Here is a 144,179-nt window from a genome sequence, read left to right as displayed (position 1 = left end):
TTTATTGTCCTAGCACTACTGGCAACCACTTTGTGTCACAACTGTGATAGATTTTCTTCATTAACTATTTAGCATTATAACATTTTAATAACCTCATGACAATAAATTATGACATTGCCTTGTTCTAGCATTGCATAATCAAAATGCAATGTACCACACTGTTTACTAAATGGACCTTTCCCCCTACGACAGTAGAAATTTAAAATGAGCAATTCTGGAATTAAAGCACATTCGAAATGCATATGTTTGTTAGTTTTACCTAACCTCTACAGGGGCTTGGAACATGAGACAGGAGGAGAGTGTCTTTTCTGCCTGTAAGTAACACAGAATTAGCAGGAGAAGAAAACTTCCACCTCTAACAACATAACAGAGTACTGATGGCTCATGTCTTTTGTCAGTCAGTCAGTCAAAGAATTGGCAATTGTACAATGAATGGCTTCATCTTCTCCCACACCAAGCTGAAGTTACACTCATAGAGGCAGAGTTGGGGTCAGAAGGTAACAGGACAAATGAAAGGGTCTTGCTCCTGGACTTAGCACAAGCCTGTGTTTCAGTTACCTGTAGTATAAATTCTAAGTAAAAATCACCTGTAGCAAAAGTTCTACAGTAAAAATCCCCAACATGCAGGTTCTGTGCATAGCTTTCTGCAAGCAATCTAATGGTGGTGTTGGACGCACATAGGTCAATATGGGGTTTTTTCACATTTGCAATATGCTTGGATTTAAATGGCTTTACTTGGACTAAAATGTTTCCAAAAGCAGAAGCCACTATTTATTCTTTTCAGCTCTTTTAATACATCTGCTTCAGATTACAGTGCAAAATAAAAATATCTCTCTCTTAGCCACTGTACTTGATACAGACTAGGAAGATAAATAACTGCTTCAAAACATTTGTGGTTTTTCCCAACTAAATAAAGCATTGGTATTTTCTCCCAAGGCATATCTGATAGAGAAATTTCTGTATTGTGGTAACAGAAAAGAAAAAACTTACGTATATGTTTATATATATTTATTGTACATGCAAGTGAGTATGTGTCAGACTGTTCAAACTTTTATCATTTAATATTTACAAGACTATTTTCTGTATCACCTTTTGGAAGGTTGGAATTCATCCAATAATTTCTGAGCCTAACCACAGTGACACTCAGAAGAGTTGTTCATGATCATTTTTCTCTCCTCACCTTGTGCCAATCATTTTTCAGAAATATTTGTTTTTGAGGACAGCTTTGTACTTTGACAGATAACCTGTCCTTACTTCTAATTCAGAGCAATAAATACGGGCCATTCTTTAAAGCAGTCTATAAATCATCAACTTTTCCACCCTGAATTTCTTACCATCTCTAGGCTGTTCCACTGAGGTCAGTAAAGGTTGGCATTTCCACCACTGTTTGTCTTCCAAATTTTTTCTCATCTCTGCCTTTTCCTTCATTTCATTTCCCAGGCAAACACACTTCCACTTATGCCAGCAGGCATCACATCCATCAGCTTCTCTCAGACAGGAGGGACACTCCACAGGCTCTGCACTGTGAGCAGTCACACTCAGCCCTTCATGTCAGCTGCACTCACAACCCCAGGGAAACACCCAGGGATGGATGAGTTGGGTCAGCAAAGAAAATCCTGGAAGATCAGCAATAAAATCATGGAGTCATGGTCTAGCTTGTGGTTATGGATTAGGCAGCCCTGATGCCCAGAGCCCATCAGCCTAGAAATAAGTGTTTTTAAGTAATCCAGCATTTTTTCTCTGAAGGAAGCACAAATACCTTAAAAGATATCTCAAGTCAGCATGAAATGAAGCTGCTGCAGTGGAAGCACAGCACACAGGAGGAGGTGAAACATCCTACAGGTGGAATGGTAGACTAAATATGCCTCATTTAAATACTAAACTGAACAGTGCTGTGAAGCTTCAATCTTCAGAAGCAAAATAAATGCCCCATGAACAGTAATGAATTACAATTTCGCAATTTCCAAAGCCCCACTGAGCACAGAATGGTCAGAGGCACAGTCTCTACCTTAGGGCAGAGAAGATTCAGCAACCTATGAACAAAAATCTCTTGAATCTGTGGCTGCATTCTTCCCATCACGTTCATGATGCTTAAGTCATTTTCCCTTCCATTTACCTTCCACAAAGCTCAGAGGCAGCAGAAATTGCTTCATTCTGTGATTTTTAGCTGTCTTTCATTCATCAGTAGTCTTATCAGCAGTATGTTTCCCCCAGGTGAGATATAATCTATTAACATTTTTGGCAGCTTCTTTTGTGCTGCTTTTTCACTGTCTCTTACCCAAGTGGCCTCTAATGGAATGCTTTTTAGCTAAAAATGTGTTTGTTTGGACAATACAAAACAGTTTTCTCCACTTTCTTCTGTAATCAGCTTTATCAGTACCAGAGGAAAAAAAATTCCAAGCACTGTACATATTTGGTCTCTATCTTATATTCTTTGGACTTAGTTACAAAACAATTCTTATTCTGTGCATCTTTTGGAAATATCTACATGTATCTTTTCTTTCTATTTTGACATCAACTTTAACAATTAAATAATACTGACGTCCCTGATGAAAATTGTCTTTAGCAACTCATTTAACTCTCATCTAAGAATCTCAAAGTGTTATTCCCTTTATCTTCTAAGCTGCCTCCCAGTTGCATTCTGAATGACACACTGCTTTGAAGTCTAAATGATACAAGAAAGTCTTGGCTTAGAAATGTTTTTGACAACTAATTGTAGTTTCTGATAAAACCCTTCCAACTCTGTGAGAACATACATCTCAGTGTTTTCATTATTCTTGTTTCATATTTTATTTAGAGCGATATTATCTCATCACTCACTCATCTCCAAGCTCTGACTCCCCAGTAATGTCCTTCAGAGTAAGCACAGAAACTTCACATGCAGCATTATTTACTTCTGCTTCAATTACATACTAATCTTTGAAATATCCAGCTCATTCCACCAAGTACTTGTACAGATCCTTCAGGTGGTTTGAAGTCAGATTTCCTTTCAGCTGTGGAAGGCAATTCAGGTATGACACAGCTGCTGTCAGGACACAGCTCTAAGTCCTGTCCTTTCCCCCATGGCCATTTTTAACCTCAGCAGAAGGACACTGACTGGCAAGGAATCGCAATACTTGGAATACAATTCCTTGTAGAACAGCACAGGTAATTTTAAAACAGGTTAAGCTTACGTAGGACACCTCTGTACAGGTTCTAGTAATTCATATGTCCTGTAGATTCATCACAGATTTGCACCAACACATTTGATTGGTGATTGACCTGAATTTTAATTTTTTTAAACTCCCAAAGAAGAGAACATTACAAGTAATTGAAAGAAATCTTAAAGACATATCTTAGAAGCAGACTATACCTTCTGGCAGCACAGTACTTAACACCAGCCTCTTTTTGCAGCTTGTAAATTGTAAATGAATGACTCTTCCCTCACAGAGGAGAATAAGTGGGTGGGAAGATGCTGGGGAAGCATTTTAAAGCTCTATAACTGCACAGGAACCTAACACTGCTCAAAGCACTGATCTTTCAAAGACATTTAAGGGAGCAGAGAAGAATGTTCTTGGTATCAAGATGAACTACATTCAGGTAGCAACTCAGCTACCCTAAGTCTCCCTAATGCATCATTTAGATCTTCTACCAAATTAACAACAAATAAAAGGACAAAGGATAAAAACATGCAGAAAAACCACCAAATTACAAAAGCAAAGCAAAAGAAAGGAAATGTGGATTCCACATGCTGTCATTGCTTCAGAATGTGGGGAAGGCATAAAAATACAAGTGCAACAGAAGTTTTGTGGAGGAAAGGTCCATCTGTGGATTTTCAACTCAAAGCTTCTGCTCAATCTCTTGTTCAAGAGAAGCCCAGAGCAGAAAAGTGCTGGAAATTGGCACTGGAAATTCAGATGAAAGACAACTCTAGTCTTGCATAGTTTCTTTTTCTCTTTCCAACAGTATTTGCTACTGGTTGATACTGTAGGTAGGGTGGGCTAGTCATGACCCCACAGAGCTCTCACAAGGAGCTCAGTGGCACTGGAAATTGTCTTTCTCAGCGCCAATAACCTGTCTTTCATTTTACATGAAATGTAAAATGGTTAAGCATCAGGTTGCTGCAGATTTATTTAGGACTCTTTGGGTAAAGTACCCTTTATACAGTGGGTGGCAGTTACCTGTAATGTTGTTATTATTTTTACTGTAGAAAAGCTTTCGGTGTGAAAATGTTTATGGAGCCAAGGTTTATGCAGACTGATTTCACAGTCCTCCTACACTAAAGATACCCCACTGAAGCCACAATAATTCCATGAAATTCTGCATCCTGAGGTTTGAATAGCCACTGTAATGTCTCGCTTAGAGCCAAGCCAGTTCCAGAGCAAACAGACATTTCATCTTCCAAATGAGACAAGAGAAGGCCAGGAGGAACATCCTTCACAAGCAAAACCGTTTAAAACTTACATATAGACTTTTAAAACCAATATATATTTTAGGTTATTTGTACTTGAATGTTCTGTAATGAATGCTGTGGTCAATAAATATCTTTGGGCAAGGTAAGGATGATCTTGGATATACTCAACAGCTAAGGAGGAACAGCAGCAGAGGATCCTGTTTGTGTTTGCATCAATTCATTTCTACTTTTCTTTGGAAAGAAAATAATGCTTTCATTTACTTAAAAACATTTGTTGCTAATGTTACACACAGATGCACCATTTCATTACAGAATTTAGTAAGTCGGGTCAAAGTTTTATAGATGTTGCTTATAGAAATAATTAAATAAACTTTGGGCCAATCCTGCAGTGCAGCACCAACCTCCAAATCAAAAATTACTTCATCAAGTAATACAGATTTGTTGGAACAGATCCATTGTTTTGAATGAAAAAAAGGGGCTTTTTAAAACTATTCATTGTTTAATCAAGCCTATTTACCTTAGAATGATTATCTAGTTATTTAGATTTGTTAATGCAGTTGTAATTCTTCAAACATTTACAAAAACGAATTTTAAAAAGAGTAAGCTGTATTTTGTAAATAATATAATAAATTTTCTTCAAACAAAATAATTAATTCTGAACAGTAACACTGTGTAATGAAACAATTCCCAATAAAGCATTCTCTAATTATAATTCCAAAGCTCATACTATTTTTGAAACTCGTGTTGGCTATTTGATAGATAACTGAAGCAAATAAATTTATGTTTTAATAACAGTTGTCAAAGAACACCATAATGCCCAGCTGATGACTAATCACAGTGTATAATTCCCCATAAAAGCTAATTGACAATTGATTTTCTTAAATACTGAAAGAATTCATCATGATGAACAGAGCTACAATAAAATCCTAAGGAATTAGAAAAGATTTATCTCTATTTGAGCATTTCTGCAAGTATCAGACCTACTGAAGAGAATAAATAACAGGTAGGTTGGAAACACAACATCCTCCTCTTTCTCAGACAGAATATGAATGATGAGGATGTAGCTAAGGGGATCAGTAATTTTTTGTAGGTTCTTTGTGGTTTATATGCGTGGTTGGTACATTTGCTCTCGAGCCCTGCCAGCACACTCAGCTCTGGGATAAATACCAACTCATTGCTTGCAAATATGTGACAGAAACTGGGAAAAAATTATAAAAATATAAAAAAGAGGGTAGTAATAACATGGAACACAAGAAAGTGAACCCAACAGTGGCTCTGCAGGTGATTTTTGGAGGTGCTTGATGTGAGGATGAACAGGTGGATTTCAGGATGGAGGGGATCCACCAAGGCAGGCCACAGTTCTGGCTAAGACCCTCCTACCCTGAAAACTGGGTACTTAGAACAATAATTTTTTCCATACCATATTAAATACAAAACAGGAAAGCCATTGAATATGATTATTATCTATCAGCTTGTCTAAGGATCTTCAGGCAGTAGTTAAAATAAAAAGACATTTCCCTGCAGTTCTGCAGTGTCGTGGGGACAGGCAATTTGGCAATTTGTGTCCTTCACTAAACTTTGGTGGGGTTTTAATGGGAAACTTTAGGTTGTCACTGTAGGATCAGTCAGAAGGAACAAGTGGCACAGAGTGGAACAAAGTAAAAGGTGAAAGGCTATTGCTGTATGAGCATGTGACTATTTAAATTGGTTCTGCACTCTCAGATGCCCAGAGGAACTGCCCCCGAGGGCAGGAGCACACCAGGCTGGCTTTTCAGCTGCTTAAGCTTCTTTCCTATGCTTTAGCACCAGAGTTGTCAGGGTCATTTGGACAGTCTCTCTTCTATCCAAAATATTCAGATTTTCCCTAGTGTTTAAGTAAAAACCTTTCGCTTTACACTTTTTTCAGCATGCATTGCATTGCCAGCTACTGCAGCAACAACTTTTCTACAGTATAAGATTTTTGCATTTATTTGATAAAAAGTTAAACTAAATGAGAAAGGATTTTTTTGTATAACTGATTAAAAAAAAAAAAAAAAAAAAAAAAAAAAAAAGGCAAGCAGTACAGAAATTCTTCGCTGTGAGGGCAGTAGAACAGTTTGCCCAGAGAAGCTGTGGCTGCTCCAGCCCTGGCAGTGCCCAAGGCCAGGTTGGATGGGGTGTGGAGCACACTGGGATAGTGGAAGGTGTCCCTGCCCATGGAAGAGGTGGAACAGAACAATCCTTAAGGTCCCCTCCAACCCAAACCATTCTATCCCTGTGTGATTCTAGAATGGAAAAGATCAGCTGAGCCATATATACTGGAGCAGTTCTGAGATGCGTCTCAGTTCAGTAAAACTATGTAACATTAAAGAGGAAACTCAGGTAACAATCTCTACCTAATTAATCCATTTGCTTTTCTCATGGTTTTACCACCCTCAAACAACTTAAACTACAGTTTAAAAATGTCATTTATTTTCCTTACACACAGAAAGAATGATATCAGTTTAAATAGAGCACAGAACTGACCAAGCTGCTCAGGGCCTAGAGGCACATTCTACATTGTGATGCCCAAACACATCAGTCAATAAATTATGCACATGAAGCAAAACAAAGAAAGCCTTAGCCAAAACAACAGCAACAAAAACAACCCCCACCAAACATAAACCATACTGGTAAAATGAAATAAAGTATCCAATTATTGAATGAAACAATTTGCAGTGGGCAATTTTGAGATAATAGGCTGAAATGTAACAGAAAGCACACCCTTGCCTGCTCAAAAGCTCTTCTGAAAGGAATGCTAAACTGTCAATAACACAAACAAATAGTAATCCACTTATTGTCCAACATTCCATAACAAACAGTTAGAATGGTCAGATCCTCTGGGAAAAATACAGAGCTTTGTATAACACACTAACTATAAACCCATAATCCTGTTTATTGTTTTCCATAAAACAAGAGTATGAAAGCATTTGCTGAAATGGAAAGCCACACATCTCTGAGCTTTGTGTAAGTGGATAACGACAGCCAAACTCCTGATTTCCTCTCCCTGATCAGGAACTGCCTTTAGTATGACAGAACTAAATAATCCATTCTAGTTAGCTCTTCTTTGCATGGTCTTCTGCATCTGCCACCTCAGCTGAGGCAAATGAACCCTGGTTTAAGTCTCTTTTATGGCAAATACTGGGAAAAGCTTAAAAAAAATAACACAAAACCAAGGCCCAGCACGATATAGGATTTGCATATGGATGTCACTGTCAGAAAACAGGAGTGAGAGGAGCAATTCATTACATTCAGCTAAAAGGAAACCAAACTCTAAAAACTATTTCCAGCCATGTAGAAAAATATTACCTATCTAGTACCACTAGTCCTCATGTTTCAAATCAATTATCAAACTAAATTGGGAGAAAAGTCTTCTCCATTAATTGGGAATAAAAAAGTCAGTAAACAGCTTGCTGGGTTGCCTTCCTGCAATCCCTGTATTGGAATCAATGTACTGATCCTGCTATGTGTTCAGTGTGATTATTCATGGACAAAACAGCTCCTGGATTTACATAAAGGGATGTGCCAGCTGTAGTTTGTGTGCCTGTGTCCACACAGGTAGTGAGGTCAGTTCTTTAATGTAAACACTGCCCGTGTTACTCTCGTGCTGAGGGGTGAATGTGTGTACAAATAGGAATTTCTAGTAGAGGAAATGGTTGCCTATTTTCACAGGACACTTTGTTCCCTCTTGAAAAGAATCTGACCTGCTCGGTCACATGAACCCCACACGTGAGGTCACACTGCTGCTCCTACACTGCTTTGTGTTTTCAGTGCTCCCTGTAGGGTTTTTCTGGCTATAATTAGAGTTAATCACATTTCAAAGTACCAAGATAATTATCTCCATGTCAAATTAGCTCTTTTCAAATTAAAGACTGTCTCTGCTTAATTTTTCCCATTTTGAAAGAAAAGCAGTGATCCCCAGATCTTTTATGTCATTTCTTTATGAACATGAGGTTACGATAAGCTACTTTCTGAACCACTGCTTGAATGCAATTTATTTTACATAGCTTTGCATAATAAAATAGCATTTTAGATAACTTATTCAAAGGGCAGATAGTAATTCTCTGAGGATTTCATTAAATCATTCTTTTCATGTTAAATTAATGTGCCAAGTTAATTTCGGAATAAACAAACCAAGATATTTAATTGCTTTGTGATAAATAGGTACTTCTTGCCTAGAATTTTATCATGTAATTTTACATTTTAAAATTCCATATATTTGTGTGCATCTCAAAGGCCTTAAATTTATGTATTTACTGGTACGCACAATAAGATATATTTAATAAGCTGGTAACTCCATCTTCATATCAGACCTAAATTTATCTTTCATGATTATTTTGTATCCTGTGTTTTCTTACATCATGAATGACAGGGGATTTTTTTGGGAAGAAGGCAGATCGAAACAAATTGATACTGAAAATCTGAAGGATAATGATAAGTGCTGACAAATGAGAAAAAAACCAAAAAATGCAGCTACACAAGAGCGAGACAGAAACACTCAGGACTGAAGCCAGATTTGCTTTACATCAGATTTCACAAGCCCACTCCCCTCTTTTTTCCCCTTCAATAAATGTACAGGTGTGCTCCAAAACAGCACCATGCAAACACAGCTACACTGGGAAACGAGCCTCCCTCCTGGTTTGAGTTTCAGCAAACAGTGCTCTGGAATGGTCCCCTTGCAGCGTGCCCAGCCCCAGGGAAGCTGAGACTGATGCTTTAAATTTTAGCTTTCATGTTTTTCTGATTCTGTGCTGCCCAGGGGTGCAGCTCTGAGCCTCATATTAAGTGCTGGTAACCTCTCTTCACAGAGTAGGGAGACAAAATAAATCCTTCTCCTGCTCAAGACCAAGGACAACTTTCAGGCCAAAAGTACAAACAAGGGTGGACTGAAGGGAGAAACAAGAAGGATGGGACCTCACAACCTGAAGCTGCAATTGGACAATTAAACCCCAATATGCAAATGAACCAAAACTTATAAAAATGTAAGACCTTGTGACCAGTCAGCCATTTTGTGACCCTTTTGGGTCCACCTTGGGTGTAGTCCTGGTCAGACCCTGTCCTGCCCAAGGTGGATCCTGGAGGCCATTCAATAAATCCCTGCTTTATTCTCCAGCTCTGTCCAGTCTCTGTTTCAGGTCAGCCTTCCCAAGGCATCAAGACACTCTGAGGTGTGAGGGAGGGTCCAAAGTGACACAGAGCCCCCAGGCAGTGCAAAGGAGAGCTGTTTATTGCAAAACTCAGGCCTTTCTGAGCAGTTAGCCCATTACCAGCTACATAGTTTGAAATCATAACAAACATAATGTAACCAACCACCCTACACCAGGACAGGAACACCTGATGGTTTTATAACTTGTTTTCCTGCCCCTAATTCAGCTGAGTCTCTTTTCTGCAGTCCTTTTCTGCTCAGCCAAAGCAGCAGGCATGAGCCATGGTCTTACATTCCTTTTGTAAGGTTTTACCTAAATGCAACACTCAGACACTCCAAGCACCTCTGATCCTGCAAGTGCTCCTTTCATCCTTTAGCACTGGGGAAACAACACCACCAACCCCCAAAATCTGGGCTTAGAAAGATAAGTATGCACTGCCAAGCAGCAATTAATGCAGCATCTTTAATAAGAGAGTGATTTTGATGAGCTTGGTTGGTACAAAATAAGCTGGTAGTCCAGCAACAACTATTTACTAATGCTCCTAACAGGGAGAAAGATTTGAGATTTTAGAGCCAAAAGGGACCTTTGACAGCCATCAGCAATTATTACTATTGCTGTAACAATACAGTTGGACGCATATTTTTCTTTATTTCTTGGCAACATTTCATGCTACTTTTAAAGGATACAAAATCCATAGCAATTCTAACATTTCACACTCATTTATGAAAGCATAATTTTGGAATTAGCGCTCTTAATGTTTTCTTTTGATAAGGTTGTAAAATATTCTTGGGAGTTATTTCATATTTTTTTAAATTCTATTCAAGAAAATCATACTCAGCTGGAATAAATCATTGCAGTTCTTCTGCTACCAGTGAAGTACAATCTTATTTAGTTTTTCAGCATGTACTGGAGAAGGAATACCCAAGCTGAACTGTCATACAGACACCAATAGCATATTTTTAACTAGAAAAATTAGTTACTTCACAGTTTTGTAGCTGAAAAGTTTCTAGTGAAACCTCTATAGAAAAATACTGATACTTGACTATATTTCTGAAATTATTTTCATGTGGGAAAAAATGGCTGCTGGATTTATTCTTAGTAGTTATAAGGCTTAAGAGAGTTTTTCCCTTCCTTGTGCATCCATAATTCTCCAGCTGATCTCACTGCAGGCTCTTGTGCCAGGTGGGGACACGAGGGTCCAACACCCCCAGCCAGGAGCACGTGGAGGAAGGGAGCCAGACTCTCATCATCCTTTCAAGATTTGTCACCTTTTTTCTCCTACACCAGCCTTTTAGCAGCAAAACTATCCATTTCATGTCACTTTTCTGTGTGACAGTATTATGACATATAATAATTCCTCTCAGGAAAAAATTAAAAACACATTTAATTTTAAGCAAAGGCTTAAGACTCTCTAAATTCAAGAGCAGTAGAGCTCCCCAAATCCAAACACTCAGTAAACTGACAACTCTACATAACCCAAACTTTATTGACAATGAAGCAGCTGCCCAAGTGTTTCATTGACTCAGGCTGAAGAAATGTGTACAGGGAGCTCATAAATTATATTACCTTGGGTTTTGGCACATATATTTGTACTTTTACAATAATAAACAAGTATTTCATAAAACTATAGAATGATTTGGGCTGGAAGGGACCTTAAAGTTCTTCTAATTCCCACCCCTCTGATGTGGGGAGTGACACTTTCCACCAGATTAGATTGTTCAAAGCCATAGCTAAATTTCATTTGCCAAAATATTTCTTCTTTCCAGTGCTAGCAAAATGTGCAAACACATTCAGATTTTGAGGACTGTGTAAAAATGCAAACCAAATTTCTTCTGCATCCTCCATGCACATTTGTGGGAGTAGAGCTGATTCAGGTAACTGCTCAAAGAGTTAAGCCCTTGGTCCATTTTCAGTGGTTTAAAATTATCATCTCACTTCTAAAAAGCCATTATTTATCTGAATGAATAGGAAGAAGGAAAAGTAGATGGCCCAAGCAAGAGCAGAAAGTATATAAATGTTCATGTGTGACTGGGTCCTGACCAGCACCCATTGTGACCACCAGAGCTCCTCAGCAGGGTGAAAATTTGATGATAGGCTGCATGTGCAATTGAGCAACACAAATATCTTCTTCTCAGCTGCACTGCAGGCCTAGGCTGCACTTCTGAAAATAATTATTTTTTTGGAATACATAATTTTGAGGGTCATTGCCCATGGATTGCTGAAAATGCTCTCTCTGGGAATACAGACTTGTTTGGCCATGAGTTTTTATTTCACAGTGCAAGATAAGGCCTATTTGCTGCTATTGCCCATCACTGTGTAATCAGGTTCTGTTATTATCATTGGTTTATTCATTTTTCTGTAGCACACTGTGCTGTGCTCAGGTTCAGTCAGAAGAGATTTATGGCAGGAATGACTTGTTTGTTGATTTGCTTGCTTCCTCTCCTCCCAGATGGATGCACATGGAGCCACATAGGTAAAAGCTACAACACTTAAAGGCTTCCTAACCCTAAATTGATGTAGCCTCTGGAAATGTCTTTAAACTGAGTGTCCAATTCTCAGTTTGCAGGGGAGCATTAGTACCCAGAAGCTCCCACCTCTTCACATTACCACAAATTGTTTCAGTGCAGGGTAAACAAAGTGAGAAAATGAGGGCACTGCTGCCTACATTTGGGAAACACTGCCAAGGGCAGCAGGCCAGGGCCAGAGAGAAACTCAATTCTCCTGCAAGCAGCCGCCCTGTGGAGAAGGCTGGCAGTGGGACAGCCTGGCTGAGCTCACTGTGATCTTAGCCTAAGTGGCATTTCCTGCTATAAGTTTAAACAAATGGCAAACCTTCTTTCCTATATTTACAGCTACCCAGGTGCTTTTTCCTATTACCAGAAGCACTTCAGGGGTTTGCTAATGCACTGGAAGCACCTTTCTGATAAGCCAACATAAATGGGTACAGCAATAAATCAAGAAGCATTATGCTGCTCCAGGATGTGGAGGTGGATCATTTCATTATGCTTATAAAAATAAAATCAAAAAACAATACACATTATACTACCATATGAAGGTGCATTTCTGTGTACAGAGAATGTGAAGCTTAATAGGAGAGGAAAATAATTACAGGATATTCTACTCACCAAAAGCAATCAGGATCACATGACAACTGCCAGGACAGGGTTATTGGAGAGGGTTGCATTAGAAGACAATATGCTTTATGAGGAAGATGGAGGCATTATTAAAACATAATGCACATGCAGAGTGGTGGTGCATGCATTACACACTGACAAGCTAATGCTTCCCAGGAATATAGATTGCAGTAAGCAGAGCTTTAATTATTTAATTTCTTTGTTCAAAAGTGCAAAGCTCTAGCCAAGAAAGCATCTCCTTCCATATCAATTCAAATAGCACTTTTCTCCTATCTATTTGGTAGTGCCCATTTAATAAGCTATTGCCACCAGAAAAATAAAGATTAATTAATTTTTTAAAATAACATTAACAGATGTTTAATTTTTAGATTTCTATACTAAATTGAAAATTGTGCTTGAAAAGTTAGACCAACATTTTAATTCTCCTATTTTGGTTTGTATTTGGCATATTTGTTCAATAAAATGAGTCTCTTTTTAATTAAACAGGCTTTATCCTTTTATTGACATTGCATAAAGTCCAAAAGTCACAACAAGGAATACATTATTGAGCCATTCCACATTCCCTAAATAGCTGAAAGCACTTAGTTTCACCTCAAACACCACAATGCTCTAGAGAAGGAGAACACAATGGTGATTATTAATAATAATAATCAGCCAGTATTTGCTTTTTCATTGACAGTGAATCCCACAGCCCTGGATCCAGCCTCCACCTCACCCCTCTGGAGAGCTCCTCTGCAGGGACAGAAGTGTTTTGTCCCCTGCCCAAGCAGCTGCTCCCCAGCCATTGGGACAAACAGACAAATTTTGGCAAGCCCCACCTGCAAAGTCAGGTCTCAACTCAGCTTCAGAGAGTCCTTAACCTTGAACAAATAAAATATTAGGGGAAGAGAACTCTCTAAGTTTGAATTAGGCTTTGACTGGAACCAATGGCACCCCAAAATGCAGAAACAAACCCAGTCCAAGCAGTGCTTGGCAGCCCCACAGAGAACACGGGGCCAGAAAGGGTTTCCTGAACTCTGGAAGGCTGTTCCTGACTAACAGGTTGGTGTGAAAGGAAGCAGGAAAAGGAAGTATGGGGAACATTATCCAGATTCTATTTAAGATACCTGAATTCTCCCTAAGTCCAAAGGGTACAAAGAAATCACAGTCTTCCTAAGTCACAGGGATGCTCCAAGACTTTGGTGTGAGTTTGTACACAAGTTTTACAGGGCACTGCCCCAGGCTTGTGGCAGCCTCTCCTCTCAGCACCATAACACCTTGATTTTCATTATCTGAAACACAGGACTTCCAAGGCCTTTCCTCTTCTATGGCTCCTTTCTACCCCGAAGTGTGGTTACTATCAGCTCTTCTCTCTGTAACAGTGTATACACTTGGGTGATTAAGCAAAAGGTTCTCACAGAATCTTGGAGGTCATTCCATCCCACCTCCCCTCCCTCCCACCACCCCAGCACTGTATTTCCTTTGCGTGTGAGTTCTCCTCTGTTCCTCTTCTAGCTGTCCTTTACCACTACTCATTTTAGAGCCTCCCAAATGCAGGGCCTGCTTCCCATCACATCTTCCTCTTCCTCTCACCTCCCCACAACCAGTGCAGATGTTTGGACAAGCACAGGAAAGCTGCATCAGTCACACCATGTGAGAATGGGCTGAGACAGCCAGAAGTAAAAGGAAGGGAAATGGTTTCAATCAAATTGTTAAAGGTTGGTTTTGGTTCAAAAGAAAACCTCTGAAAATAACTACATCAATTATGACTTAATCTTCTTTGTGATCATTTAAGATTTCATCCAGCTAAGGCAGTCTTTGCAATATACCTCAAAAAACTTCCTATGTGCAAAATTTCCCTCTATTTATGTACCCTGGTTCTAAACGCTGCTGCTCTATTGATTACGGTAATTCAGCTCTAATTGCACTTTTACAAAGCAGGATGAATAGATTACAGTTGAGCTAGGAGGAAGCCAAACATCAATTATTAATATAACAGAGCTGGCCTTTACCATGCCTGTATTATTTACCTTGGGGAGTTTAGGAACCTGCTGAATAATATTTATCCTTGTGAATTAACCACTTTAAAATATTTGTTTTCATTAAGAAAAGCAACCAGAGTAAGGAAATATTCTTTCAGCAAATGCAAACAAGCCCTCAGTGTCTGTAATAATACATGAAAACCCAATGCCCTTTCTGAGAATGAGGCAGCCCTGGTGTTTCAGAAAGCAGGTTTATATTGTTCACCAGAACACACAGGGCTGAAGATCTGCAGATTGGCTTGGATGCAGCACAGGGTCTTTGGTAACTGTTTGAGTCATTGTGGTTATTTGTACAGCTGTCTTAGTCTCAACAGGGATCCAAAACCAGACAGCTTCAGCAATGAGAAAAAGCTAATGGCAAAGTTGGTCATTCCTCAGTGCAAATTTCTAAAAAAAAAGTCAATATATCCAAATCCTATTTCCCAGGCCTATTTTGGCCAGCACTGTCACCCTACACCAACCCCTGCTTTGCTTTGCTGTCACTCCCTTTGGTTCCATGTCTTGCCCATGCATTTTCTGCTTCACTGCTCCAGCAATCTGCATTTCCATTAGCAGCAGTTAATATTGACAGTTTATACTCTAACCTTGTGGCCTCTGGCTCTGGCTGATGATTTGGATATATGGATTTTTTTTTTTCCAAATATATATATTGCTAAGCAAGGAAATTTTTAAATCTGACCTTTGCCTCTTCTCTTTGGATTCTTCACCTGCTTCAAGAACAGTCATCCCTCTTTTACCACAAGTTTGATCACCTGCAGAATAATCTGGTTTAGTGCAGAGTCTCCCTGGCCAAAGCACAAGGGCTGCCAGTTTGCAACCACGTGCACAGAGCCACCAAGATTTTCACCTTCAGAGTGAATTTCCAGATTTTCCACAGGCAGATGGTATCACACACAATTCCTCTTCAGTATTTAACTGCTGTTATTAAGGCAGCTCATGTGCTGCACAGATTCTCTAGTTGTTCTGTAGGTAGAGGCAATTTTCCCCTGATGAATAAATATTATGCTTAAAAGCTATTGTTTCTTGGATAAAAATATTCTCCGAAGCTAATTCTGTAAATTTCCACTGTATCACAATCAAAAACTCACTGTACAATATTTAATTAGCTAGCCATTTGTAGCTAGGGCTGGAGGCATTCATCATCTTTCCAAAAACATGCACATCACCATCTGTAACATCCAGTCAGTATTTTGGCTCTGAACGAGATAAAACATTTAACACATTGGCAGCTAAAAGTTAGGTTTGCTACAGAAGCATCAAATGTGAATTCTGTTGTGCTGCTCCTTTGAGAGTACCCCAGCATTTGCCACTGTGGTATAGTCTCTAATCAAAAAGCCTGGAGGGAATCCAATGAAATCTGTGCCCAACATTCAACTGCGAGAGTATTAATCCAGCTTTATTCTATATCTGATTAGATGAAATCAGCCCTTTCTACCCATTAGGCATCTTTCATCTACTCCTGCTATATATGTTTTTATTTCTTTTCAATCCTTTGGAAATAATATCAGTGCAGTAGTAGTCTAGCAACTGCTAATCTCTGATAAAAACTTAGGGCTAGATTGTTCCTGAAGAAAAACAAGATATTTCTTGGATTTGCTCAGGAACTGATTAGGAAGCCCCAGAGCAACACAACCCTTGGATGTGAGGATCTTGAGGAGGAGCAAGGAGGACTGGTAGCTCTGGTTTGATCAGATCCCTGTCCCCCTGTGGGGCTCCTGGCACCTCTGAGCCTTCCGACTCCCCCATCCTGGGTTTTGGTTGTCAGGGGCCCACACAGCCCCACACTCCACAATTCTAAACACATTACAGGCAGATTCCTAGAGCTGAAGGTTCCCCTTAGCTCATTAGAGTTTCCCAGAATATAATCCCTATTGTACTCCCAACACTCTGCTTCTTCCTGGGTGTGTGATGTTGAATTTGGCTGTGCTAAAGCCCAAGGGAGCTGGCCTAACCAGCCAGCAGCATCCCCTGTCCTCAGTATGTACCTTCCCTCTTGGGTAAACTGCAAATTTAATTATTAGCAATCTTTCGTTTACTTCATTATTACCTGCAAAAATGCTGAAGAAAATTATTTTTGATGCTGATTCATGAGAACAATCACTCATTGATTCCTTGTTGACAAGTATCTGTCATGAGCTAAGGGTCTGGCAGTTCTAACAGCACTTTCCTCTGTTTTAACAATGTTGCAGAGTGCTAGTTTTCCATAAGATCCCAAAATTTAAACCCATCACTCTCTCTAGATCAATCAATGCCTCCAAAAGTTCTGGAGTTTATTTAGCAACTTCACCGATTTTTCTTTTATAGTCCCAGAGACCTGAAACCTCCTACAATCTCACAGATTCTTGCAAAACAGTAATTAAAATGAGCAAGCTCTTCCAAAAAACTTCTCAGAAAACCTCCCATGGGTCAACGACGAACTTTGTTCCTTAGACACCACAGAAATCACCCAAGGGATCAAAATCAGGATAAAACATTCCTAGGAAAGAAGGCTGCACTGGCTTAATGTCCATCAAAGCACTTGATCCACAGCAATATTGAGCAGTGCTACCAAATTTAAACAGCTGTACAGGTACTTTGGACATAAAGAATGAAAGCAGATTTATCTGAGATGTTAATTTTAAAAACAGAGTAAAAACCATACATGGAATAAACACCAACAATTAGGACGAGTTAAAATAGAATTACTCCCTACCGGATTCACACATTCACGTGTTCCCTTTTTCTTGCTACTCTCCTCACACAAGATATCACTGGCATGATCCAGGTAAAACTTTCACTGCAGTTTTCTCTCTTTTCTCCTATAAGCCTTGACGTGTTAGACAAATGCATCTGTTCAGTGAAAGTTTTGTTTTCCTTCAAGAAACTGAGATGAAATGCACTTTAGTCTTAAACTCAAAAAAGGCAAAACACCCAGTAGAATGCCCAGGATCCTATTTTTTAAAAAAGGAACAAACAAACAAAAGCACTACCAGAAAATCCCAAGAGACAGCTTTTTTTTTTTTTTTTTTTTTTTTTTTTTTTTTTTTTTTGTGATGCTCTACAGAGAAACTTTAAAGACATCTATGAATATTCACTTTTTCATACAGCACAAACCACCTTTATTGCAACACACAAGTAGCAGCCTGTTAAATCTAGACTAGATATAATTTTATTAATAGAAAATTTCTTTCTCCAAATGAAAGCTTCCCATGAATATTTATCCACTTTCAAATAGGAGTGCCTCTCATCTCAGTAAAGGATTCATGAACTTTAATGGCAACTTCAGACAATTTGATAGGTTTCTATTTCCCTCATGTAAACAGCTTTGCATTAGCATATGAATGTTATTATCCATGCTTTAACTTTGCCAGACACTGACCACTTTGTTGCATTTTTAATGGCGTACCTATGAGTTTTTTCATTAAACATTTTTGATCTACTGTTAGCTTTGATGTCAGCTTGAGAAAGAATTTTGCCCGTTTGCATATCAGTGAGCTAAAAGTTACCTAGAAACACTTCACACCAGCCTAAATTCCAAAAAAAGTCCTTACACAGCTAGACTTGCTTCTCTGTTATAACACAGGTATCTGAGGAAAACACATTAAGCACCACAAAGGGTGCAAAGATATTTGAATCTGAACTGCATGTAACATCATTCTCATTCTCACTGCAGTAGAGATTTGGGGAAAATTTGAATTCTTATTTCACAGAAAAAAAAATGTACTTGAACATGTTACTTCTAAATCTTAAGTAAATTCAAATTACATTTATAAATGTGGACTCACATAGAGAGGGGAGAGAGAGAGAGATCCTCCTGATACCTTTAAAGAACAAGGAACTTGATTTACGTCTTCCTGTTATCTTTTCTATAATAATGACCAACATGTGTCTGATACCAGTGATGAAAAGGATTTGTCCTGTATGGAGGAAACCTCAAATATGGTAATTATTAGATTCCTGATGGATCTCTAGCACCAGAAGAAATTCTGCTCTTCAAGTTTTAAAGTGTCTATTGAAACTTTTCCTACAAAGGGAAAAAAGGAAAATAGAGGAATAAAAGGATTCTTCCTTTCCAACTTGTTTAACTTTTATTTTTGCCTTGGCTAACTCATCTAGGAAAGAGTAAATAAAATTTATATATAAGAATATCATTATAATGAATTGAAAAAAAGGCCACAGTGGTCATCTTTTATCTAAACTGATGTGCACACTTGGATTACAACAAAGTCTATATTTTCACATGCTTGATAAAACATCTCTTTTATTCAGTATTTCCATCAGTTGAAACTTATTCTTATCTACTACTAATGGTGTCTGTTCTCATATAACACTTTGTGCTACATTTCTTCAAGTCTCAGTTTAAGAAGTTAATGAAAGTGACTCTGTCCTACAACAAGAAATCCCACCTAGGAGATATAAGCAAATGGATGCCTCAGAAGGCTGAAATAATTAGATAATCCACCCTGATACAGGCAGGAAATTGCATGCATTGTTTTTATACCTACTGCAATAGATGTAGCCCTGCAGCTTTCATGGATTAACTTAATTATTTGTCATCATCTGCTTAACAGTCTAGTTGTGCCTGAAAGGAATTCCAGAGTAAAATGAAACACAAGGAACTCGCTATGTCAGTGGACTGAATTTGCTCATATGACTGCTCCAATCCCTGATTTACACAGGGCCAATGGGAATTGTCATGGGAGTCAGGCTGATCACCAATTCTATCCTATCACTGTGCCCTAGAAAGGATCAAAATGCTCTGCAAATAGGAAGAGGTGGGTAAACATTTAGAGTCCTGTTCCACCCAGCCTCCCAGTGAAGGACTGCTTCCAATTAAATGTGGGAGTTTACTCCCCTTCCAGAAGCAAGCCCAGAGCTGAGTTGTGCTGGTCACTATTGTGGTTACTACTATTGTCTAAGAGCCAACAGAAGTTTTTCACATTTGCCAGTTTTCCCTTCTGCTCAATATTCCTCAATTATTTTCACTGGTCCAAAGTCAATCTTCCAGGATGTATATCACACATTTCCTCACTACGATTTTTGCTTTGGTTATCTACCCATTCCCATACTTTGCAAAAGTCTGTAAATCGTTAACATCGAGGTAAAACCTTGATGGAAATGCTGTTTCCCCAGTTAGCTCTGTGCACATACCTGCAGAGATGCAGGATGTGCTCATCTCTTGGAGCTGCCACCAGGCTGTTTTAACTCCATCTCACCAAACTGTTGCACTCAATATGTATTGACAACGGGAAGAGTGAAGCAGGTAAAAGCTGAAGTCTTCTACAGTGATTTTAATTAAGAGTCTGTCACCATCTGAATTATTATTGCTACTTTAGGAATTACATTGCAGCATAAATTATTATAATAAAGAAGCCTGGCAATTGTCTTCTTAGCCAAAGTGTCTGAAAGAGGTTTCATTTGCATTGTGCCTTTTGGCCCACTGGGGGAGAAAGAAATTCAGGGATTGCTTCCACTTGGAAAAGGAGCTGCCATGTTGCCAAAATTTCCATAATTAACAGTTGTTTAGCTATGGAGGCATAGCTCTGAAGCCTCCATCCTTCCCCAGGGCCCTCCTACAGTTTCCCACCCAAGTATTTATTCTCCTCCTGGGGCTCGGGTCTCCACATTTGCTCTGTCACTGTGTCTCAGCTCACCAAAGTCCCCTCAGTCTCTGCTGTTCTCTTGTACAAACACACATCAGCAGAATGAAACCCAGACAAATCCTCTCACTCCACATGTGCATCCCAACTACAATTGGTTTGAAACATGACGGTCCTGTCTGGGGGCTGACTGTGGCAAACGTGTAGCCAGGTGATGTTATAAAACAGCACAATTATCGGCCGTTCTGAGGGGGAAAGCAGCTGTTCTGAATGCACAAGTGTACTTTATCAGACCACGAGGAAAATCAGACAGAAGCCAATATAAGAGTCTCGGCCAAAGGCTTTAACACACGAGTGACCCCTGTGTGGTGGGATCCCTCCTGCTGTGGCCCTGCCATGGAGAGAGGAGCAGGGGGGAGCCACATTCTCACCAAGAGCAGGGGATGCAGCTCCGGCATCCGCAGGAACGCTCTGGATTCTCACCACGGGACAGCCGCGACAGCCACCCCAGCGCCACATCCCGGCCACCTCCAGCGCGCTCCGGGGACCCGCTTTTGCACCCTCTGACCCTTCTCCTTTTCGGGAAATACAAGCAATAAAGGCGGGAGGAGCAGAGTTTAGGGAAATAGAAGCAATAAAGACAGTGGGAGCAGGGTGTAGGGAGACAGAAGCAATAAAGGCAAGGGGAGCAGGGTTTAGGGAAATAGAAGCAATAAAGGCGGGAGGAGCAGAGTTTAGGGAGACAGAAGCAATAAAGGCAGGGGGAGCAGGGTTTAGGGAAATAGAAGCGATAAAGGCAGGGGGAGCAGGGTTTAGGGAAACAGAAGCGATAAAGGCAGGGGGAGCAGGGTTTAGGGAAATAGAAGCGATAAAGGCAGGGGGAGCAGGGTCAGGCTGTCCGTGTAAGGGCTGCGCTCCGCCCAGCGCAGCGCTCGGGGAAGCGAAGCGATGCCCGGAGCGGGTCTGTGGTCCTCAGGCTCCCCCTGCCTGCATCCACGGGCCTGCGGCAGCACCAAAACAGCCAGTGGGTTATTTCCTGCTGGATTCAGAACCTTCCCGGACCTCTGGGTTGAGATTCCTTTCCCTTCGCATCAAGCACCGCATTTGTTGAATCTACAGAAGTGTGTCTCTTGGCTAATGTGATGCAGATGTAGCTCGTTTCTCAGCAGACAGATGCAATGTTTTCACTGTGTCCCCAATGCCAACCAAAACTACAACAGCACATAGCTGAGCATAATATAAAATTCACACCCTAAATGAGAGAGAAACAATCTTGGTGCTGGGTTAAGCAGAGCTGAGTGACTAACAAAAATGTGGGAGATTAAATACATTTTCAAGAGAATTGAAGACTTCTTTATTTTGTTATTTAGAGCTTCATTATCTTTTTTGCTAAGCTGCACTTAATTATATAACTTTTCTAATTTTGAGTATGATTTTAAAGCCCATTTCGGGATAACTCCCTAAAAACTGCACTTCAAGTTGCAGCATTTAATTCTAAATAGTCAGCAATGCAGCCTTCCGAAATACAAAGCTCTTGGGTGAAAAAATATTGCTGCCTTAGGCTATGGCCAGAGTTTCACTTCTGCTTGCAAAAGTAAAATGATTTGCATCATTTCTTTCAGACTGTTGTAGCATGTCAGGATGTGGAGAGCATTAGGGTGGACTAATTTCATTATTAAGTTTTATATATATACACACACATATATATATTTAAAAAGCTGGAATCTTACTGTATATTTTTGCCAAGAAATAATAGCTTAAACAATTTGTTATTTTTATATGTTTATGCAGGCTTCACCTTCAGATCATTTATTGTCTGAAAAACTATCTGTTAACACTTAAGACACCCAGGGTCTGCCCTGCATTACTTGGGTTTCGTTCCAAAAGCAGCATTATGTGTTGGTTGAAAAGCAAATAAAACATGTTTTCACAGCTGATGTCATCTTTCTCCGGTGTGGGTCTGCACAGTTCACACACACCACCACCATCATTCACTGCTCTCGCCACAAAATAGATCTGGCAAGAAAAGCCGAAAGCTCATTTAGGAAAAATTGGGCAAATCTTCACCTTTCACAGCTGGGTCTCATCCAGCAGATCTGATTAACTGGTTTGGCAGCCACTCTCCCAGAAAGCCACAGCACAGTGTAACACAGCGCTACTCTGCATCTTTTTCTTAATTGCAAATCATGAGGTTATTTACAGGTACTCAGAGAGTGATAGATACTCCTAGTCCTCAGTTCTGAATCTCTTTAAAGGAGCATTAAAATAATGGGCATTCTCTTCCCCACAAGCAGATCCAGGCTCTGCTGCGCCCCCAAGGGTGGAATTCACCCAATGTCAAGGACCTTCACTGAAACTCTCAGGCACATGAGGGTGCCAAGCCTTGTACTTCCATCAAGCAATATTTCCAAGGCAGTAACTTAGTTTGCAGTTTCAGAGGTATTAGCCCTGCTCAATGCTATTCTTTCAAATTTTTTCTCAAACCACATTATTTGTGTGGACAAATTTTCTGGTTTGCTTCTGTTATTCACACAAGGAATAGCTCTATTTGAACAGCAGTTGAAATTACTCCATGTGTGCTTTGTACAGAACAATATGGCATCTTGAGTAATTTTTTTTTCATAGTCTCATATTTAAAATATAATAAAAAATAAACCCAAGGTATAAGACTTGCACTCCAGTTTGTGAGGCCTGGTTTACTCTTTTTATAGATTTTTTTTTTTTTTAAATAAAACCTCAAACTAGAAATTTGTTCTCTATGCAGTCTTGTTCCTTGTTTTCTATCCAACTCCAAGACCTTGAAATATAAATAACACCAGAGTAAACCAGGCATTAAAACATGCAGTAACTCTTTCTGCAGGCATAAAGAAAAGTGACTCACTTGTGACAGGTATATCCATTTGATCATTACCTGAAAGTATTCAGAACATTCATCCCTGGGAGACAAAGCATCCTGCTAGGGCTGAGGGCTGTCATATTTTATGCAACTCATGCCTTTAGTGAATCAAGATTATTACATCCACCAATATAAGCCTAAAGGGGAATCATAGTAGAGAATTAGGCTACAAATTTTCTCATTATAAGGAAGTCGAGAATTTCGGTCTGGACCCAGAATTTTCCTCTAAGCTATGAAGCATTCACACAAAGTTCCCTTGAACAGCATTCTCTGCTACACATCTGTTATATACTTCATTGCAGAGTTTTTGAAACTCATGTTCCATGAGACTTCCTCAGAAATGCTCATTTTCACATCCCTCATGCCACAGCACATAAGAGCAGCATCACAAGTTAACACATCCAATAAATACCAGAATCCTTTGTACAGGGAAAGACAGACCAACAGGACAGAACAAAATAAAGAGCAGCAGCAATATGTTACCCAGTCCTGGTTGCCAAAACACAAACTAGGAATTCCCAGTTCTCAAAACATCAGAGCTATTTGATCTCTATGGAAGGAAAGAAAGGATTCTGACTCAGCCTTGTGTTTAGCAGCATTTCTGTCACAGGCTCAGCAGGCATTCCTGCAAGACTCAGCTGCACTCATGCTGAGCAGATGGAGGGGAATGCATGGAAGGAATGTTACTGCTGTGCTACACTTCTAATCTAATCAGATTCTTTTCTCAGGATCAAGTCATATATAAAAAACTTAGCCTGGGTTTACCAATCTACTAATCCAAATTTGCATCTCCTGTGAAATCTCAGTGTTACAGTGACTGCAGCACCCGTGAACTGCTGTCAGACCAGTGAACAGCACTGCACCACGGGCCTCTCTTCTTCCGCTGGGATAGGAGGGAGCTGAGCCTTGGAGGGGCTCACACAGCCCTTCCTTCAGCCTCAGCACACACAGCCTTTCCTTCAGACTCAGCACACACAGCCCTTCCTTCAGCCTCAGCACAGCCCTTCAGCCTCAGCTCAGCCCTTCCTTCAGCCTCAGCTCAGCCCTTCAGCCTCAGCACAGCCCTTCCTTCAGCCCCAGCACAGCCCTTCCTTCAGCCTCAGCACACACAGCCCTTCCTTCAGCCTCAGCACACACAGCCTTTCCTTCAGCCTCAGCACACACAGCCCTTCAGCCTCAGCTCAGCCCTTCAGCCTCAGCTCAGCCCTTCAGCCTCAGCACAGCCCTTCAGCCCCAGCACAGCCCTTCCTTCAGCCTCAGCACACACAGCCCTTCCTTCAGCCTCAGCACACACAGCCCTTCCTTCAGCCTCAGCACACACAGCCCTTCCTTCAGCCTCAGCACACACAGCCCTTCAGCCTCAGCTCAGCCCTTCAGCCTCAGCTCAGCCCTTCAGCCTCAGCACAGCCCTTCCTTCAGCCCCAGCACAGCCCTTCAGCCTCAGCACAGCCCTTCAGCCCCAGCACAGCCCTTCAGCCTCAGCACAGCTCCTCAGCCTCAGCACAGCCCTTCAGCCCCAGCACAGCCCTTCAGCCCCAGCACAGCCCTTCAGCCCCAGCACAGCCCTTCAGCCCCAGCACAGCCCCTCAGCCTCAGCACAGCCCCTCAGCCCCAGCACAGCCCTTCAGCCCCAGCACAGCCCTTCCTTCAGCCCCAGCACAGCCCTTCCTTCAGCCTCAGCACAGCCCTTCAGCCCCAGCACAGCCCTTCCTTCAGCCTCAGCACAGCCCTTCAGCCCCAGCACAGCCCTTCAGCCTCAGCACAGCCCTTCAGCCTCAGCACAGCCCTTCAGCCTCAGCACAGCTCCTCAGCCTCAGCACAGCCCTTCAGCCCCAGCACAGCCCTTCCTTCAGCCCCAGCACAGCCCTTCCTTCAGCCTCAGCACAGCCCTTCAGCCCCAGCACAGCCCTTCCTTCAGCCTTAGCACACACAGCCGTTCAGCCCCGGCACAGCTCCTCAGCCTCAGCACAGCCTTTCCTGCACCTTGCTCTCCCAGCAACAGCCGCCTTCTACTTGAGGGTACAGCTGAGGAATCAGAACGGGCTTTTCCATGTGCCTGCCCCTTGTTTATTACTTGGGCTCATTAAACGTTTCAGGAGGTAGGGGCTGGGTCTGCTCACAGAAACACTGGTTTCTGAATCCCTCAAGAAAGCAGCAGAGATTTCTGCCCTCAGCTCTCCCAATTCTTCAAGCGGAGTCCCAAACTAGCCCACCTAACTGCATGACTCCCTATAGTTTTCATTAAAATATCCATTTTCTAGCTCCATTTGGGAGTATACTGTTCTTCCCCTGCCCTGCCCAGTGCTCTCCACTCTCTCCTGCCACCCTCCTTCAGAGGACAAGGGTCAGATGTGGCAATGGTGTCTCTTTACCAACACTTAACAACACTGCAGAAACACTTGGGAAAATATGGAAGAGGTGTTTACAGTAGCTGCATTTCATAAGAGAGATTTATAGGCCTATTAAAAATTATTAGGCTTTACTTCTTCAGTGCCAAAGCTGCTTTCATAAACTGCTCTCGACAATTTCATATCCAGACTCTGCAGGATGCTTATTTTCACATTTCTAAAGTGCCGTATTTCCTTCATCATTAGGGGTTTTTTTTGTTTTGTTGTTTAAAACAGCAATTCCCTGATTCTTCTGACCTAGCAATTCAGTTTAAAAATATACATTACACTTATGGCATGGATGGACAGCATGACTGCAGGCACTGCTGTGAGTAAGGCTGAGAAGTGCTCCCAAGTGTCCAAATAACTAAAATGTGCACGTTTCAATTGCTGATATGCTTTGATTGGATTCAGAGACCTGGGAAAAGACTGGGGAAGTCTTTATACCTTAGCATGGCAAGCATGGAGGCAGGACAATGAAAATGTCCTTTTCATATTGGATAGAGTGCCAGATCTCATCTTTCCATCCTCTAATTCACAAAGAAACAGAAGGATCAGTCCCATCCTTTCTTACTCATGAAGGCAACGATTCCTTCCTTTAGCACCCACTTATCATATACGGCACCCATAGCATCCATATTCTCAATGGCTACAAGAAGAAAACAGGACTATAATCCTAGATTTTGCTGCAGTTTATTAAACTTATAAAACCATTTGCCTACATACTTTTCTTGGAATTCAAATTAGGAAATTATTCCTGCTCTAATACATGAGCTGTAGATGATTTATCTCGAAAAAGGGTTAAATTCAGGAGGAGTTTCATTTTAATCTATACAATAACGAATTTAAAAAATCAGTATTTTCAGAATTTTGAGCTGAAGCAATAGATGGAAAATGCCCTGCCTCCCAAGTTTCATTTGGGTTTTCTTGGGAGAAAATTCATATCAGAACTCTCTCAGCATACAAAGACCTTTGAAATGGGCTTTTTCTCTGTTTACAAATGCAATCCTTTGTGTGATACAGACATTTTGAACAACAACAAAAAATGACAATAAAAATGTATCTGGCTGGAATCTATTACCTGCTTCCATAAATAATAACAAATCACAGTACTATGACTCTGTGCTACAATTGCCAAAAAAAGGATTATTCCTATTTCTCAGGAGGATACCAAAGCTCTGTGTTTGCAGTCAAGGCATTTTCAAAGATTCCTGTCCTTCACATCCCTGGAGCCTGCAGCTCTGGTCAGGTACTCCAGGTTATAGACAGCAGTTACTGTCAAATTGTGTTAATAATTAAACAAGGCTGTACAGAAGCAGCCATCATAATTTACATGCTGAAACAGGTAAAATCTCAGTGGTAAATCACAATAACAAAAAATGGTTTATGCAGGTTAATCCTAGTTAAATCATATAAATGTTTCAATATATGGCAGATGTCTTTTTTACAGAAAAGATGAACGTGACCTGAATAGGAGAAGGCTGATTTCACATCTAGCTGAAGCCATTCACAAGAAGAGGAGACAAAATTCCAAGCTGGAAGGTAAGAGACAAAACAACTCAAAGTTTTCCTTCAGAATTTGGTGGCCCCCACTGTGCCATATGACCCAATAACACCAGCTGGCAACACCAGTAAGTCATCACTGACCAGAAACAAAATCAAAATTCAGCATTAGCCCAAATTATCTGCTGTTTGCTGAAACAGGAGAGATGCTGCAAAACAAGATGTTGCAATACTCCAGAGCAGTGGAGTTAGTAAGCTGAATGACAATGACTTTCAAGATCTCTTGCTAAAAAACAATTGGGTAGGACCAATTCCTTAATTTTTATGGAGCTGAATACAGCTCAAAACTGCATGAAGGGGGGCATCCTTCTTTACTGCAATATCTATTATTTCTAGAGCTAATCTGCTGGAAGGAAACTATCAGCCTGAGATTATCTAATGTGTACCCAGCTTCCTGAGCAATTCTGGTTTTCCTCTAAATACAAAGGAAAATAAATATGTCTGGAAAAGTACTCCTGTGTGTAGAGAATACAAGAACAAACTCCTTTTTCCCTAATTAGCTACCTTGGAATGGTTTAGCATCAATGATGAAAGTGGCATTACTCATAGGAATAATTATTTTTATGGGTACAAACACTCTGCAATCAGGACTGGAGCCCACATAATTATTCCCAGGAAGTTCATTGAGCAGATATGGAGTTTCTCACATGTGTGATTGCAATATATAAAGCCACACTTGTATTTCTTTTTTTTTTAATTATTATTATTATTATTGTTGTTGTTGTTACTTTAAGCACTGCAGACATAAAAACTTGGGAACTGTTCTGTGCTGTATAAAGCAGACTGCAAACTCTGAGATCACAGCTGGGAAACAGAGAGAGCTGTGCTCACTGAGGGCTGTTATAAAATTCAAATACAAAGTCAAGTGAACAAAAGAAAGCAATACTCAAATCAGACACATGCACAGGATTTGGATACTTTCAACGAAATTCCTAAAATATTATCTGGAATTTTAGAGAATGTGGGAAATCATGCAGAGAGAAGAAATTGCCTTAACGTCAAGGATCCATCACTAAATTCTAAAAACTTTTGATGAGATAAATACAAGGCAAAGTGACACCCTATGCCAATACTGTCCATATGCATGGACATTATGAATGCATGTGTCAAACATCAGCAACTAATGCTTCAGAGCAGCTCCAGAAATGTGCAGTTATATCCACTTCTCTGCAAAAGTGCAGCAGGTGCTTTTATTTCACATGTTGAGCCTTTTGATACAAACTTTAATTTACAGCTAGTGGTGCAACTGCTGTTTTCCTCAGCCAACTAATAGTAAAACAGAGAGAGGCATCAACTTTTGAGATGCCAGTGTTTTCACAAGCACAGGCAGTGTCCTCACAGCATCAGATACCAGCAATATCAACCAAACCATCTTGAGCAATAATTATCTGCAGTCAAAACTGAAGCACATCACAGAATCAAAGTTTTCCTTTCACTGGAAAAGGAAGGGTGGCTAAGAAAATTCCCCTGTGAGTGTAAATGATGAACTGTCCAGAAACACAAAACCCACAACAGCCATATCTGCAGTAACACTCTCTGCAGACTAACATAGCATGAAAGCACAGAACAGTAGCGAAGTTTTTATTGTTTTCCCTACATGTCATGGTCAAGAGTCAGCACACCAGGTATGTATTTCTAATGGTTTCACAAAAAGTTCATGCTTACAGGGCTTTGGACTACAATTTAAATAAGTCAAGCAACAATAGTTAATCAAAAAATCCAACCATCTAAGCTCAGGCCAAACGTGGTGGGACCTTGAGGATGTCACACAACATCCCTGATGCCCCAGGACCAGGATAATATGACTACAAATGTGTAAGGCTTGAGCAGAATCCCTGCAGGTCTTAGGAAGAATCTGTGCAACCCCACAAGGAGGGACAGGAGCACAATGAGAAGATGCAGCCTTGTGTGTCTTTAAGCACTGTGTGATTTTGTTTCACCTCACTTTTATGCTAAACAATCTTTTTTGTTATCTATTTTGTAGTATTGGTTTTCTAATACCTTCTGAGGTGAGTGATCAAAATCTTTGTACAGCACTTTGTGGGTAGCTTTCCCCTCTCTGTTTGCAATGATTTTTCCCACACAAATTACAACAGCAACTAAAGACAGGAGAAATTTGTCAAACATATTATGGATCTTCCTTTTTCTTTCTGAAAAAGTAGCCTTTATAGAATATAATCTCATTTAATACACATATAGCATCCCTAAAAATTACAACAGATAATTAGATCATGGACACCTTCAACAGCAGGACAATTATTTTTACATTGTCTGCAGCTAGTAGCTAAGAATAGCAGATAAGCTATTTCTAGACAACTCTAATAAGATTGTGGCTTTATCTGAGCCCAGAGATATCCTCTTTCCCTGCAAGTTGCTTGGAACTCAAGACCTGATAGATGCACATGTTAGAACCTTTTCATAAATCCAGTAATGAAAAGTAAAGTCATTTTAAAGGCAGCCAAGTGAGACTGCCAGCATTTCAAAGTAATGTCTGAATACACTGAAAGCTTTGTCACTTGAGTCTCTGAAAAACTAGCAAATAGATAGATTTTCTTAATTACTCCATCTTCCAATCAAATTTCATCAGTGCACAATAGGTTTTCATAAGCAAAACTTTTGCAATCTAAAATGACTTCTTAATTCCACACTTCACGAGCTGGGCATGGTGCTGAGCCATAGGGGATGTCCATGGCTGTGTCAAAAGCTCTGCCCAAACTCACAGGTTGTATCCCATGAGATTCTTCCAAGAAAATCCCAATAGGCCAAGAAAATCTGAATAGGCCAGAATCCTGCTGTTTGTCTAAATCCTGAATGGTCAATTCAGAATCACCACAGCCAAAATTGTCCCCCAAAACTCATTCCTTTCTTCATAAAATTAAAAAAAAAAAAAAAAAACAAACCAAACCTCTTCAAATACTTCATTCTGATGTTGTTTTCCTCCACCTTTACATTGTAAATTATGCCACAGCATATTTAGTAAGATTTTAAAATTGCATATCATGCATAGAGCCTGTCAAAGTCCCTTGAAGTCATTAAAAAAAAATAATTCCAAGTCACCTCTTTTTTCAGACCATTTTGATATCAGAGAACTAGGATTTTCTAAAGAAAAAGCCAAACAAAACACTTTATCAGGCTTTATCTTAACAAGTTCTTTCTTTGGCCTTGAAAAATAGAACAGTGCCAGGCTATAAGAGCAGGCCCAGAGAAAAACTCATCTCCCAGTGCAGGTTCTTATGCACAAACCAGACCTAGCTCACAAACAGCTGCATTGCCTACTGGTATTTCTTTCAGAAAACTTAATTATTCATGCTCTAATTAGACCAAGAAGCACCCCTCTGAAAATGCAAAATTATTTTTCGTCAAGTTTTGTTTCATGTTATGGACAGAGCCTAGCAGCAAATAACTCACCCAGGGACCAAACATGGAACAGTGACACTGGGTTTTGTTTGCACGGAGCTCATCAGCTTCACCCTGCTGTGCAGGAGCTTCAAACAATTATTTTACAATTTAATTTGAAATTATCAAGTTGCCATCAAGGCAGTTTTCATGGGTGCACACAGATACACTCCAGGCTAGTGTCAAATCCTGGGGAGAGCCCAGATTGGGCACCGCCAGTTTCCTCTCCTGAGCCCACCAGGCCAGGTCACTGCAGCTCTCAGAGCCCTCTGCTGCCTCTGGGGCACCCAGGGCACTGAAAGCCTTCATCAGACTATGGCTGTAAATCAGAGAGAGAGAGGATGGTGCTGAGGAGAGGAAAATGGGGAAGTGACAGAGCCACAGGCTGCAGGGGCTGCTCCGTGCACAGGGCAGGACGAGGCACTGCTGGAAGTGCCAGCTGTGCCCACTGTGCCACTGCCCCTCTTCTCCCCATCAGGCTTGGGCCGGACATCCTTCACACACTATCATTCACAGGGAAAAAAAAAATCACACTCCTGCTGAACTGAAACTCCGAGTACTGTAACATTGGTCTTATTGATTTATCTATTTAAAGCAATGTTACAATTTTGTCATTAATATTTGATTGGTGTTTTTAGACCCTTACAAGAATTGCACAGACCATAAAAAGGTGTTACAGTAAAGCACCACAGGCAGAAGGTGGTTCTCTGAAGCCTGGGGGAGGTTGGTTGGCACTATGTTCTACATCTTACAGCTCTCACAAGGGGTCCTTACCACATTGCCAGGACCTGGCTTCTCAGCACACATGGATTTAAAAATAAAATTAAATAAGAACTACTGAAAGTGGCAAAACAAAACTCAAATTGTGGACAGTCATAGAACAAAAAGCAGCATGGTGTGTATCGAATAATCAACGTAAGTTCAACATAAGTGTGCATTGAGGATTTACACATTTTAGCAGGTCTTGTTACAGTGAAAGCTTTCCACCTAAGAATGCACTGTTATAAATTAAAAGTTCTGCCTTGTTACTTCAAATTCAAAGAAAAATAGATCCTGGGATACTTTAAAAAGTGTGTGTTACCCCAAATATACTTAGTATTCTGAGAATATAACTCACAACAGGAGCAATCATGCTTTGAGAGGGAAGGAGAAGAGCTGCAAAGAAATCTTGTCAATGAATTTATGCAAAGGCTTATACACTAAAATACATTTGTTCTGCAGAGTACAAACTGAGTTAAAAATGGTGTCAGGAGAATAAAGCAGCCCAGAAAGCTGATAGCAATCTATCCACACTAATGACCTAGAGGAAGATTCAAGCTGCCAGTGGAGCTGCCCAGCTTATTATCAATGAGCCCACATGCCTTTGATAGGAAAGCATCTCCCAGAGTTTGCCATCTGACATCTCAGACCATCATCCCACAAAGATATGCTTGATAGGGTAGAAGGCATTCAAACTCTTAGCTGTGTTAGCAGAAGCATGCCAGTTCCCATTTCTAGAAGAGGAATACTGTTTGTATTATGTTCAGATAGAGCTAGCAGTGGTACTTAGCCTTTCAGAAGCCTGAGCCATCCCAGGGTCACCCAGCATTATGCAGTTTGTAACTTCAGTGGGCTGAAGTTTTCCATCCTGGGTATCCACAGCAGTCCCTGCTTCCTAAAAATTTCAGAAGTTCTGGAAAACTTCTGAAGTGAATTTGAGGAAGAAATACATGGTAAAATACTCACAAGCCTTTCTGTTGAGGTGATCTAGCCCAGTATACCTGTGACCTTTAGCAAGTACTTCAATTTTGACTGCTTTTAATATTCCAGATTTCGCTGCAATTGCATTGTTGCTCAGAAATTGTCCCAAATGTGACAAAATTATGAGCCTCTATGATTCCTCAGCTTTTACTTTCAAAGCATTCAAAATACATGAGAATCAGAAAGATTCACACTTAAAGCATTTTCAAAATCAATACTACATCTTGAACACTAATTTATTAAAATTTAATATAGAAAGAAAACACTATATTAAAAATTGAGTTATCACCAGGGAGTAGAGCAGAACTGCAGGAATTTAAGACCAACTAATTGAACCCCAAGTAGATCACTTGGCTGGTACTCCTGAAATATGCAACAGATCCTGCCCCTTGAATAATAAAACACTGGAAATGCCTGCCAAGTTAATAAATTCTTGTGTCTCACTGAGGTTACAAAGCACATAGCTCCCAAGTGACAACCTCCATACCCTTGGGTGTGATAAAATTTCCCATAAAGTAGCTGTGGTAGTTTGAATCTTCTCTCCTGTTCACGGTCAAACTCTCTCTCCCCAAGATGTTCATGGTGTGTGCAATGTCAGTGGGAACTTACACACTCATCCTACAGTGGAACTAAATTTTAAGTTATGTAAAAACACCACATTACTGTCTATTATAAAGCCTGAGTCTGCTATTATATCCACAGGATAAATCAGAATAAACTCCTTTGAAGTCAGTAGAATCAAAACACTAAATGCCAAGAACAGAATTAGATCTTCCAGTCTGGGCTCTCTACCCCACAGGCAAAAGTGAAGGACTGATAGAATTGTATGTATTTAAAAAAAATGCGGGCAGTTTAAAGAATTATCCTGCCAAGAAAAGCATGTTAACAAAGTTCATGAAAGGCTTTTCTATAAAAATAAATTCAACAGAGAATGGAAGGAAGAAAAGGCAGACACATTTATGCTGCTATGATTTTTTCATGGCCAGAGAAATGCAAACTGAAGCAGGAGAGATTTGTAGTTCATATGAAAGACAGTATCTGCCAGCAAAGATGTACCCTGGCAGGAGCACAGTGCAAGTGTCTTTTGACAATTCTGATCAAGAAATGCCCTAGTTAGTATTCAAGATGGTCATCATGACAGATTAGATGAAAAATTTTGCTTCTTTGTCAGGATTTGGATAATATCTGCCTACAATACATCTGTATCAGTGCACTCTTAATTACCAAGTAAAGGACAGATAGAACAGCACAAAACTTTTCTACACATCCTTTATGCTCAGATAATGACAAGCTCATGTAAATTATGGCATATATTACAAAAGCAAACACAAAAGCTCTTTTTCATTATCACTCACTACACACATGTAGCATTCTGAAGAGCTGAAGGGAGAGGGTTGTTAAACAAGATTCATCAAGTTAAAGAGTAAGCTGCAGGACCTGAGACAAGAAAAGTTCAGTCCCCAGGCCTCTCTTTATCATCTTACAGTAGTTATGCAGAACAAGCAGCAAGATTTAGATTCAATCTACTTGTAGATAATTGATGGAGAAAGAACTTGAGGGTGACACAAAGACATCAATGTGTTCTGCAAGTTCTTTCCGTGTTTTCTTTAGAATTAGGGCTTCCTGTCTCCAGATTGATGAATAACAGGGTACAGAATGTCCTCTGTAAAGAAAAAAAAATCTCCTTGATGATTTCACATCTACACTTTACTTATGTATCCATTTAGTCACTTGGGGCTCCAGAAAAGGGGCTTTTGTTTTGGTGGCCAGTCATGACCTTAGAATCATCTGTGGGGTTTTTTAGCATTTCCCCCAACCAACTAAAGAGCAGAACACAAGCTTTTAGGCTGTTCTTGTCCTATAACACATGGTTTGGCTTTTATTCTTGGGAGATTTCTTTTAGTCTTCAGAGATTTCTTTGTGGGCTGCAGTGGATGGCAAGAGCTGGAGTAGGTATTATGTTCTCTTTAGAGCTAAGGCCCTTTTGCACTGATTTAGATCAGAGGGTTTAAATCCTATGCTCCTATATTCTGCATTTCTTCCATTCTAGATAGCAGCATCTTGATTTCTTCCTTTCCCTACAGCCTGATAGATTTGCCTCAGAGAAAACTTATTTCCAAAGAATTCTAGATTATCTTCTCTGTTTTAAATAATTTAGCATTTGCTGCCACTGAATACCATATCATTTTAACAGGCACTCTTAAGTACCTTAACACTGTCTTTTCTCATTGCTTTGTTTTTATGGGAAAAACCAAATTAATGATCAGCAGATCTGATGCAACAGGCCAGATGCTTAGTACAGAAACCTGAAAAACAGGAACAGAATGAAGAAAAAAACCAAGGTAGTTCTGAAACTGCCATCCTATGATATCATATCTGCTGTGCATTTGTGCAATAGGAACTGTTACACATCTGCCAGCACACAGTAATTGATACAGTAAACTACTGGCCTGGAAAATTGCTATTGAAAACACATAATCAACCTTTCGAACGCTATAAACCCAGGGAGATGCAATTCTGCTTCCTCAGGACATGTATGCCCAGTCAGTTTAGGCTTCAGCTTCAGAATAATGGAGGTGAACAAATTGCAGAAAACTGCTCTTAGAGATAAGTTTGTTCAGAATCTTGTCATCATGTGGCATGAACTTTCTGGACTCTAAGCCTTCTGAAAGTTTATAGGCCAAGGCAATAACATGGGAACTACATATTCTGAAAAATTCTCCATCAGACCAGAAGTATTAAATATATATTAGCATGTATTTATACATTAAAAAAAATTTAAAAAAAGAGGTTTGCCTTTTGGTTTACCTGACTTGATACAATTCTAGCTGTACTATTTCTGTGTACTGCTAGGCTTTGGTAGTGTATTGCATAAGAATTACCAAAGCACCCACCAGGCTGAGGGATTGCTGGGTTTTCTCCTTTGCACACACACTCTACCAGGGGATTCCTATACATCCAAGGTTAAATCATAAAAGGCAATTCATTATTTGGCACAGATGGGGAAAAATAATAAAATATATAATTTACTGGTCTGAAAGATATTTTCCTATAGTAATGGATCTAAGCACTTCCCATTAAAGGGCACTCATCTTCAGTGTACTTCCAAGTATCCATGGAATATTCCAAGTACTGAACTACAAAAATCCACAAACAAATGACTGACTGTAATTTGATGCTTGAATACATTTAGTGCAATGATTAAATCTACCTTTATCATTTTAGAAGGCCAGATTAAAATTCCTCTTTTCTTGCCAAAGTTCTAAAATTTACTCAAGATATGGTTCCTAGCTGGGCTCACAAACTACCTTCTTCAGCAATTAAAATTGATTCAAAATATTGATCAAAAGGCATAGCACTTTTATTGGCGTCTCAGAATGTCATCAGTAGATACTGAACGTGACCCTGGCAGAGGAACTGGCTCCCCCAGGTGAGGACGCTTACCCCCCTGTCACACCTTTGCCCTTTTCAAGCACTAAATACTTCAGAGAGCAACGACTGAGCCAGCATTTTCCAAATCTTGGGTTAGCATCTGGAGATGTCAACGTTTTTGAGAAACTGTCATGGACCCACAAGCAAACAAAGAGAAAAAGAACAGCCACACTTAATCACAGGAGTTTCATCTGACCCTCAAACCTGTAACAACCCATCCTGTGTTGCAGCTCCTTACAGCTTTTGATATTAATTTAAGGACACTCAGGCCACCAGGATTAACAGCTCTTGGCAGGATTTCACCACCATCTCAAAGACAAGCTGCTTTAAGACAGCTTTTCATAGGGTATGGATTTCTGGTTCCAAGCTTTATCTCCAGGAAGACCCCCACTGAGAACTGATAATTCTGTTTTAACCTACATCCAACTCCCCTTAATCCTAAAGTGGTCTTCTTGAAAGTAGTGAACTTGGTGAAAAACCTGTGACAGGTACTAACTTTGACAAAAATTCTTGGCTCAAGTCTCTTTCATTTCTGTTAAGGCTATTTTATGGCTATCAAAACTTTGCATTATCTCAACCAACCACAACTTGCTGAGTTGAAAAAGCCTTTTTATCTAAAGATAGAGGTGTGCTCAGTGTGACAGGTTTCTGGGGCAGTAGAGGTAGAATGAAAAGATCCTGTAAAGATAAGTAATTTGAGATAGAGTTCATTCAGTAGCTCAGCATTGAAGGCTGTTCCTAATTTAGTGCATGGGCTAAAAACTTGTTCACTGCCTTCTGACCCAAACTCACCACCAAGGATTAACCTCTGGATTTTTATTTTTTAACAGCATAACTTTCTGGCCAGATGTCTGCTGCTCTTCCTCATCTCTGCCGAACAGTTTGGACATTTTTGCCTAGTCCCCACACTGGATAACTGTGAGGCTCAGAGGTGTGAATTTGCAAATCACAGCCTTCCTTTTGCACGCATTTTGTAACATCTCTCCATGTTTGCTTAATCTATGGGAAAAGTGACCCTTCACACCAAGCCACATACTGATGGGACTGGACCAGGCAGGTTGTTTGGGTTCTGTTCATATTTTCTTCCAAACTCTACAGATCAAAATTTTAAAACACATCATGCATATAAAAAAAATTATTCCCACTACCAATTTTTCAGAATTTATGTATTAATAGTTGTATGTTAAAATGAAAATATTCTAGGACTTTTGTTAATTTACTTAAGGGAAAACCATGAATTTAAACTATCAATTTTAATTGTTTGCAAGAAAGAGAGAATTCCACCAACTCTATACTTTGGATTAGGAAATCAGGACTTGAAAAATTACCAAAAGTAATTTTACCACTCTAATAGGATTTTTACAACTTTGTTATTACATTAATTCTATCTCTTAATAGGCAAAACAAAATTCAGTCCTTCTGCTCTACCAGGTTGATTGAAGGAACCAATATAGTGCCCATCTCTCAGATGCTCCACAGGCAGGGTGAAAATGTAAAGACATTGCTGCCTCACCCCGTGGCCCTCAGAGGGGCACCCTAAAAGAGAGACCATCAGCTCCCACCCATTCAGAAGGGCTGTAATCCTGAGAGTCCAGGCACATTTACTGCTCCTCTGACACAAGGCAAGCCCAGGCTCTCAGGCAGGCTGCTCAAAGTTGCTCCCAAACTGCAAACAAATATCCCTGAGACAGTTTAGAGCTTTAGAATAAAACTAGATCATGTTATCTGTTAAAAAAAAAAAAAATAGAAATACAGTGTTTGACTGATATTGTCAGGCTTAAGTATAAAGGATGGTACCCCAGAGAACCCTACATAAAAAACCAACCAACCAAACAAATATCCAATGAAAACCAACCAACCAAACAAACAAACAAAAAACTCACCAACAAATAAACAAAAAAAACCCTTAAACTGAACCAACAAAACTACAAAATAACCCACCAAACGATTTGCTGGTCATTTCCTCAGAACATTAAATCCCACAAATTAGCAGGTGATGAAGCCATTACGATTCCTAAAATCTGAGGGATGTTGGCAAAGAATATTTGAGGTAATGTAAAATTGCACTTACTAAAGCAGCAAGAAAAAGAAAGAAAAAAGGAAAAACAGTGTTAAACCCCAATCCTGTACATACAGCTAAGTGTGCCACAAGTTGATAAGAGAGACTAATATTCGATGCCAAGTTCTCCATAAAAAACTAGCACGTGCTGAGGACTGCTTCCCCTCTAGAAGACAAATTACCTTTGCTTAAAAGATATCCATTTCTTATCCTGAGATTTAGCTACATTTCAGCTTCTCGATAGTTAAAATGAATTTTTACAAAACACCAACATTAAAGTGGTGTAGCAGGAAACTGCTGACTGGGAATGCTGCAGTTCAGCCCATCCCGTTGGACACAATGCTATGGAGGAAGTGCATGGTGAAAATTCATCATCATTTGGACACCAGCAACCATCAAGTTTTGTAATTTGCAGTTTATTAAAACCATGCCACAAATCCACTGCATGAGGAAACAAAAAAACATTACTTTTTTTTTTTTTTTTCAGTGTCCTCTTTTCTAAACCATGTAGCTCAGACAGTCAAATATCCAGGTACACAAACTCACTGTGGATCTGCACAGGTAAAAGTAATTTTAATATTGCAGAGGTTGTCTTAATACACAATTGAATTGATGCAATGTGTGGTTTAGAAGGAAATTATTCTAAATTCAGAGCAAGAAGCCAATGATAATCATAGCTACACTTACTGCAATGCTGTAGACTGCAAACATGTTTGTTCCCATAAACATGTAGCAATTTAGTTTAAAACAAACTTCTTGGGTAGTGAGATCTTAATCGTGTCCTCCTGCAGCATAAAGATCAGCTTTTCTGAGTAACTCCTGGAAAGCAGTATGTAAAATGGCCCAATGTGGATTTAAATTAACCAGAGCTCAATTCCATTGATGATATCTGTGGGTATAATTATTCTTGTCTCTTCTCAAGTGAACGTTGTAAGGGTTTTTGCCCTATTCTATTTTTTTTTCAAATGATAATTATAATTTCACAAGCCTAGTGTTATAACAGCAATGCATAAAGCTGCCATGTAGTTCCAAATACACCTTTGTATTTTCATTAATGGCATTTACAATTTGAGATTTTACATTTTGATGGAAGATAAGAAGGTAAGATAAGAAACTATAAGAAGATAAGAAACTATTCTCTGGCTTTTTTTTTTTTTTTTTTTTTTAAATCTTGAAGAGACCCCTTTCAGAGCTCTGACTTTACCACATAAGTAGCAGTAACCACTCCTGCGCCTCAGCATTCTGGACTGCTGCCAGGCGAATGCAGCTATTTCCCCAAACAGAGGGTCAGGCAACAAGCAGCTTGGCAGGACTTTTGTTAGAGTACACCATTGACAGAGGTGGACTCTGCCTCTCAGCAGGGCACTCATGCACACCAAAGCATGCCCAGGAAGCAGCCTGGCAGCTGGAGCTCTGCCCACCCCAGGGCAGGAGTTTGCAGGACAGGCAGGGAGGAGGAGGCTGTGCTGGGCTCTGCTCCAGGCACAGCTCCTGCCCCAGGCACAGCCAGTCTCAGCTCACAATAAATGGAACTGGAGTCCGCAGGAGGTGTTAAGTGCTTTGGTCATTCCGGATTTGCCCACCTGGGCTGTTTGCTCCTGACTGAAACAATAAAATTGCCTCCCCAGAGCAAAGCTGGGAAGGTCAGAGGGACACACGGACAGCCAGGGGACACAGGAGGGACACCCACTGCCCAAACCTGTCTCTGGGATCCTTCCATTGAGCAAAAAATCCGTAAACCCAGCTTCACCCACATTTTTTGCTCAAGTACCTTGCTAAGGAGCTTTGTTACATATCTTGTACATATTCCTGAAACTCCAAGAGCAGGTTTTAATCTCATTTACCCTGACTTGAACTCAGTTTCAATTCACTGTGGCAATTCACAAGGACCAAAATTAGACTGCTGTTTTTATTCTCAAGTTTTCTGAAGAAAATGAATGCTACTTGGGTTTCTGGGAGAGTTCCCAAACTTACATTTTCTTTGGAAGTAAAAATGTAGCTATAGTCTAGATATTTTGCAGAAAAAACTGAGGATTAATGATGAAAAAATTTACTATCTATAGAGATTTTTTAAAGAACTGTGAGTTCTTTCAGATATTGCACATGTTTATATATATGCATATTATCTTTAGATTTTAAGCCTCATTTGCATTTTAAAAATGACACTGTAATTTGCTTTTCCCAGATGTATCACTCTTAATCCTAACAGCTTCCCAGTCTTTTTTACATTTCTATTATCACTAAAGTTCAGAAGAGACTTCTAATTGATCCAAATTACATATTCAAATTAGACTTTCATGAGCTCAAATTAACATACCATAGACATTTTATTTAATTTGGTCCCAAAAATGTCACTGAAGTAATTTGGTTGTAATATACTAATTAGTAAAAATTCAGAAATTATTGAATTATAATAAATTCCTCTATCTGAATATTCCTCTTGAAATAGCACCCCAAATTCATTTATAGCCCAATACGGTGTTATGCATTCACAAGTCTTCCTGCCTCAGATTCTTTAACATTTATATATGCTGATGCACTTTTGTTCACTATCTCACAAGAACTAAGAAATTAAAAAAAGCCATTGCCAGTCTCTGCCTGGGGGAGAAAATGGCTCTGATCCAGGTGTTTGAGGCTTTTTGTTGGCTTTTTAAAAACATTTTATTCACATACAGAAGCCTAAAATGATCAGAGAGATTGCTAAATTCTTTGCGAAACTGTGTTATTTTAATTAAAACACTTAATTTGGGAATTCTGTTTTCTTACTTGATGAGTCCTCCTGCAGTAGGGAGAACCACACATTGTCCCCTGCCATCTCAGAGCTCCTCTTCTGCCCTAACAGAACAGCTGAGAGATTTCCAGGGCAGGAGGAGAACCCAAGTGGCTCTCCTACCTCCCCAACAGGGCAACACGGAAAGTTTCAAAATGTCACTTCCAAGACTAGAAATATATGCCTGTCCATTTTTAAAAGTAATTTCCTCTCCCCCATTTCTTATTACTGAAAATTTAAAGTGTTTCAGAGCCTGTCCATATCATTATTGGTAACACAAACATCTTTGCATTTCCTTGGGACTATCAAACACAATTTCACCAGTTCACTGACTCTTGGATCCAACTGGAATTGCCTGACTGGAAACAGTGCCCTGGGTAGCTGCTGCCCACACCTGCAGTGGGATTCTCTGCAGAACAGCAGTTACTGTTTGATACACCTTTCCAGGCACCTGTGTCTTTGTTCCAATGACCAACATCTAAATCTAGTCCTAGAAAACCAAGAATCTTAAAAAGAAAAAAAAAAAAACCATATACAAACACTGCATCTGTTGATGAAATGTTACAAGGAACGTTTGCCATTAAAGTGTATGGCTGTAACTGTTGGCATCTAGCTTCTATCCGTTCTCAATTTCAGTATTTGGGACTAAGGTCAGTGTTCAGACAGTTATCATTTTATCCCTAGAAACTGACAGTTTCCCAAAGATTTGAATGATGTATTTTGTTTAGCAGTTGGCTGAGCTGAGCGATGGCCTCATCTGCGTGAGTTATCTGCTCCCAGAGATCAATCAACTGTGCTTTCCTCATTAAGTCAGTCATCTGCAGAGTTTTAGTCTTGTCTCTTCACTAGAAGTTTAACTGTTCATGAAAGAAGACTCAGAGTTTTGCACACTGCTCACAAGGGCTGCACACCTCTGCTGTGGTGTTACCCCAGCTGGTGACGTGGCACCAGGGCAGCAGCTCACTGCCTTTGGGATGTGAGAGGATCAGGAGACTGAAGTGAGGAAACTCATGGACTGAGATGAAGTTTAATAGAGAAAGCAAAAGCAAAGCAAGCCAAGGAATTCTCTCACCACATCCCATGAGCAAGGCAGGTGTCCAGCCATGCCCAGCTGGGGAGACAAAAGCCATCACTCCAAACATCCCCCTGCCTCTTCTTCCTCACAGCTTTCCATGCTGAGCATGATGCCAGATGGTCTGGGCTGTCCCTGGGGTCACCTGTCCTGCCTGTGTCCCCTCCCAAGGTGTTCCCCCCCAGCCTGAATTATCAACACACTTCAGCACAAAGCCAAAGCACAGCCCCATATCAGCCCCAACAAAGAAAATTGCCTTTATCCCAGACAAAAGCAGAACATCACACAATACTGATGAATGTTTTTCTACTGAATGCAATCTTGTTCTTACAAAATTGAAAGGTCTGGGCTTTTTATTCTTTAGCTGAAGCATCTATGCATGTTAATCACTCCAGACAGTAATGGAAAGATGGCAGAGGAGCACAGTCTTCTCTGAAGGAGTTTTTCTGGAGATGAAACTGGCCAGAATTCTTCATTCATAGCAAAACTCTGCCTGAAATTTGAATTTAGTCCAACTTAAACTTTTTTGAACCTTATTTCTTAAAGGAAATTCTATATGCTGTATGTTATAAGGTTGAAATTTTCAAAGCAGTTTATCAACAGAGCATAAGTTCTTTGGCCAAGGAGTGTGTCCAGTTCAGACCTTTGCAGCACCAAATCCCCATGACCCTCTCTCAGTTTCTCAGTAGATAAGTGTCTGGGAAAAGGGAAGATTTTCTGCATTTATCCAGGACTTCTGGAACTGCAGCTCCACAAGCCTCAGGTGAAGTGTGACACAAAGTTTACTATGAAATATTTCCTAGTTTCTAAAGTTACTAAAGAAACAACTGTTGGTCCCAAATTCCCTCAAAATACTGTCCAGATATGGACTGATCATCACACTGAGTTTACTATCCTGTGTTGTGCATGCACATATCAGTGTGGGAAATGCTGGACAAATATTCAGGTAGGGTCATTCTGCATCATTTTTTATGCTGTTGGCTGTGCCTGGGCTTGCAGAATTTTTGATGCATTTTGTTTGGAACAAATGTGACCCAGATGTACGAAGTTCACAAAAAAAGTAAAAAAGTCTCTTCCTTTTAGTATTTCCTAGGCTACTCCTCTTTTTCCTTACAGTATTTCGGACCTACAAAGTGAGCAAACATGCTCTTAGTGAACATAATTCTGGAAAAAACATTTTTCTTCAGTTAAAAAAATAAGTAGCAATTAACCTTGAAGACGATTTTCAATGACAAACAAAACCAACCAAACATAAAAACCACACTAACACTGTATTGCCATCAATTCCACTATTCTTTAAGAGCCCTTTGCAGAGTTCTGATCACAGCATGAAATCTCCTCAACAGCCACATTACCTTCCATGCAATACACTGCCAAACAACCTTGCAAACAGTTAAAATATGTCGTAGTTTAAAGCTGAAAAGTTTTGCAAGTTCTCAAATGTATTGGATTTTGGAGCAGAATAAGAAATACAGGCAAACTGTAGAAAATTTTCACATTTTTGCTGCCACTGGATCCTAACAAAGAAAACCACAGTTCTGCTGAAGCAAAGAACATATGATCAGTAACTGAGGTGAGAGAAATTGTGGAATATAAATGCCACAAGTCCATAAAAATCAATAAAACCCCCTTCAACATAGACTGAAACACACATCAGCTAATGCTTTTGAAGTACAAAGGTAGAAAGTTATTTTTTATAAAAATAGCTCAAGTGAAAAAATATACTTCTTTGCCCACTTCAGGATTATATTCAAGGTTTCTTGAGTCATTGCCTTTGTGTGTTGTTTTCTGAAAAAAAACTCTCTTGGGACCAAATCTCAGTCCCAAAATAACTCACCTTGATTTTAACAAAACTTCTCCTTTGTAAACAGTGTTGGAGAAAAATTTTACAAGACACAATCATTCAAAAGTTTTAAGAAGGAGGGGGAGGGAATCCCTCAGGTGTAGATATTGCCACAGGGGAAGCAGAATGTAGTGTGTGAATTTATCTTGTCCACAGTTTAAAATAACATTTTTGTGTGTCTTTCATTATTTATACAGCCTGTGTTACAAGTAGATGAAACACAATAAATCCATCAGAAAACTTTTCAAAAGAAATACTAACAAATATAAAGCCACTGGGTTCAAACCTGTCTTTCGTTAGTGCTTGGCTGTGGTTCAACAGTTCCACAGTGGAATGATTTGAAGAGAAACAAAATTCTCTTAGGCTCCTTTCTACACTCCTAACTCTGTTCACCAGTGAGGAGAGTCACTAAAATAGTCCAGAAGGTGGAAAGTACATGACCCTAAAAAGTAAATCATCTTCTTGCCATTGCAAAATAAACCCTTTGCAGGAGAGTCCCACCCACATGGCACTACACCATCCAGCTCCAGAGGGGAAATGCAGCAGCGTAATATCAAATTTCTCCAATACCTCAAGTGACTTATAGAGGACAAACCCCAAATTAGTCTACCTTAAACTTCTGCTAGCAAGCTCATATTACACATTTCTATCAGCTCACTATTCCCAAACTAAGAAGCAGTTCAGAGATGGAAGGACTGACAGGCATTTAGAGTGGAGGAGACTGAACTGTTCAGTTGAGAGGGACCTACAGAGATCATCATGTCCAACCACCCGACCAGGTCAGGGCTGACCAAGTTAAAATGTCTTATTAAGGACACTGTGCCTTCAGACACTAACACAGACACAGATACCCAGCAGCACTGAGAACAGAGCATGTACAGTACAAATACACTGTTGATTCCTACTAGAACATTGCTTTCTGGAAGTCAGCTGAGAAAGAATAAGCCTTTTCAACCTTGAATTTCAGCAGTTAGGTAATAGCACTTAATCTGCAGTAGCAAAGCTGACACTGATTACAAAATGATACATATCTAATGGTCATTTTATTTCTTATTACAGTCTGTTTAAAATTAAATTTTCTCCTAGAAACTAAATTACTCTAACAACTTTCTCCTTGGACTACTTTTGGATCTTGAATTGCCATGAAATATTATGTAATTCATATTTAAACTCATTTGTCAGAAGCCACTCTTGCCTCCCTAGGACTGGGAGAGGCTGGGGGCAAGGAGTCTGTTTGTTCCTTATTCCTGATGCTGAGCCAAGCCCTGCTCTGTTAATGCTTCCTGGGCTGGGAAATGAGAATCCCTGCTTTATTCAAAAAGACATACTCGCAGGCAATGCCTGACTTTGAACCCAGATAAACAAAAATTCAGAGATCTCAGGCAGTGACTTTGTGGCATTCGTATCTTCACATATTTACTAAAAGTTTGATGTTCTGCACCAAAATAGTGCAAGGACAAAATGCTCAAGCCATGAATTCCTTTCATTTGTAAAATATTTGCTGAGTGACAGAGATTGCAGCTGCTGCTTCTGTATCTTATAGGGCTGCACAGAGGGGATTGCAAGGAGGGAAAGTGAACATAGCCACGGCAGATAAAATAAAAAAAAGATTAGTCTTCCCCTAGATGCATGAAAGCTGCACCTGAATTTTTAATATTGACCAAAACATTTGCCAAGTGCCATACAGCCCTTCTGAAGCTCTCCAAGGGAATATTTACCATCAGTCAAGCTCCTAAGGAAAACAGTATTTTCCATCACCGGATGTTACTGGAAGGCATGTTTTGGTTTTCTAATTTCATAGAGCAATCCAGTTTGTATTATCAATTCAATTATGCTAAAAGCTGCCCACAGTAAATCTGCTAAAAAAGCTTTGAACAAAGAATAAACAAAAAAATCAGCAGACCTGAACATGTTTTTTTAAGCCAAGGCTTCAACAGATGAAACTAAATCAACTTCTTATCACTCAAATTGCCCCAAGGTCTTAATACCTTTCTATTTTAAAGGGTCTGGACAGAAAAATAGTTTAATTCAATATTTTCACTGAATATGAGGGTTTATATATAGATATATGCAAAATACTAAACTATCCTATCCCCTTCTATTAGTCTGCTGTTCCAATGCTTAGATGTGAATCAAGTAAACTTTGCTTGTTACTTACTGTAACAGCATATGGCCAAATTGATTTACAATAAACCACTTCCTATCCTACTTCCCAAAAACTTGGCAAAATCTCAGAACTGCATAAAATTCTCCTTCATGCATTGGTTTCAAGCTAGACTAATGAAGTAGTGCCTGATTTATACCACCAGACAGCTCTGAGCATGCACCACAGATGCATCAGTTTATCAAAAGACATTGTCAAATTAAGAAAAACAGTTTCTGCAAACTCTTACACATCCCCTTACTCAAGCCAGGCTTACAGAGCCTAATCCACTGGAATCAGCAATTTGTGTGATTTCCTACAAACGCCACGGCACTCCAACAAATTCACAGCTACTGCCATAAATAAACATAACTCTGTCAGTTGGACAGGGCACTGGAGCCAGCAAGGAGAGCTTTGCTTTGCTGTGCCAAGGCTGGATTTCCACTCCAGGAATTTCACTGACCCTGCCTATCCCCCAACCTCTACTCTGGCAGCTTTGCCTCCTCGCTTGGGCTGACCATCCCTGGGGGAGGCTGTAACCCAGACCAAGCCGTGGATGGTGGCTAAAATAACCTCAGGGGATTTTGGAGGGGCAGAGGCCGAGGGAGGAGGAGTGGTTCAGCTGGGGGGACGGAAGGACAAACGCCAGAGCTCTTTGGAAGCACAGCACATTTCTCAGCACTCAGATGCACTGCAGCTCCTGCTGCACAAGGGGCCTCTGTACCAGCTGGAGAATCCCCCCCTCTGTTTGCCTCAGGAGCTGAACAGCAATTCTGTCCCTTCCAATCTAACAAACAAAAAGGCAAGGGGGTAAAGGATAAGTGCTTAATAGCCTCTATACAAAAGACACTTTTATCCTGATGGGTTTGATTTCATATCACTGCTTTTGATTTATACAAGCTGATTCTTTTCATTCTCATCATGCATCCTCTTGAGTCACAGATTTAATTAAGATTAGGAAAATGAAAAGGTACTGAGAATAAGTCAGATCTTTGAGACAATATCTGTAACAGTTATTCATTCAGAACTAGCCAGAAAAGATCATGCATATAACACATAATGAGGGGAGAGAGTATGTACCATACCATCATTTCTAATGTATGGAACAGAGTGTAATTTTCTGCTAGGAAAATGTCAAACATGACTAAAAATTCATTTTTGTGGAATCTTGTGCATCTCATTCCTGAGAATGATTTGTTCAAGATAGAGATCTACAGAACTCTTTGGATCATCTGGCTAAGACATACTAACATTCCAAATACGTTTCACATTCTTAATGGTGACTCCTCACCACAGGTTAAGCTCTCCTTTTCCTTACACAGTTTTTTTAACTAAAACATAAGACTGACAATGAAAATAAAGCAACTAAATAAAACTGATCAAAGTTTTTGCAACAACAATTGACACTGCAGCTCCTGCACTGACTGAGGATACAGCTGGGCACAGCCTTGGTCAGAGCAAGCTGCTGGTAATTTTGGAGTCCCTGTGACAGACTCAGAGTGAACAGCCTCAGGAACAAGGAGCATTGCTAAAGTATTATACTGTGATATTTACTGACACTTACAGACAGCATTTAGCTCACTTAAGTATTGCTCTGATCACTAAGACTTCACATGCTGACACTTTGCTCAGAAGGGTTAATTTTGTCGTTGTCTCCCCTCCCCAATATCATGAGACCATTACTATTCACAGATCCAATTTTGATTAGAAAGAAGAAAAGACAGCAAATGTTTGCAAGTGTGTTCAATTAGGGATGCAATAATTCCACATCATTATTCATTTTCATGAATTTTTTGGTAAAGGGGGGAAGACTATGAAAGAATAAGCATTCATTAAAATTACCCTTTTCAAATTTTTCCTTTGGTTTGTGGCACAAGCTTTTCCTCCCTGGCAGAGGCTGAGAGCACTGGTGGCTGCCTGAACTGGTGCTCAGAACAAGAGGGAATGGGCAGAGGCTGTCCCAGCACCAATGGGAATGGGAAGGGAGGTTCGAGGCACCTGCAAACTCTCCCAGGAGTACATTCACAGCACGGGGTAGGATAGAAAAGCACAGTAAAACACCTGAAAATTGCTCGATCACTTATAGTCCTCATTGCCTATTTTCCTGCCCCATGCATGCCCAGCAGTGGTAGGCACAGGCTGCTGCTACAGATCCTTCACCTCCTGCCATTTCCTAAATTCTTCTGTGCTGTAGAGACAGAAGTGTTGCAACACAGGGAAATGAAAGTTACTTCACACAAGATCAAGCACAGCCAAAGAGAGGAACAGGAAAAGGACCATAAAATGCTGTTGAAAGAGGAAATTGTAGAAAAACTCAGCAAAGAAACCTAGAGCACTGAAGAAAGCATAATGTATTATGAAGGCTCTGAGGAGACCTTATGGCAATCTTTCAATTTCACTGGAAACAAGTTGTGCAGAGAGGTGGGAGATGCTCCATCCCATCCCCAGGATGGGGTTGGATAGGGCTCTGAGCAACCCCATTTTGTTAAAATCCAAGGAGGTAAATTAACTTTACCTCAAACACTATAATTGAATGACCATGAATTTTAACAAGAGTACTAAATATAATTGTAGCGCACATCCTGTTGAAGGCTTAGGATAATGACAACTGATCAGTAGGCATGAATGGGCACAGATCTGTACAACACAACAAATTAGTGCAATACAAACACAAAAATAAAAATACAAATCTCTACAGTTTTTAAAAATACACTCACAAATATTTATTTTGCACTATCTGTAGCAATTTTACATCAAATTACTCATAAGCATGTTTTCATACTACAGTGCCTCTTGGTGCTATTTCCTCGCTCTGCTCCTCATTCCACACCCATAACGGAAAGAGCGTAAAAAGGAATTAAAATTCACAGCACACATTTGAGATACTGCATAATCTGAGTTGTAAACCCACAAGTGAGTCACGAAAGACATCCCAAAACACTTGGCAGCAAACTGCAAAAGCCTAACCTCCAGCCAACACAGATTTGTTAACATGGGTTTTTAAGCATGATGATACCACATGTGCATTACTAGCAGGTTAGAGACATTTAAATCCTTCTTGAAGTACCAAAGAGAAACACCCTCAGGAAAAATAATTATTTAATCAGAGCAGGCTGCTTAGCTGTACATTTAAATCTGAAAAATCAGTGTCTTGCAGCAGATTTTTATAAACAAAGGGGAAGAGCACTCAGCAAACTGCCATGGAGAGAAATGCTCATGTTGAGCAGGAACTGAACAGAACAGGCCCTTTGCACTGTGCAGCACTGTTGTGTTCTCCTGGGAAGGAGCTGCTCTCACAAGTAATTTAAGGTCTAACACTTTCTTCCTAATCTAGAATGTTCTGTAATAACTTTCTGAACATGAATTACAATGAGGCTTTGTAATCTACCTACTCACACAAAAAGAAATCTTCTTCTAACCTTGCATATCACAAATATTCCTCACCGTGACAGTAAAATCAACAATAGTTTCCCAGGAATACATTTCAAATTGAAAAACTGTAAATTCTCTGTGGAGGAATAATCAAAGTATCAAACCCAAATCTAACTTTAAGGATTGTAGCAAACCCATGTGCTCTGTGGCTACAGCAAAGACTTTAATTCATAGCAAATGTTGAAAAGCAGATAATTTTGTATTGTCATGTTTAAAAGATGCCTCCAAAGAAATATGGTGAATAAATATGAACTGTATAAATTAAGAGTAGATTTCCTTCAATTGAATCTCAAATTCTCTGAAGTTGTACATTAGCAGGTAAAAGCTGCTTATTCTGGGGTTCAGCAGTAACAGTTCAATATGAATGACAGCACCCTATACAAAATGAGCCTCTGTGTCTTGGGGAAGATTATTTCTCTGTATTGTAGGGCTACATAGTGCTAAATCCCCCTCACTGCTGCTAATACTGCAGAAAAACGTTCCACCTTCCCACATCAAAGTGTGCCAGTTTAAGATATCAGGGGCTCTGTACTCTCCAGAGGAGAAAGCAAATAAATATTAAAAATTAGAAATTAAATGGAAACATCTGAAAAAAAATTGACAAAGAGCAATTTTTATGAGCAGACAGATGAACAAAAGAAAAGGATGAGCAGAGTCTGCGGACATCTAAAACTATCTGCTAAGTATCTTCAGGAGCCTTTTATATTTTTACTAGCACTGGGAACATAATTAGAAAAAGTGTTTCACAAATATTTAGGCAAGTTAAGACGCAAGACTGATGTCCACAAGCTCCAGTATTTGCTCTTGCTCCCCATTTGCCTGAGGATTTGTTTGCGGCACCGTTCGATCAGCACAGAGCTCCTCACGCGGGGTGACAGAGCACAGCAGTGACAGGACAGCTCAACACAGGCACCAGTCAAGGGAAGACGAGCTCAGCAGTGGGCAGATTAATTTTGGAACATCTCTGAGGATGTAATTCACACCTACTCTTGAGGGAGGAGTTCCTGAGCTTGGTAAAACTCCAATTACACAGGCAGGGCGCATCAGTGGGATTTGTCTCTTGCTCAGCATTGAGACACACATTTTTTTTCCAGGCTTCTGTGCTGCTCAGTAACCCCTCAGAGCTAAGAAGTCTGACAGATCCCAGTTTTCTGCCTGACACCAACTTAGCAACACTCAACAAAACCAGCCAGTCCATAGCTCAAATGTTGGCTTACACCAGAGCCCTCCTTTGTCTGCCCAGGGTAATATCACCTGTAGCCAGCCCAGCTTCTTCAGCAGGGTCCTGGAAATTTATTTGGTAATGACAAAGACAATTAATTGCAGGTATTTTATATTACATAAATATGTTTATATTTCCCTTTAATTTCTGTGACATGAATTCTTTGAGGAACTCACTGCTCCCAGTTCAAATTGGTTCTCAGTCAGGCTCTACAAAATAATCTGTTGCTTGCACTTCACTAGCTCTATTGTCAATGCCACGGGTTTTGGATTATTCACAAAACCCTTTTGCAGTTATCATTTCTATTAATCTAGTTGTAGTGGCTGAAGGCCTTTCTGAAGCATACTGCTCCAAAAACATCCTTTTTTAAGCTTGGCAAACACATGTATTTGTCCAACACAATTACTTTTCCACAGGATTTCCAAATTTCTCCTTTACAAAATATTTTCCATGCCCAGCCTAGGGTTTCAGAAGGAATACTTCTTTCTGTTCTATTTAAAAGTAATATTTGGTGATCCTCTAAGCAAGTGCTTTGATGTGTCTCTGGGTTTTGTTTTGGCTGTAGGCCCAGACTCAGAATGAAGCCTTGCAGGCAATCTACCATAGCAAATACCCCAGGAAAAGAGGAGAAGTGTTTAGTGGAAGTGGCAGCCCGAGCAGCTGCACGCACAGGCCATTTCATGCTCCTGCAGACGGTTCTGATGCTGCTCTCCCAGGGCAGAGCAGGAACAGGAGGCTGCTATCACACCTCAGGGAGGGACACAGCCAAGGTTACCCACTGTAGGTGAGGTTGGCCTGAAAAACCTTCTGCTCTGGGATTGTGTTTAAGTTAATATTGAATTTAAACAGCAAAACCAACAAATTTATCATATTTGCAGCATTTTAAACAAATTTATAAAAGAGAAGAATGCAGTATCAACAGGGGAACAGGGGAACTACTTGAATACATCCAGGGAAATGGGCATATGGCTTTTCAAACAATGCAGCACTCAAAGGCTCAAGGCGTCAGGAAATGAAGACTCCAGCCACCAGCCAGCCACAGAACCATGAGTGTGCATAACCATGCAGAAATCTCTTAATTCTGAATGACACTTCTATCACAAAAACCCCCGTGTGTTTTTATAGCATTGTGTACACTAGACAGCAGGGGGAAAATGGAACAGACAGCTATTAAAAGCGTCCTTGGAACCATCATAAATACCCATTTTCATTTTTGGCTTAAAATTTTTCTAGCTCGACTATCAAGAGGTGATTTATCATCTTTCATTTTTCACATTATCTGTAAATAGGTTATTCCCACTAGCGTTGCTGTAAGAAACATTTGTCACAGCTGTAAGAGAAGGGAGCCTGGCTAATTTCTGGATCCAGAAACCAAGATGAATAGCCTTTCTTTCCCTGCAAACAGCACTGAACATCAGTCAAACCCTTTCTTCTGAAGTTAAATAGTATTTTCAGATCTTACAAGTACCTTCAACCTCATTTTTCTCGTCATATTCTGATACTTAGAATGATCTGTGACACTACATTTGTTACTAATTACGATGTAAGCTTGTAGAAAAGCGGCTTTTTTAAACAAGGAAGGTAAAATATGGAAGCGTGAGAAAAAATACTAGAAGAGAGAAGCCCATTGTTAGAATTACCATTTCCTAATAATAATTACCGAATAATTACGATTTCCTAATAATAAATGTTTGTCAACTACCAGTTTAATTCATTACGTCCCTCTTCTCCTTTCTACCTGATTAACCTTCCAGTGTGCAGAGATGTATTCTGGCCTACCTATACTGCAAACTTGTTCTAAATGAGTCTCTTCCCCAAATGTCACTGGGTCCCTGCTCAGCTGAAGCCACCTATTTGTATCACTCTCCATCACACAGTGAAGGAAAAGCACATGTAAGGAATGGACATCAGGACAAGACCTTACTACTGATAAGAACCCTGCTTAGCAGGGTTTAAAAAAAAAAAAAAAAAAAAAGCTGAGAAATACTCAGTGATTTGATAATCTACTGAGTGTCAAACTTTCATTCAACACTGAAAAGCTCAACACTGGATACAACGAAGTGATTAAAATGATCCTTTTCAAGGCTCAACCTACTGCTAATTGGTCACGACCATCCTGCAGAATTTCATCTGTGACACCAGTAGAACAGAAATTATAATGCTACTTTAATAACCTGAAAGAACTTTACCACTGAAAGACTGACTCATTTCTTTAATATTAAACAGTACATTTACTCTGCAAATGATGGACCAGTATTTCATTGGAATGCACAATTTTTATCCAGCCAAGACTTTTCCTTATTAAAAAAGAACAGAAATCTCTGTGAGCTGAATCCCACAGTCCTTTGCCCTACAAAGCTCTCTTTGAGGTCAATAGAAAATTTGGCTATTAAAGAATGTTGAACTCTGACCCCTGGAATAACACAGCACAAATCATATTCAGTCTTGAAAATAAGCCCCCATCCTAGATCTGGAAAGATTTCTAAACAGGAGATACAGGACATCCTTTTTCTAACACTCTTTACTAAAATTCTCAATACCAGGAAGGTTAAAACCTAGTCTGGCAAACCATTTGAGCCTCCTCATTCACTGGCCTTTATTGTACTGCACACTTATTTCTTCTTTTAGGATATATAAGATATATATATATAGGATGTAACAACAACCATGAATTGAATCACTCGAGACTGAAGCAGCATTTTTCATTAAAGACATCAAGCACAATAAGAAGGAATATTTTCAATAAGCTTACTGTGCTTTGCCAAACTGCAGCAGCTGTGGGTGAGGATGGACAAGGAGAGGAGGTAAACCAAATGCCTTCCTGTTATTATGTGGAATATTTTAGGTGAGCAATGCCTAAAACCAGAGCAACAAAAGCTCAAAAGAAAAAAAAAATATAGCTGTAATATACTGACAAAGATCTAGTGGTCACTATCCTGAAAAACATTTCATTCTACCAATATCATGTTCAAAAATATTACTTTTAAAAGTCCTGTCATGCTTTCCAACTATTTTTGCCAACCAATTTTCTACATCTATTAAAATAGAAGACTCAAAGTCTTGCATAGCTACAACTCTACTTGACCACAACCAGCATTGTGTGTAGATCACTGTTTGGAAATATTAAACTTCAGATCAAACACCTACTCTATTTCACATTCAACTTACCCTTGGTCTTTTTTTTCTTTTCCCAAATAGATTTTCATTTTAAGTCTGTCCTTCACTTTGATGGCTTTGAAAAACTTTCCCATGGTCTCAGACTACTTTCATTTTGCTCAAAATAATAACTTTTACTTAACATGATATGATAGAGCAATTTAACGACTCACTCTCTTCTAACAGCTAGTTACAAGTGATTAATCTTAGTCCTATTAGGTCAGAAGAGTCCCTGAGCTCATCAGTCGATCCTTTCTAGACATCTAACCAGGGGAATACATGAAATAAATGCCTGAAACAAGATAAAATTGACCAGAATATTTTATGCTTCAGTCAGATCTGAGTAGTTCACTTTCAATTTAGATGAAGTACAGAAAATATCAGAGCAGTCTCCTGTCCTGGCTGGAGATTTGTTGTAAACCAGGAGACTGGCATTTCCAGGAGGGAAATGCCACCCATGTTACAGCAAAATAACTGTAAGATAGCAAAATAACTGTAAGAAAGCAAAATAACCCAGCTTGTGCCCATGTGCTTTGTTCCATCAGTCCCCACCCCTGGAGCTGGGGTTTCATTGCCTCCCCAGAGGGAGAGGGGTTTAATTATCCTTCCACACCTCAGCATGAAGGTGTGATTATACATCACAGATGTAAAAAACCACTTCCATAGTCATTCAGATAGGATGGTTCATCACGGATGAAATAGGTCTTTGCCTCCTCCTTTCTTTCTTAAATGCATTCTTCCCAAAAATCACAGCCCTCACGTGAGAGTTTTCCCTTGGACAATTCAAGAGACTCAACCTTGGTGCTGCTCCCCTGATGCCTTAACTTTCAGCTTTCATGTTTTCCAGATTCTGTGCTGCCCAGGGGTGCAGCTCTGAGCTCATACTCAGTGTCACTCAGCTCTGCACACAGCAGGGACACAAAACAAATCCTTCTCCTGCTCAAGACTAAGGACAACTTTCAGGCCCAAAAGTACAAACAAGGGTGGACTGAAGGGAGAAACAAGAAGGATGAGACCTCACAACCTGTAGCTGTAATTGGGTAATTAAACCTCAATATGCAAATAGACCAAAACTTATAAAAATGTGAGACCTTGTGACCAGTCAGCCCTTTTGTGACCATTTTGGGTCCACCTTGGGTGTAGTCCTGGTCAGGCCCTGTCCTGCTCAAGGTGGATCCTGGAGGCCATTCAATAAATAAATCCCTGCTTTAGTTTCCAGCTCTGTCCAGTCTCTGTTTCAGGTCAGCCTTCCCAGGCATCACTCCCAGCAGGTGAACGTACCCTGGCAGCCTTTCTTCAAACCCCTTCTTGTGCCCTGGCAGAGTCAGATCCAGCCCATTCAGGGCCCTCCAGGGGCTCCCAGCTCCGCCTGGAAGGGACAGCCAGGGACAGCTCCTGCTGATGTCCCCCAGGCAGGACATCACAAACAGAGGGAATGCTTCACCACAAGCACTGACAAGTATTCAAGAGCAATTTGGGGATTTTTCAGGTGTATGACTTTTACTTCTTCCTAACCCTGTGGCCATTTGAGACCCTGAGAAAAATACTCTGAAAAAACTAAACTTTAAACTGGTTGGGGGTTAGGTTTGTCCTTTTTTCACTCTAAAGAATTTTTTTCCCCATAAGTTACCAAGGAGACTAAGTGTTGGATACTTAAAGAGATGGCTGAAACTGCTTTCTCTGATAAGAAGCCATCTGTTAAAAACCAGGTGGAGCAGTGTTGCTTATCAGATAATGGAATGTTGCTTATCTCTGTTCATTCTTCCACTACCCCCATGGGGATATCTCCTGTTAATGGGCCATTAAAGGTCACCAATCACATGACACATTACATCATCCCATTGTAAGATGCTCTACCCAGGGAGGAGGAGCCCAACCATCTTCACCTAGATAAAAAGGAGCCACAAGTGTCACCAGACCTCCAGTGCTCCCATGGGACTCCCAAAGGAAGACTGGACCCATCTCTGCACCCTTGGCTCCACAGGATCATCCCTGCTTCCAACAGGACCACATCTGCCACTCCAGGAGGGCTGACCTTGGACTGTTTCCAACACCCTGATCAAGAGGGAGTCAGGTTGTATTTCTGACTCTGTCAGGGTTTTCTAGGATTTCTTATTAGTTTGTTTGCTTGCTTGTTCTTCTGTACTACAACATTTGTATTTTTAATATCCCTACTAAAGAACTGCTATACCTATTCCCAAAATCTTTGCCTGACAGCCTTTTAATTGCAAATTTATAATAATTTGGAAAAGGGGAGGAGGGGGGCTTACATTACAAGGGAAATTCCAATCTTCCCTGGCAGATACCTGTCTACCTAACCTAGACAAAACTATACACTTAAATGTCAACTTTACCACTTGCATTGATTGCAATTCATTAGGGTAAATTAGGAGTAACTCAAGGGGTAAATTACTGCATGAAAAATACAAGGAAGACGCTACTTGGTGTTGACTAAGCAATAAGTTATGATGCTTTGAAGAATGACAATTAAATGAGAACAGTGAGAATAATAGTGTTTCTGGAACAAAACAATATGTAAATTTAGATACATTCTACTTTCTCCTGCCTCTGTCAGCATTTTGATCTGATATTTGCACTGAAGACACTGAAGATGAAAAGTGATTTTTCTGGGGGGAAAATCCAAAAAATGTAAACTTGTATTTTAAATTGAATGACCTGTGATAACATGGGCATATGTATATGAAATTAAGTTACCTCGAGACCCCAATTCCTTCCCAAGAGAGCACGAAAACCCTCAGAAAGTGTAGTGTGCACATTTTTCAATTAGTTGTAAAGCAGGATAGAATGTAAAAAATGCCCAGGTTATTTCGTTAAACAAGGCCACCCTTCATTCAAAATGTAGGGCCTGCTCTGGCAGTTTGTGAGCTGTGTGGCTCTGTCCTGAATGCAGCCCTGAACTCCTACCTCCTACTCCTAAAGGTGTGTCCCTTTACACTGACAGTGAAATGCTTGTTTTAGCAATCCTTGATTGGACCAGGCTGCAGAATGCAAAGACTCCCAATTTCATCCTCACTAGGGAAGAGACTAGTTTTTTCTTGGAAAAATTGTTTGATTATGTAGAACCATCCTGAGGTCTGACATCAGCTGAAAGGTTTAAAGGCAAGACTGAAGTTCAGCAGGAGACGTGTGTTGACTAGTTTCACCCTTCCGGCAATAAAATTTTAATTAGTGTGTGACACAATCATCAAACTGGTTTCTTTATTGCCACCCAGTATGGGCAGAGAGAGAGCAAGACATTCAACATGAATTTACACCCATAAGAGAATAACCAAATGGACTCTGCCTTTCTCTCTCTGCCTCTTTCCTCTCCCAGGCTGCACTCCAAGCTTCACTCTTCCGTGAGGACACTGTCCAGGCAGAGCTCTGGGGATGACAGTGGCACTCACAGGGTTCCACATGCACTTGTGGGGTCAGGTGGAGCTGGAGGATGGGCTGATGGCCCGTGGGTGCCAAGCCCTCCAATCCTGCCCCAGGAATCCAGCAGGATTCCTGTCCTGGCAGAACAGAGCTGCCTTCACATCCTTCAGGCACCCCTGGGATACCAGAACCAACAGTGGAGAGCACCAAGGGCTTCAAATACCTTCAGCAGCCAGTGCCCAGTCACACCAGGAATAAGCCTATTCAGTTCTTTATGGTTTTCAAGGTAAATGCAACTCTTTCTGTAAAATACTGAATACAAACAGTTGAAAACTCATGGTACTCATATTAGGCAAAAACATTAGCTCAGTCAACCTGAGTACAAATAAGTCTTTCAAATATTTTTATGGTGCAGAATGCACTGCACTGCCATGGTAATTTATGCGTTTGTTGACTCTTATTTTAAATGTTGAGCCATAATACTGCAGCTCTGTGCTTGCCATAATTTCCTACTCCTCCATCAGCCACTTCTATAAAGAATTTTATTGACTATATCAGCAAGACATAATCTCCATTCTAGTACCCTCTTCTGCATTTAAGAGTAGTTATCTTATATCTCAGCTCCTACTAATTCTACTAAAGCCCCTCCTGTACTCCACCAGGCAAGGAAGGGTGTAGGACAGCCACCCAAGGGACTCTGTACACAGCTGCCACAGAACCAACACAGTCACGGCTGTCTGCAGAGCAAAAGGAGCTGCGGGATTCTCTGGGCTGTTCTAAGGGTGACACTCATGTTTGTTACTGTACCAGGTGCAATCAGCTCCTGAGAGCCTGAGGAGGGTGTCTGTGCTATGGGTGACCTGCAACTCACAGATACTCTGAGGCCATTGAGCACCACACCAAACTATGGTCATCCTTCTGCCCCTAAAAAGGAGAGATTTTGAACCTTCCTGCTCAGCAAACAGGGTGTGCTTCAGACATTGCTATCTTTATATTAACTGGAATTAGATGGTACATTTGTGAAAACTCATGAGGTAACCTCACAGGCAAAGAAACCATTTTTGCGCTGCACATGGCCTTTTAGACTTTGGGCTTCATAATATTTGCTTGCACATCTAATTAAATGAAAAAATAAATTCTATTGAAGTCAAAGATTTGATAGGGAGTAGTTCAAAGAACTAAACTTACTCCAAATTCAAGAAGGGGGGAACTCAAACAAGAGCATTCAACATGCAGAAGTTTTAAATGCTGTCAAGAATGATTTAGGTGCTCAGGAACCTGATTTCAGAAACCTATTTGTCTCCTGACACCTAAGCAAGCTAAGCTGCTTTTGGAAATAGAACTGTGTCAGCCTGACAGTTTTGACAACGCTACTCTCTGACTTCCTCCAGCATCTCATTCTTCCTTGTCCTTTCAGAAACTTCACAACATTAAAATCCAAAGAGAACAGAGACTTCAGCAACTGATAATATATTCACAAAATGGTTCAACAGTGTATGAGACCAACTAACTACACCAGAATTGTCAGGCAAGTAGCCCATAAATCATGCAGACAACTGGCTGCAGCTGTTCAACAGACATGAAAAGGAATTCATTGCTTAAAGAATAGTTAGCAGAGTCTTACAGGACTGTTAAGAGTAAAGGCATTACTTTTCCTGCCAGGTTCTGCTTCATGATTATTTTAGAATAAAAGTTAAATTATTTTAGACTGAAATAATTAATCTCAGTTCTTATCAAAATATTCAGAGGATGAAAAGGCTTGTTGGCAGGATCATAGACCCCTCTCCTGAATATTCCTGCCACCTTCAGCAACCAAACACCCTCAGAACACGGAGAGTTGCTCAAAAGGAATCTCCTCATTCTATTCACTCCTGAATATCATTAGTAAGTCACTTCTGAAGTAGCCTCCTCTTGTAAATTTACACCACACAAAGCTCCTACATATGGAATGCTATTTGCTTCCTCAAGACAACAGCTCAAACTTTAAAATTCCACTTTTTCTGGGTAGTTCCTGGAAACTTTTTCGGCCAAAAGCATCCAGGAATTCCAAATAATATGAGCTGAAATGAGATTCATGGGCAAGAGAAGGGTGCACAGGAAAGCCTGGTGGTCCCTGCCATTGCACATTATTCTTCTGAGGACAGAGAAAGAAGGCAGGGAACAACTGAAATCCAAACAAGTTTCAGGAAACATTCCTTTGGTGGCGACCCAATAAACAAGCTTTCACTTCTCACACTTCATTGAAATATTAAGATCTAATCAAGTTTACTCCCCAAAAACTTAAGGAAAGAAACATTTTTGTTGTTGTCAGTTAGAAGACTTGGGTTTCTTTCCCCCCTCAAAAGATTCCTGCATTATCATCTACCACACAAAAACATTCAGTGATAAAAATATAATAAATTATCTGCTGTCAGAATCTAGTTTTAGTGGAGAAAGTGAGGCCGGATAGGTATAATTAAACAAAAAAAACCACATTCTAGTAGAATGGACTCCATTTGGTGACCTCTAGCTTCTCTATAACAAAACCCAATAAGGTACTACATGAGTTAATTAAAAGTACACTGTCCAGAGTGAACAAAACCCAAGAACATTGCTACAGGCTATTAAATGAAATGATGATTCTGAATTGTAATTGCTTTATAGACCACTGAATTTCTTCAGTGGAGAAGAAAAGATTTACTAATGATATCAAACATCTCCTGTGATAAAAGTTTAATTATTTAAAGGTTTTATCTCTGAAGGCAGTCTGTTTCTGTGTTTATGTTGCTTCTATTTTTTCCCTAAATTATTAAAAACAGCCATCATCAACCCTACCCTCACTTTAACCCCCTTGAAATATTTTATGCACTCTTAACCACCTTAATGTGATGTAGTTCTCTGTGGTCTCAATTCAGGAAAGCAGGTAACTATATCTTAAGTGCCTCAGGGACAAATCCTCACCTGATGTATATCACATTTATGGAGCTTCAGCATCCACCTCAGTGGGACTTAAATGCTTTTTCAGTACATTGCTGAACCAGGTTATTAAAAAGAAATTACAAAAAAAAAAAAAAAAAAAAAAAATGCACCGTTCCTGAAACTCTCATGGAATATCGACAACACAGAAATGAATACTTGTATGTGGAATTTCATTATTAAGACTCTTATGCAATATAAATGTTCTGTAGTCTATGTAAGTGTTTCTGTGCACAAACAAAATTTTTCAGTCCAAGGTAATGCAGAGCTTCCTAAAAGATCATTAAAGGTCCTTGTGGTTAGGCAGTCATTTAGTTGGTGATCTCATTTTGTAGCCAAAGCCATTAGGACAATATAAAACTGGTTTCAGGAAAGCACATTAGTTAATTATAAAGCAATCTAAAGCAGACCAAAAGGAGAATATTTGATTTATTCTAAATGTTTATAGATGCTATAATACTGTGGTTCTGTAACTTGGTATCTTGTCTGGGGGAAATGACAATATTTTATAGGAACAGTAATATGGGGCTTAGACTCTTGCTTTCCTTTTAAGCAATTTTCTAATCATTCACTTCCAGCTTCTCCTGACAAGAACTGGCCCAAGTTTTATGCCTGATTTTGCACATGTCAATACCAACAACCTTCATTAGGTGCAATGTGAAGGTCACAACCATTTGTGAACAAGAAATTATAGTTTTACAGCAGCTTTCCCCAGCTGGTCTGTACAAGCCTCTCCCATGAGCTCAGGGTGCAAAGCCCAGTTCAAACCTTTCCAAAAAGCACACCAGCATGACAACCTCCCCAGCTGCCTGCACTGTTTCATTCTGCTGTTTGTCCATCTTGTTTGCTTTTCTTGTGTTCTCACACCTTTCAGACAGCATTAGCCCCCATTCTGTGTTTTTCAGCTGCAGGTAAAAGTGGGGCTCAACCTGTTTGCAATCAGTGTAAATGTAAAATAAATCATAAATGTGTTCAGAATGCAGCACAAACTGGCTCTGTCTCATTCACAACGTGAACATAATGATCTTTTTAGAAGAAAATCTCTTTAGGTTTTGCATTTAAATAGAACCAACCACAATGGGGTCCTGGGATAAAATTGGGGCTCCTACGCTCAGACTTAAAAAAAGGGGATAATCAATTCCATTGGCTTCTGTCAACGTTCTGGGACTGCTCCTGGGATCCTGCTTTAATGTGCACAGACACCAGCTCCAGTGACACACAATTGCTGATTGCATCTTAAGCTGCTAAATCTCACCAGGCTGCAATAGCTATTTATTTCTTGTCGCTGCATTTCCTGTGCAACTTGAGGCCTTCCCTTATTCACAGGCATTCATTATACTCATCAGAAAGTTTATTCCTATCTCAGACAAGACCAAGCATATCTAAAGAGATATCATAGGCTCCACAGTAGATTCATTACAAGTCAGGTTTGACATATTCATTCCTAGTGCTCCATATATTGCTAGTGGATTGCTTATAGCTTCTTTCTCTAATGTTCAGCTCTGCAGGCAAACAAATTTCAGCCTGAGGCACTTAAGTAAACTAGAAGGAGCTCCAGCATGCCCCCACTCTGCAACTGTCATTAAATGTTTCATAACATCTTTCTCAAAGTTTTTTTTGTAGCAAGGATTATCAATTCTTCCTTGGCTTTATCCACTGCTTCCCAAAAATAAGTGCCCCAAATCCAGGATATATCATGCAGATTCTGTCAAAGACATCCAAGGTCAACAGGGATTTTGGTTGGTTGATTTGGGCTTTTTTGGTTTTAGGTTTTTGGGGGGCTTTGTTTATTTTTGTTGTTGTTATTTTGGGGAGGGTTGGGGTCATTGGGGTTTTTTTTTGTTTCAGGGGGTTTTTTGTGGTTAGTGATGTTTCGCTAGTTTTTTGGGTTTTTAAAAATTATTTAGACTTTATTAAAAAATGGGGAATATGGGAAACTTGAGGCTCTGAATTAAACCAAATGATTGTGACTGTAGCTGCTCCTATTGCTTGAGGCTCCCACTAACACAACTCTACACTCACTGTTGTCTACTGCAGCAATCCCAGTGGTTTTAGTGTAAGGAAAACACTCCTAATCTAGTTAGGTGTGTGCTTGGTGCTCCTGCTTTTATCACAGGGAGATAATTTTCCCAAATTAATTATAGCAGAGAAGATTCCTGCAGCTTGTTACTATAGCAATGGCTGCAGAAGAGCTGATATTCTTCCCAGGAGCAGGTCTGACCCTCCCATGGCAGGGCCTGGCTCCCAGTTCAGGCTCTTCTTGTGGAGGTCTCTGCTCCAAGCAGCCCAATATTCCTGAGCAGTGACATCCCTCTCTGCACTCCCCACAGGGCTGGAAACAGTCCTTTGGCACAGAGGTCTCAGGGAAGGGGAACTTGCTTTACCCTGCTCCATCCCACAGAGCAATTCTTGGGAAACTTGCAATTAGCAGCTACCTTAGGAAATGAAGTTTGGGTTGGCTTTTTTTCCCTTTTTGTCCTCCACAGATGGGCACACTTGGCTTTTATTTAGACAGAAACCAAAGCAACATCACAGGGAAGGTGGGCAACAGCAAAAATATGCTGCATGAGAGGTAGTGTGCGCTACAGCTGTAAGGAAAAAAGAGGCAGGTAGGAAGGGAAACTGAGGGCAAAGCTCTCTCCTTATCAGACCAGAATATATATATCCAAATGAAGTCTTTTCCTGCACACTACTTATAAATACATTTTGGACCCCTGTAAGCCAGTATTGTCATATTTTGCCTCAATATTTTTTATGCTGTGGATGAATACATGTACTTAATGTCACTAGATCTGTAAAGAGGAAATGCACTCCTTGATCTGAGCAGAAAAGGTGTAAAATGTGAGGCCAGTTCTGTACAGCCCTGGAATAGCTTGGAATAGACACTGGGCACTATCTTTTCAAACCCATCTACCACTGCATAATGAAGATTCTGACTTCTTCCAAGGCTTTCCACAGCCTTTAAAGGTTTTTCAGTTTAGTCTTTTCAGTCAAGTTTCAGAAAACGGGGGCAAAAAAATTAAGTTCTACATGTTCCCCACTCCTCTTTGCTCAGGAAGAGCTCCTGATTTTGTGCTGTAACCACTTTGGGCTCAGAATCAGCTTTTTTGACCACTCTGTATTTGCATGAGCCACATGTACCAGCACTTACCTACTTTTGCAGTGACTTTCCATGGCAGAGAAGGTTCACATTCCTCTCCACATCCTCAAAGCATGTTTGAACTGGATTTCCTTCCTCCAGAGTTTCTAGGAGGTGCAAATACATTATTATGTCCAGCCATTGCCTGTCATTGATCAGCCCTGATTCAGCAGGTGTGAAGCAAACTTGGCACAATTTAGTAACTCTGCAAGGGGCAAAAGGTCAGAATTTCAATTATAATCCTCATTATTTACTACGATTAAGTGAATCTGTTAACACCAAAGCTCAAGTTGTTTAACATAACTAATTAAGCAAGTAACAGACTGTTCCATCCATTTAGCATTGCACTGCTTCTGGAGGCTTCTGGAGTTTTAAATTGTTGTTAACTGTTTCTGTAGGGGACTGTTAGCAATTAAAAGCAAAGCAGGGGAACTAAAGTCTGGCACCATCTGAAACATCTGTCATAGGTGAAGACTCAGTACAGGATGTGAACATCTAGCCCAAGCCAAGGCAGTATTTTTCTCTTCCACAAACAACAAAACAAATTAATCATGATGTGATGACAAAACATAAATAGTTTCTTTGACATGGTCATTATGTTCTTCTGAAAGACAGAACAGAGAGCAAAACCTTTTGTACAGAGGAGGTAAAATGCAATCCCTGCTGTCCTTTCCTGTTCTTGTGGCACGTGAATACCTTGGTTCACAGCCCCAAAAGATGTCTAATTCCCTACGACTTCAAGTAGACATATAGTAATGCATAAAGGAGAAGAGACCCTTTGTGTTTTGATTTTATGGATTAGTTAGAATAGGAGAGCTCAAATGACTGTAAGGTCCAGAGAAACAGATTCCTGCTGAAACCAGGCATTGAGGCCAACCCCTGCCCTCCTCCCCAGAGTGGCCTGAGGGACAGCAAGGGCCAGGAGCCATCCCCAGGTGCTCAGGGTGCTGCTGCTGAGGGAGGCACAGCTGAGAGCAGGAGCTGGGGCAGCTGCTCCCGTGGCACAGCTCCAGCCAGGGAGGGCAGCTGAGCCAGCCCACAGCTGCCTGCCCCCTGGCCAGGAGCATAGAGCTGCTGGCAGGACACCCTGCTGCCCCACAGTGGGACCAAGGCTTCCTCTGAGGTGTTCTGGGATCCTGGTGCAGGCTCAGGAGCAGGCTGTAAGCCCTGCAGGGCGGGCACCATCTGTCTCTCCCACTTTTTCACTGCATTGTTGAGGCCCTGCTGCAGTAAAGCAGGGTAAGTACACAAACATCATCCTTCCAGGACTGGAAAACTGCAGAATAAAACAGATGACTCAACTGCAGAGTGACAGGCAGGCAAAGACTAGTTCCCAGCAAAGCAGGGCATTGCCCTACACAGCACATTATGTTCCCCAAATACAGCAGACACTGACAAGCATCCTTCAGGACTGCACCTCACTGTCAGCTTTAGCACAATTTTTGGTTTATGTATAGAAAAGGAAAAACAAACAAAACTAGTAAGATCCCTTCCCCCCAAGTAGAAAAAAGGCACTAAAAAATCCCATAAACTCCTAGGCAAGAAGTGACTCCTGTTCAGAATATCCTCTTGCAGCTGTTTGTTTCCCAGGCAGTTTAGCTCATTTTATACAGCCACACTAAGTATTCAAACTCTACAAAAGCTATTACAGTTTATCAAGACAGTGCTGCAGAAGAAAATTTTAAACCTAAATGCCACAAAATGCAATCACAAGAATGAGAAATTTGGTAGTTCTTGAATCTACCTGCCCCTTCTTATGTCTTTTACTCTTTGGCTCAGAATTTCCTTTGAGTTTCTGTAGTCTCTAGCTGGCAAGTGATCTGGTGATAAAACTGCTGACATACAAAGGCAACTAACTGCATTCACAACATATTCATCTCCGGGTACATTGGCAGATACACATTTATGCAGCAAACCCACCACCTCGGTTCTGCCTTAGACCTTGCCTACAATAAATGGTTGGACTAAATAAGGAGATCAAGAAAGTTAGAAACAAATAATTCAATGAGAAAAATCATTAAGTCCTAATTACAGCAGGGTTTTGTAGAGTACATGTTGGAGTTGGTAGTTTGTCACTAATATGGCAATGAATGGTCCACACACCCCAGCTATATCTTTCCCACTAATTAATTGTAATTCTAGAAACTACCTACAAAATATGTTTCCCCTAAGTACTATTTGGTTCTCCAAATGGAGCCATAGCTCTCTTGTCCTAAAGTTGGGAATCCTGTGTTCTAAGCACTCAAAGTGCTGAGGGGTAAGTACCCAACACATTACATCTGTGAAGAGTACTCTTATTCCTACCTTCCCCTGACATACAAATACATATTCTGACACTCTTGTCTTTCCCAGACTTTTTAAAGGCTCCTCCTTCCTTGAAAGTCACTACCTTAATCTCTCCCGGGAATCTCTTCATTTCTACCAGCTCATGGCTGAAACTTTTGGACAGACATTTGCTCTGCTCCTGGCAGAGGAGAAGGGCACAGACCCAAAAATAGCTGAAAGAACACCAAAGCCTGCAGGAGTGATTGCATGGCCCATTTTCTCCTTCTAAATATATATAGAGAACAACAATCACAATTGATTTTCCTGGCAGAAAGCAGCAATAAGAGGTGCTGTACCTGGCATCCTCTGGTGCTCACCAAGACATCCACAAGCAGAGAATTGTGACAGAACAGCACCAAGCCAAGGGGCTGCAAAGCCTGCAGTGCCCCCTCAGTGCTCCATAGGGGACAGGAGCTGGATACCCCACAGTGAAAATTGATGTCCAGATATGCTGTGCAGTGCCATAAACCACTCAGAGGGACAACAGAACCTTGGAAAAGCACTGGCAAACATTTTGGAGACATTTCAGCATAAAAAACAAGGTTACCAACACACAGCTTTTATCACCTGTTTGTGTTTAGTTTCACAAGCCCTTTTAGACTTACTCAAAGTCACAAATACTTTGTGTTTACTCTCAAAGAATATGAGATATTGCTAAACAAATTAACAAAAAAAGATTAATTTTAAAAATATGTTTCAATACAATGAAGTTTCTTAACTATGGAGAGTGCTGCCATACAATATGTATGTAACAAGATTTAATAAATGAAAGAAATGAAATATCTATTTTCTATAGCAAAGCTGCAAAACTTAATCAAATTTTAGCTTCATGGAAACCAATTATAAAAGTACCCTTGAGCTACTATGAACTTCTTTGACATACAAAGAGAACTAAAGAAACCATCAGAAGTATTTCATTGCTGTAATTTACCTAGCTATTGCATAAAATCATATCATTAGGTCACTTTCTATGATATCTTTATCCTACTTGGAGGAACACAGGGGAGATGGGACTTTATTCAGTAACTTGGCATTGTCCATCAGTCAAGAAAGACAGTGTGGGCTGACCAGACTGCCCCAAATGGATTATCTCATTTAGACAGTGCAGAAATCTGAATCTATTTTGTACATATTTCCCAAGTATTTTAGAAAATATTTCAAGACTCTAGCAGCTACTTATTTCTAATTGCTATTACCCAAACTAGTCCCTGAGTTCAGGCATATCCTTCAGCACTTTGGCTTGTTTCTGCCTCATTCAATAATCTCAGGAGTATAATGTGATTAGAAAACACCAAACCAACTGCAACTGAAGTTTAACTTCAGTTTAACTGTGAATGTTGAGCAAAACCACAGATGAGAGATACTGCAGAAACACCTTTTTATTAATAAAGAGGGAGAGCCCACTTCTCTGAAGTTAGAGAAGAGCTAAATACTTTAGCTTATAGTTCTCATAGGCACAAAATGCAATTTAAATCCTGATATTTTCATAACCTCTGAACTTCTCTTCCCTTCCTTGTACCAGGCACAGTGCTTTGGACATATTCCTTCCCAACAATCTAATGAGAAAGTTTTTCACTAAAGCTGAGCTGATTTCTAGCAATTGCTATGATGACTCCCACCCTATAAATCACTCACAAATATGACCCATTGTATAATCCTAGAAAAATTCAGCTGCACAAAGTTTCAACCAAAAGCTGCTTAACTCACTTGCATTATCTTTTGACTTGATGCACAATCCTATACAAAGATATTTGCATTTGCTCCTTAAATTCTGTGCCAGAATCAAAGCACCTTGACTCAGTGTTTATGCTTATTACAGTACATTAATGGCCATGTTCATACACTGCTTTTCCCTAGTGGGCAAACTGAAGCTTACAAACAACCTGGTTTGGGGTTTCCTCTGAGAGTTCAGCTTAGTGTGTGACAAGGTGTTCAAAAGCCAGGCAACACTGACCAATTAGAAATGGCCTTTCAGTGGAAGAATAGTGAAATATTAAAAATCAGGCTCATATTTTCTCAAAACATGTAGAACAGAATCATCACCTAGTTTAATGCTCAATCCTCTGATATTCAGTCATATGTTAACAAATAAAGCAATTTGGGCTCTTACAATAAACACTAGTAGGGGTTTAAAACCATAGCAGAGCTGATAAGGCAGGAATGAGATGTGCTGCATGAGAGATGAGATGGAAGGCTGCAGCCAGGTCAGCTCTGTGCAGCCAGGTCAGTTCTGTACAGGTCAGCTCTGTGCAGGTCAGCTCTGTGCAGCCAGACCAGCTCTGTGCAGCCAGACCAGCCCTGTGCAGCCAGACCAGCTCTGTGCAGCCAGACCAGCTCTGTGCAGCCAGACCAGCCCTGTACAGCCAGGTCAGCTCTGTGCAGCCAGGTCAGCTCTGTGCAGCCAGGACAGCTCTGTGCAGCCAGGTCAGCTCTGTGCAGCCAGACCAGCTCTGTGCAGCCAGGCCAGCTCTGTGCAGCCAGGCCAGCTCTGTGCAGCCAGGCCAGCTCTGTGCAGCCCAGCTCTGTGCAGCCAGGACAGCTCTGTGCAGCCAGACCAGCTCTGTGCAGCCAAGGAGAGCCAGAGGAGGCCGTGGTGGGTGAGGCACCAGCTCAGCTCCCCAGGGTGAGCTCAGGCCAGCCGTGCCTGTCTGCCTGCCAGCTCCAACACTGACTCACTTCCTCACATTCCAAGCAATTCTGCCCACTAATGAGAACATTTTGCTAAGGTAGGAGGGACTCACAGTCACATCCTAAGGCTTCTCCATCCATGCACACTTCCATTCTTCAGTACTGAGCAGGAAAATAAAGAACTGCTCATTCTGTGTGGGCTTTACTGCATGGAAGCCTCCTCTGCTGCTGAAAGGGAACATCACCTTCCTTCCTTCAGCTTCCACTGCCCAGCCCCATCACCCTCCAGGAGTTCTTTCCCACCCTCTCCTTTATTTTTAAATAGAAAGCACCGCCGCTTTCTCCCAGCTGATTCAGTTACTGAATAGGGCCAATTGAAGCCGGTAGTGTCTCTGCTGTGTTGTATTAGTGATTTACAAACCACAAGGAGACAACAATTCGTGCTGTTATTATGGAGAACAGCAGTGGAACACCCTCCTCCTTTGAAAAGCGAAGTGAAATGTTCAGCTGGAAGCTCTGATGGTTTCAATGTTCCTTATCTGCCTCTATCCACAGCTGCTGATGACAGCTAAACTCCTGCATCCATCCCAGCAAATTACATGAGTTTAATCAAGTGGCTGTGTGATAGATTTGGTGACAGCAGATTTAGTTACCCTGCTGTGATAAAGGGTTGATCAATGTACTATTTTTCTTTCCTTTATTGGCCTTTCTTTCTTCCCAGCAAGTATAATACTACAGTATCACAGACCAAATTTTCTGCACTTGAGAGCATACCACCAGCTTCTAAATCCAAAGACAATGCTTCCTGCTTCAGCAACAAAGGCATTTGCTGCATCTCAGAATTCATGGGTTTCTAGCAGCCCTTTTCACTTCACAGAACTGAATTGTTACTGCACTGAATTTTGCATGTCTGACACAATTATCTGAAGATTTCTTTTCTAACTAGCTCTAAGCAACAGTCCTTTTTCAGCAATAGTCAAAGGCTTCCTGCTTTATGGTCTTCAAATAAAAAAAGATGACAACAAAACAGTAATTTAGTCTTTTGTCACGTTTGCTTTCCAGCCCTGTCCAACAGTTCTCAGCCCAAGACCAAGGGAACAACGTGAGCTCCAGAGATGCAGCCAGTGTGCCATCCTCCCCAGCACATCTGGGGTCACATAACACAGCCCAGATCCTCCTCAATAACCAGATGATTCAAACTTTTTTGGCTGCCTTCTGTGTGAAAAAATTCTTCCTGGAGGTTGAAGATTTTGCTCTCAAAATGCCTCCTTCAAGGTTTGGTTGGTGACACTGTTGGTAAATCACTTTGTTCTATGGCTCACCTAGAAAACGTCCCCTGTGGCTGTAAAAAACCATCTGACACCTAACAGGACACCAGGGCATGACAGCATTGCCTCATTGCCTGGGTTCTTCCACTTTTGTGTTTTTGGGGTGGTGTGGGGTTTTCGTTTTTGTTGGGTTTTTTCAGTTGGTTGGTTTTCTTGTGTGTGTGTGTTTGGTTTTTGTGGTTTTTTTGTTGTTTGTTTTTTTTTTTAAGTCTTGTATCCCAATTCGTTTTGGGATATTAGAAGAATACAACTCTTTGGAGTAAAAGGGCAAATTTTAAATGAAAGAGAATCTCTGCTGCTGTGAAGTTTGCCCTGCCATTCAGTGTGCTGTTATATATTAAAATGTGTATTAAATTTTACATTATGCTTAGAAAGTAATTGAAGGATCAAAAAGAGCAAAACTCCCCTTCAAGCTTTTTGCTTTTACTGCCATTTTCTGTCTTACTAAGCAATGTCTTTATCATGATGTCATTTCTTCTAGGGCAGTAATTGCGAAAAAATGCAGAGATCATTCATCTACAGTAGAAGTTTGGAACAGGCACTTAACATTGGAACTTACCTTTACATTTTGATTATAAAAGAAAATGGCCCATATGGCATAAATATCTTAAAGTGAAATGGGAGTTCATGAATTTATAGCAAATGTGATAAGGGTAAAAAGACCTCAAGAGGAAATGCTGCAATAATGGTCTTTTAATAGACCTAAGAGGAAAACTGGCTAACTCTTACCAGAGCTGGAGAAATAAAGGCACAAATCAATGAGAAAAGTTGTCAGTTAAACAGAAAAGGATCCGCAGCAAAGTTCTTATGATAAAGTGATCTGCCTTCAAATGAAAGTTACAATATAAAATTCCTAGTGAGACAAACCCAAGGGCAATAAATTAGAGTAAAAATGAAAATATCTGCATTGGTGAATGTTAAAATCTTTTGTGTTTAGGCTTAGCAACTGAAAGGGCACAAAACTATTTGCATAAAGGACTTGGAGGTTTGGTTTGGTTGAGTATTTTTTGTTTTGTCTTAAAATCAATGAAATTACTTCAACGTATGCAAAATTTAAATCTCTCATGGCATCATACACCAAAATCCCCAAAAAAATGCCCGAACATTTAAATATAAGCAATTCAAAAAGTGTACTTCTTCTCAGTTCAGTGTATATATATTATTGAGATTTTTTCTTTTTTGTAAAAAATTAATCTAGAAGACAACACTTGCAGTGATACCTGCATAGACCTACAGCAGATACCTCCTACAAAATCCTCCACACTGCACACACTGACCATTTTCATGTCTATGAAACACTCTGCTTTGAAAGCCACCATGGTCACAAATCAAATCCTCATTTTCTAGTAAAGTGAGGCAGAAATGGTCACTTTTTGTTGTGGAATTTAGATCCATTTTGCTCCATAATAAAATAATGTCTCCTTTTTTTATCATTCTCTTTTTTATATTACCTACACAATACCTTTGGAAGACAGGAAAAAGTGTGGGCAAGAAGTCAGGAAATTCAACAACTTTATGTGCTGGTCAGTCATAACAAGACAGGTAAAAATCCTAGGCAGGTTAGTCACTTAAATCCCTCTTGCATGCAGCAGAATGTAGGTGGCAGAGCAGATGAGATGCTGGCCAGGACTATACAAAGCCAGAAATATTGCAGAAAAGAAATTCTCCATGCTCAAATTCTGTTTTGTTCTAGGCAGAATTACATTCAACAAATCACTTGCTTAGAGAAAATGCAAGAATCATCCATGTTTTCAACTGATTCTGCTATGGTCAGGTTTATAACACTGTTTACTCTATCAAAAATATCTTATGAAATGAGGTCCTTCTGATGAAAATTGAATAAATACAACTCCCACACTTCTACATACCAAAAAGGTAGCTGGCTTTGTTGACTAGGTGATCAATTTTAAATTATTCTCTCACATCTAACTGTTAAAGGGCATAGCAATGCTCATAGTTTTGTCTTGACATGTGCTGGAAAGCTCTTGTTTCCAGTTTTCTACTCCTTTTCTCCCCTATTTCTTCCAACAGCCACTCAAACTCCAAGGCAGATTTGCAAACTCCTAGGTTTGCAAAGGAGAGGAAAACAAAAGGAGAGGAAAAGGGAAGTTTTCTGTTATGTGTTCAGCAGAGGTCCTGAAACAATAAAGCCCAATGAGAGAATGTCTGCAAAATTAAATGCAACTGCAATATAGTGACCAGGGAAAAGATCCAGGAGTTATTGCAGAAAAATCCCTAAAAGTTCTCATCATAATGAGCCACAGCACCAGTAAAGAAGATATTAAAGCCTTTGGATTACAGTGACAGCTGCAGCTGAAACAAGTAAAAGCAGAAATTCTACTTTTTTAAAAAACAAACTAGACTTTGGCCAAAGTATTGCACTGTAGACAATTAGAAGATCACAACCCTTTCTCAGTTACCTATGAAGTAAAAACATATGGCTCAAATTCCCAGCCAGGCTTGCAGGGAACCCCCCTGGCCAGCAGCCTGCAGTGACCGTGGGCAGCAGCTCCCCTGCCCTGGCAATGGGTGATGCCTTCAGTTTGAGATTTCATGTTTTCCAGGTTCTGTGTTGCCCAGGGGCAGTTCTGAGCTCATACTCAGTGTCACTCAGCTCTGCACACAGCAGGGACACAAAACAAATCCTTTTCCTGCTCAAGACCAAGGACAACTTTCAGGCCAAAAGCACAAACAAGGGTGGACTGAAGGGAGAAACAAGAAGGATGAGACCTCACAACCTGGAGCTGTAATTGGGTAATTAAACCCCAATATGCAAATAGACCAAAACTTATAAAAATGTAAGACCTTGTGACCAGTCAGCCTTTTTGTGACCATTTTGGGTCCACCTTGGGTGTAGTCCTGGTCAGACCCTGTCCTGCTCAAGGTGGATCCTGGAGGCCATTCAATAAATAAATACCTACTTTATTCTCTAGTCTCTGTTTCAGGTCAGCCTTCCCAAGGCATCGTGGGCACTGCCTTTTCCTGGCCCAGGAGGGTGCAGAAAGGGGCAGAGCCCTCCTGGCAGGGCTGGGAAAACACCTGAACCTGCAGGAAAATTCCCCATCCATGTCCATATGTCACCACCTTGTATGATGTGACCCCAACCTACATCAAGCTGCTGCTGCTGCACGTGTGCTGAAAACGAAAATGAACTGAGCGGTGTAAAAGACCCTTCTGAAGGGCCATCTGAGAGCCGCTTTAGCTCAAGGAAGTTCACTCCGTGTTGCTCTGACTTCTCCCCAGCCCTCCTGCCCTTGGACAGTCGTGGTGTTCCCGATTCTGCAGTACCACCTAGTGACAGTGACCAGGGCAGCGTCACCTCCTGCTGTGCAACCCATGCACAGAGTCCTGCAACTCCCACTGGAACACTCCTCTCCTGCCCCTTGTAACAGAACTGACATGACAGAGGACACAGCCTAGAAAAAACAAAATCACCCATGAGCCCAGACAGGGCATATCCTGCCTGCCCGAAGGACAGCAGGCTCCAGTGAATCTTCAGGTGTGAAACATATCCTTTGTGAAACCTGCTCTAAAAAAATAAAAAAGTGGCACTTAGTAAGGCACTGGTGTTAATCTACCTCCACTATCAGATTACTCTGCCACAGTGTCTTAGTCGTAAGATGAAAACTGTTATTAAGGGGGAGTGAATCTAATACACTGGATCATTAATGAAAGAAGCTGGTTCCCAGATCTTCTCTAAACCTGCTCTCAGAGGCATTCCTGGGAGACCTCAGCAGGGAATTATTACTTCTAAGAGCATCCCAGTATTCTCTTGTATACTGAATATAAAATACTCTCATCAGAGTGTAAAAATAATGACTATTACTGAGAGTTAAAGGGCCATATTTGTTAAAAATACTTTAGATATTACAAAGCAAAATAAATACTTCATTTGAAGGTTGCCTCAAGTTTGCCTGCTTTTCACTGTTTGCGTTTTGCTCTCAGGCAGCTTCGAGTAAACTGTGTATGTTTTTAGAAACTATATCTTAGTTTACATTCTTCTCCTCTGGGAGGAGAAAGATGTTTGATGGTGATGTTCACCAACGAGGTCGAAGAGGTGGCTATTTGTGTAGCCAATCTTGGCCTGCTTGTAAAATTGTATATACATAAAGTCAGAAAAATAAAGTAGAGCTTTCCTGCTTAACCTCCTGCTGCCTGCTTCATCCTTTCGTGCTCCTGACAGCAGCCACAGTTGCCTCATCTAGTTTTGCTGAGGAGATTGAGTGGGACAAAGATAATGAGTCTTCACAATGTCAAAAAAAGGTAAACAAAACCTAAAACTATAAAATCAAATCCAATACAACAAAAAGCTTAAATATCATTTTACATAGAAAAAGAACTCCACATCAATATGTATTTAATAACTCCTTTTCTTGTTCTCCAAAGTCATTGTTCTGAGCACAGCGTACAGAACAAAAGCTCAAATTCTCAACCAGAACTTTGAACACCTATCTCTAATTACAACCCCAAATGCTACAGCTTAGATAAAAACACACAAAACTTTTGAATGGGTTTTGGATCTGCTATATTTGTCCAGGATATAGACTGTAGACCTTAAAGACTTGTCTTACACTCTTAGAAGTTGTCATTTATGCCTAACACAGAGAAAAAAATTATGTGCAATATGTAGCTTAAAGATGTATAAAATTACCTGGAAAGACTAATTGAAAGATAGCTGAAGGCACTGGGACAGAATTACCAGTAGTTGAACTTCTTTAATTTTATTTGTTTAATAAATATTCAAACCATCTGGGCAGATAAAAGGTTTTTGAAATGAACTCTGATCAGAGCGAATGCTGGACAATGACCCATGAGGATTTTTTTCACGAGACAGGTAAAGCCATTATCAGTGTCAGTGCAGCCTCTGACTTCACCTGTTTGGGGAGTTTTGGGGCATCTGCTGTCAGTGGGACTGGAGGGAGGTGATATCAGGGCACTGTGGACAGCACCTGATGCCTCAGCTCTTGTCATAAAACAATGACATGTAAGTGTTTTAGACTTTCAGTTCTATGCTTTTGAAAAACTCACCACTTTCTAAAACAATATGGTACAAAACTTCTGTCAAGTGTATATAATAAAGGCTTGGCCCTGAATAAAAAGTTTCAGTACATGCTTGTCCATAATTCTGGTGTTAAATCACATTGAGAACTACACTACTGTCAAAAATTCTTGGCAAACAGTTTAATTGGGTGGTCACTGCATTCAGTGGAAGGCCTGCTATTGTCTTCAGGAGATGAAAAGAGATGAAAAGAAATGAAAAGAGATGAAAGTCAAATTAAGAGCTTTTAAAAACCCTACAAGCACAGGCACTAAGGTGCAATTGAGGTCCCTGGTTTTAAACACCTGACTGGGCTCCATGAATTTAAATGTCAAAGCCCCAACCAAACTCTGCAGCACCATCTAGTGAGGCTCCTGGGCTCCACGATAAAACAGCGCTGCAAAGCTAATTGTATCGTTAATGACACAATCTGTGTCTATTAACCCATTGCAGGCAGCTCACACCAATCCCTTGAGAAGCAATTTAACCCCAACGTTTAGCTATACATAAAAATCCCTAGAAACCAAATACCTAGCGGGGAGGATACCTTCACTCACCTGAGCTTTCAGTGGGACCTGGTAAGCTCATCCTGCCCATCTAGGAACCATGGACACCCCGAGCCCTCAGTGTCTATCAGTGGAATCAATGACATTCACCTCCACGAGCTTCAAAACAAGCCTGACAGCCCATTCTGTTCAAATCTCAGCTGTAAGGAATATCAGCATCTTGAGGGACACAAGGAATGTGAACACAAAACTATAGTGGTCTAAAACCCCAAAAGTATAGATCATTGACTCTAGATCATAGTCTCCTGAATTCTTAGAAATCTGGACTGGTTTAGAACACAGGCTGTAAAAAGTGACTGAAAAGGGGGAGTTTCACTTACTTTTATGAATGTTGTTTTATAATGCATAGATTTTGTCTTTGGACACAAAACAAATGTACCTGAGTATATTTTTTTCTATTTCTAATAGCATTTATTTAGTGGTGGTTTTATTCTCCCAATAAAGCATCCGTTCACTCTTCCCCAGCAGCTGTCATCCAATTTATTCATCAGAAGAACAGACCTGCATTTCAACACTCATTTGTAGACAAGTTCCAGCACCAAGTTAAAATAATAACTTAGTAAAACCAAACTGCAGAACAACCTGGAGATAATAGAAAGGGACAAAAATCACTCCCAGGAGAAGAAAAAAAATAATAATTCCAGTTTCTTGCTGGCTCAAAGCCAAATTTCCAACTCCTACAGAGCTTCTCAGCAAACCAAGCACCCAGATGAACATTCTCTGGGTCTGCTAGAAGCTAAAAAGTGGACTGAGAGCAGATGCTTTGTAGCATATTTCATAGGACAGATTTTCCCTGATAACAGTACTTGCCACATGGGACAACTTGAGATTTTCTGGCCCCTTTCCCCACCACGCTTCCAGGGCATTCCAGCCCCAGCTGCTGCTCCAGGTTGGCAGACAGACCTGAGCCAAGGCACGGCACAGAGGAGCTCAAACCCCTGTGCCACTGCCAGCCACAAGGACAGGGACACTCCAGAGCTCAGCCACAGGCAGGGAGGGGTTCAAAACAGACAGATAACATCTCATTTCAGTCATTTTTCTTCATCAGGCTCCCTGGAGGTACTGGTGTAGAGGACACTTTAAGCCTGCAGAGCATTGAAAAGGGTGAAAAGATTGAAGAAAAGCCACAAAAGTTTGTTTTCTCTGGGGAAAAATTTGTTGAATAATGAATTTAATGGGGAGATGACAACACCCAACTGTTCAGTTGAGGTCTGAACAGCATCTTTAATGAATAAAATATTAGCACTAGAAAGCACGTTTATAGTCTCCTATAAGAGGGCTTATAAGCAAACCATAAACAAACTATGGCAACAAAAAGGCAACGTACTTGTAAATATTCATGACATTTTCCATTCCACTTATTTCCCTACTAAGATTACTCAAGGCCCAAATCTCTTTTTGAAGACAGTTGCATTAAAATAAAAAGGAGTAAAGGTACAAAGGTCATTCTCACCACGCACAATCCTCCTTAATTATGAATTTATTATGTGATGGTTCTTTTTATGAAAAAGGTAATGCCAGAATTAATTAGAATCCATGCACTTTAATCCACTACAAAAAAATAATTCATTGTACAAGTTCCTTTGGGATTGCCACCGTCTCTAGATTTTTTTTTTTTTTTTTAATAATGAGGCAGATATTTCCATCTCATTGCAAATGATTACAGGAAATGCAAGCCACCATAATGAATCAGTTTATCAGGGAACAGCAGATAGCCTATGGATCACTGTAGGTGCAAGCTTCTGGTGTAACTTGGTACAAGAACTGGGTAAAAAATTTCTACCTGCTTCAGAACAAATGGTCAGAACCAGCTTATGGCCATGGCTGGTTCAGTGTAACCCTGAAGAGGACAGAATAACAACTGCAGCAGCTACCAACACCTTATACACTCCCTAGATAATATTATACCCTCAGTAAATTTAACAGATTTACATGAATGGCTACTTTGTCTTGTGTAATTTGCATATCAAGTGTTTTTTCTCGATAGTGCTTTTACATTTCATTGTATTAAGCATACTGATGACCTCATGCTATAAATGACTCGATTTATCTTGTCTTGCCATCAGCTATTTGTGAGAATGCTAGTGATAGTAAAGCCACTGCTGCTCTTGCATCCCATATTTAGGGTTTCATTTCAAGCTGGGGAATACAACATTGTCCTAGATCAGCCAACCACCTGGGAGGATGAGGGGTGTTTATAGAAAAATAGCATTCCACAGATCTGAACCAATGCTGCTACAAAAATCCTTGTTTTAGGAGAATTACATGTCAGAATTTTAGGCCCTTGTGCATTCTCTGAGAGATGGCAAAGTTCATTACTTTGACCTTTCTGCTGTGCTGCAGTTTGAGTCACTGGAAAGTTTTTACAGTCCTAACACACTGAGCAGAGCTCCAGTGAGCAGAGCTGACACGCAAAACACCTCCAAAGGGGCCAGGGGATAAAGGGCATTGATAGGAATTCCCTGGCAGTCAGAAACTTCCTCTTGGACACTAAGCAAGAGAGGAGGATGAACAGCTCTAAGCACAGAAAACCAAATAATCTGCAGATAAGCATCAAAGAATTTTATCCACACTGAAGTCATACTTCAGGGGAGCTCCACAGATTACAGCAAAGCCCACAGTTCTGAACAATTTTCAGATGCTAGGAGCTGCAGTTAAAAGAGCTTTGTCCTAACAACACAACAACCACCATAGCCCCAGTCATTTTCCATTCTTCAGACAGCAGCTGCAGGGTGCTTTAGCTCAGGTGGAGGCACAAGGAATTCACAGAGAATTGCTTGAGGGTTTTTTAGTGGGTGTGGTTCTCAGTTTTTGACTGTTCAGGGTTTTTAATTATTTTATTGTTGGCCTTGAAAGCTATTTTTAAAAAGCACAAGCCACTCTGGCACCTGGTGATTAGCAAGAAATGATTTCCCATCCCGGTGGTGTCAGCTGAGCTATTTCTGGGTCACAGCTGATGTCTCAAAAACTGACAGTGAGGAAACAGTAAGAGAGACATCATAGAATGGATTGGGGTCATGCCAACAATTTGGGGGAGCAAACATAATTTAGAATAGTTTGTTCTTAGAAAGCAAACTGTCACAATACCACAAGAATTAATTTAACTTTTTTAAAATTGACCAGGACTGAAAGCAGAATATTTTTGTCCATGTTTGCATGCTGGACTCCCACATCACCTTAGTTGTGTTGGCACCTCAGAAGTGCATACTACTGCAGCATATTTCATCCATGCATTCTCTGTTATAAACAGAAAAATAATCTGACTTTCTGGGCTACATATTCCAAATCTCCCACATTTTCAGTAATGCAAAAGGAAAAAAGGAGAGGAGGGAAAGCAGGATAAAAGGTTAAACACAACTACTTGCTGAAGGGAGGAAAAAAACAGCATTTTCATTAAACATTTAATTTTTGTATACTGAGCCTTGGAGACAATTATGTTGAAGGATCATGCCCTTCCCACATGTTATACACCCAAGCAAGGCTTTCCCTTACACAAGAAAACTATTTTCCAAGAAAACTGCTTAGCAGGCAGCTCAGCTGCTCCCTTCAGCACAGACAATCCCCACGGCCATTAAAGGCAGGGAAATATCAGATACTGAAATCCTATCAAAACAATGCAGCTTGGGAGAACTAAATTGCTTGGTGTATTTCAAGCCTGCAGTATGGAAAACAGCAGCATATAGGGCACATCAGGGACTGCTTTTTAGGTGTTAATATGCTGCTTGATAATGCATGTTTCTGAATTATTCCATTAGAAGCACACAGAGATGAGAAGTCCTGACAGTCACCAAGACATTTCAAAGCCATGTTTTCTTCTTAAATAAAATAAACAAGCAAAGCCAAAGCTCTAATAAAGTCAAGATAATAATGCAGATTAAGTGACAATATATCATTAAAACCAACACATTTCTAACACAACCTTGGCATTTTTTGAAGATGCAGTTGGTGAGTTGTTTCTTTTTGTTTAAAAGTACCTTGCTCTTTTCCTAGTGCTTGTCCCTGCTTTACCCTCTCAGGTCTGTACATGGGTGAATGTTATTCCAGATCCAACAATGGCAGCTCCAGTTTCACTTGTTCCTAAATAAACTCCTCTCCAAACCAAAAATGGGCCAGTGTTCACTCCTTCCCACAAACAAAGACTAAGAATGTCTTTACATGAGAAAATATGTGAGTTCAATCCTCTTTAATATTCCTCATAAGCCACTAAGCCCAGGTTTATTCAGTTGCCTCTAGAGATTACTCAGTCCACAAAAGTGAAGCCCAAAGACTGCTCAATCTTACACTATTTTATTTGTGATACTGTTGTTCCTTTGTGCTGGAAAAGAAGTGCAATCCAAGAGTTTCAATGTGCACAAAGCTTTAAATAATGACAGTGAAGACTTTTCTTTCCTGTCAGGCTTGTGAGTGTGTAGATCTCCAACTCCCAGCCACGTCAGCAGCACTAATGCAATTCACACAACAGTTTCTGTAAGAGAATCAAGCTCCTACATCTCACTGCTGCAGTGACATGGTGTGAACACCATTCCAGGACTTTCTCCATCCAAGTCAGTGAACTGAACTCACACTTTTATATACATATATTTCACCACCAGCTGGTGTCACCATGCACCTTAAATTTATGCCAGGTTATTTCACACTTATCTTGATCTCCAGCAAGACGTAGGTGAAAAAAATTTAATGTTTAGAAAGAAGCACTGACCCAGCATTATAACATACAATCACCTGACTGGGCTTATCTTCATGTTTTTAAGGCTCTGAACAGAGAAACTTCCCAAAAGAAAAGAATTAAGACTTTTCTTCTGCCTTTGTACATTATTCTTTTCTCCTCATTTTGTTCACTGTTTGCACAAACAGCAACTTCCAATAAATTTAGTCTTGCATGAAGAAAAATTCACTTTACCTATAGTTTCACCTATTGCTTATACCTGGAATCATAATTTTCTACTTCTGTGTGCACTGATTACTAACTTGGTTTTTGTGCAAGAGAGGTAAATGAAACCACTAGGAAGGAAGATAGGTTGGTTTGTTTTCTTAAACACTCAAATCCCCTTGGTGAGATAAATTTTCTCCTAGGATATTTAAAGAACTAGCTGGTGAAATCCTTAAAGCCCTCAACAGTTTATTTTTGAGAACCCAGAAGAAATGGCTGCAGTGCAAAAGGTTAAACTTAAAGAATGAACAGTGCAGCATGCCCATGGAAGAGGAAGAATTGGACAGTCAGAAACAGCACAGCAAATAATGACTGGGTTTCACTGCATTAAAGACAACAAAGAGGGCCAAGAACAGCAGGCAGGATTTATCACAGACACATCAAGTTAATCTAATCTTTTCCTGCAGACAGGTAACACACTATATAAAAAAAAAATAGCGATAATTCTTTATCTACATCTCACAAATAAAAGCACAAAAATATTGGAATTGTGGCATCAGAACAGCTATGCAGTGCACAACAGTCTGTACATGACTAGTCTGCTGTGAAGATACTGCAATTTCCTGCCAAAGAGAAAGGCTGCACTGAAAGGGATTCAGCAGCAATGAATCCTTTGTGTCAGTCCTACCAAGTCCCAGAATGGCCTGGCTGATGAACTAAGGATTTTGATTATTCAGTTTTCAAACTACCAGTGTTGGAAGGGTCAGGACATACAGTGGGAGCCTGGAGAGAATTCACAGTAATTTTTAACTGAAGATGTGCTTTAGAAAACAACCTATGACCAAAAGGCCCAAGACTTCAGCACAAACAATCTGCTACTGCAATAAAATGGACAATTTAGCATAAAGAAGTGAAAACTGAGGCAATAAAAATCTGCTGCAGAGAAGAGTTTGTCTTTGTGTCCATGTGGAATGAGGACAATAGCAGCATTCCTAAAGTGTGGCAAAAATCCTCAGAATAAGTAATGAAGAGAGTAAAAAGACAACATCGAAGGTGTACAGAGAGTACAGGAATAGCACATTTGCCATTTGATCCTGCTTCAGTAACAAGAGTGCTGTGTCAGAGGGGCCTAAAGGTCCTTTTCCAGCCCTGCAAATACTTGGGCCCCATATTTCTTTCCCTGCCATCCATCCAACATCCTTTTCCATCTCCTTACATCTTCCCCCTCCAACAGCCATATTTCATCTTCATTACAAGTTTCACCACATTTGTGAATTAGCATCTTTTTCATATTAGCATATAATTTTCTAGAAGATCACCAGTACTTTTCAAGTTAACCTACTCACTTCATTTATCTCTCATTATAGGACCCTTAAGCATAACACCCACTGAGTTTCCAGTCTTTTGAAGACTCAAGCACAGCAGGGCTACAACGTCCAGCCTGCTGTGATCAGTGATATGATTCACCGATATGAAGGGTTTGGTAGCAGAAACCCAGACTTACCCTGTTGGAGTTTTGTTTGGGTTTTTATTTGGCTTTGTCCCCCTGCCCTCACTACTGACAGTAGCAGCCCCAGGTAGGAGGAAGTTGCTCTAAGTGTCTGGAGGCTGAGTGCTGCCCTGGCTTCTCAGCATCCCACCCCAAGTCCTCATTTGTGAAATCCTTCACAAGAAGAGACTAAAACTGCACCTGGTGATGTGAGGAAGCTTAGCAGGGCATTAGCAGTAAAGAATATGGATATATCCCAAAGAGTAACAGGTAGAAAAATGTACCTTTCAATTGCAGCTTACTGGAAAATCTGCAAGTGCCAATTTCATGTTTTCCAAGTATTTTACTCCATTTCTTGTGCTCTGCTGGTTTCTATTTAGAGCCACACAGTCATTTCTATGTAAAACCACTTACATAATTGTAGTAAAAACCTGCTCATCACCAATAAAGTTGGTTGCAGAAAAAACATACAACAGCCATAAGCACAGACACAGTGTTATTAACCTTTTTTCATGTAAAGAGGTCATTAGCATCCTCACTTTATAATCAAGAAGTAAAAAGTATCATAAAAATTAGAAGGCAAATAAAATGAAAGCTTTTGGCCTTGGATATAAGAACTCCCATCAACTGTGAGTGGACTTGTAATTGCATCTCACTATTCACTAAGTCCTTGAGAACATTTACTAATTAAACTGACACAATGCAAAATTGCTGAAGCAGTTCAGCAATTACAAAGTATTTTTCTTTGTTTTAAGAAAAGTCTTCAGCATTTCTAGCATCTCAGGAAGCTGAGATCTGTTGCATAGAAAATCAGCCACCTAAAATACCAAGATGCTTCAAGAGAGTTTTCCTGAAGCCAGCAGAGCAGAGGAAATATTACAGCAGATGAGTAACACAGAGACAATAGTTTAATGCTAATAAAACCACCTGAGTAGACAAAGTGAAGAACAGGGAAAACAAAGACGTCCTCAAAAGGCATTTCTGACTGCTTAGCAAGGCAAAGTTCTGCCCCAATTGGGCATTCCCAGCATGGTCTGTGAGTTCCTAAGGCTTGAACAGCACGGGTTTGCTGTTTTCACTGACACTAGCAATAGTGGAATTCATGGCATTACCATTTTAGGGGAGCTTAATGCCCATAATCTCATGAGAGCACAAAAGGCTAACCAGATTCTCCAATGCCTTGTGTTCAGCTGGTTATTTATTACCAATTCAAACACTCCCATGTTCAGTTCCCCGGGTTTAAACAGCTATGCAAAGACTGCAACAAGGGAATAAAGAGCATGGCATGTATTTCAGCAATCCCTATTACTGCCCCCACAGCTATCTGCTGTTAAGATCAAATCAATTCACCACTTTTTAGAAGCCAAGGCTGGGGAAGTATTGATCACTGGCAGTGCCTACTGTACATTTAAATAATGTATCCTGTGCTCAGGCCTCAGTAGAGGGCAGATCCCTTTGATACTTTATCATCTCTACAGCTATAGATTTTGCCATTATTGTATTTGCCTTGCGTTGTGCTGGACTAAGATTGTATTTTTGATTTATAGAACCAGACAGGCAATTTATTCAACTGTTTGCCTCTTATAGTTGTTTGGGTGGGAGTAATATATAGAAGAAGATACTTGCCTAAGTCACTAATATCTTCTCTTCAGTAGTATATATATTTCTTCAGAGAACAAAGACATTTGGCAATTTGTACAAAAAGGAAACAGTGCCCACTGCAGAAACCAGCAGCATCACCATGCTCTGCTAAGGGTGAGTAGTTATAGTTTTATACACCCACAGAAGTCTCGACTGAAATTCAGAAATACTGACTTTCCTTAGGGCAACTGCCCTGCCTCTCAGAGTTTTATTCATTTATTTACCTGTTAAAGTAGGGAGTGAGACAAAGCCAGGCTGAAAGACATTCTGCTAAGTTTAAAATCAGGGCTGGTGTTTTGTTTGAGGCTGTCATCGTGTGACACATTTTCCCATTTTCCTGCTTCCCATCTCATGAAGATTGATTTTGTTTCTGCCTCCATATGAGCAGAACAAGAGCCCAGGCAGGTATGAAATCCAACTGGAAAAACAATAACAGATAAACTGGCCCTGCAGTAATAGCAAGATCACTCAAAATGCCCAGAAGTTGCATAGTCTGCTCAGACTATGGCAGAGAAGTGCCATGTGCTTGTAAATGAAGTCCATGAAAATGCCTGTTTCAGCTCTTCTCTAATCATGGAGATTATCTTCAGGTGCCAGAGAACAGAGCAAGATGTTTGTGATTCCCCTCACATAACTGCCTGAGCAGCTCCAAAGTGCCACAGAGATCACAGCCCAGAACAAACTCCTGGATTCGTTGCAGGAAAACCTTGTCAGGATTTCATCTGCAGAAAACAGATACTTTTGATATTCTACAAACATTTTTATCCTATCCAGGACAGTGGTGTTGTCAGACAGTTTTCAGTTCTCCTCCTCTTAAAGAGCTCCCACAAAGCACCCCATTCCCAGCTGCATCCTACACACAATCCTCTGCATCCTTCCCACTGGACAATCTGAGTTACCATAGCTGTCAGCTGCAATCTTAGAGTCCCTGTCAAATGGAGCACACACCTAGGAGTCCCTAAAGATAGTCCATTAAACAAAATCCATGCTTCAATTTTTTAATAAATATTTTTTAAAAAAAGAACAAAATCACAGAAGCATTAAGTGACTGGAGTTTAAAAAAAAAGGCAATGAAATAACTAAAACAATTAGAGCACCACTGAGTTTAGTATTCCTAATAAAGTCAGTTAGTTTCTCTGTTCCGTAGATAGTTATCCTCACACTCACTGATGCAAACAAAACAAACGTGTTTGAAAGATGTCAAACAAAAACCAGTGCAGCTGAAAAGGGAGTATATCATTGTACAGGCAACAAAACAAACCCATGCTGAGAAATTCTTCTGCAGAACTCCAAACACCTATACAAACAACAATTTTCTTCATATACTTGCAATTGATTCCTTCAAGTCACACAGAATAAACTTTTGAAGGAGAAAAATAAGACCTGAATAAGCTCTTAAAAACAACCAAACAAGCCCACACCACAGAAAAGAAGCCTCTTAAAAATCCATGCATTCATTTCCAAATGATGGATAGCAAGTGTCCCATAGCAAAAATCCATATGCAGTGCTCACAGATTCACATGTTCTCAGCATATGGCTCATTTTCAAAGAATCACAAGTGCACATCTTAAAGGCCTGAGGCTTCACAACTGTGTACCTTTTGTTGTTAACATTTCCTTCAGTAAAAGTAATTCCTCTGGACACTTGCTCAAATGAGAAAAGCACACTTGGGAAAAAGCCTCTGCAGAGCTCTCATGTTCACAGTTGAAAAGCTCTGTTAACTCCTGCTTTAGTCAGCAAAGAAGTAAAAATGTCACTATTAAAGGAAAAATCTCTACAGAGTTAAGAGCCAGGCTAGGGAAAGCATTCCAGTCAACTCTGCAGTGAGGACACGCTTGTTTGTTCACCTATTCTAAAACCAAACACACTCTTTTCTGCCATGTGAAGCTCAGGGTTACTGCTTCAAAATAATCCCTCCAAGAGATGTTAGCAGACAAATCTCCAGGCTGCAGCCCCTTGAGGATAAACATTTTCCACTGGTGCAGCTGTTTTTGTTGGCACAGGAAGGAACACATTTTACACCACTGAACTGCTCTGGAAGAATCAATCACTACAACATTCCTTTCTGTGTAGTTAAGGGAATAGCCATGGAAGATCAGCATCTAATAGATTTTGGTTTTTTTAATTCATGAAGTATCTTTTAGAATCAGAATGTAAAATACTTGCAGGATATTACCACAGTAACACAGAATTGAAGGACAAGTCTCATCTTCCATCATTCATCTCTATTCATATTACCCAGATTTCCCCTTTCCCCACACCAGCAGCACTCACTCAGCATCCTCAGAAGGGCCAGAAAGAAAAAGAAACGAAAAGTACTTAACCACACACATCTGCTAAGATCTTGCTGCTAATTGGTGACTGGGGAATTGAGTCCAGCTGCTCCTCCAGCCAGGAGGGAAAATTTAGCCCCAAATTATATTAGAAGGAGAGAGGAACAGTCAGTTACACCTGAAACCCGAGGCAGCAAAGCCAAAGATACACAATTAGCAGATGCATTCAACACAACCCTAAACTTACAAGCAGAGACAGGAATTTGTTAGCAGGGCCAAGAGCACTATTATTCAACTTACAGAAAAGGTATCTATTGAATTTGGCATTTAGAGATGCAAATCCAATCTAAGCATGGTCATAAGGAACCCCACTGCTCACTTGCACTAACATTTACTAATGAACATCACCACCAGACCCTACCTTCATTCAGCAGAAGCCTCCATCACTGTTACCATGACACGAGGCACCAGTGCCACCGTGCAGGGTTGGTACATGACACACCTCACCCTCCACAGCCCAGTTCTCTGTTGCCATCCCCAGGCAGCCATCCACATTGCTCAGCAGCCAGATTTCACTCTGGCCACACTCCTGTTACTGCCTAAGGCAACTCCAAGGGAACAGGGGCAGGTGAAGTTTGGAAGTGGCAAAGAGGAGGCTGCATCTCTCCTCAGACAGCCATGGCCTGCCCCCTGACAAATGCCTCTCTCTCCACACTTCTTTCAGCAAAAAGGAAACTGGGAACACTTTCTGCCTGTCTCTGCCTGTGCTGCTCTCCCACAGCACTGCTCACCTTGTGGCTCACCAGCGCACAAGACATAAAAACATCTTTTACAACAGAAATATTTCTGCCTATATGAAATTGACCTTTCAGTTGGTGTCTCAAGGCGACAGCAGAGGTTTTAGAACAGAAATCACCACTTACCTTCTCACATAGGTACCCAGCACCAGACCAACAGCAAAAGCTCCACTCTGATGGTTCACACCCCATCTGGGGAGAGTCAGGAGGTGTGTGGCAGAAAGTGAGACCAGAAGGAACCCACTTAGTGCCCTGCCAGGAGCAGGAAAAATCAATGGCCTCAGCTCCTCTTTTTGACAGTGGAGCACCACCCCAAACACATCACTCCTCTTAGAACAGTGCTCTACTTCAGCAAGACATCAAAAAACAACTCCAAAATTACTTGCAGTTCCTCCTGACCTTCTCTCAGCTCAGCCTCTTCTCTTTAAACCCTCTGGTCCCCCAGGTGCTGCCAATCCCAGTTTGGAGACTGGGGAATTGCTGGAGCCCTTCCCTGGCTGGGGACACAGCAGGGAGTGGCAGCATCCTCACAGCTTCACAACCTTCAAAGGCTGTGGCCACGGCCAAGCAGCTCCTGCACAATATATTTAGGCACAGACACAGCACAAACTTGGTCTCACATCATTTGTCACTCCTCAGTTCCCACCTATGGTCTGGATGTTTCCTCCTGTGGCAGGTGCCATGAGCCTCCAAGTCATATTTAAATACTGCATTTAATATATATTAATAAGATGCTTTTCCTTAAGAAGATTAAACAACTCTGCCTATAATATGGAAACGTATCTCTCAATGCCTTGTATATATTTATTACTATTGCCTTCATCCCCAAGCCTCATCTCTCAGGTCCTGATCTGCTAAAACCCACACACAGAAAATGAACTAAACCCAGGACTGAAGTCCAGATCTACATCTCCTTCCATTCACTGCTTCAGGAATGCTCAAGAGGAACTGCTCTGGATTTGGGGACCAACTTCGCCTAGTTTCCTCTGAGAAGCTCTGTTTACAGCATTCAAATTCTCAGAATTTACTAGAAAAAATTAATTTTTTTACTAAGAAACAACATTTTTAATCTTTTTAGTGGAAAGCTTTTGTTAGTTTGTCTAATTTAGTAAACTCTAAATAAGTATTCACAATAATTCAGTGCCTATGTTGATGTCAATGCTAATTATTGCTGTGTTAAAAATATGGCCTTGATGTAATGTTGTTGAGACCTTTAATTCAAATCTAAGAATAATATTTTAATGTCAAGTAGAATAATGGTCTAAAATGTGTTCTGTATCAAATGATAAATACCACAGAAAAACTAGAACAGAGACCATAGGGCCACAACTAATAAAATTAAACTCACAGTCGTTTTTGAGCTACATTGACACAATCTCTGGTTCATCTGATATGGAATCAAGCTATCACAGAATTACTCACAAAGCAGCTCTAGTTCATGGTGAGGCTTTTATATTTGAATTTCTTTTCAAAACTCACTCAGCTGTGCTATATTGGATGTCAGAAACAAAGTATTTTTCATAAGAAAAAACTTTGCCTCCTGCCGCATGATTTTGATTTTATTTATGATCTAAGAGACTCCCAACAAAACATTCACACATAGAAATTAAATAACACAAGAGTTTACCAGCCTCAGGAGTGCAAGCTTAAAATATCTAACTCTGATTTCAAGAATCAATTCTTCCCATAAAATACAAGGGATCTTTGTTACATTAACAAATCTGAAAAATTGATTTTTTTCACTCCTAGCCATAATTTATTATCTTCAAAAACACAAAGCCACACATCACAGTAAAAAAAAAAAAAAAAAAAGCCCTTTTAAAAAATTATATTTCAAAACAGTATTTTAAAACATATCTTCTTCCTATTGTAGCCAAGCACAGGATGGGAGAACCATCCTACAAAATCAATTGCAAAAGCAATTAAATTATGCTGTGGATGTAAGGCTCAAATTGCAGACAAAGCCCAGCATATGAGAGTCACACAGACAGCAAAGTGAGGCCAGGTGAGAACATTTACTGTCCTCTTTCTGTGACCCAGGAACAGCTTGGCTGTCCCTGGACTCAAGGCAGGGCCCTTGGGGGTTTTGGCACTCTGCAGCACGATTCTGCCACCCCAGAACAGGAGAGGCACAGGCCAAGGCTTTCCCTCCAGACTGTCCCCAAGGTGTCACCGAGCCTGAGTGCATTCCACCAGCAGCTCCATCCAAGAGCAGTCTGGAGACCTCAGTTAACCTTTCCAGGCACTGTTGTGCAGTGAAGCCCTGGAGTTTCCAAATGTCCTCTACTGAGGGAGGAGAACTGACCACAGGGAATGCAGAAACTGCTCCTGAACCTTCCACTGCCCCCTGGAGGGTCTCAGATGGTCTTCCCTCCACAAGCTGGTTTGACCACACAGCAACTATATTTGCTTAGACAATCAGCAGGATAATGACCTCTCTGCTCTTAGCCCTGTAACACACCTCACCTGGATTCCCAGCATTTTCCAGATAAAAGGAATGAAGGTTGGCTAAAAGCCTACAAGTGCAGCAATATTATATCGGGTTCACAATCTCACCTAGAGTTAGGAGGTAGTGCCAAGGCATGTCATCCCAAATACCACTCCTCCATCCAGACAGATTTGCTTCTGACCCTACAGACAAACCAGTGAGAGAAGGGGGATAAGCAACCACAAAAACTGACATGTCATTTTGCCTACTCAAAGTATTTTCAGCATGTTTCCCCTTAGCTGTCACTGGCAGAGAAGCTGTACAAAAATACAACTGTGACATTGGTGTATTCAGCAGTACCCATACAGCCGCCAGAAGAAGTCACCCTTTTTCTCCCCCATGTGTTTTGATATTACTCAGTATAGTACAGTATTAATTAGGACAATGCACAATGGTATTAGTAGCTGATTTATCAGTTGCAGTATTTAACTTGAATATAGTTTCCATTTCTAGTTGTGAATAGAAATGAAATTTCCAACTCAATGTTTGGCCACTTTTCCTTTGGAAAAGGAAAGCCAAAAAAGTCTCCTGAGCTTTTCTGAGTATTTTGCTGAGTAGAAATACAATGGTTGCTGCTCAAACCATTCATACATACCTGATGTATATAATGAAGAAATGCAGGAACATATTAAAGGTTATACATACATTTTGATAATCCCCACTTTGACAAAAATGCAATCAATACAGCTGATGCATTAAGAATCACAGCAGCTAAAAATATCTTTCTCTCATGATGTGTTGGTTTTGACATTAGGAAACCATAACTATAAAATTTGTATTTATGTGCAGCCAGAATGAACTGATTTAGAGCTTCCTTTTCTCCCAGACAACCTAATTTATATTTTAATTTGCTGGAGGTAATTGATTATCATGGAGTAAATGCATTGTACTGAAAACTCTATTAAATCACTGACTTAATGGGAACAGCATTTTTTTTTCTCTCTTTTTGGATAAAATGTAACCTTTGTAAGCATTTTAAAACTAATGTATCAGGCTCTAAATATTTTATGGTCTGTATTAAGCACTCTTTGGGGTTCATGTCCCCTTAGACTCCAGCCCAGTACATTACACCATACAAAGCAATTTGCCCAGAGTAATGAGTCTGTAGTAGTTTCATGAAGACCATTATCAAATTGCTGCTGCTGCAGGCAAGCATTTGATCTGATATAAAGTGTAGTGGGGAAGAGCCTGGTCACCCTGCTCCTACTGCAACCAGCAAAGGCATGAACATCCTGTAACTAATAGGTGCTGCTGGTACACAGCCCAGAAAAAACAATCCAAATTTACAGACCAGGCTGGATAAACTCATCTTTAAATACTCAATATCAATATTGCCTTAAAGTGTAATCTAGTAGTTAATTAGACCAAAAAATCAAGGGAAATTGACGAAGTGTAAAGGAAATAGAAAAATCTATGCATTTTCAGCAACCAATACCCTCAAACTGAAGACCAGAACTAAATGAATAAAACCTGGAAAATTAAATCAGATAATATCTATATTTTGCTAACCTTGTGCCTCCATGTAGCTGTAGTGCTTCTTTATACTGGCCACATTTACCAGAGCAATTTTTATTTCATGAGGAGTATAACTTTTTTCCCTGGGAGTAGCTGTCTGGGTTTTTTAGCTGTTTGGGTTTAGGCACACATAAGATACACTCAGTTGAAAAAGTTCAGGTTTTTCTGAGCAGTGAGACTTTTTACAGTTCAGGAATATTCTTTTTCTAGCAGATGGCCCCTTCTCTTATTAAAAGATATCTGCTTAGGTAATGGAATAAAACCAGAACCAACAACCATATATGGTGATTATTATCCAATTTTTTAACTGTACATCCGTAGTATATTCTATACCTACGTTTTGTAGAGCATACATACACATATTGTCGGTACACAATACATTAAATCCCTCCCTGAGTGAAACATTACTGACAGTCCTGATAACTCATGGACGGTTTTTGTGGCCAGGTTCTAATGGAAGGGGCAAGAACCTTTCACAGGAGAAGTGAAACTCTTGAGACAGTATCATATAATGGATTCCAGTTAATATCAGTGGAGCTAATATTGTCATTTTACTGCCCTGGTGTAGTGCCAGCTGTAGCATGAATTAGGTAAAGAGAAGATGGTCTTTGGTCTCAAAGGCCCCTTTCTTCTTCTTCCTTCTGGGATGGAAAATGCTTCAAAGCAGCTCCTCCAAACCATGCCTTACCTTGTCTCCTGCTGCATCCTCTTTTTCTCCCCAGAAATAGCATAGTTCTGGTTTTACTGACTAGCTGTACTCTAACAGATTTCTGGAAAACATGGTCATTTTTGGAAAAAAGCAACTACAAGGCAAATAATGATGACAGCAAATTTCTGGGCAGTTTTGAGAATCCATGCTCCCTGGTTCTTACTTCCCCACATCAGCTGAAAATCTTCACTTTAATTAACATTCAGATTCAAAAGCTGAACTCTCTTGAACCAGATGGTAAATGTCCACTGTTATTTTTAGCAGATGTCACATGCCTAATTTCCTGTACACCGCCCTGATAATTTAACTGCTCTTGTCCAAAATGAGAATTATTTAGAAAAGGAATCTTCTTTGGGAAAGAATGGATAGCTGTAGGCCTAATGCAATCTGTAAAGCTGAAAGACCTCTGCACCTCATCAACTCCTTCACCCTCAATTGCCCCAGACACCTCTGGGGGTACACACACACACATATATATATATATATTATTGCAAAAAGCAGCTGCAATGCAGCCTGTTCTATCAGAGCTCTGCACTGTAGCATCAGTGCTCTGGATGCCACCGGTGGCTGACTCACCATAGCTGATTTATAAACAAATCCACAGTGGTGGCTGCAGCACCACAACCTGCAGGAAGGGCTGAAAGAACCTTCTCCAAGCACAGCCTGACTTCTTCAGAAAGACATTTGTTAATGTACAGGCCAATCTGAGCTGTTCTAATCGACCTCCTCTGAAGAGACCAAGGTCAGAAAACTAAAAAACTTGTATCTAATTATTATTTTTAAAATCTTATGGGTTTTTTTTTTTAATCCAACCTTAATGCCCAATTCTGTTGAGCATACCAGACAATAGCAGTAAAATAGGAATAAAAGCAGGGCAGCATTCAGTTCACCTTGATAAATGCAGAAAATTAGGGCTTGCTGGGGCTCAGAAGTCATGAAGCCTGGAAATTCATCACATTCACAGAATTTCACTAGAAAAATATGGTCTACAGAGAGTTTTGCTAAAATTCAGAACCACATTCTATTTGAGCTAAAAAGCCTTTTGTTCACTAAAATTAAAAAACAAGCACAGTAAATCTCACCACCAATGCCAGATTTGTACTCTGCAGTTACCAGTGTTTGTTCTGCATTAACATCTGTCTTGGTGGTTGCGTTCCTAGATACATCTAGGTCCCAGACAGCATTTCAGACATGGAAACAAAGAGTGCATTATTGCTGCTGAATTTATGCAGTGTAATTACTTGTTATCCCATTCACAAATCTTGCTTTGCTGTCATATTCGTCAGGCCTGCCCAAGTGCTGGAACACCAAACACTACAAGGAAAAATGACAAAATGTGCTAGTCCAAAACTACTGCTTGCTGTGACTGAAAACACATTCACTACTCATTTATCTGGTTTACGTCCTAACTCTGCTCTATCCTGACTGACTATTTATTTGCATGATTTCCCCCTGTGATGCAGTTATCAAGTGGACAGAAGTAATTAATACAGTAAGAACATATGGCAATGAAGCTCCTTGGAAAGGCAAGAGGGAGAATTTCACATGGATATAAAATGTCTGAGAGGAGGAAAACCAGAAATATGAATTAATTTTTATGCACATTTGTCATATATTGCTGCTGGCTTGACCAGTTGTGAGTGTTCTTTGATATAAGCATGGCTCTAAAGAGAGCTGAGAATCTTGTGCTGGTAGCTGGATTATGTAAGTTTACTGTCAGAGTAACTCAGGAAAAAGCTCTTCTTTGGGAAAAAAAGAAAAAGAAGAAAAAAGAAAAAGAGATAAGTTTATGGTTTGGTTCAGGAATTCTCCTCTGGAGGCATAACAGTGCTTAAAATAATGGGAACCCCTGCTTGGAGGTATCTCTTAGTAAGAAAGAGCTGTAGTTTAAAATTGCAATGCTAGAAACACTACCCTAGAGAAAGTTATAACACAGTGATGAAAGACTGAGATGCATTTCTGCAACACAAGAAAAATTCTACCACGGCTCTAAACCAGTGCCATCATAAATCTAGGAACATTTGTGCCCTGAAGACAGATGCTATTACAGCACCACATACCAACACAACTGTGGAAATCCAGACATGACAGCAGAAATAGAATATCCTGAAAAAAAAATCCTCCACTGAAAGCTAATGAAGATTTCATTTCACAATTCCTGTGCCATTTCACAATTATCACTGCAAGCCTCACCATCGGTGTTTTGAGGGTTGCTGTGTTCCTTGCTATGCCTGTCAGTGAGGCATTTCAACACTCTCCATGTCATTCTGTGGTTTAGTAAGATGTGTTATCCCTTGCTTTGTGGCAGCTCTGGAAACCCATTCCTCCTGACAGCTGAAAGGCTGACTTGCTACTGGCTCCATTTGAGACTCCTCCACTAGGAGAAGGCTCAGGAGGAGTGATGAATCCTCAGGTCATGATGATTTGCACTAGAAGTCAGCCAAGGAACCTCCCTTGATATCAGAACTAATGGCATCATTCCTTTTCCACAGTGAGATGGTATCTGCAGAAAGGTTTGATCATAAGCAAGAAATTCATTATTTTACCACATTTCCCTCCATTATCAACTAGCAATGGGTTCATGGAAGTGAGAAGATTGTTGTGGGACACAAGTTAAATTCATTCAACTGGAATATGCTAAAAACCTGTTTTAATTAGAAAATTATAGGTAATCATGTAATAGAAATAAAATAGATAGCATCTTTGTGTACCTTTGAAGGCACATCTGAAATCATGTGGTATCTATTGGTCAAAGAAAAATTAATATTCTCTCTTTTCCCAACCTTATTCCATTACATCAATTCAGTGGATAAACTGGAATTAGATTTTAATTTTATATTAAGCCTGTGAGCATACTTGACTCAGGGTTCACAGGCTTGTGAAATGTAGTTCTCTTGACTTGGGATGGTTGCTTGGGGTGAGTCTGTGTGTGTGTCTGTGGATGACCATAATGAAAAGATGCAAGAGGTCAGACTGAAAAGAGGCTGATTGTGCCAAGTCTAAGTAGTTCTCCACATTTTAACATTCTAAGAAATACAGTCACCATTTGATAAGGAAAAATTGTAAATTTTTTTTACTCTGACATGCTATAATGGATCATTCCTGCTCAGCTGTGTACTTGCAATTGTACCTTCAAGGACAGTAACTACACCTCTAGGTGCCAACACCTTCATTAGTCTTATGCAGCCATTTGAACAGCACCCACATGAGCCTAATCACTGATCCCTCACCCCCAGTCCATTGCTAAGCATCCATGGCTGATTTATGCAGCACAGAGTGCCAAGTCATTGTCTGAGGCTGCAGAAACTCTTCTCAGACAGACAATTCCCTTACCCCACTCTCACCTGGGCAAACCCAACCAGGGTGGGGCTACACTCCCATTTTAACCTTGGTGTCAACATGACCCAAATGGCTCCTTTAGGATGCACATATGCTTATATTCTTCACCTCTTAGTTCATTCTGAGAATCTCAAGAAAAGAAGAGAATGCACAGGATACTAAGAATTAGTGGCAGTGTAATTAATGAGAAACCATCAAATAGATGTGGTAATTACAATGCTCTCTGGGACAAGGTGTTTAATGGGACAATTCAAAGTACATCCAGGGTTTTAAATCCCTTGGAACTCATTTTACATCTGCTTTATTACAATTGAAATGGGAAGACTTAGGCATTTGTCTTGCTTTCATTGTTCAAGAAATAGAGCTTATAATTATCTCCATAAAGTAGGAAAGTATTTAAATACTTTGCATTGTATGTATAGCAACAGGGTACAGTTCAGAAAGCAAATCCTCCAGGAGCATAAAAGGCAGGCAGATCAAAAGGAAAATTGTGAAGTAATTTCACAACTGAGATGTGGTAAAGCGTTATATATAAAAGCTTACGCTCTTAAAAATAAATATTGCTTTCCTGTCTAGAGGAAAAAAAAAAAGTAAAAAAATAAAAACTGCCCTCCTCGGTTTCAGGGAAGCCAGCAGTCCTTGCCAGAAGAATAAATCAGACAGTAGGAGACAAAAACTATTATAGTTTTGCTGTGTGAAAAAGTGACCTCATTGAAATTGGCTTTAGCATTGTGGATGAATGCCCGATGGCTGGAGACAGATCCAGTTTAGTCAACCTTATCTTCTTCAGTGGGAGAGGTTATGAAACACTCTGCTGATAAGGTCAGCACTGCAAGGTCAAAAGCACGTGTTGTCATGTCCCAGGCACTGCACTTTTTAATGCACACAAACAAGAGGAATAAAGGTATTCTGTCAGCTATTGGGCAGGTAGGGACAGTTACATAAGAGAAGGATGAGGCAAAAAACCAAACAAACAAAGGAAAATTATTGATTCGGCTAATAACTGATATTAAGGAGAGTGGATTCATATCCCAAATGTTTCTTGTGGTATTTTGCCTCCTGAAATTCTGTTTTAGCCTGGTCTACCTCTCAGAGCCTTTTCAGACAGCAGAAGCCATCACAGATGACTGTGTTCAATATTGTAAATTCACCCACACTGCTTCAGCTCCTCTCCTCTTTTATTTGCTGGACTGGCACTATAAATCAGGCATGACCAAAGCAGCTAAAGACTAATGTAGTGGCTGCCAAGAGCCAAGATGCACCTGTGTGCCTTCAGATGCTAAAGTCTGCAGAAGAAATTCTTTTCACTGGTACCATCTGCACCCTTATGAAAAGTAGTATGACAACCCAGCTAAATTAGTGCCTTACTCATTTTTAGCACTATCTCTCTGCCCCTGCCTGTTGAACCATAGCCCAGTACATCATTTGGAGTATCACTGATTGCATAAAGAGAAAAGGTAAAGTGAAAGAATTGTCATGAATGGTGTTCCTACTCCTCTAAAAAAAAAGACTGGAAAAACAAAAAGTCTACCATCATAATGAGGAAAGGAGAGAAATTACGTTACTTCAATCACATAAATCAAAGTTTAATGAAGACACCAAAATGTGATGTAACAGCAAAACACATGTATTATTTGGTAGAAAACTTGTTCTGTCCTTATTTAGAGAAATCTGCAGCAACTCTGGCATAATGGGATTCTCCTTGACAGCTACAATGTCCTCCCAGCATTTGAGAGCATCCAACAGCAAGGGCCCCTGTTCTCAGAACCTTCACAATCCTAAAGCACTCTGCTCAAATCATCTGCATGGCCTCAGACTTCCCAGGAATGAAGCTTGTGCACTGAATTTGCTCAGAGCAGGTTACTTTGCCTTGTCCTTCTTGACAGTTTACAAGGAGAAATAGGTGTTTGAAATTTGAGAGCAGCACATGGAAACATAACTGTAGAGAAAAGCTGAACATGCTTCAGTGAATTTTTACATGTCATGTTATCTACATGACTTTCCTGGAATTCAAAGCTAAGGGCACCCCAAGGACTTGTCACCAGCTGTTATGAAGGAAAAGACAATCTGAATCACAACACAGGAGAATAGAACATTTCTAAAAAGAAACCAGTCTAGCAGGAATTCAGTCAGCCATCCTCCTCTAAAAAATACCAATTGTGAGTTCAGTACAGCCAGACATGCACACTAGCCTCAGGCTTGACAATCTGTCAGAAAACAATGCTAGTCTCCCATGCCATTTTGCATTTGGAATATGAAATAAATCATGAAATGGTTTTTCAGGCCTGAAAAAGCCATTTGTGCTCTAAAGCTTCTAAAAAGATAGGTTACGTTACTGATAACATTTGTCTGGAGGAAAACAACTGGATATGTACTGGGCTCCAGGGAAGAACTGCACTCCAGAAATGCTGAAGAGCCCTGGAAACCCTCCTGCACTGGGCTCCTGGGGTGTTATCTAAAGCCTGACTTCCCAGCTCTCATGGTAGTTCCTATGTCCAAAACTGCCTAATCCTCACAGCATCACAGTCAGTTCTGGTACCTCCCTGTCCCCATGAGATTGAGTTGCCTCACTCAGAGGCATGACTCAGTTGTGAGGCTGGAATCCCTGGCTCTCAGTGTCTCCTTCTGGCAAGGGTTTGCTTCTCTCCTGCTTGAGCCTGGCTGCTTGACAAGGCTGAGATCTTTGGAAAACGTTGCTCAGTGACAACACGACCAGGTTACACTGAGGCATAAGTAGGACGAGTAAGAGGAAAAAGACATTCATTATGCAGCAGAGTGATAAACAATTTATTTAGTAACTAATCCTACCTCCTTTTTGATAGAGCACATGAAAGGTTCCTCAAAATAAATCATCCTGATGCTAAAACCTTTCTTCCTTGTTTGGAGGCTTTGTTTCCCTGGCCTATGTCCAGCAGTCTATGCCAGAAGAATATCAGCAGTGCACAGGAGCAGTGAATGTAGGCTGGAAAGCAAGCTGCAAAGTGAAATGTGACTTCAGATTAATATTGGGTCTGTTCCCTCAGGGTCTAAATACTTCTTTATGTTCTCTCAAGCACCACAGCCAATATGTACTGTCTACCACCACTCGCAGATCTGAAGAAAAATTCATGAACGTAAACATGGCAAGAGCAGAGCTGTGAAAATATTTTGCATTTACTATGAACAACAAAAAATATACTGGAAACATTTCACCAATAGAGCAGCACCAAAGAAAGCTGCTGCCCCTAAGCAGAAGTCATAAATCTCTGCACAAACTGTGGAAGGCAATGTTTGGTGTAAGCACACATCATTTCCCAAATTGAAGTTCTGTAGATTGCCATATAGACAAAACAGAGATCCTTAATCCCCAAATGTGTGTACATGATCCCTGTGTATACAAAAACATTTACTTAAACAAAACCCCAATTTTTTATATTCCTTATCATTATCATGTCATCTGTTACAAAGCAAAGCCTTCACAAATAATATTTGCAGTATTACGTTGAGAAAGATCTATAAATGAACAGAAAATACCCACCAAAAAATCCTCAAAATTACTTATTTTTCATTCACTTTTGCTGTAGCATCTCTAAAGTTATCAAAAAAGATGTTAACAAAACTTCATAGATTTTCAATCATAAATTATGGCTTCCTGTTTGCTAGTTTATTTCAAATTAAAAAAATCTTTCAAAAGACAGATACATATTTGATACTTTCTGGATTTTCTAGGGGTTTTTTTCAGTCTATATTTTTGCAGTAACTTCGAAGTTATTCCTTACTTACTCAATCAGTAAAAAATTAGATATTAAAAGGACCGACAGAAAATATTTGGGCATTGAATCCAAAAGGACCCAGGTTTCATCAGAATAAGTCTGTGGTTTAAAGCTCTGTAGGAAATGCTGGGAGTGGCACAACCCAATTCTCTGTGTCCCCTTCTCCTCCTGTTGCTGTGGCCTGGCTCCTGTCCCTCCCTGCCCTGCTCCACCAGCCCTGCAGCCCAGCCCACGCCCTCTCCTTTGCAGCACTATTTCTGTTCCTGCTTCCCTCACGTCCTGCTATTTCCTTCCCCAGGATCCTTGGCTTGGCTATTCAGTGCTGTTATCTGTCTTGTCACCCATCATATGCTTTATTTTTCTGCTCTTATCTGCCCTTTTCTTCACCTGCAGGTTACTGTCTGTTTATCTTCTCTTGCCATTCCTTCATTCCTTCACACTGAGCTCGGGCAGGTGTCTCCTGCTGCCTCCAGACTGTCAGCCCAGCACAGACACTGTCTACCCCCAGGGGCTGTGCCAGGCAATACATTTGTATACAGCAGCACAGAGTTGCCTTCCTGATAACAGTCTCCTGCATTGGAGCACGTTTACTGTCCCTCAGTCTGGGATGCTCCAGTGCAAGCCCATCAGCAGGACTGGTGCTAACCACACTCAATAAAGACAAAATATTCCAAGAGTCTAGGTAGCAGTTGTTAACAAACTTGTATGGGTCCTGTTTGGAATGTCTCAGAAGTTTAAAGCTTGTCTAAATTCTCCAGAGAGGTTCTCCAGAGGTTCCTCGCTGACTTTGTGATCCTTAGATCTAAAGTTGCTTTTCAGGAAAAATGGTTCATTGTCTCTGGGAGCTCTTTTTTGCTGATGCATAACCTACAGACATTTCTGTGTATCACGGGGAGTGAGTGCTGGGAAAGCTTCACTCTCCCCACTCCTGCTGCTTTCACCCAGATGTATCTTAGCCCATCCACCACTTGGTTCACTTCCCAGGATTTGACAGTTCAGTGCTTTTTCCAAAGGGACCCTGTCAGACATGCTTTTAGAATCATAGAATCAGAGAATAACCTGAGTTGGGGGAGACCCATCAGATCATCGAGGCCAGCTCCTCACCCTGCACAGAACACCCCAACAATCCCACCCTGTGCCTGAGGGCACTGTCCAAATGCTTCTTGAGCTCAGCCAGGCTTGGGGCTGTGCCCACTGCCCTGGGGAACTGTTCAGGGCCCAAACACCCTCTGGATGAAAAACTTTTCCCCCATATATAACCTATTTAATTGTTACTGCAATGCTTTTTCAGCCCTTGGAAAATGAAGATCTTATTCACTCAGAGCTAAACTACCACAAAAGAATCCAAGAGCATGAAAATCTCACTTTGAGAAAGAAAAAAAAAACTAGATAAGGGAATAAGTAACACCTCCTGCATCCACCAGGGCAAGCCCCTCATTTCTAATCATTCAAATGCAAGCCATCAAATGCCACATTAGAAGTCAGAAGAGTATCAGCACACCTTCCTTCCACCTGACACCATGCAAATGCACAGGCAAGGCAGACACCCCTGTCATTTGTACACAGTCTCTAGAGGCTCCACGAGTCTGGATCTCCACATCAGAAGCAGATTTATTGGACTGTGACTATGTGCTCTGCACAGTAAGAACCGATGAATCTTGTGTTGGATTGATTAAAATTGTAATTGTACAATCTCTGTGATCCAAAGAACAAGGAGTCATTTTTCACAGAGAAACACTTAGCAATTGGACAGACTCAAACTCTCTGCCTCATGGCATTTGTAGCTGTTCTTTACATTGCCACATAAATCAAAGGCATGTATTTTGACCCTTCTACACATAATGCAGCCAAATAGGAAGCAATACAATACAAAAAACATTGCTAGTTGAATTTAGAACAGCTTCTCAGAAAGAAAAACAATGCTGGATATAAACCTCTTATCATTTCAGAAAATTTGATACTATCTTCATAATAAAAAGTACAATAATAGACAATGAACAATTAAGATGCTTAAATTGAACCAATATTCCATTTTTACTACTACAGATAAAGAGGAAGAGAGAAAAGAAAATGCAGACAGAAATAGAACTATGAGGTTAATTTCAAGATTAGAAGGAGGGAAGAAAGAAACTTGAATAACCCTCACTTACTTGTTTCTGTAAAAGCTGTTCATAAGGCCAAGAACTGAAAACCCTTGATCTCCACGGCCAATAAGGGTTTAGGTAATCAAAATCAAAACAGTTCTGAAAGACAGTTTAGAGTCTGCTTTGTCATCCACTATTATTATGGAGAAACATAAAACATGTAAACACCTAACCTGTGAAATACCAGAACTGCTGCTAGACCTTTCAGGAGTTCTGTAGCTCCTGGGCTAAGAATTAGGTGCCAAAGAACTCGTGTTGCAGCCTTCAGCAGGTGCAGCTGCTGCATCTCCCCAGCTCATCCATTCTCTGTGCAATCCCTCGTACAGGCAGCACAGTCCTTGATTTTGAGTCATCCTCAACAAAGTCACTTGCACAGCTCCTCACACCTCTTGTCAGAAGTGATGAGAGCTGATAAAAATTGTATCTTGTTTACCACAATTAATATGTTTACAGCAGGCGATGCCACAGTTCTACCCAATTAGTGATAATACATATTTTCCAGTGAAAACCAGAGTGGCTGTGGTTAATCACTTCCCCTTATTTCACATTATTTTTTAGATTTACATACAAGTCAATATAACTCGTGTTTTTCATAGCACAATAAATTAAAAGTGTGTGCACAGAGATCTGACCATTCGAAAGCACAAAACTCGTACCCAACAAAGAAATATATTTTAGCTAAACTGCAATCTAAGACCTAAAACTTTAACCCACCCTTTCTAACTTCAGGTGCACGTGATTGGAGTAAGTACTTGATGCAGAAGGGACAGTCAATGCAGCTGATATTAGACAGAGAAACCCATGCACAGCCTCTGCCCAAGAGCCCAGTGTCAGACCTCAGTCTCCAAGCCTTCAGTTGTCAAGATCAAGGCATTTTAAACTCTGTAAAGGTGGAAAGGGATCATCATGGCCCAAGGCATCCTTTTTCTTTGGAAGTTTGCAGAGCTGCCGCTTCTACTTAGAAAAGTTGTAGAACGATAAGTCAAACCTCAGAGCAAAATCAAGACTTCAAACTTGACCTTGACAGATTCTGAAGTATTAAAAACCTGTGTTCAAAAGCCTCTCTTACAAGGTTTACTATTTTTGTACCTTAGCTCAAGTGGGTTGAAGATACAGTTCAATTTTTCATTTCTCTTGAGAGCCCTTCCATATAGTGGAAGAAAAGAGCTACTGCATTCCTAAATCACTGAATCAATGTCAAGGTCATGTGTTTATTTGATAATCTTTGATAGCCTGTAAAAAACATTTCTTGAGATAAATGCATCAACATGACTGGGGTTCTGCACCTTTTTATCAGAGACTGCTACTCCAGAACAAATAGAAACCAAGGCATCCTTAGCTTATCAAACATTTGAGTTAGTGATCTGTTTTCTTCATTTGAAGTCTCGCCCCGTTAAGTTCCTGTGAACTGGGATCAGACTCATCCTGCCTGGGGTTTATCGAGGTTTGTTCCAGAATGTGGTGGTCCAGCTCCTGGCATTGGCTGGTAACTTTCTCTACAAAGAGACACAGGATAGTCTTTGCTCCAGGAGTCATCAAGGGCTGGCTGTCCTGCAGGTAACGAGACAATAAGGACAGGCTGTAATTACAGAATAAAGCAACAGGCCGTGAAAGACTATAGCCAGCCAAACTGGTGTTTGGTTTTCCTCATAAATATGTAGGAGTTGTTTCCTTTTACTCTTTCAGTTAATGGCCACAGGAATTCTGCCAGTTTGCTGTGTCAGGTGTGTCAGTGCTCATTTGACTTTCCTAACAAGGCTTTTCCTAAGAGCACTTACAAGAAATATACTAAAAAACCCAATTTAAACAAACCCTAGATCCTTTATCATCTGTTGCAATCACAAACGTTTTCAGACTGCTACGACAAAATGTTTATTAGGACATTAACTGCTTTAAAGGTGAATGGTGAGTCCCCAAATGCACTAGCAGAAAAAGCTATGAGGAGTTTGTACCAGCCTTCAGTCCTGACATTCACTGCTGTCCTTTCAGGTGTCACTGCAGTCAACTCCTGGCTTTACTTTCACCTCTGCTTCCTGAGAACAGAAACAGAACATTGCTGGCTTTCTTTCACACCAATAAAAGGAAAACCTAATTTAACAACAGGGGGGAAATATGATAATAAGAAACACCATCTCACAATTCCCTCTCTGTGGACCCCTGCAGGAGGAATGGAGCCCAGGAAGAGGTGATTTCATCTTCGCAGAAGACTGGGTTTGTTAGCAAATCACCACCAGCAGCCCCTTCTAGTGAAAAGTTTTCCGTGCTACATTTGGGAAAGTCAGTCATATACAGAAGCACTGTGGAATTCCAGAGGCTTTTCCCAGAACAACTCCCCAAAAGTCCCATCTGTGCAGGTCCAGCCCTCTTCATCCCATTCTCAGGAACCACATGTAGAGATCAGAAATGTGACAGCAGCTGGACTTTTCATGTAGGACTTCTCTTTTTCCTTCTTTTGGCTCTTTTGGGTTGTTTTTGTTTGTTTGGGGTGGTTTTTGTGGTGGTTTTTTATTTAGTTTTTCTGCTTTTTTACCACTCAAGAGAAATGTAAGTGAGTCCTAAACTACTGTCAAGAATCTATGAGAGGAAATAAAGTGCAAAGCAATTTCCAGCAAGCATCAATCATTTGGTTGAATGCCCATAGTCAATCTGTGCTCCATCTTCCCTGAGGTACATTTAAACACGATATGAGGAACAGGAATGGTGGGAGTGTGTGAGAAGGGGCAAAAGTGCCCGGCAGTGAGGGGAAAGCAGGAGGGAAATAAAGTGTGAGGAGCAGAATCAGGAGCAGCAGGAGGAGCTGTGTGAGGAACTGGGCCACTTTGAGCTCCGAGGCTGGACAAGGGGGTGAGGAGGATTCCAGCTCCAGGAGCAGGGATTGCCCTGCAGCCTGTGGGGACACCAGGGTGGAGCAGATCCCCCATGGGCAGCCCCACAGCAGCCAGGGGAGCTGGAGACTTCCCAAAGGAGCTGTGCTCTGTGGACATCACACTGAAACAGGAAAAAAGTGTCAGGAGAGGGGACAGTGAGGAACTGGTACTGGGAACCACAGCCCCACAGCCCCTGCCTGGGCTGGGGCAGCATCACCCCAGATGTGGTTCCTACATCCAGCTGTCACTCCCACTGCTGTCTGAGAAAGAATTAGACAATTCTCATAGGAAAAATCCTGCCCACAAACGAGTCTAGATAACAGGAATACAAATCACCAACTCTTGTGAAGCCAAATCTCCCTTTGCAGGCAAATACTGTGAAGGAAATTGCGATAGGTATCATCTTCGATCTGACTTACATTTAATTAATTTTAAAAGGCCTAATAATTTTGAAGGAGGATTAGATCTCTAAAATACGCTTCTTTCAAGCAGTTTCTTCACCACTAAAAGAAGGTATTGGTTTTCCTACACAATATAGGTATGTGCAGGCACCCATACTCCAGGCCTCAATAAAATGAAGCATAAACTATACTCTAAAGTTGTACAAAATGGGCAAAAGATACATACTACCTCTGGCTGTTCATTACATTTTACTGCCAAAATAGAATTTTGGCAAAAATAAGTTTTTTGTAATAGCCTTCAAGTTTTAACACAAGACACTAATCCTAGATTTTTTTAAATCCTCTGACTCACATGCTACTTAAAGTAACCGCCCTTTTTCAACATGGACAAGCCAAAATAATGCTGAAATCTTCAACTCAGAGTGCAGCCACTGTATGTCAAGGATCCATTTTGATGATTCTGTATAGTACTGGCAGTATTTCTTTGAAATCCATATTTTCCACTTCCCACTCAGGGCGAGAGAAACAGCTTTTTGCTGCTGGACTGGATTCCAGTACATTATATTTTCCTTGAAATTACTGTGTAGCACAAAGCAATGCCTGTTCTTCTGTTCTCACCATACAATTTGATGAGTTGGGGATGGCCATATTTCCAGAGATGCACCACGTAAATTATGGAATTATGCATTCTAAACTATTTTGGCATAGAAACATACATTTAAATTCATTAAGAAGAAGGTTGGGTACATTTACTCCATTTCAATATAAGCATTTGTTCAAAAAAAATTTTAACACCAGTTTGAAATTCAGTCTTTAATGGCCATGAGATAGGCACTCCAAAAAACACCAAAAGTGAGGGACTTTTGGCACTGGAGATGGAGGAGTGCTGCGAGGAGGCAGGTGAGTGTGAGGGGGTGTTGGGCACTCAGCATCAATTCTGACACAGCCAGGGACCACCACGGAGGGCATCAGGTTAGAGCCATGAAGACATAACTCCATATCCCTCAGGCATGGATTACTGTACCTTTTGGAGTAATTACATTTCATCCACTCGAAATCCCTGCTAGTAGTTTAAACAGGATGGAACGTGCCCCTCACTCCACCCCATTAGTGGCTAATGTGGCCTTGCCTGACTGGCCAGTGCTTTATTCTGGCCAGAAGTAGCTCATTACTGTACAAAAGCAATTTTGTAGCTGAAGTCATGTGTATATTCCTATCCTAAGACAATAAACTACAAGAAGCAAGAAGAAAGGAGAGGGATTATGAACTATTTCACACATAATAAAACCACTTATGTGAAAAAGTATTTGTGATGGGCAAAACCAGGAGAGGGTTTATATACACAGAATACCATTATTATTGCCTGTAGAGTACTCGAATTTGACTGTTTCACCTTTAGATGTCAAGGACAATAGTTAATTTGTACAAAGTAGATAAATGAGGTGGAAACTAATCAGAAGAGGTTTGTTTATCTGTTCTTTGATGATATATTACACTACAATAATAAGACAGTAAGTGTGTGTTCTATCTGATTGAGAATAACTTCCAACATCATTTCTCATTTTTACATATCAGATCTGAAAGCACCTCCCAGTCTTTGAAGTTCAGCAAAATTCAAAACCATTAATTAAGCCCAGCCAAGTGGTAGCAGGGGATTTTAACAAGAAAAGTAACAACATTAAAATACACCAAGCCTATAACACGTTACTTCCCTCAAGTGAATCCTGTGCATGACATCTCCTGTCTCCTCTGAATTTAATGGCCACACTGCATTAAGATGGTAATTTTTCTTTGTACTGGGAAACTGTAAGTGCATGTGTGGTTTTAATTGCACTTTACTTGTTAAAAAAAGGTGAAAATACTAATTGTCTTTTGCTAGTATATTGTATTTATAATGTAAGAAAACAATTATTCCAGAACACATTAATACCATACTTTCATTTAAAAGTCTGTTTGACTAAACACACCCATGACAATCCACCACAACCTGCTTGCTTTCTGGGGAATGGGAGGACAGAGAAGGTATTTAAAAGACAATTTTCTGCCTTATGCAGAAAATCCAGGGGCTTACCAAAGAGCCGATGTGGCTCAGCAGATGTCACAACTTCCAGATCAAACACAACAGAGGAAATGAAGTGGCTCACAATTTCAATTTGCTTGTCCAAGGGCAAGGGCATCTCCTTCTCTCCTTTCTGACAAGCACTGACACGAAGTGTGTTTTGTGGTTTGGATTTTCTAGAGCTCACAACAGAAGAGCTGCCATTGCCCTCCAAAGGCCAAGATCTCCAGAAATGAAGCAATGTGACAGAACACACCAGACCTGTTTCATTTTTTTCCTCTCCCAATTAAAAAACATTGCTATTTGGTTTCCATTAAAGATGATCATTAAAAGCTGCTTATTAAAAAACTTATTTACAGCATGGAGAAAGTTGGCATGAAGCTACTATTTCTGACAGCAGATTTATCAGTAGAGAAAATGATAAAATAAATGAAGAGGGAGAAGAAGTCCATTTAGAAAAGTCAATGAGACTAGATATAAAAATAAATTTATGTTGTGATAAGTGGTAGGAATTTGATCTAACAGAATTTATAAACCATGCATATGGTATTTCACAAATGCATAAATGCAAGTAGAGGTCTAATACAATCCCATTTCCTCCCCTGCCATCTCACTTTTATAAATGTAAAAAGCACTGACAGCCAAGTAAAAAAAATGTATTGCTTCAAGAGTCTTTAAAAGAAAAGAAACTGAATTATTGTTATGCAGTAAAATTTATATTGTGTGTGAGTGTGCTCTACCTCCTTGGTATAAAACATACATAAATTTTCAAAGGAGTGTATTAGAGCCTTGCCTGAAACACTGAGAGCTGCTTCTGGAGTCACAGAGGGAGACATGGATTCACCTTGGGCTCTTTGGAAGGCACAGAAAGACACCAAAATGCCCCATTATAGAAGGAAAGATTTTCATTCTCATGAGTCATAGTCCAATTTTGTAGATTGCTACAAAATCAGAATTCCTGATGATTTTAGATAACCTGTAAACATTTTCCTTTCTAATACAGTGTGATGAATGTGTGGGATTTGGACCCCGTGGAGAATGACCTACCCTGAGTGAACTGAATGGTTTCACACGTGGGAATACCCAGAGGCAGCCCGACATTGAATGCAGGCTAAGTGAACTTACATCTTAGGCTGAGCAAAGGCCATATGTGCATTTTGGAAAATCAGATTTTAAAAAGCAGGTACATAACACACTGCCAACGGATCATGTGCCAAAAATGAGGAACGCAGGGTCCAGCTGCTGCCAAAACTGTACGGGTTAAAAATACTGTTCAAGGCAACCACAGATTATTTCTATAGGTTTGTGAAGAAGATACACAAGGCTGAAATTCTAAAAATGGGGGCTCTATTTCTTAATTGTTTTTTTTTTTAAATTTATCTGCAGCACACCTTATTTTTCTAATTAAAAAAAAAAAAAAAAGAAAAAAAAGAAAAAAAAAAGAAAGAAACACAAACCCAAACAACAACCACACACACACAAATTCCAAATATGAAGGGTCTGGTCCTGGTCCTGATTTTTCGATTTTTTTTCTGGTTTTTCCAGGAGAGATGAGTGTCAGGCCATGCTTACCTCACAGCAGTGATGGCTGGAATGGTTCATAGGAATGCTGCTTTCAGTCAATTTTATCCTAAGTGGCAAGTCCTTCAGAGTGCCACAGGAATTCACAAATAATCCAAAGTGTCAGATGGGGAGGGATTCTCTGCTCCAAGACGAGTTACATAATGAAAATGCTGACAGTCTTTTAATTATCAGTGGCGCAAGTGGGTGCTACTATAATAAATCTCTCTTTCCTAAACACAGATGAATCAAAAAACTAATTAGTAGCTTCATCAAAGCTCTCTAGGATCAAAGCTGGTCAAAAAGATTATATAGGGAATGCTACTCCAACAGAGCTTAAAATGAGGTCAGTCACTTGGGTGTACTTAAGCATCCCACACTGGAACCAAATAAGAATGGACTACAATATTCCACATTAAAAGAGACCAGGTAACATCACATTATGGAGACATAAATGCACATTTTAGTTTGGGATTTTTCATCTCCTTATTCCTGAAGGAAAACATGAAGCACATTAAAAGGGTGAGTGAATACCACGGGACAATTACAATGATGATTATGCAGCGTTAAAAGATCTTTTCCATCTTCACTTTATAGCAAAATCATGGCAATGGACATTGAACACTGGTAATTTGGATATCTATTTCTCTCTCTCACATGAACAGCCATGATGCATGGTAAGGTCATAAACCAAGGCAGCTCAGACAGCAATTACAAGCTCTCATAAAAAACAGAAAATCAGCAGTCCAGAAAAAGCCCCAAGACAGAAACATATCCAAGTAAAATATTTGAATCATTCTGAGCATGTTAATTATAACATAGTCTAATTAATATGTTTGTTGATATGCTGTAAGCATGAAAAATACATTACTCTTAGAAATTAACAATTGTATCTTCCCTGGGAAAAGGATGCTTTTCCAACAGAAACACTGTGTTATCAGTGGAATTCTCTAACACTGTGAGAAGCTCTAAAGCTGTGACACTTATCCTATTAAATGGTCACATATATTCCAGGGTTCAGTAAAAAGTTCTAAAATACTGCCAAAAAACATTATTTCACATTTTTTCCACAAACTGCTGTTCACTGCAAATGACTGAAAACAATTGGATGTTATCTTCCAGTCTTTCATTAATATCATGAGGATAAAACAAATGCATACTCCTTGCACACACAAACCAGAAAAAAATACTCTTCTGAAAGAAAAATTACACCAAGAGTCACAAGCCCCATATAGTTAGAAAAACAAAATATTCCAAGAGGGTGTCTGTGGAGATAAAACATTAGTGAGGAGATTCCAGAAACATTAATGGCATTATGTTAAAGGGAGGTGAGTGCCAGCCTTCCCTGTCATGACTTCGAAAGCTTTGCATAAAGCACAGGATAAGCACTGCAAGAAGGAAACCTTTAGCATTTTCTAAGTAACTCTACAGAATTTTGTGGAAAATAAACTTGGAAAACAATGCTGATCTGAAAGAGAAGCACAGAAAATGTTTTGTTTTGAATGCAAGATATATTAGACTGAGAACTGAAGTATCTTGATAGTCCTATTAAACCATAAATTGCAAAATCAGTGGGCACTGTGATTTACACAAGACATTGCTGAGGATTCAGTTCCTACAGATACATATTTGAAAGAATTTGTGCACCATTTTATAATTACAGCTTTCAAAATGAGGCAAATGATCACAGAATGGCTTGGGCTGGAGGGGACCTTGAAGATCATCTCATTCCAACTCTCCTGCCCTGGGCAGAGAGACCTTCCACTAGAGCTGCTCAGAGCCCCATCCAGCCTGGCCTGGAACGTGCTCTGCTAACTGCAAACAAAGAACAGGTAAAGCTTGTCTCAGCTGAAGCCCTGACTGAGTTATAGTGTTTGGTGGCACTTTTATTCCTTGATGCCTGCAAAAGCTATCCCATAATACAAACATAACAAAGCCTGGGGAGAGCAACACCAACACATTGTTTGGATCCAGTTCAGTGAAATGTCTCCATTTCTTTCTCTGGTGATTCAATCTTGTTTCTTTTCTTTCGTAAGAGCTGCTGTACTGCCAAACTTTCTTACTTGATTTACATTTCCAAGTGCAGATACTGTAAAAAGTTACTTTTCACTTTTGGAGTAAGATATTGAATTTTCACTTTTCACTCGTAAAAAATAAAATAAAAAAAGAAAAGGCAAGCAATAGAAAAAGCAAAACCTGGACACCTATGGATTTTCATCAGGTGAATGTGCTTTTTGGAGGCTGAAAAGGTACAATGTCATTTGAAATCAGAACATCTGTTATGTTCTCTGGTGAAACTTGATAAAAAGAATGATGAAGTAGGGTACAGAATTCCTATGAAAGTTGCTTTAGTTCAGCATCTGCATGCAATGCTTACATGAAAGCAGAAATATCCTCAGAGTCCAGTTTTGATAAATCAAATCACAAAAGGAGATATTTCAGGTCTACATTATGAGTTTAGATACAACATCTGGGTATTGATCAAACAAAAAAATACTCACCTTCAGTTAGAGATTCCTTTTCTATCTTCTTCCTGAGGTACATTTCCTGGGAGCAGCATCTGAAAACAGCTGAAGTAATTGAGGTGCTTAAGGATGTTGTAACTCCTGCCACTAAGTCATATATTTAGAACATTTATTATACTGCAAAATAACTGGATTCCATTTCATCTTGAATGATGTGTAGAGGAAAGAAGATATTAACTCCTTATAATGATAAATGAAAATTCATTAAAAACAGTTTAATATCACAAGAGTAATTAAGGTCAGTAATGATACCATCAAAAACCAGCCTCCCAAGAGAACAGTAACCTTCCAAGCAAATACAACCTACTAGATGTTTCTATACTTTTCTGGACAAGAAGCTTTTTTTCTGATCCTCTGAAGTAAACATTTCACTTAAACTTTAAAATAAAACCATATTCCCAGGCACTAAACCATTTATCCATACTGTAGTGACAAAGCTTTTAGAATTATAATTAAGTGGTGTTCAAAAAAATAGATTTTTGTACTACACAAACATTCTCTCAATGTTTCCATCCCTGCCAAAGATATAGAGAAGATATGCAAGCTGACCTAGCTAAGAAACCCTTTAATGCCCTTAGTATGCTTCCAGCACTAACAGTGGTCAGGCTTGATTAAGCCACCATTATTAATGATTGAGTGGGATTCTCTCTGCATGAAGTTTCTGCCTCATCTGTTTTGCTGTATACATTTTCATCAGCTATGATCACCTCCTAAGTCTAAAATACAGATATGTGGAAAATTGCCCTAATCTGGGTTTGCATAACTTTCTGTGATTCTAGGGTGGATGTCCTGCAGTACCCAGGAAAAACAGCTGAGATGAAAAGAAGTTGAACTGACATGTTTATTCTGTTTTACTTCCCACTTTACTTACTTTTTTGGACTCTGAGTATTTTTGAAACATCAAAAAGCATAACTTAACGGGATGAGGGAAGCTGTGAAAGGTGATATCAGAAAATGGGAGCATGGGTAGAAAAAGGAACCTCAAGGAGAACATAAGAGAGACAAAGCTCAGAAAAATAAAATGAAACAGCTGTTCCAAAACAAACCTGGGCTGTCCTGGGGCTCACGGCATATTTTACTGGGTTGTGAGGAAGTCACATCCCAAACTCCTGTTTGTTCAATCCCCACAGTATCCAAACCTAGAGGGGGACACAGCTTCTCGGATTATGCACAAACACCAGCTGAAGCTTCTCTCCATGGATGGGAAATTCAACTTACCTTTTACCAGCATGCATTTCCTGAAGTTGTGCAGGAATTATCTGCTTTAATCACACCAGTAAGCTGCCAGGCATGCCAGGTAAATTCACATCCATCACCTGTATTTGGTTGCTACCATATCAAGCAAATACTTTCTAGCATCCCATGGTGCTGCTGGGACATAACTGTGCTGCATAATAATTTTGAGACTTGCATATTTTGTCAAACGGAGCCAAAACAAGCAGAGCTATCCGTGGAGAAAAACAAGGAATGACACAGACAGCATGGTTTAATAGTGTTCAGGCAGAAACATTTCTAGGTATACTGTAAAAATTATAAGGTTTACACATCCTCAGAAATCTTGAGCTGCACAGTTGTAAACAATTTAGCGTATGTATGCACAGAGTGAGCAAAGATGCAGCCACCTGATCATGTACACATTCCTAAAATAAATTGGAATGTATACATTTACACTTACAGTGGCGTATTGCTTACTCAAAATCCATCTGTGATATTCAAAATAATTCCAGGTTTTCTGGAACTCTTTATTAACCATCTCCTTAGCAGTACTGAAATGGTGCAGAATAACTTGGGATACATCACCCTTGGAGTGGAAACTGAAACTGGACCACCCCAGAATTCCACAGACAACAGTCATAATCATTCAGAGCAAATCACTTTTAGATCATTAAGAGAGAAATCACCCACACACAATCTAGAGAGGAAAAAAAATTAATCACTGCTACAATTTTTGAGATACTGATAAACTATTACATTAAAAAAGGTATTACAAACACATTGGCTTTTTACTAATTTGCCTCAGCTTTCCTAGAACTCACTCCTGTCTTTTCAAGGTAAGTCAACTTTTATTCCAAAGCCAAATACTGGAGGGAAGGTGCTGAGATTTATTGCTTTTTCTGAAAATAGCCTTTCTGATCTGGCCTTGGCTGCCCACAGCGCTGCATTGGCTGTCAGTGTGTTTGCATAATGCAAACTCTGCAGTAAATGGATTCCTTACTGAGAAGTATAACATTTTAATGTCTGTGGAATTTGTTGCAAAGAAATCAACTTGTCTCTGGAAGGCTTCACTTGAACAGCTGAATAATGTGACCAAGAGTTTTAAAAGACAACTCAAAATATCCCTTTAAAAGCATCAATACAGTGAAATCTGCATCCCCAGAGACAGTCCCGAGCTGAGGGGAAAGAGACCCCAAACCCACACCAGTGCTCCTTCCGTGGAGAGAAGGCACCAAAGCTGGATTTGGGATGCCATGTGGACAGGAGACAGAAGTGTGGTGACCTGTTCATCCCTTGCCAATGTTCCCTTCCCTCCTGTGAGCTGCCAGTGCTTGGTCCCAGGGTCAGCTCAAAGAGGAGCTTTGGCAGGCCAGGGCTGATCACCAGACCTTGACTTTTGCTCCTGCCAGAAAGATAATCACCAGCATCAATGGACTTGCCCTTATCAAGTTTTAAACACCTCCTCATCCCCATTAGAGCTCCAATGCTCTAAACTCAAAACTCAGTTTCTTCCCAGCATCTCAGCAAAAAATTCTCAGAAATAATATTTGGAGGATCAGAATTAAATTTTTCTCACCATGATACAGGGAAGTTCTTGCCACAGGGAACTCTTTGATGCCTCTAGTGAGGAGGAACTTGCCCTGAAGTCAAGCCGTACAGATTGCTCAGGAAAAATGGACACTGGACTCCAGCTGAGATCTTCCTTTGCTGGCTATGAAAATATTAACATACTCTAAAAACCTGCTTCTTTTAAAAGAACATGGTAATGATGAGCAGTATAACCACTGAAACTTCAAAGTTTTAGGCAAAGGGCTAATATCCACTCACTGGCAGAGGGCTTTGAGCTTGCTGTAAGTGCAAATTGTGATTCCTTTCCCTACATAGCTCCTATGTCTCAGTATTGGAAGATTTTTTAAGAGAAAAATGTTCAGAAAATTGTAAGTAAGTACTTCAGACCCATATTCTGTTGTGTATCCTTGTAAAAAAGAAAGGGGAAAAGATGTTCTTATTCTTTTTGTGCCTAAATCTTTGAAGAATATGGTTAACTGAATAAAATACTAAAAATAAACACTTGGACCCTCTAACCCAAGCTTATGTTAGAGATTAAATAATGCTGCATTATATGTAAAGATTCCTATAGGAACACCAGAGAACTGAATATCCACATGTTGTTGACCATGGAATTTTAAGCAGTGTTTTTCATAAGAGAGTCAAACTTACAAGGTAGAGAAATTTAAGAGGATTTGAAGGGCAAGTGCATAAGCATGTCTGCAGGAAAGTCATTAATAGCATAAAATATTCGTCATAATAGCCTGATAAATGAGCTTTCATACATCCTCCTCAAGATTCACAGCATTTCAATATGCCTTTTTTTAATTACCAAATGTAACTGAATTGACCTTGAACATAACTTGAATGCTGGCTCATGATTCTTTACACGAAGCCTCAGTTCATTCAACAGTGTCAGTGGAGTAAATTTACAGTCATTTTCCCTCTAGTGCAGAAGTCAGCAGAGGAAGTTAAGGAGTTTTGCACAGCAGTGATCCAGCCAGTCAGCTGAGGGTACCTTCTATTTTCTGTGTTCAGCCTGTGGATGACTTCTGGACATGTGTGGGCATCAGAAATGCAAATTCAAATTAATTTTGTAGATAAAATAAAGAGGAAAACCTACAAAGAACCCTCAAAAGTAGCTGCATTTCACTTTGTTGAGATACACCTTCTTCTTTTGCCACAGTGAGTTTGTAATTAGGTAGAATTTACTTACCTTGGTACCTGCTGCATGTTCTGTAAGTGGCATAACCCTGACAGAAACTGGGGTGATGTCCTTGAGACTTAGACCATCAGAACTTGTAACATTACACTCACACCAATAACTGAACATTCAGTTCTGAATCAGTTTGATAAAGCAACTTCTGTTTCAAATGTTCTTTTTATATTTCCACTTAAGGTATTTTCTGGTCATTGCGTCACTGCTGCTTGGGCATACAACTATTTGCTTCCCTCACTTCAGGGTAATGCCATCGAGTCCACTGTGCCTGGGAAATTAATTTCTTCAGATGAACACAAGGTTCATCTTCATACCACCCTCACAATGTGTCAGATACAGAAAGGCTCACACCTTCCTAAAACATTGCCTTCACCAGGTCAGAATTGCCTTCACCAGCTCAGCATCCTCTGTTTCTACACAATGCTTCTCACTACATAAGAAATAAAAAAATTGTCCAACACACAAAGAAGAAACCGCAAACTTTTAGAAAAAGAAAACAAAATACCCCCGAAAAGTTTAGAAAAGGTCTAAGTGTTTACAGAAAAGCGTATATTATCAAATTAGAATAAACAGCAAAATAATGAGATCATTGCAAACATGTCACTCTGCATTCAATAACTGTGGCAAATGCTCTTGAAATACCCTCTTCTAATTTGCTGGTGGTGTGAATTTAGGTTTGGAACAAGGCCATATATCTTTTCATTATGAAGCAATTTTCTGATCCTCTGCATTTATTACAGCTGTAGTCCTGACAGTCTATACCTAACCTTGATTATCATCTGATATTCATACAATGCTAACTGGAATCTTCTGCATGAAGCTGCCACAACAATCACACCTAACCAGGCTTAATTCTGCAGCAGGATTCTTACTTACTGTCTCCATTAAATTTTGAAATTTATTGCAAAAAGAGAGACAGATAGGGAGACACAAAGGAGACCCATCTGGGAAGTAAATGAGAAAAGGACCTGTCAGCTGTAATTACTGTGTAAATGAAATATAGAGCCTGTCTCAGTAATTCACACCCACACACCATTTGTGTTTGGATTTTCTTAAGAAAAACAGCAGGCTTATGTTTATATTTCTTATGACAAATGTAATGTCTTATTTAAGTTTCCTCTTCTTCCAGTGAATTCAGAGTCAGAAAACTAACCTAAACTATTGTCTTACACTTTTTTTTTTAGAGCTTCAGCTCAAAGTTTCTCATTTTTCAGTGAAGTTTTATGACATGTATAACATTTCAGCATCACTATATTATCTCTGAAGCTTCAACATCCTTTTCTTCTAGACATTATGAGTCATAGTTCATTCATTATTCTCTGTTACTTCATTTTAAGGTACTGTTACCCAACCACAATTTCCTGACGTGCTAGACTGAAATATTCCAATCCATCTGATACTTGCACGATCAGTAGCCTGCTTGGGTTGCTTCTTTGAAATTTGTCTTTTTTCTTAAAAATGGGCAGATTAAAATGCTGGAACATGAACAAAAGAAAATGCTGGTAATCAGTACAAGTAAAAAGGCAAAAATATGTGAAGGAAATCAGAGACAGTAAGTAATACAGGGAAAATGGAAAGAAAAGCAAGTTCACTAATGACAGTGGGCTCCATGAAAATATAATTGAATATTTTTGTGAGAGTCCTGCAGGTCACAGACAGAACTGGCTTGCAAAGTCCACTTGCCATAGATTCAACCAATATTTTTGGATATAATTTGATTTCTGTGGAAGGAAGCACATTTTTAAGAACTTTTCCACAAGTCCACACTAGCATCGTCCTTTCCAACACATCACTCTCCTCTGTTGCATCCTGCCAGGACTGTCTGTTCTAGTTCTACTCTCCATTCCTCATCCATCTCTTGCCTCACAGTCACAGTCTGCTCCTTCATCCATGAGGAATGATAATGTCTACACTGGTGGTGTATTAACACATCAGGCAGCCTAGAAATGAATTGGCTGTATTTTGAGTGAGAAAAACCAAAGGTCTTATCACTCTGGGGTCCAGATAACCAGGGAGAAAAGGTTTTAGTTGACTATCAGATGACAAGGAGCTCCATGGAAAGTCAAGTATGAACTTGTAATGAGTGTCCAGTCTAGTCTACACTGCATTATGGGATCAAAATAATGCTGGAAAAGGTAAAAATAAAAACCTTTTGGTTGATGTTTGGCGCTGGCTTTATAATTGCAAGAAGAATATTCTCAGGAGCACATGAAGTGGAATAGCATTAGTCCATAAGCATCTATTTCAAAGCTAAAGTGCTGCCACTCCTTCAGACACACTCCTCTGTGATATCTATTAAAATAGATTACAAATCTACATCCACATCCTCTGGCAATTCATGGGACCAAACATCAGGAAATACTCCACTCTCAGTTTTGAGGCTGACAGAGCAGTACATGCATTTTTGCCCACACACTCACAGCTCTTAGTATTTCTTTCCCTTCCTTTTTGTTATTTAATGACAGTTAAAATATAAATGTATGAATATATTAGAAACATTTTTAATGTTAATCACATTTTCCTAATACATACGTGTATTATATATTACATGCCTCATAAACTGGCTTTTTGAAAGAAGTGATCACTATTTGTATTGTAATAAATACTCTATAAATACTACAAGAAAACCAGTTTCTTTTCTTCACTGTAATAAGATAATCTGTTTCCTGGTAGGCTGAATATCCTGAGAAATGGCTAGATAAGATTTTTTTTCACTTCTTTGGGAAGCAGTGAATGTAATACATAATTAAAGTTGTTTTTACATGACAGGGTACTCAAAAGTCGTTTTGAACATAAAGTCATCATTTCCCAGTTCATTAGCTTTTCAAACATATCAAAATTGCCAGTACCAAACAAATGTTCCCTCTTAATGTGATCAATTTTTAGTATTTCTGTATATTGCATAGTAAAACAACAGTTTTGAATTAAGTGTTGCTTTCAAATGTGAAAGCTAAGCAATCCATACTTTAAAAACTCATTCTTTTATTGGAGGATTCTTAAATTTTTACTTTTATTTTTGTAGGGACAGTTTGTCAGAATCTACAAAGATCTAGATCAGTAAACCTGCCTGCTTCACCAAAAATACTGACTATTTGCATATACTTCACTGAGTGCAATTCATGAGGAACTCGGAATTCATCCTAAAATTACTGGCAAAGGTTCATAAATCCATTTCATTCTGCTTTATTGCTAAGCATTATTCTTTTGTTTCATCCATTTATGGCAAACCGGTGCAACCTGAAATACTTCTTTATAAAGATGTGAATCAAGACACATTGCTGCCAGCAAGTCCTGCTATGGTTTTGCAGAGTTCTGCAGATTATTTAAAATGAGCATCAAAACATGATTTGAAAACATACTAGTTAGTGTCTGAAATAGCAGTAAGCATGAGGCAACTTAAAGCAGAGCAGCATGAACTACTTCTTTGGCCCCTCACAACATTTCCTTAAATTGATGGGATGATTTCAGTCCATAGTGGGTCTGACCTCCAGCATGCAGCTGAAAATCTTCCAGGCCATGAGTACCATTGTTGCTGCTCTAGACTATTTTAATTTCTGCCTGGGTCAGTCTGGAGTAAGGAGCCCTCTTGCCCCAGCACCAAAGGAAAACACGCTGATCTTCCTTAAGTCACCTGCTGCAAGCTCCAGACTTTATGCAGAGGACTCACAAATATCAGTGGTTGCCCTGCTCATGCCTTTCTGAGATACAATTAAAGCCCAGGTGCCAAAATTGTACAACAATGCCATGCTACATGATCCACAAGTGAAGCAAAGAGAACTCTCTTATATCAAAAGGAATTTATGGTATTTTACCTGACAGAATATAAACCAAGCAGGGTGACAACACAAGGAATGAAACCCTGGATGCAACAGCCACTAAATTACTAAAATCCATCATAACTGTGGGAGCTGAAGTCATGGATATGAAACTCCAGTGGTAACTAGTTCTATAGTCACCTTTCTATAGCACCTTTACAGAAATATTGGGATTTTATGTGCTCGCCCAAGGTGTTGATTTTTGTACTTCTTTTATCTGCTCTTGCCATGGAAGGGTTTTGCTGAATCATGAGACTTCACCTCAACAAATCCCTGATGCCAGGACTGGGGGGTTTTTTTGATGAATGGGTTGGGGTTTTATGGAGCTGTTCCATGCCTTCCTCTGTGCTTTCTGTACACAGCCTGGAAAGGGAACAGAGGCACCCATCCATCACAGCACCAAACTGGCACCACCAACACTGCCCCTGACTGGGCTCCCACCAAAACAACTGAGGGATTCTCTGGATGGAATATAATTATGTAATCATTTATAAACTATAGAAATACCAGGAACTACCAATCTTGCAGCAAACACAGAAAGCTCTGTTTATGTGTGAAATACCAAAGGACTATTAGATCTGGCCTTCACATTTTCTTGTTTTGTGCTGTAGTTACGCACTAAAATATTTGACCTGTTCAGGTATCTGTGACTCTGAGTGAAATATTATCTATATTTCATGATCATTCAGTAAATAACTTCTGGGAGTGCAGTTAAAAAGAGTCATAAACTGTGTGATTTATTTGATAATGGACTAATGTTCTCCTTTGCAGACCCAGACTTTGATTTATCTGCACAGATTTTTTACCAGCATATACAGATGAGATTGACCCTATTTCAAACATACTCTGAAGGAAAACTGGGTGGGGAACTTAAAAAGAGACTTAAATTAGAAACTCAAATTTTAAAGAAAAAAGCTTAGGCAAGTGTACAATAAATTGAAAAGCAGGAGCAGAATTCAAACCCTTCACAGAAATAAAACCTATTCAACTCATCATATGTGAAATGACAATGACTGGGCACCGCGATGGTTCTATATGCTGAGATGCATCTTTCATAACTCACATAATATTGCAGATAATTAAAAAATCTGATAACTTATTTAGTGACAGGGATAATACTGAGCATAGAAAATGGTACAGATAAATCAATCTCATGTTACAGATCAAAATGTGGAAGGCAACTGAATAGCTTTTATTCTACATGATAATACCTTTACCTGACTCATTTGAATTTATATATTTCCACCTGTATATGTATAGAGCAATTTAATAAAAAAATAAGTTCCTAACAAATTAATACCTGAGTACCGAATATCTAAAACTAAAGATACCTGAATGTGTAAACTATCTAATTCAGGATTTGTGTGATGAAACAGAACATTTAATTAGTATCAAAGAACAGAAACTCCCTCAGTTCTAAAGCATAACTCTCAATGTTTACATAAAGAAAAAAAGAGTCTGACAATAGAATTCTCTAGGCCAAACAACATACAATTCCCTGGGAATAAAAATGATTAGAACATTTGCTAATTAAAGATAACTGAAGACCAGTAAGTACACTGAGGTGTGGCCTACTTCTGATCTGTTTATGAGGAAAATTCAATGTAATTAAATTTCTATTACTTAAGTGTCTCTCGTTCCCTCTCCCCCCATCACAGCTGGTTTCCATTTCAGGTCTGTGAGTTCTCTGAGCACAGACTCGTGTACTTTGGCACGATTTCTGTTCCCCTGATTCCGTGGTGCTGGGTCATTGAAAGCAGGCAGTGTACAGACTCCCTTTGGTGCTTAAACTACTCAGCTACCCAGCAAAGCAAAAAGGTCAATTCCACAATGGCAAAATTCATCAAATCATTTCTTAATCTGCTATTTAATAAACTCTCAGAAGGGCTTCCTGCTTTTGACACCTTACGCTTAGTTCATACTCAAACTCCCAAACCAAACTGAAATTCTCTAAGGACAAACACCCTGCCACAGCCTGGAGCAGCTGTGCTAATGGAACTCTCTATTTCCAGCAGCAGCTGAGCATCCTCATCACAACACCAGGTTTCTAAGTAGTGTCCTGTGAGTCCAAATGCAGAATTCAAATCAAAGGAAATATTCATGCAGTTATTAAAAGGCCACCACACAGGCCACCCTTCTTCCCACCTCCCATCCTGCAGGCTTTCCTGCATGGTCTCTCACCTTGAAGCTCCTGGCAGGTTTGTTCCTCTCCAGGGTACAGCAATGTGCTCTGGGTGAACATAGAGCTAAACCAGGCACTTCACATTTCACCATCATTCGACATGGAAGCAATTTTAACTGACCATTACTCTTTTATTGCACTCAGCTCAGACTTCTGCTTGTGCTATCTACCCTTAATAAATTCTCTGTAATACCTGATTCATCCAGAAATTATACACTTGCTCTTTTGCGTCTTCATTGAGGTAGACCAACTTGTGCAGTCGCAGATTTGTCATCGTGCCAGAGCCTTTCTGCCCCCATCCCTCCCCTTCTCTCCAGTTTAGAGCAGGGTAGGACAGGGAGCAGCAGCCCAGTGTCCTGCATTCCCCCCAGGGCCACCTCCCCTGGGTTAATCAACAAACCCCCACCACAGTCAAGTGCCACTGACAAAATCTTGCTCATTGTCCAAAGTATGTTTTCATGGGAAAAAAGCCTTCCACAAAACCCCTGAACTGCCATTAATACAGTCTCTTTGCCTTCCTTTATCTTCACCTTTAACACAGAGCAAGTTTCCATCAGTCAACTTAAAAACAGCAGTCTAATTGCAATTTACCAACAAGGCTTTCATTTCTAAAATATGTTGTGTAGATAAGGAATACTTGAAAGCTTAATGACTTCTTACTAGATCAATGATAACACATAAAGGTGTTTGCCTTTTTAAAAGGAAAACCAAAGGTTTTTAGGCTCCAGTCTCATTTCCTTTGAATAATTTTTCAAAAAAATTCAAAAAAAGGTGGAAAGGCTTTATTTGGTGTTAACAAGGGCAACAGACCAAAGAAAAAATGAAAATTAAAAGAAACAGCTGGTACCAGAGCGGGGGAGAAAGCAAACAAAAAGCAATGGATGTTTGAGAGTCATAAGATTTTTACTATTTGAAACCTCAATATTATCACTCTGCCCAAAAGTCATACCTGTTTTAAAATTCGATGTTCACTTCCCCTCGATGGAGGCTGAATTCAGCCTAAGCTCAGAGACTTACACTGACCACCCCAAGACACCCTGCAGCCACTTCCACCACCTGCAGCTGTGCCCAGGGGCTGGCTCAGCTGGACTCTTGCACTTCCAATTCTGCCACCTTTTCAGCACATGTGGGATTAAAAACATGACACTTCTCAAACAAGTGACAAATTCTGAAACAAGAAGGTCAGATGATCTCAGAACCATCTCAATATCAAAATAAAAATTTATTTCCATGCAGGTTTTCATGATAGCTATCTTTATTTCTTCAGGGAATTGTCCCAGCTTGACCGAAATGACACTGAGATATTCAGCAAAAAGTGAATGTGACCAGTTCTTGTACTGGTGGGTCACCCCTGTCAGATTGTCTTGATAAATAGAAAAGTCTGTCAGCACACAACAGAGAAGATTTCTTTCCAACTGAGCACACCCCAGAGAATACTTTTTGTCTGAAAGATACTGATGTGCAAGTTATCTTCTACATTAACAATACAGGAAATTTTACTGGGAATTGCAGAAGGAAAAAAATTAAGAGTATTACATTTTATGTGGTTATAGAGACTGGCACATACTCTCAGAATTATACCAAAATATGATATCAATTTAAACAAGAAGTGTTTCCTTCAGCTGTAGCCATTATTCTAACTCCTTGGGCAAGCTCAAGAAAATGTTTCTCATAAAGGTTTGCCGTATTTTCGCAAATGTGCAGCTCACAACAATGCACAGATGGATGACATTCAAATTTTAAATAGTTGCAGGTAAAATCTTTTTTTTAACAGCCTGAAAATACAGCTTAGTGAAACTTACAGATTTTTCTGTACATTTTTTTCCCCAGATATTACAATACTCAAAAATTCTATTAAATTCAATGCATTATGGAATTTTAAAACTCTCAATTCAGAATTAGCATTGAGGCTTACTTTTAGTGGCTTTACTCCTACTCATTTTAGTTCAGAAGGGGAGAGAGGATATGAGAAAATATCATAATCAAAGATACATTGAAAGAAGCAAAATTCTGCTGAATTTCAATGGGCTGTGTTGGGTTTTTTATTCAACAAAACAAAACACTCTCTTGTGGTAACTTTTTCCCTCAAGTTTGGACCTTGGAATGTAGGCAATTTTTTTTCAGTATAGTTATAGGATGAAAAAGAGTAAGAACTGGAAGTTATTCCACATTTTTGATTCTTACAGCTCACCAATGGTCAAAAAGTCAAACAGACAGGAATGAAAAATGGGATTTTGAGTCTTTACCACTACTTTATGTCTGTGAATAAAGGTCAGTGCATTGTAACCTCCCATCGTAAGAGATTACTGCAGCAGCATCAACAGGCTGCACTTTAGCACTTCAACTCTAACACATGTTTTTTGGCAAAGCAGGAAGGAACCAATGAAAAGATTTTCCCTCTGAGCCTGAATGCCAGGCTGCCACTCCAAACTAGGGTTATAAAAACCAACTCTTAGGACTAGAGGGGAAATGGGTTAGATGCTTAGGGCTCTTGAAAAGGCACAGCCAGTCACGGTCTAAGGGCAGTGCTTGGCCTGGGGTTTATTTCATACAGGTTTGGGGGCTTCATCAGGAGAACAGAGCTTTGTGACTCCATAGACTACACCAGGTTACACTCTCCAGCTCTCAGGACTTCCCATGGAAAGGGCAGTAATGAGATACAACAGCCAAAGCCACAGACAGTTTGGCAGAACCCTTGGAGGAAAATACATCTCTGTGGTCATCACTCCTCCTTCAGATGTCACTGGAGTAACCATGCAATTTATAAGGCTTCAGTTTAACAACTGGCAAGTGTTCTGTGTTACTGCTGGTTTATCACTTGCTGAAATTGTTTTAATAATTGTCTCTATAAATTTATTATAGAAGTCATCTAGCAAGGTTTTAATTCTCACTAGACATGTTAGCTCTAAAACTACAAGACTATCAGACCTTTTGTTCAGAAATCCTGCACAGCAAAAAGGATTACAAATATCAAAATAATTGAATTTACACAGGTTAGTGTAATAATAAAGTTTTCTGCTGTATGTAAATTCCTATAAAAGCCAGATAGACCAAATAATCACTGATGATACTGCCAAACACTGGCATAGAAGCAGTGTCATATTAATAAAAGCATTTCTGAATTGCTTCATCCTGCAAACACAAGTGGAGCATGGATGAAATAGATATCAGCATTCACCAAGCTGGAATACCTAATCCCGTTTTAAAAAAATCACTTTGCTAATATACTTTTCCATCTAGATAAGCAGAGAAGCTAAACACAAACAAGGTTCACTCTACATAAAAAAATGCCCTATATGCCACTAATTCATATCAATCAGTTTCAGCCAAGGCTAAGGGGTTTTGAGAGTCTATATATGATTTTGTCTAAGAGCAGGCCTGCTGATTCAGAGGCAATTGTTCTCAGGATTAGCTCTGATTATTATGGATCCACCAAAAAACACACGGACCAGAACTAAGAGAAATTAATTAATATGAGTCAAACTTAACCAGCAGTTGCCAAATGAAATTCTGTCAGAAGATCCTCCCAGGGAATGTCTTTATAAAGTATTAATAGAGTGTGCCCACTGTGGCAATACAATATCAATTTATCCCAGAGGAATTTGAAAAGGGGAATCTTCCCATAGGAGGGCAAAGACAGCCTTTCTTCTGTCTTTTTAGCTCCAATGAAGTTGCATCCAGTGGGGAGATCTCAGTCATCAGATTGTTACTGTGGGAATGCTGGTGGCAGCCAGTGTCTGCAGGGAATCTTTAACTCTGATGAAGCAATAGTATAATATAAAGAATAAACAGGGAGGAAGGGAGCGTTTCAGAGCAGCCTTGTGTGTGTACTTGTTATTCTTGCCACTTGCTGTGAATATCACTGGGAAAGGTCACTTGGATTTAGCAGTTCAGAGCATCCTGAACTGCTGGCTCAGATAAAGGCATTAGACTGTGGAAGATGATAATATGTTCTTCCTTCTCGAAGATATTAATCTAAGCTACACCTCTTGATCTCTAGACAAGAATTTTAATTTGCCCAGCAAGGATAACCCTGAACGCCATCAAAATATTTTCTTTTGATAGTGGGGCACTATCACAGAAATGCCTTTTAATGACCCATTTAAATCTGACTGTTTACAGCAGATTAGTGCAGCCAGCTCTACAGACACTCAGCACCCCATAATAGTGTGGATGCTACCAAAAACCACCTCCACAGAGCTGTGTCTGACAGAGATCTGAAGTGCTCATTATACTTTTCTTGATTATGAAAAAGCATCAGTATACTTTCCACAACTCACATCACCTGACAAATTTATATGATAAATCAATTGCAGGATTTCAGCTTATTATCCATTTATCATCTATTGTTGTTCTCAAAACAACTCATTTTAATGCCATTTCCAAGGAGATGATGGTAACACCTCCAAAAGAGTGGGGAAATAAAGCACTGGCCCGTCTGTGGGCATGATTTTGGGAAAGATGGTTCACTTCTCTCACAGCTCCCCTGTACAGACACAGAAATTGATGATTTAACAATACACAAGCTTCCCAGATTTCCAGAAGAATTTCTGAAAATGAGGCTCAGGTCACTCCTATATCCTTCAGGAATGTAAGTTGAACCATATACTAAAATTACTATTTGTAAGCTGCAAAATGAAATGTTTAATGCAAGATACTTGCATCGACATGCAAAATTTGCGAGAGAGGAATTGAGGGTTTGATAGATCCTTGACAAGACTAAGCCAAGATTTCAGTGTACATTAACCACCCAAGTTAGCACTTTTCCTACCAGCTGCAATATTTTCCACGCCCTCAAAAAAACATACTTCAGCAACAGCAAAATTACGTGGGGTTGTGTGGAAGCATGAACTGTAAATATTAAAAAAAAAATCCAACCAAAACACCAACAAACAAAGAAACAAAAATCAAAACACAAAAACAAAAAATAAAGACAACACATAAAGAAAATGTACTATGATTTTCCTAGCCTCACTATTTTCAGATTTAGATGATTATTCCGTCAACATTTCTCAAGTGAAGATCCAAGGATGAAATAAAATTTAAGACCTATAGCAGAGGTACCTTCTGTTCACCATGTGCGAAATTCTCAACATTTTAAGAACTATCAAAATGTGTTTTAACTATTCTTCACTTTTTTCCCCAAATCAAGGATAAATAATGAGAAACACTTTGAATTTTTCCCTTTAATCACTGAAAAATCAGTCAAAAGCTCTAACACTACTTAGTGTCTGGCTGTAACAGTAATTAGTATCTCAAGCACTAGCAAATGCAATTAAAATGTGCTTCTAAGCATTCACATCGTGTAAAGTAATTTCTTTTGTATCTTTAGGTTCTAATAGGAAAGAAGAAAAATATTTCTGTGCCAAAAAGTACCAGAGGAAAAGCAAATTACTGCAAAGCTGTATAAGTGAGAAACTTTGAAATGTGTTTTAGCATTTCTAGATTAACTTCTTTGAGCAAGGTCTAGTTACCAATTGCAAGGTCAAATTGGGTTTTGTTTAGCCACCCACCACGTTAGATAAGGACCACTTCAATGAAATGTGAACCAGCCAGAATGAGTTTAAAGAATGACTATCATGATTTTCAAGAATGTTATAGAAACTATTCCCTGGGGTTTTTTGATATCAAAGAAATGGCTGAAATGGAAACATCGTGTGGCTTTTTTTGAACAAGTATTTGCATCAAGAGCCCTGAGATGATAAATATGAAAGCATTTTCTGGACTTAAAATCTATATGATAGGAAAAAGAAGTGCCAGAAGCTTTCCAGGGTTCCCAGTCACACGATAGCAACAATGGCCAGCAGCAGGAAGGAACTGCATCAATAACACACAGCCTGAGCTATGTTTGCTTGAGATTTCTCTGTTTGCACTGGGCAAATTTGAGCAATGGATTGTTACAAGTTAAAATATTTGGAATTTACTCAGAGTAAAAAGCCAGATTTGACAACTGTATCCCTGCTCCCACCAATATTTAAGTATTTACAGACATTTGGGAAGTCTTTTTGAAGCACTAATTTCTCATTGCATTTCCAGGGCTTACATGCACATCCCAGGCAAACTTTATCATCAATAACCTTGAAGAAAATATAAGAACTAATTTGATTACATTATTAAATAATTTAGGACCATATTTCTGGAAGCACTACAGTGCCTTAAAAATCTGATTCTCTGTAGGGAGGAAAAAAATTAAACACCCCAAAAGTCAGCTGACAGGCCAATGCAAAAAAGCTTTGGAATTGATCAGTATCCAAATTAGAACCACTACCCAAACATCATGTGGCTCTGAAGAGCAGAAGTAGCTTTCAGCAATGCTGGTGTGAAGCCTAGATTTAGATAAGAACAGTGTATGATTTCACAACACTCGTGACACTTAAGGCAAAAACTTATTGAATAACCCACAACATTTAATAAAAATTGCTGAGAGGCATGTTTTCAAATCAGCAGTGAATGTGACATTTACCATATGTTCAGACATGGCTTTCTTCACTGTTCGAACAGTATGAAAGCCTCCCATAAAGCTCCACTAATTAAATTAAAATAAAAAATGACAAACAGGATGAAGAGCTGGCAGTTTTCATAAGCCCAGACCAGGCTAAGTGCTTATCTTAAATCCTAATAGCACCATCTGATGGAGGATCACCACAACACTACAGCAGGGATTCAAAATGTGCTGGACATTAATTTGAAAATGTTTTAATATATTTCCTTACTTTGTGTATTAAACTGTAAACATAGGTATACACAGTAGTGGTGATCAGCTAAATGAACCTAAAGCAGATTATGACACTTTAAGTCAATAAAAGCTTTGATTTAGTAGGAAGAAAATCCAGTCTGTGTTTAAGCTGAACAGAAGAAAAGCAATTTCTTTCCAGACACCTCTTTTGTAGAGTCTGGATAATAAATTTAAACACATCTGGTATCCAAGTCAAGTCTTTATTGCCCTTAAGCACACAGGTTATCCACACAGGATAAAGTATAAGTGAAGAATAAACATTTGTGCTCTCTTAAAGGACACCAAGTAGAGCAATATTTTTAATGTGTGATTCACTAAATACCAGAATGATGTAAGAGAAGAACACAGGCATCACAAGGGCAGCTGGAGGAGAAACCTGAGGATCAGAGAGCTGCATGCAAGACATACCAAACATCTAATCAGGAGGATCTTATACAACAACTAAATTATGTGAATATGAGTAATTACACATTTAATTCATTTGGAATTACAGTTCCAGATAAAGAGAATTTACTCTGCTTTGCTGTATTAGATGGCCCTCCAACTCAGAGGCTCCTCATCCCAGCTCAGCCAGGAAAAGAAAATTCACAAAGAACAGCCCTCCCTTTGGCAGCCATAGGGGCCTGCACTTAGAATATTCTCCCTTTTGCCAGATTGGTTACTTAATCCTTAAATGCCTCCATACATATGGAGAACTTGGCCTAATCCTTCAGTTTTTCTGCCATGCCTGGGCAGTCTCCTTCAATTCACTGCTTCTACCACATCTGAAGAGATTCCAGATCTGATCCCTGTTTATTTTAACTCAATTTTTCCCCCTCCCATTCTCTAAAAGCTCAAGAATCGAAAAAGCCACTTTAACTTTGAAGATGCAAAACTTCAATACACTTTTCCCCTTTACTTTAATGCAGCCCCAAGAGTAGAACTGTGAGTACAAGTCACCTGCTCCAGTATCCACACCAAGGATGTGCCACAGGACCTCGTTAGCACACTGCTGTTAATCATCAGAGCAGTGCTAAACAACAGCAAAAAGGCGGGGAACAAATAAACAGTGAGAGGTGCTTCAGACAGACCCAGCTCTGGAAAATGTAGAGGAATCTAGAAGAAAGTAAATTAATTAACTATTCCTACAAAGTCAGATAAAACCACGTGCATCACCATACAAGAGTTCTCTGGCTGCTCTGCAGAAGCAGGTTGGATTTCAGCTGCCCTGCAATCAGAGTAATAGGATCAGGAAGCATTGATTTCTGCCATTAGGAATGCCTTTAGGTCCTGGCACACCTTTAGGTCCTGAAGATAAGAAACCTACACCATCCAAGGAAATCCTGATATTGTTATTGATCTGTTTTAAACCACACAAACACAAGTGTCCACAGAGATTGTGGGGCAGCTCACAGGACTGGATGAATAGTGGCTATTTAGGGAGCGCAGGGAAGGGAACTGTCCTGTGTGTGGGACAGCAGCTGGAATTTGGGAGCTCTGCTGGGGAAGGGGGAGAGCCAGGGAGAGCTCCTGGAGCAGGGGCAGAGCAGCATGGCACAAGTGATGGGGCTCTCTGCTGCCCACAGCCTCCTCAGCAGGGAGCAGGAGGTGAAACCTCCTTCACACAACTGAAAATAACCCCACATTTGCAGATATTGGCTCCCCCTGGACACTTTATCCACCCTTTTATCTGCTGGAGGGGCACCAGCAAACGGGGAAGTGCCCAGGATCAGGGATGTGCTGATGATAATTCCAAACACATCTGACCCAGGAGGCAGCAGGTGCAGGTTCTCTGCTGGACCTGACATTTGCAAAGGTCTCCCTGGGTATATGAATGCAGTTAATTTTGAAACAGGGCCCCAGAGATGCTGCAGAATATCTGACCCTGGAGAAATTCAAACGTGACTGGACAAGGCCCTGAGCAATTTGGTCAAATTAACCTATCTTTGAAAAACAGTTTGGGTTAGAAGACCTCAAGTGGTTTATTTCAACCAGAGTCGATTTTTTTTCAGATAAATCTATTTTTATAAATGTTTTCCAAAGGCATTTCATATTTCAATAAAGTAGAAGTCTCCTAAGATATCCTTTAAGGAAAAAATCCTTTCAGCAGGTTTTTGTTGGAATTATTTCTCTCCATCTCAGGACAGACACCAAAACAAACACACAAGTTTCTTCACAGGAGATGACAAGCAAACAAGTTTCTTCTTGTACCTTTCTGAAACCAAAGACCCAAAATGTTAAGAAATGAGATAACTGATTATACTCTGCTGGCTTCAGGGCATTGTGTAGCGTGGAAATAAATAACAGACATGAGAGTGAGTTCTGAAGTAAAAGGCAAACATAAGTAAAAAATAATGGAGAGAAAGAAAAGGGAGAACAGGACACAAAGGCTGAAGCCATTCTAGTTATGCCTGTTTTGAAAAGCAGAATCCTCCAGTGGGAAATAAAACCAGCCAACAAGAACAGACCTTGGAGCCCAAGTGTCTGGAACTGAGCACACCTTCTGCTCCTCACGTCCTCTCCCACAACCTCCCTCAGAAATGCCTCCTGCTTGGCATTCACAGGACAAAGGGAAATGGGACATATTTTTGCAATAAAAATTTAAAAGGCTTGTTACAGCTTTTTTACTGCCTTTTGTATGCATTGATGTTTATGCTTCATTACTTTAATTTTTGGGTTTTTGCTACGGTTAGTGCCCTGAAGTTAAGGTGGTAAACTACAAGCTTTTAAAACAAGCAGATGCTTCCTTACAGTGGAAAAAGACTGAAGCTATGCTTTATGCCGAGAATAAATTTTAACTTTTAATGGCTTTCAGAAAAAACAGTCTCTTTTTTGAAGCAGGTATAAAACACATGAATTATTTAACATCTGCATTTATGAGAATGGAAATCCTTTCCAGACTTGCTATTAGCATGGTCACTAATGCATCAATAAGAGCATGAACAGGTCAAAACCATCCTTGTCATGAGTCTATTGACTTTATTGAAGTTCTGTAAAAAAGAGTATTAATTACCTGAAGAGTGTGAGAATTTAACATTTTCAGTTTGTTTTCAAACTTTACACAGAAAACAATATATTATGAATTGCACAAAAAACATTGAAACAAAACAAAAAAAAAAAAAGGGAAAAATAAAAACTATACTGTTCTGTAAGCTAAAAAAATATTTCCACTTTTTAGCAATTTTTCAGTTTTGGTGGTGATTTAACTACATCACAAGCACTGCTTGTTATTGTCAGGTTCTACTCCCTTTGGGAATGCTGCAAATATTAATACTATCTTTGCATTCACTACCTCTTGGTTTATTTCTTTATTCCATGTTATGCTCTGGTTAAAATGTTGTTTTTAACAGATATTATGAAAAATTCACTACTGAAGAATATTATAATATTATAATTATAAAATTCTTTATTCTCTGATTATTTTTTTTTAATTATTGCTTACCTGCTTCCAAAAGCCATTTGACACTGGAAAAAAAGATTTACTGACTGTGAATATACAAATTGTAAAATAGATCAGTTTTGGATAACTTTGTTGTTTGTTCATTTTGCAATTTGTAATATGTGTAAGACCAATTCTTGAAATTAATACTATCAGAAACAAAAGCCCTCAAATGGCCCTTTTTTGTTATGTGGTGAAATTGAGATAAATAAATAGAATTGACTTAAATACATTACAATCTCTAATGAGAAAAATAATTATATTTTTTTAAAATTAGTAAGATCAGAACACAATGATATTACAAAGCCAGAGAGGTGAATTTTACCCAGCATTACCAACTTCAGACAAGAGCTCTGTAGCTCAGGGCACAAAGGCTGCCTTGACTTGTTTTCAAAGAAAACACTTTATTGACTGGGTTTTCTCCCTGTTATATCATTCTGCTGATTTCAAGTCCACGATTTTTCTTTCATGCAGCCCAGAATGAGTTTATGAAAGATTTACAATAATGATAAAGAAGCATTTCCCTCAGAACAGAAAGCTGAAGGAATCCAAATGATGCAGAGACATGGACATCCATCTACAAATTTCCTTAACTCCATAAGGCCACACAGACATCAACCAAAACACAGAGAATTGTCCTTACAGAGCCTCAGTTTAACCATTTGGGACATTAAGCTGATATCTGGCAGTGCTCATTCATAAGATAATTTGAACTGAAAAAAAAAATTTCCCTAAAAACCACTACTGAGTAGATAAAACAAAGATACACAACTTCCCCTCTGAGATTTCCAAAGGAGAGAAGAATATAGTGCAATAAGGTAACAATTTAAAAGTAATAATCACAAATGCAATTATGCCTTATGACAGACTAATCAATTGTGGGCATTTTCCATTTTCTCTGCATTGTACATTTTGCATACATTCTAGGTTTAAATATGGGGCTAAGAGATATGACTGTGAAATGCAGGTACATATATTCAGAAAGTAAATCCATATGATGTCCACTTTGTGGAAAAAAATTTAAAATAACATGGGCATGCAGGAATTTATCATTGAAGACTGAAGTATCTTGAAAAAGTAGCCCACATCTTTTTAAAATTACCTAAGTATTTTTAAAGATTTTTTTTCCCATTAGAGATGTCGGGGTGTTTACTTCAATATTCTAAAACAAAACATCCCACAAGTCAAAATATTTAAATTCTCACATTATTTGTCCTAAAGGTTGGTTTCTTTTATTAAATTTCTACCCTGTGGGCCCTCCGACCCTATACTATAGGTTTTATATTACTTGTTTAATGCACAGTGGCTGATCTCTGATGTACATTTATCTGTAGTGCCAAGGTGTGTGAGATAACTCATCCTTCAGTAGGTATGAACTCAAACAGATGGAGCACACTGAAATTCCAATACATCTTAACATACTGAGGTCTTTAATTTAGTGCATTCCACAGTACAGTGACAAATAGTGAAAACACTATCCTAAAACCAGAATATTTTCAATTTCTTCAAGACTGTAAATTTCATTTAGTTTTTTAGAACAGATCCATTTTCAATTTGCAGCTTGGGGGGAAAATAAGGAAGGCTTCAGAATATATAACACTGTTACAGAAAAGATATTGCTATTTATTCTTAAAACCCTTCTGCATTTTGACAAAGACTATAAAAATTGTCATCATTTTAGAACTCCTAAAAAATTTCACCTGAATTAATAGATCCTGTTCTGTCTTGAGGCAGAACCTTGATTTTGAGTTAAGTAATTGCTGAAAACACTGAGGACAAGGCTATGTAAATAAGACCATACCACTGAAAGTGGGATGCCTCTGACACACAGAACAGCGCAGTGTGCTGAAATTTCCTCTCATCTGTCATCCTTAGATGTAAATCCAGATGGGAGTATTTCAAAAGCAAAGACAACAAGTAGGAAAATGAGATAGGAAACAAGGAACAGATCATAATTTGAATGTTGCTATTCATGCCTTCAGCAGTTCACAAGATAAAAATGAAATGTGGATAGCTTGGTGACATGGTTCTATTTTACTTGAAAAAATAGCCCTGAATCTCTCTGATTAATTTACATGTCAGACTGCACAAACAGGAAGATGAGATTTTAAGAGGAGGAGCAACATATCCTTAACAAGCTTATACATCAACATATTTTATTTCACATGAAAGATCCTTTTTTAACTTTGACTAATTAGTACTGACAACAGCAGAGATGAACAAGGAGATTAAAGTCACCCCTTGGCACTACTTTTGAACAATGACAAGGTCAGAGCTACCATAGATTTAGGTGATACATATAAAAGAGGCTCAATCTTATTCACACAAATCACTTCAACAATTTTTTCCTATTTCCAATATGCAACTGAATTTCATTTAGTTCACTGCATCAAGAAAATAAAGGACACTGATTATAAATTCAACCTGTGATGTCATTTAGTTAAAGAGTCAATGAAATGAAGAGAAATAATGTTAATATACTACAAGATTCAGAAATTTTTCTGTCAGGCTACATAAACTCTCAGGCATTCATTAAATCTGCAAAAACAGAAAACAACTTCATTTGTGGTCACTTCAACCCCAGCTGCTGCACTAAAGCTGGAAATAAGTGCATGCTCCCAAAGCCTGTCCTTGAGATAACAGACAATAATCAAGAATTCCTTGATCTCAGCTCTTTAGGTTTTGTCTAATCACTTCTACTATAAAAAAAATATGATTACTCCAATCACTCAAGGAGTTTCCTTGCAGAAATACCAGATACAATCAAATCAGTTCTGGCAATCTAGCCTTGTTACTCATAACTAAATTCTTTAATGGATTCTCTTTTTGCAATAATTAATTTTAAACTGGAAGAGCTATCAGCTAAAGGGAACATTACTCTGATGTGACATCCAGGTGTTGTCTTGGCCATGGCAGCAGGTGACACACAGAACCACATTCCCTGCAAGCTGCTGTGCCTGGGGAGATGTGGAGAAATCACCTCTTGATCTGGATTTTGGGCTGCAAATAAGCTGCTGCAACAAAAGTACCCTGGCGATGCTCGAGCCACACACAGCACAAGAGAGCAGAGCAGGAAAATGCTAATGGTGTTCATTACTGGATCCCTGCACTGTCTTTTGGCCTGAGAAGTTACCTGATGCCTAAAGCCACGCTGGGTAATTTCCCTGGGGAGAGAGGAGGATTTGCCAATGAGCCTGACATTTCTTTTCTCCAGCTTTACTCATTGCAGGGAAAAAGAGATGAAAAGATCCTATTTCCCTGAGGAAAATGTAGCACAATCTATTTCCCTCGCTGGCATTTTTCAAACCTGCCTGTCTCCTTCTGTCTCACCAGTGGAATTACCAGTTGGGTTTTTTTCAAAAATTTGGTGTTAATTTTTTATGATGGCTGAAGTAAAGCATAAAAATAGCTAACAATAATAAAAATTGTGATTCTCCCACAAACAAAAAACATGACAACTAAATTTTTGATCAAATTTATCAATTAATTTGACCAAAAATAATTATTTTGAAGATATGAAGATTGAAATTGAGCTCACGCAGGAAAATGCTAAATACAGCCTTTTTCAACATGGTATTTTTAACCCCCACGTCAGATTCTCCCATATTTTAGGACTATTTCCTCTCCATATCTTCCTTTGGAGTTCCTGTCTGGAAGCCAGCAGACCTTTCTTCCTGCTATACAAATTAGCCTTCCTTCAGAATTTTTTTTTTTTTTTGGTCGCTACAGTTTTATTTTCTCTTGGGATTAAGCAGTGACACACCTTACCAGCCTTGGTGACAAACTTCATTTCCATGCCCTCCACCTCACGTACCTCTGACCTGTGCTACCACATCAAGCACGTGCTCCAAACCTTGCCTTTGCAGCCTGTCCTCAGGGAAGTCTCTCACTCCACCTATCTTAATTTCTGCTCAGCTTTGGTTTCCTCTTGGCTGATTTTTCCTGTTTCTGCTATTACAACAATCCTGCATCGTTTTATTAACTTCATCTCAGTATGTGAACATTAGGAAATAGGCAAAGCTGAGAACAGCAATTCACAGCTCATAGTGCTGAAATCTCCAGGCTCAGAAGGGGGAATGATTAAAGACTGAATACTCCCCAGCACGACTTTAATATCCAGTTGTATAGAAACACACACAGAAAGCTCTCTTCATCTTTTCCCCACAGAAAAAACCCCAAAAGTCCGTGTCCAGCACTGAGAACTCTATCTGGCTACATAACCATCAGAAGAGTCCTGCAGAAGAACCTCAGTGAAATCTGCATTGGGGACACCCAAGGATTTATTCTTTCAGAACATCTGATCTGCAAAACATTCCACCACACTGGGCTGATTTTTACAAAGCAGGAATATTTTTCTGTTTTCCCAGCTTGACTTGATGACCTATTGATTTACTCAACTGGTTTCCTGAAACATCTGGGGCACACAGATATGGCACCAAACTCTCTCATGGAGAGAGGATTAAAGCTGAAAGTTTCCAATTGATGTTTCATTCTGTAAGACCTGAAAATGACGTGTAGGCTTCCTCTGACAATGGTATCAGCGCAGCCCAGCCAAGAGGAGCTGCAATGATGAATCTCAACAGGATTCAAGAGCCATTTATGAGATTTATCAGTTATCAGCTGTGACTGACTCCCTCTGAGGGCTGGTTATAAAGGCAGAATCTGTGTGTGATCTTGAACAGCTGCTCATGTCACAGAATGTAAGAAAATGAGCGGTGAGGGGCTGGAGACCTTTATGATCAGAATATGCACAGCCAGAACAGCCAGCATATATTGAGACTCACCACTGTTACTGAGTGGGTCAGGGAAGGTTCTTGGCATCCTTCCAACAGGGATGTTCAGGGAGCAGCAGCTCCCAGGATGTGTCCAGGGTTCCTTCAAGAGTACGACAGGGAAAAGCTCATTAACAAATGTTTCCAAGACATATCTGAGGCTTGTAGTGACACACTATGGCCTAACACAATATAGACATAACCCACACAATATAGACACAACCTTGTCTCGTGTCAGGACTAACCAATGCATTAAAACTGCATCAGGTTCTGTGCTCCTGGTGCACTGAAAGTGAGTAAGAACATATAAGTCAGAGCTTCAGGAGGAAAAAAAAAAGATAACAGAACTAAATACAGACTGGAAAAACAGGCAATATATGGGAAAGAGCCCCTGTCTAGTGGATTAAAAAATAAAACACAACTGTTTTGGTGCTCACAAACAATGTGACAAGAAATTACCTTCAGGGTCAGTTAATGAGACTTTTCATAATACAGTATGTTAAGAGCATACCATATCTTTATTTTGGAGTAGTTTCTTCAGTGACTGAGGACATTCTATTACATTTTGATCACTGTCACATTTCCCTATGCTTTTTTGTCCCTCTCTCAGGTACAAGGCTAAATGGAGTTCAAGATATTTTTTCTAACCATGGAAACCCTTAGTTCATGTTTGGAGATGCTCTTCCTTTCCCTAGAGCTTGATAAGTTACAACTTTTTATAGGCTTACTTTCTCTTCAGATTTAATTTGATGACTTAGAGAACTTTCTTCTACTTTGAAGTAGAACATTCTGGAAAGTTGTTCTCTCAAAGAACATTAATTTTTGCCTCTCCTTTGTCCCTGTTTTCTTGCTGACAGCACCACTGTTTGTCAAGTATTAAGCCACTGTAAGATGTAGCGAATGGGCATTCTAATTTTTGAGCAGATGATAAATGAATTAAATCTACCCTGAAGAAGCAGATAATTTTCTGATACCCATATTCCACCACAGTGTGAAAGTAGATCAATCTTGCCATGGTGTGTAAACTGTATCCATGCCTTACTGAGACTGGTGCTTGCATTAACATTTGCTTTAGCCTAGTTCATACATTAAAAATTACTCCTGAAAGTTGAATTATACTTCACTAACCTTCCAACACTCAATATAAGGTTCTGAAAAGCTCTGTGCAAACTCTATTTCCTCCCCAGTCTGGTATGATCAGCCCCAGAGACCCAGTGCCCTGCAGCTCTACATTGGCCCCTTACAGCCACAGGAATTATGGGTTTAAGGAAGATTTTTTCCTAGTGCCTCCAGTTCTACCAACATATTTTCCTCCAAATGGTAAATATCAAACACATCCATACTTCCACTAGGTTTTGAGATCACTGGGATGACATACACACTGAAATACTAAAAGCAGATGATGTTACTGTCACCCAGCAATTTCTCTGTGCCACAACCACAAATATCTCATTTAGCACATACACCTTATTCATGGCTGCATTCTACCTCTAATAGAATGTATCCAGCCCCTGCCTCCAGGTGCAGTTCCAAAATCTGAATCCCAGATTTGGTGCTTGGTGCCACACATTTGTCCAGGAAAAAATACCCCTGAAACCAATAGAGTTTTGCCAGATAAAAAAAAGAGCAAATAAATACATCTGGCAGAGTCTGGCAGTGCAACATGTACTATCAGCCAAAAACAGTGGTGAGAGAGGAATATGTGTTATTGCTTTCCAGGCTACAAGTATGAGGTTCAGAATGACAAAAAACTCCTTACCCTTTCTCAAGAGATTATGGAAAACATCCACAGCTTGCCTTTTCCACACAGCTCACTGCTGTATTGCACACCTTTCAACCATTCAGTGGAAAAAGATAAGTTATCAGGTTTTACTATTTACATATAAATAGATATTTAATGTCCAGATAGTGAAGTACAGGAAATCACCTCTGAAATGCCTATGATCAGGCTCCATTTCAGAATTCAACAGCCTGGTTCAGATTTTCTCTTTTTTGCTACCTGTTCAGTCAAAAGCCTCTTTTTCATGCTTCAACACTTTTCAGCTGCTCAGGCAGATCTATTTAATTTCAAGATGTGCAGAACAACACAGCTTTGCTAAAACAGTCTGGGTCTTGATCAAAGAACAAGTCCTGGGATGCATTATTACCTAGTAACAGGTTGAGTTTCAAGAGTGTGGTTTCAGAACTAATTCTGCTTCTCTGAGTTTAAATGCTTGTGATCATGTGCAGAAAACAACAGTGTATTATTCCAGCCAATGTTTGCTACATTTCAAACTGTTCCCCTGCTCCAAGACAAGCAAGTCGTGTGTTCAAATAACTCAGGTGACAGTAAATAAATGCTTGGCTTCAGCCAGATTCAGTGCCAAAGCATAAAACCAGAGCACAGATCAAAATGGCTGAGCTTTCTTTAAATGCCTCATCCACCCCAAAGAAAAGCTTGTTGGGGTACCACAGAGGGTGGGGTGCAGCATTCTCTTTTCCAGAGTCACTGAGCTGCTGGAATTGATGTCCTTATGTGTTAAGATAACACAAGGGCACTGTGTGCTTTAAGTTTTGTCACTGCACTTTATAATTTTTGAATTATACACAAACCCCCAAACTGTTCTCAGGGCTGAGATTACTCTGTTCAGACTCTGAAGCCATTGCTATTTCAGTACAGTTTTGGGTTGAAGCAGCATTTGCTGCTGTCCCTGATGCTACAGAGGACTGTGATTAGCACATTGTGTTAATTAGATGCTGCGTGATTAGATATTGTTATTAATTGCTTGGGGAAGAATGTAACAAATTACACACAACAAATTAAAACAGAGCTCCAGCTTGGCACAGTGTTAAAGCAGAAATCAGTAGCTCATACCTTACCTTTACCAACCAAAAGTCAATAAAATGAAAAAGATTAATTGTGAAAAATACACACGTCATTTTATTTCCTACCATAAATCAATGATAAAACTCTCATTTACAGCTTGTCAGAAGGAAAGTTTGTAACAAGTGGATGTGATGGTAAATCCACATGTAAGATAACCTAACCTTTCTTGTCACTCAAAAAATGTTGTTTATTATTAGATGTGATGCCACATCCAAGAATATAATCAGTTTGACTGATAGCTCCAATTGTGAAAGTTGAACAGAAACATTTAAAATAGACCTTAGTCCTCACTGTAATTCTCACATATTGATGCAAAAAGGAAAAAATCCATCAATTCAGTAATAGTATAATCCTGGTGTTAAACAATTCCAGACGCCCAGAATAACCACAGCAATGGGTGCCTTTGTTTCACCCACTGAATTCCCTAAATTTACACAAAGCAAGAACCATAAATGCAAAAAATACCTTCAATCTCTGTTGGGCAATTGATATTTTAAGCCAGATCTAAAAATATGGGTCTGGATAGTGTTTAAGCTTGACAGACCACCTTACTGGTGGTCACTGCTGTGGATTTCATGACTGGTTCACATTCACATCTCACCGTGTTGTGGCAGATTGTCTTTTGTTTGAACATAAATTTCCAATAATGCATTGTGATCGTGGAGTACAGAAATCCATCCTTCCACCCTGAGCTGGCATGGCTTCACTGCAGCAAACCAACAAAAGCAAATGGAAAGGAGAGGATCTTTTTAAAAATATATGATTCTGCTTTTCTTGCTTACACCAGAACTCCTGTGGGAGAGAAGGGGCAGGGCTACACCCTTGGCAGAGAAGCTCAGACAAAGGGAAAAAGGTGACACATGAATGCAGGGACATCCCTGTATTTACAGCTACAGCACAGCCCTCACATGTACACACTCACCCACTGCAATAAACTGCCTGCCTGTCACACAATACACACATTATCTCTTCATTCACAATTAAATGAATATTTTTTGCCACTACAAATCACTTTCTGATGGTTTGACTCACTCTAAAACGTTGCATCATGTCTCACAGAGTCCCTGCACTATCACCTGCAGTGCACACAGTAAATCTGCAGGCACACAGGCTGGGAGTGTCCCCTTGGCACACCAGATTTGCTGTGCCAGGACAAGGAATGCACTCCCAGCTTGGTGGCTGCCACACAGGGAGCTGCCAGCTGGGCTTGGCTCTGCTCCACAGAAGTGTGGGAGCTTTCTGTTCAGCTCTGTGCCAGCTGGATGCCTTCTGTATTATGGGTTAGAAAATGCCAGGATAAGTGGTACAGACTTAGATTGCACAGAGAAGATTTCACTAATTTTGCACTGTGGAAGATTCCACAGGTTTCAGGTTTGCTGCCTGACTGCACACTCTGAAAAGAATTCTCTCACCCAGGCAGGACATCTGGCTTAAGGTCCCAACCCTCTCCCTGGCACTGCAAACACTGTTTAAAGGCTTTTATTATGTCCACTTTAAGATGGCATAACTGAGCCTGAATACAATATATACATTTTTATTCCAAATCAGATTCACATTTAAATGAAATACTTTTAGCTTAAAAAGCCCAGCTATCTGACCTTGAAGATGGACCCAACTGCTCCCCAACACACTCAGTGTCCCCCAGTTCTCCTCTGCTTGGGTACAGCAACAGAGAGAAGCAGAAGGAATGAATGATAAGATGCCACAGGAAGTATTAGCTACTAGTGATATAAACAAAACAACAAGAAAAAAAAAATCAGATGTGAAAGATGTGATTGTTATGAATATATATTAAAAGACACAGCAGTGATATCAATTATTTGGACATTTTCAGAGAAAAACAACTTGAAATTCATCTTCCAAGCTGCATATCATGCATATTAACAAAGAGAACTAATCTGAATAATTTGCTTCTTTGCTTTAAGAATCTTTCTGACATGTAAAGATTGCAATAAGAAAAACACTAACAAGTCCTTTTTTGCCTAATCATTCAAAACAGGAGACATTTGCAACAGAACATTCAGTGTCTTTTCTGGTTAAGAACATCCATTTTAATAGCTTTTTTCCCCCTGATTGTTTTATGCATACATGGATACAAAAGATACTTGCTTTTATAAACTTGCTTTATGCAAAATCTTCTGGGAGAAAACCAGTAAGGGAGAGTGGAATTAAAGACTTATCCCACTGCATTTCTGCTTCTCTGGGCAAAACAAAAAGCTGCAAACTCACCCCAGGACAACCCTTGTGAAAGCATGTATCAGGCATAGCTTCTTTCAAATATATACATATATATCTCTCTCTATATATACACACACACATATATATATACACACACAAAACCCTATAGAAGCTTGTATCAGAAAATTCAATTACTTCAATTCTTTGCCATAGAAATTTTACATAAATACACTGATGAGACCCCAGCATAAACTGTTCCTCTATCTGAGGCAGCGTGGCACAATCTTTAACTTCCTTGACTACTCCCAGTCACAAAGAAATAAAACGTTTGAAACACAGATTATACAACTTTTGACCTATCTTTAAAAAATTATGTCCCCCACCTAATGAAATCCTCAAAATACACAGCTAACAACAAAATTTTGCAAGCATAACATAGAAACTTCTGCCTTGCTTTCAGAAATATAGTATAGAAAAATAAAATGCAGACTTGGAACTAGAAATAACTGCAGTAACACATTCTCAGACACATACAGTGCATGAAACATTGAGAAGATCCATGAAATATAGACTGGGGCTACTAAATAGAAGATGAAGGAACCACTTTTCTAGAACAAAATAGGAGGTAAACTTTCAGACTGGAAAGGAATCCTGGCATGAAGAGGGCTAAAGTTAAGCCTAACAGCTTCTGCAATTCCCATTAAAAAAAAAAAAAAATTCTTTTGACTATTTGCCTTATTTTCGAGCGTGGGTATTATAAAGTTGCTGCAATATTGAACAGGATGAGCAGCTTTAAAAGAAGAAAAAAGAAACAACAAAAATCAAACCAAACAACATAGTCATTTAGTTCTAGTCAGTTCTTCCTGAGGAATTCTGGCAGTAAAGATCAGCAATGGTTCAATGGCAGCTCCCCTGAGCTTTGCCTTCCATCTTTTCAACTGCAATGTATAAAACTGGTGCTTCTGACTCTTCTGGTTGTAATAAATTTCCATATATGTTTGCCTGCTATGGAAATATGCAGATATCTAAGCACCTGGAGATATTAAAACCACAAGGCTCAAAACTTCATCACAAAGTTGTGTATGTTATGGCAAAAGCATGAGAAGCTAAATGGAAAATAGCCTGAAATAACAACATGAGACTTTCAATTTCAGTAACTAAACTCCACCAGCTATTGTAGGAGAGTTCTAGGAGGTACTGAATACAGAATAAGGGGTCACACAATTTAGGAACTTTAAATAAACTACTGCAAAGAGCAACAAATGCCAGATATATAAATCCAAGTTCTTGTTCTGCCCCACAGACCTTTATCCAGGGATAAAGCAAGTTAACTTCTTTGCTTTGCATCTGAGAGAGAACTGCTATTCTTCATCACACAGGAAAGATGAGATGCTTTGGTTTCACACTGGTGGAGACAGACAAAAAACCCACAAAACACCTTATTAGACAGTTTTAAGCCTTTAGCTTGATAAACAAACAAGAATCAAACTTTGTAATGTTTTAATGCTGGCAATATTTTTCTTCAAGTAGTTATGACTCTTTGCAAAAAGGTAATATTTCAATTTATCTTCACTTACATTTGAGGCTCTTGTAATGACCAAGACATAAACCAGAAATGAGAAAAGGCTGAGGAAGGTACTGGTTGAGCAATGTAAGCAGTGCTGGTGTTCTGGAAATAGGTCTAAAATCCTTCTGCTTTTGTGGAACTTCCAACCTCTCAAACATAAACATGTTACTGGTCTCTCTTATCTGACTCTGTAACTTGATCACTAAAGCCCTGCCAAAGATGCAATCACATAATCATAGTGAAATCCATCATTTTGTTTTAAAATGTCTTTTATCTCTTTATGTTTAAAATCATACATTTAAGATTTTTTCCAGGGTCTAAAAATTTGCCTTTGATATCACATTATTTTCCAGCAATTTAATATTGTTCCACATTATGTAGTGCCACTAAAACACGTATGATAACACATGTTGTGAGCACACACACAGCAGCATGCCAAGTAGTTTTGTACAAGAGTTTGAGTTTGGGGTTTTGGCAACTTTTCCATTTGCAGTTATTATTGCTTCAAGTCTAACAGTAAATGGAAGGAATCAGACAGACAAGTATTCACCAGGTGAAGATCATGATTTGACATTTCTGTAAGTGCTTTCCTGAGTTTGCAGCCTTCAGAGACTGTGTAACAGAATACAAAGCTGGACATGTTCTGAGTGAGGATGCCGGAACTCCAACCACAGTTGATTTCAATCGATATTTCTTTTTTGAAGCCAGGGACTCTCATGTAGTGCTCATCTGACAGCTTTTGATGTGAACAGCATTAATAAATGTTGACATTTGGGCTGATTACTCTCCCTCTACAAGCGTGGGCTAGTCAGGCACTGGCTAATCCCTTCGTTCTTTCTGCTCGTGCTGCTGCTGGTTCTGTCCCACTTGCTACTGCTTGGCTTTATCTGGGACTTTCAGTACCAAAACACAGGATTAGAAAACCTGAAACTTCCAAGGTGTGTGGTGTTGTTTAGCACCAGCCAAATCTGTGCAAACAGGGACCAGAACTACCAGGAGTGACACCTGTGTCTTTCTAGTGTCTCTAATTCTTACAGCAGCACTGTCCTGCTCTGGTTTCAGTGGAGATAAACCACTGAAACACTTTTGGAGGGCATTGGTGCTTTCTCAAATGATCTGCACACGTAGTAAGCACCATGTGCCCTCCTGAGAGCAGTGCAAGGAAGGAAAGTGCACAAAGAGCTCACACTGACAGTCTCCAAGGCCCACAGACCATTATGAGCAAAGCAGAGATGTTTTCTGTGCACTGGAAGGGTCATTACTGGGAAAGACCATCCAGATCCCCACCACCATTCCCAGTTCAGCTGGATTATTAATGAGCGCACTGCACCAGCTCCTTCTTCCCCTTGCAAAGCCAAGGACTGTTTTTAAGGGAAGACCACATAATTCATTAGACAAGATGATTTTTTTTCTTTAGATTAAACATATCAAATGCTCTCCATCTCATGACATTTATAATTCATTTTCTATTATAATTAAAAATGCTCTATTGCTGTATTTCTAACCTAATCCTAGAAATGGATTAACAGTTTACTCCAAAAAGGGTGCATAAAAGCCAGCAAGGTCTTGGGAATCCCCCTTTTGGAACTGGAACTCTCATGCTCACCATTAAAAGCTGTTGGCTTACTAATTCTGATCTTCCTCCTGTTGAGCTGAAGGCCAGAATTCTATTTAGAATTCTGACACAAATTCACAGTATGTTGCTATTGCAAAAATGGATTTTGAAAATTCATGGACTTTTTTTTTTTTTAATTTGAGGCTATAAAATAATAATTAGGCACTATTTTTTAAAAAATTCAGTATCAAGGACAACCACAATGCAACAGAATAATCAGAATACAAAACTGAATGAGATAGCAGGTAATGCACTGAAAGGCAAACTTATTAATTTACAGGGCTTAAACAACCTTAAGATAAGACATATTATTGACTGCTGACCCAGCAAAAATTATTTATAAAGTCTGGCACATACGTAAACAACAGAATATCCTCACATATATTAAAGGACCAGCAATTGCCCATCTTTTCTTACATTTTTACCAGCAGCTCTTAGACTTCATCCATCAACAGAACAGATACCTGAAAGATTATCCATGAGTAAGATTAGGTAAGTAATACTTAGATTTCATCAGAAATGTTATTTCTGTTAAAATAGAATTTTCTTATGAAAGTATATCATCTGATATTTATATTCACATATTAAATTAGTCCCTTGCAAATATTCTCCCTGAAAATTCTCTTCCATTTATATGAAAAGGCAGAAATTAAAATCACTATGCTTATGTTTTTTTGCAAAGATAGTGAAACAATGCTTACCTTGTCAGTTCAATCTTTTCCTGTTTTTGATAACTTTTAAACATGATGATACTGGCTGTTCTGAACTCTAAACCGAAGCAGAAATCTTAGTAAAAGCTTCCCCTAAGAAGTTTTTAATGCCATTTGAGAATTAAACAGTCATTGCATACACTCCATAATCCCTCGCACAAGATGCAAAAGTTAATTATCTCCGCTGAGCAGTGGCCTTATAAATTGATATATCAAAAGATCAGTCCTGCTATCTTACTCTATACTTGAATTTCTTTAAAAATTATATATTTACCATAGTGAATTTTTAAGATTTATCAAATTACACAATAAATTATTCAATATTCAATTATTCAATAAATTATTCAAATTCAAAATTATCCATCCCTCTAGATGAATTTTCATTATTGTTTGTGTCAATGTGTTATAGCACAGAAAATTTTAATTTCACTGTTGCTAAGAACCCCATCATTTTACCACAATGTTCCATCAGATTTTTTTGTTCAGTATCTGGGGTCCTACTGAAAGAATCAACCATTTTCCCAAGAGATGGGTGTGCAATAAAATAAAGAGTCTGTGGATTTTCTCTGAAATTCCAAGTTCCTCTCAGGTCAGCATTTCTCCCAGAAGTGTTTTCAACTTTTTCTGAGAGCCACAAACCCCCTATTTATTCGGGTTGTGCTTATTTTCTTCTCTCTTTCTCTTCTGCTTCTGTTTTATTATTACAGGAAAGATTATCATCATTATTATAACTATTTTTACATCGAGCTTCCTATGGGAACAGTGTAACAAATGCACTAAAATCCCTCTAGAAAACAGCTAATAGAAGATTCCAATGCAATGATATTTTTGTCTTTGTTAAAAAAAAAAAAAAAAAAGCTAATGCCAAAACAGAGAATGCACTGAAATGAGTAATTATGAAATCACAGGCAGCAATATTCTTGTTTTAAATGATAAGCAAATATTTCAACATAGACAGGAAAGGATAAGAGGTGTATTAAGTACCATTCACAGCCAGCCTTTGCTGCACTGGCACCTGCTAAAGGAAACCTGTGTGGAATTATCCCAACATTCCAGTCCCTGCAGCATACACAAAAGCCAAACTGTGCACCACTGCCTTTAGCGGGAAACAGAAATCACCTGGAGCTATCCCCTTCCCAGACCTGACT

The sequence above is a fragment of the Sylvia atricapilla genome, chromosome 12, assembly GCF_009819655.1.
Source record: "Sylvia atricapilla isolate bSylAtr1 chromosome 12, bSylAtr1.pri, whole genome shotgun sequence".
Lineage (NCBI taxonomy): Eukaryota > Metazoa > Chordata > Aves > Passeriformes > Sylviidae > Sylvia > Sylvia atricapilla.
The sequence above is the reverse complement of the archived record's forward strand: the minus strand, read 5'-3'. Positions refer to the sequence as shown.